General features: G+C 36.9%; 6 protein-coding genes across 6 annotated transcripts; 3 read left to right on the top strand and 3 right to left on the bottom strand.

Moving 5' to 3' along the window:
* Window positions 1–7,801: 7,801 nt before the first annotated feature.
* Window positions 7,802–25,984, bottom strand: LOC145780170 (signal transducer and activator of transcription 5A-like). The gene is made up of 18 exons (XM_082591878.1): window positions 25,925–25,984; window positions 24,871–24,934; window positions 24,513–24,672; window positions 23,881–24,037; window positions 22,203–22,292; window positions 21,886–21,939; window positions 21,322–21,412; window positions 20,936–21,021; window positions 19,640–19,794; window positions 19,052–19,204; window positions 18,737–18,839; window positions 17,677–17,762; window positions 16,779–16,863; window positions 16,038–16,188; window positions 13,896–14,046; window positions 13,316–13,464; window positions 12,421–12,573; window positions 7,802–9,790 (listed from the first exon to the last, which is right to left on the bottom strand). Exons 1-18 carry the CDS (start codon window positions 25,982–25,984, stop codon window positions 9,720–9,722), a joined length of 2,019 nt encoding a protein of 672 aa, XP_082448004.1. The 3' UTR covers window positions 7,802–9,719.
* Window positions 25,985–43,749: 17,765 nt separating this feature from the next.
* On the top strand, window positions 43,750–45,105 carry LOC145780168 (phosphatidylserine synthase 2-like). The gene has a single exon (XM_082591877.1). It carries the CDS (start codon window positions 43,750–43,752, stop codon window positions 45,103–45,105), a length of 1,356 nt encoding a protein of 451 aa, XP_082448003.1.
* Window positions 45,106–50,227: 5,122 nt separating this feature from the next.
* On the top strand, window positions 50,228–59,139 carry LOC145779721 (sodium/hydrogen exchanger 9B2-like). Its single transcript, XM_082591358.1, has 13 exons — window positions 50,228–50,353; window positions 50,493–50,663; window positions 50,809–50,951; window positions 51,796–51,923; window positions 52,794–52,876; window positions 53,126–53,218; window positions 53,356–53,466; window positions 53,747–53,853; window positions 55,756–55,905; window positions 56,109–56,217; window positions 56,374–56,510; window positions 56,740–56,944; window positions 57,249–59,139. Exons 1-13 carry the CDS (start codon window positions 50,299–50,301, stop codon window positions 57,347–57,349), a joined length of 1,593 nt encoding a protein of 530 aa, XP_082447484.1. The 5' UTR covers window positions 50,228–50,298; the 3' UTR covers window positions 57,350–59,139.
* Window positions 59,140–59,948: 809 nt separating this feature from the next.
* LOC145779802 (uncharacterized) lies at window positions 59,949–67,006 on the bottom strand. The gene is made up of 3 exons (XM_082591447.1): window positions 66,629–67,006; window positions 63,469–63,610; window positions 59,949–61,364 (listed from the first exon to the last, which is right to left on the bottom strand). Exons 1-3 carry the CDS (start codon window positions 66,743–66,745, stop codon window positions 60,589–60,591), a joined length of 1,035 nt encoding a protein of 344 aa, XP_082447573.1. The 5' UTR covers window positions 66,746–67,006; the 3' UTR covers window positions 59,949–60,588.
* Window positions 67,007–86,309: 19,303 nt separating this feature from the next.
* LOC145779489 (thiopurine S-methyltransferase-like) lies at window positions 86,310–88,398 on the bottom strand. Its single transcript, XM_082591092.1, has one exon. It carries the CDS (start codon window positions 88,346–88,348, stop codon window positions 87,647–87,649), a length of 702 nt encoding a protein of 233 aa, XP_082447218.1. The 5' UTR covers window positions 88,349–88,398; the 3' UTR covers window positions 86,310–87,646.
* Window positions 88,399–104,357: 15,959 nt separating this feature from the next.
* LOC145779297 (protein kinase C iota type-like) lies at window positions 104,358–119,080 on the top strand. Its single transcript, XM_082590841.1, has 13 exons — window positions 104,358–104,444; window positions 108,221–108,310; window positions 109,698–109,822; window positions 110,305–110,425; window positions 110,618–110,764; window positions 110,925–111,044; window positions 111,469–111,566; window positions 113,886–114,021; window positions 114,450–114,662; window positions 114,788–114,877; window positions 115,059–115,154; window positions 115,240–115,311; window positions 115,520–119,080. The coding sequence occupies exons 1-13, from the start codon at window positions 104,358–104,360 to the stop codon at window positions 115,634–115,636; spliced, it is 1,512 nt and encodes a 503-aa protein (XP_082446967.1). The 3' UTR covers window positions 115,637–119,080.
* Window positions 119,081–126,476: the final 7,396 nt, after the last annotated feature.

Genomic DNA, 126,476 nt, shown 5'->3' with positions numbered 1-126,476 from the left:
GGCCAGTGCTCTCTTCATTATGCATCAATGCTCGATCTATTGTTAATGTAAAAAATTTCACCAAACTTGAGGCCCTGCTGATGTCTATAAACATCAGTCCTGATTTAATTTCTGTAGTCGAAACATGGATTCAGCCTAATTCAAAAGGTCCTTACTTAAACCTACCGGGCTATACATTCATATCAAATGCTCGAAAAAACAGTCGCGGTGGAGGAGTAGGAATATACTTAAAAAGTGATATTATGTATACCAAGCGTGATGACCTAACCATTATGAAAGAAAAAGTATTTGAGTCTATTTTTATTGATATTTTTGTTGGTGGTAAACAAGTGACCTGTGGTAGCATTTATCGAGCACCTGTATTGGAAGCTAAGTCAAATTTGGATTTTCTTGATCTGCTTAGTGAGTGCATAAATAACATAGGTACATCAAAACAATGCTATATAATGGGAGATTTTAATTATAATCTATTGGATTATGAAAACATCAATGTAGGCAATTTTACAGACTTGATGTTTTCAAATTCTTTTTACCCACTAATTAATAAACCTACCAGAATAACTGACACCAGTGCAACAGTCTTAGATCAAATATGGTCCAATGTGCAAACAGGTAATGAAACTCGCTGTGGAATTCTAATTAATGAAATCTCAGACCACTTCCCAGTTATGTATTGTACTAACATTGGAAAACCCTCAGTTACATGTCATCAATATACCAGATCATTTAATCTCTCAAACATACAAAATTTCTCAAATGCTCTGGAAAATATGGACATCACTTGTTGCTTAAATCAAACTGATGCTGATGAAGCTTATGAGTCATTCATAGGAGAATATACCAGTCAATTTAATAAGCATTTTCCTTTGAAAAAAACACCTTTAAAAAAGAATAATTCTTGGTTTGATAAAGAACTACTACATCTATTACGAAGAAAAGAGCGTTTGTTTAAAAAGTACATATCAAATAAAACTATTCACTCCAAACAGAACTACACCTCTGCAAGAAACTTATACTTCCATACAGTTCAGCAAAAAAAGAAGGAATTTTATAAATCCGAATTTGAAAAGCAAAAGTTTAATATGAAAGCTACTTGGCGAACAATCAACAATCTATTAGGTAAATCCCAGTCTAAGACTAACCATGGCATCAAAATAAATGATAGTACAGTCACTGACAGATTAACTATTGCAAATCACTTCAATGATCACTTTTCCTGTGTTGCCCATTCCCTTACAAAAAAAATTCCCAAATCAAATACAATATTTTCAACATATCTTGATTCTCCATGCTCTGAGACAATTTATATTTATCAAACTACTTTAAATGAAATAAGCAATATTATTCATGCAATGCCAGCAAAAACTAGCAGTGGCATCGATGAAATACCATCCATAGTTGTAAAGTCAACCCCAAACAACATACTGCATGCTTTAACTCATATATTTAACTTATCTTTAACGAGTGGAAAATTCATAAATTCATTTAAGTTGGGGAAGGTGATACCTATCTTTAAAAAGGGTAGCTGCAAAGATTCAAACAACTACAGACCAGTCAGCCTACTACCTGTTTTTTCAAAGATATTAGAAAGACTCATGTACAACAGATTATACTCGTTTTTAATTAGACATAAATTTTTCTATAACAATCAATTTGGTTTCAGAAAAAATCATTCCACAAGCCATGCTGCTTCAATGCTAATAGATAGTATCACTAGTATACTCAATGACAACCACCCTGCATTAGGAATCTTTCTTGATTTATCTAAAGCATTTGACACCATTGACCATAAAATATTGCTAGCTAAATTATATCATTTCGGAATAAGAGGCGTGGCCTATGATTGGTTCATGAGTTACCTGAGTAATAGAAAACAAAGAGTGGTCTTCAATGGCACACTATCTTCTAATGTTAACAACATATCTTTGGGTGTCCCACAAGGGTCTATCTTAGGCCCTCTTCTATTCCTGATTTATGTAAATGACTTTCCTAACTGCCTTCAACACGGAACTGCAATTATGTTTGCAGATGACACCACCATTATATATAAAAATAAAACCGTTTCTACGGTATATGATACGGCAAATCAAGAACTTGTATGCATAGATCAATGGCTATCAACAAATCGATTGTCTCTAAATGTCACCAAAACCAAACATATATTATTTTCAAGTCAAGGAAGCAAGACACTATCATACCACCCACCCTTGAATATTCGAAAAAGCAACATAGAACAAGTTGCCTCAATAAAGTTTCTGGGAATAATTGTAAACGAGCATTTGTCATGGAAATCTCATATGGAAATCTTGCTTCAAAAAATAAGATCAACACTCTGCGTGACAAAAAAAAATTAAGCCTTTCCTAAACAAACAAGCACTTCTCTCCATTTACCATTCTCTAGTTGAGAGTCAGATATTATATTGCATCTCAACGTGGTGTCATGAAAACAAAACTATATTGCAAAAGCTACAACGTACATGCAATAACTTTCTTCGTACTGTATTTGACATTGACCGCAGAGAAAGCATAAAAGGTGTAATGGAACTCAATAATTTAAAATCAATTAACCACATGAAAACTACAGAGATTGCAACTTTTATGTTTAAATATTCAAAAAAGCTGCTTCCCACAACATTCAATGATATACTTATGTGTAAACAATCAAGTAGCCTAACAACAAGAAGTAATTCTCCTTATATTCCGATATATTGCCGAATTAACACTTGCAAACAATCAATACGGTACATGGGGCCAATAGTTTGGAACAAGCTTCCCCCTACTATAAGAAATGAATGTAAAACTGTAAAAGGCTTTAAATCAAAAATAAACAAGCTAAATCTTCCTTGAAATAATCCCATCTAAGTATTACATCATGCACCAAACATACTAATATATAAAAGATATATAAAAATATATATATATATAGATATATATAAATATATTTTTGATTTAAAAGATATATATATATACATATATATATTTTTTTTTTGCCCAGCAATGATAAGCCAATGTGTGTAGATTTATTAGCAAAATAGTAAGATTGTAAGTACTCCTACTGGCCTTCTGGTTCTTGTGTTTTTTTGTCCACAGAAGTTCTACAGAGTCTGCAGAAGTTTTTCCATCCTTTTTGACCAATCTCCATCTTTCGGTGAAGCGGTGGCCAGTTGTTTTATTTCAATATCTTGGACTGGATCGTCATGCTATTGTCTGATTGTTTATCTATTTTTTTTTTTTTTTTTTTAACGTAATATGCCAAATTGGATATTTTTTGTCACTTTAATATGGTTTAACGTGTAAAACATACGGTAACCCAAATTTATCATATTACTGGGACATACCACTACTACATCCCAGCTGGCGATGCCTGTCATTTTTGCATTAATACAACGTTAGCTAACGTTGGATCGGTGTGGAAGTGGCGAGTTTAGCTGACTGGGGTCTAAAATTATCGCTTTATCAACGCAACTTTTATCAAAGCACGCTTGATATCTTTAAGACATAACTTCCCTGGGTATAATTGAATTTCCGCAAGATGATGATGTTGTTTTTTGCTAGTTTGTTTTTTTGTCATTGTTTCATGTCGTCAAGTTATAGCCTATCTATTTTGTGAGTCGTGCAAGGCCTGGTGCGTTGCGCTTGAAATGGCTTTGCCCGTGGTAGGATTTCTTTGTGGGGTTTTCTTTGCCTGCCTTGCTCTTTGCTATGAGCTAAACGCATCAAGACGTGTTCCCCTTACGACCATCAGCACTCTTGATAACGCACCATGGCCGATCTTCATAGCAACTGTCCATACAAATCTTCAATATATCAGCTAAAGCTAAAGCTAAAGTTATGTAGGCTAATAAAGTTATAGCCTATAGGCTATATGTTTATTTGTTTTGTAACATTTTTTATTTTTTTAATTTTCCCTTTATATCTTAAATTTTTCTGAAGGTGTTGCGACCGTGCCAAATTTTTTTCAACTCAATAACTTACTTCGATCACAAGCACGTTTTAACGTTCGCGTTTTGTCGCTTCTACCTTTTTCTTGACCTTTGCTATGTTGATGTGTATTGTGTTGATATGATGGTCAGAAATAAAAAAACAACTGAACTGAACTGAACTGAACTGAACTGAAAAACACAATCGTTATCGTTTTTATAGAACCCTGCCTACACCAGCCCTAGAGCTGAACACGTTAGAGAATAACCATTCCCCCAGAAGTTATTAAAGTCATGTTCAAAATAATCAAAGTCTGCCTCAGTTGTGGAACAAGTTTAGATCTTCTAGTATAAAACGTTTACGTGTTGCTTACAATGATTCTTTTAGAATATTGCACAACTTGCCTCGTTATGTCAGTGCCCGTGAATATCAAGTAATGTATAATATAACAACGTTTGATGCTTTATTGAGAAAAAACATGTTTTCGTTTATCAACCGTTGCATTCACTCCTCCAATCGCTTTATATCAGACCTGATGTCATCTGATTGTTTTTATCGCTCTGAATACTTTCAATTCTTCCAACGCTCATTGTATATAAATTTGTAACAGTAGATAGCCCATTTAGTGAGCTTTTAAACCGACGGCATCCATCCATCTCTCTGTGATCTTTGTGCATTTTCAGTTTGTGTATTATTTCGTTGTTTTTGTTTTGGATATGGACAACTTTGTTTGACGCAAATAAATAATAATAATAATAATAATACGAGTCTCACCAGCTGATCAGTCAGCAGAGCAACTTTTACGTCACACATTTGAATAGACTATTGTAACAAAGATGAGGGTGAAAACAAGGTGTTGTTAGTGAAGTTTTAAAGTTTGATTGAAAAATTTCTTTATCCTCGGACTAGGAAAGCTTCTACGAGACCTTAAACTTGGCAGTTTTGCATACTTATTTTATAGAACCTTAAACCACTGACGCAGGTCCGGTCGCCGAGATTGACTGACAGACTGAGTAAAGTTTCCCCTTATTGTTGAAGACTGTCTGACTCTGTGATAGAGTTGAGCGTGGAGTCGGAGTGGAACCGGAGTAGGCTATGCTCGATTTTCAGAAAATGGAGTGGATTCGGACTTTGATGTTTCACAAAAGTTTCGGAGTGAAGTAGATTTGAATTTTGACTCTGCAACTTTGCTTTATATCAAATAAGTCACCCGCGCATAATTCTGCTTGTAAAAAAAAGATTGTCTCTCTCCACAATTTTTGACTTAAAAAAATTACATCCTACTAAAGTTGACTCAGATTTTTGCACCCTTGAGCTATTTCGAATTAGCATATAGGCCTTTGCATTCGCTAGTAGGTATTATCACGTTAAGTTGTAAACTATCAGACCACAGCCTATCACGTTATAAGTTGTTAACTCAGAATTGATTTTGGAGTGGAGTGGATTCGGAGTATGGATGAAGTTTTTGGAGTCGGATTAGAGTGAAGTCTGGTTTTATAGAGTAGGAGTGGTGTCGGAATTTCAAAAATCACACTCCGCTCAACACTGTTCTGTGAATCATTTCATCCAAAAGGGGCCGCTTAATGGAGAGGAGTCCTTGAAATAAGTTGCTTAAGTGCACATCCCGAGAGTCGAACCAGCGCCGCTTGAGCTTGAAGTTTGTTTGTTCATGAAGACAGACGTTTAACCAACAGCTATCCGGGCAAAATATCGATAAAATAACGCACTTATCAGCCATGAGAACAGCACCTGCACCAAAAGCATAGATCCAGCCAGTGATGTACGCGCATACAAAAAATATTGACGCCGTCAGCGTAAACGCAAACGTTCGAAAAACCATACGCCGTATGCGTCAACGTAATTTGTAAAAAAGGTTGGCGGCGTCAGCGCATACACTAGCGTAAACTTATTTTGTTTGCTAGGTGCCAAACATTCACACGGTATAAACCACTCGAAACAAACAAGTTTTATTTTGAATTTCCACGAAGATACACAAGCATCTGAAAGTGTTCATCTGACGTTTTGCTGTGTTTTGGTTCCAATATGTCTTTGCCCATTAAAAACATGCTTTCAACTGCAGCGCTGGAAGGTATTGGCGTGTTTTAGCGAAAAAAAAATACATTAAAAGGTAGGCTATGCGTTGACACTGTATGCGCTAAAAATCCGCGAAAACTTTACGGCGTAGCCTCAAGCGCAAACTATCCAAAAAAATGTGGCCGCAAGGGTTAGCGTAAACAAAAAGTCTACGCCGCATGTATGCGGCGTAGAATTTGCGGCGTATACGTACATCTCTGAATCCAGCCAACCAAATCAGTTAGCCTACGATAGTCTACTTACTCTCTGGTAGCTAGGCTACTGAAATTTGATAGCCTAATCATAAAACTCTAAGCAACAATCTGTTTTAACTTATGAGATAAAGAAACTGAACCAAAGCCAATATGAAAAGCAGGGCATGGAAAGCTTTCTTTATTCTTGTCGAAGTAGGCTATCAAAGATGCAAAATAAATTAAAGTGTTGATGGGCATTGTATGTTGCATGAATGACCGGTAACACATGGGCGGAAATAACAACAGAGTGGACACAAGAAATGCAAGAAGAACGAGACAGAAAAGGACTGCAGGCCTGACATTGAAGAAAATATCGGTACGGTAGCATACTAGGCCTATACCAATCACATGAGCTGGCGTAGCCTACAGTGAATGATTAGGCTAAATAAGCTTAGAAAAGATAGCCTACGTTAGGGATGGTAAAAGTAGGTAAGGGATTGCCCACTCAAAAAGATGGACAACTGGGGGGTTAAAGTGTTTAGACAAAATTTGGTGCAACTACAGCATTGAGGTCTACCGCGATATGTCGAATATCCAGGTGCAACGTATGTGATCTGGCTGCGTGTGCACAAAGTGTGTATTGCCAAAATAAATGCATGAAAATATGTGATACCATGCTTATGTAATGCTATACTAGTCATAATAATGCAGCAATAGATTTCACGCTCAGTGGTATCAGTAGTTAACCTCACACTGCTGTAGCAAGGTTCTTTCTATGTTCTAGCATCCTAAACCGCGCAAAATATAGCATTTTATTTGTTAAAAATTAGTTTACGCAAAAGCACACAAAACTTTTTGCAGTTCTGCCAATTTTTAAATTTTGCAGTGACCCTCCAGCTGTCCATATCGCAAGAAAAATCAATAAAGCGAGTCGTCCCGTTATTCCACTGTCCCTAGCCTACGTAAGCTAGGCGCCTAGGCTATGTGTGGGTTATTCTGCCATCAGTTGCATGACCGGTTGATCATAATGGTCATAATCGAGAGAATAAAACATTTTGGAGTAGCGAATTTTATCTTTGCAAATATTTTTAGAAACGCAACGATTTACAATTTGCCCAAATAACTAGACATTTTAGCCCAAATTTGCGGCATTTTTCTTTTATAGCGGGGAACGTGCGACTGCATCCACTGCACCCTCATCTCCTGTGACTAATATGCAGCGTGTAAAATCGAATAAAAATTGTTTCAATTTGCATCACTTCTCTTAATTTTGGCGACAGCTTGCCTGTCTTGCCAATAGGCTCATGGTCTGTCATCGTGAATAACTTCCAGAAGCTCAATAAGGTTACGCGCCCGGCTCAAGATCACGCGGTGCAAGTTCAACTCTCGGGGTGTGCGCTTGAGCAACGCATTTCAGGACTACTCTCCATTCAGCAGCACCTAATGAATGAAATAATTCCCCGGCAACAACACTTCAACAATCGGAAACTTCACTCTGCCTATCTCGGTAACTGGCCCTGTGTCAAAGCCTCTACAAAGATTGAACTTATTTTTGAATTTTACTCAAATAATCAACATTATAGTTTTATGTTGAATTTAATGCATGCAAATTAAAAAAAAAAACGCACTGAACTTGAACATGATTTAAGTTGTAAGAGTTAAGAAATAAATGTGCGATTTGTTAAAAGTTCGAAAAATTTGAACAAAAAATATCTACAGATGTTTACAAATTTTATCAATAGTAGGCTACGTCCAAATCCAATGTGCTCCAATATTGAAAGTAATGTTTCAAACGTAGGCTATAACTTACAATATCAACATCCTCAGCTGAAATTGTAGCCTGCAAGTTTAGTTAATAAGATTTAAAATAATTTTTCAACTTATTTTCAACATCTAAAAATTTATGAAAAATATATCCTCATCGAGTTGTGCTAATATACGATGCTTTAAAGTTTAAACACATAACTTAGGCTACGTATCAAAATGCACAGCTGAAAATGTAGTCTCTACAAGTTTATAACAAAAAATAACAGTTGAACTCTCAAGTAGGCCTACATGTAACTCCACACAAAGTGAAATTTACATGCCTTTTGACTCTTTTTTATTTCTTTAAAAGTAATGTCTAGAAAGACATTATTGTCCAAAATGAATGTCTAAAAAGACATTACTAAAAGTAGCCTAACTACGGACAGTGGCCAATGTTTCGATCTTCCGATCTCTTCAGCGTAGTAAAGTTTAGTTCTACAAGTTTAGTTTATAAAATTTTAAAAATAACTTTTAACTTGCTGAAAATTGAATGAGGCTGTTCACCAGGCATTAAATTAAATGATATCAGCCTGTTCTGTCCACCATACCACCATACGTGACTTTTAACTTGTTAAGACTTTAGATCATTATGACAATTTATATTTTAAAGTACATGTAGACCTATTATTATTATCTTCCACATGATAACTTTATAGCGACAGTTGTAGCAAGTTTAGTTTCCCAAAGTCGGTACTTGCGGGGGCGACCACGTGGAGGTAGGCTACTTGCTTTCGTCTGTATAACCGGCAATCCTCATCAAGGATTGCCAGCTATACAAACCACCTCATGGTATGGAAGGCCTAGTTTCTATCGATGACGACACCAGGCAGTGGTTAACCAACGTATGCCCTGACGTATAGCTACAACACGAGAGAAGAGAAGATTATTATCTTATTAAGTTAATGTGATATGTTTTTTCGTATTGATTTATTTGCTTTGTTATGGTGCTTTCGCATTATTTGGGCGATAATTTACAGTATGTAGGCTACCAGATTATTGGAAGCAGTGTAGAAATCAGGTGAAATGCTTTGTCGCAAAAAAAATTTAGTCTCATTTAATTATATTTGGGCAAGATTTTTTTCGCATCCCCAAAATCAAACTTTTCCCTGCGCCTATGACTTAGGCTACGAATGGGCTAGTGGTACAGAGTTAAATTTTCAATGTACGCTTTGGTGTCTAACAAAAGCATTGCATGAAAGATCTTTCTGTTGGACGTCACGTATGGTGGACAGAACAGGCTGATTTTCTGGCAACAGCACTTCAATGACAAGTGGAAACTTCTCTTTATCAACCTTTCTGGCCGTCAACATTTCAAAGCCTTCACAATTTTGCGAATGTTATAATCAAGCATCCACATAGCCTTGCTCCGTCTAAGAATAACAGATCTCTCAATCAATGAAAACGACAGCAACATTAAAGAAAAAGCAGTTCATACAGGCTACACCAAAGCACCCATTAGGCTTAGCCCATTGAACGGCAACATAGTTTCAATAACAAAAATACAATGTGTATGAAATTGAATCCATGCCCCATTGAAAGATACTAGTTGTTTTTCAGTTGTTGTCTTGATTAGTCTTGGGATTTGTGTAAACAATAACAGCGTATTCGGCCTTAACTCGATCATAAACTAATCGTCTTTGGTTTGTAGTTCAGATGTAGCGTCTACATCGTTGCCAAATGCCAAACCATTGCGGTGAAACTTTTGTTTAACTTCTCCGATGTAGATCATTGAAGATGTGAGGTCGATGACAGGTTAACTGATAAGTAGCCTTTTGATGACACTGCTGAGGACTGACCTGTGAATATAAGAAAATATTGTTACCGGTATGTAATTGGTGTGACGCGCTCTCTTTCTAGGATTTTCCAAATGTTTTTGATAGTTATTTTTTTGTTTTTGATAATTTTTTTTTCTAATTAGCCAAGTTCATTATTGCGGAATATGTTTTCTGCAACCTCAGTCATATTTGGCACCAAATTTTTTATCCATGGTGGTATATGTTTTCAAAAAACAGGTATTTTTAGAAGTTTCTCTGTAAAAGAAACGCGTTAAACAACCTTGACTTTATAGACTTTTGCTTGCTATAATTATAACAAATTGGTATTTGGCCTGTTGCTAAAGTTTGCATTATTAGCCTCGAAAAACTACGTTTTTACAAACGGTCTAGCCTACACATAACGACAAAACCACTGTCTTCCACAATAAAACCAAAAATCGCTTAAAATAAGTAAACTGACTAATATTTTTACTAAACGAGTGGGAGCTCGCTATGTAGGGTTGCTCAGCGAAAGCAAGTTGTGTTCCGTTAGTAACAACATAGATTTGTATTGTGGTACCGAAATAGAGCAAAATACCTAAAGAGGATTAAGCTGTTCCGTGCCACATATCACCCTACCAGTGTCCAAGGGCTGGATTTACGCGAAACACGCAAAAGTAGAATGCTCTGCATTGTTCTGAACGTGGGGATACAAGTGCTGTGGAGCTTGACCAGTCCTTACACCCAGGGCCATGTTAACCACCCCCTCCCCGTACCCCCTGCTGGGGGGCACGGCTGATTAGGGGCCCACTCATTTTAGTCTGCTAAATGTTTTTGACTGTTTAAAAAGTATAAAAGTTGCTACAAAAGCTCGATATTCAAAAGCTTAAATCATGCAAGGCACATTTACTAATTCCCAAATCCCCGGCTGTGGCCCTACCTCTACCTAGGTGCCAACTCATATTTAGTTTGTGCAGCATTTTTCGGCTTGTAATTTTACATGTAGCCTACCGGTAACATTTAATACGTAGGCCTAAGTCTAATTTTTTTTCCATTTTGAAGAATTTTTCTCGCTCCCCTTGCTCGCTCAACCACATTTTATTCACCTAGCCTGCGATATTGGACATGCGTAGTTTCAACAGTGGATTAACGGAGTAAAAAGTTTTTTGTGTTCCACAAATAATAACGAAATGATGCAATCAGGCGCGGATCTAAGATTTTTTTTTGTGGGGGGGCAGAAAATTTGAAAATCAATTACAAAAAAAGAAAAAAAACAAAATAGATGCGAACAATGATACTACGACATATCGACGGTCGAAAACAAAAAAGTCGTAAGTGACAAATTTGAGAAATTTGCTTTTTTGTATTTTCAAAACCTATGCATTTTGGGCTATCTACTACTATTTCCAGCTTGTTTCTATCGTGTTTGTATAACGAGATATCCCAAGCCATTCATGAAAAATTTGAAAACAAAAAAGACGTATGTAACACATTAACATAACGTAACACAAGTGATTAAATTGCTCTTAATTCTTTTTATTTGAAAATTTCATCGAAAGAGAAATGTGGCAATCAGTAAAGTATAGAAACGTGCTTCATTTAATAGCTACAGATATTAATGTTCAAAATAACAAAATTTAAAAAAGAAAAAATGTTTTTGTTTTTTTGCCTTTTACTCCAAAGTGTAAAACTGCACTTACGACTTTTTTGTTTTCGACCGTCGATATACGACATGCTATAAAATCGAAATTAAAACAGCCTTTTTCTGATTTTCATCAATTGTGCATGTTTAAAAAATAAATTTTGCTTGAATAAAAATTGCTAAGCATGCAAAGTAAACTTGAAATCTGGTTTAAAACCCAGTATGCAGTGCCCACGACCAATTGGGTATTTGTATGTTTGCAGCCATATATGGTAGTTTATTGAAATTATAATGAAGACTAAAAACTATAAAACAGCCAGTCAAGGATTCAGGTTGTTTCAACTGACGTCATTTGGTTCAGCGTTGGTTTCAGCTGAGTCAGCTCCAACAAATGATGCTATTAAAATTTATTTGAAGTTGTATGAAAGAAAATAACGGAGTCTGATCGATAGATAATTTCAACCATAATACCTTAATTTCAACCATAACAAAAAAATTATTTTATAAAAAAAATTAAAAAAAAAAATTAGTCTACGTGGAGCTTGTTTAGTAGTGTTTACAACATTGGTTTTCTTGAAAACAGTTAAGGAAATGGCCGGTAGGACAAATCAAACGACTTTTTTTAGTTTTTATGCTGCTAAAAATTCATCGTCACTAAAGTAAGGCATTTAATTTTTTCCTGAAATTCCGCTACAAAGTTTGGTGCTCTCACTTTTCTTAGGCAGTCGTCTGACTGGACGATACAAAATCACAAGTAGGCTAGCTATTGAAAAGTTTCACTAAAAATGTGTCCTCTTATTTAGTGATAAAAATATGTCACTCAACCTCACGTTACTAAAATATTATTTTCTTACAAAAATTATTTTTTTAGATAACATAAACTGGTCAGATAGTTTATGTCAGAAAGAGACATATTGTTGGAGAACTAAGGATTGTTAATAATAAACTCAAACAGGAGAATTTACCAAGAAAAAACTTTTGTGACCAGAGTGTTTCCATAACGTGCTGATTAGCTAATATTATTCATTACTTTTTAGCCCGAAAACTGTCTCTTTTGGAATGTTCGGATATAAGAACTTCAAATTGTGATATTTCCCATCCATCGAATGAATAATATCAGATAAATTATGCAACTCCAAATCTTTTGTTGTGTATGGAGAATAATGTCCAAACTCTGGAACCCCTGAAAAAATTGAGTTTCTTCTTAGATTAATGCTTCTTTTAAAATACTAGTAGGCTACCTAAATGCTTGTTCAGTGATTGTAAACTAGTAAAACGGCAGTAAAAAGTATTTACAATCAGACTGCATCTCCTTACATAGGTTGAAAGACAACTGCAAAAAGTTCAAACTTTTAATAAAGCCCTCTACTTTTGTAAATTTGACTACCTTAATCATTACGTTAAGGCACCCTTCATTGCTTTACTGGAGGCAAAGTTTTGGATACTAAGCTCCTTCGATAAATAATGCAATGAGTAAGTTATTATCAGCACTTAAAAGATTTTATTCTTTTCGTTTTCAGGTACCCTATAACGAAATCAGATTGCAGAACAAGGGCAACAAAAGCTCCGTCAGTATATCAACTATTCCTGTGATTCACAGTTCTCAAAAAATATAAATGGCAAAAGATAGTTCAGAAGATTTAAATCACTGCAAAAAGGTTAAACAACCTTAAAAAGGTCGCGCTCCCTTTGAAAAATGGTTGACGCCTGCAACGCGCGAGCTTTTCCCGGGCAAGAACCACTGCTTTAAGGTGTAAGCTTATATTTTTAAGTGGGATAAAATCAAATTTAATAAAAGTTCATCTGTTTAGAATTGCTTTGATTGAAGTTGTTTGGTTTGATTATTACATTGTTAAACTTATCACTATTATACTGTAGTGATAGCTTATCATGGCCTACATAGCTCAAAAACAAAGACGCCTTACCAGCTTTATCGTCAATGCAAGATAAAACCAAACCAGCACGCTCTTTTCCACCCCATAGAAACTGACTAAATCGCAGGAGAAATGTTCCCATTTTACATTCTTTCAGCATATTTTCACTTTCTTTTCGCTCGGCAAATCCAACCAATCGCCTGTCAAAACATATACCGGCTTATTAAGGATACAAACAAAAGACCTGATTCCTCTTTTTACCAATACTATTCGTAACTAAGATGTCAGACAACTTCATTAAAAATAATGTCTTTTCATAGTTTCAAACTTGTTACGCTTGTAGGTACTGCAGAATAGCTACAGAAACCCACAAACGTAAAGGAATTGAAAAGAGGTCTTAACACGAGTAGAGCTTTGTGTACAAGTGACAAGTCACTGTGTGGTTACCAGGTTCTGCTGCAAAAATTACGAACTACTCACAGCCACAGGGAGGCACGATGTGATCAAGCGCACGTGGCTCGGTGCAATGCACTAACCCTAAGGCAACAATCACAACGCAAAACCAATGTTACTAAACTGTATCAAAAATTTATAAAACATTCTGTTGAAAGTTTATCTAGAATAGACTAACCTAGAATTCCACAATTCTTTCACTGCAGGGTTCGCTGTAAGTGCCATAATTTGCGAAAAATATTTCCAAAAAGTAAATTCTTTGTTTAACGACTTTTCATTGTACAAAGTCATCCATGATATATAAGTAGAAAGATCAACATCTGTTCGACCTGCAAATGCAAAAAGTAGATCTAAAGATTTTTTTAATTTTTTCTTGTTTAATCCTAACGCTTTCTTTAGGCTATGTTGGAAAACGTTTTTGAGAGAAGAACAGAAGATAATTGACACTTGTGTTTATTTTGAACCTTACGTAGCCGACTTTTTGTGGTACTACCAATTTTAAAAAATTCCTTTAATTTTTAAGCGTAAATCTTCTTCTTCTGGCATTATTCCTACTTTGTGGGTTCGCCGGTGCAGATTTCAGTCCTCCACATCACTCTGTCAGCAGCATTTTCCTTTTTCACTCCCACTATTTCCATATCTTCTGTCACACAATCTCTTCATCTTTGTTTCGATCTTCGTTTTCTTGTATCAAATTCCAATTGTCTTATTTTCTTCTTCCGACATAATCTTTGTCTCTTTTTACGACGTGACCCCACCACTTAAGACGTATCTCTCTCAACTAATATTTTCTCACATAACTTTAACGTATGCTAGGTGAGTCTGATGCCACGATACTTGCCACACTCTTGAAGGTCTCTTTTAATGTCAAAAAATAGAATCAAACAACTAGGCTACTTCTCCAATCATTTGGCAGGTTCTCTGTCTTCAATATTGTCTAGAAAATAGCGGTTAGCCATTTCGTTTTAGTCGCTCTCAGCACTTTCCAAACAATAATAATAATCCTAATAATCATGCTTTTATTTGCGCCCATTGCGATAACATACAGTACACTGCGATCACAGATGCGATACAACAGACGACAGAAAGCAGCAAAGTGGCATATAGTATTCGAGTCAGCTGCTCCCCTTAGTTTGGCTTGCCATTAAGTATCTTTGCGGATACACAGCCGCGTGCTCTGGAGCGGTGTCGAACCCACGTCCTTTCGAACGTCGCGCAGACATTCTCACCACTCGGCTACGCAGCCCACTTTTATTAAACTTTTATTGGGATATCATCTGGTCCAACTGCTTTTCCTCGTTTTATTTTCTGCAAGGTATTTGTTATCTCCTCCTCATTTACTTGTGTTTATTGTCACATGTTTTCTTGGGTTCTCGATATTCATCAATTGCTGGTAGTACACTCTCCATCTTTCCAAAATGTCTGCATCACTCATCAGTATCTATCCGTTCTTATCTTTCATCATCTTTGCTTGGAAGATATCTTGGGAGTCTTTATATTTTGTTTGACCATTAAAGTTACCTTTAAAGTTCCTCTTCGTTTTCCAGATTTTTGTACAGCTCTTTATATGCCACACTCACCCGTCGCTTTCGCCACCGCCCGCTTTGCTTCTTTGTTTACAGTCTTGTACGCTGAGATAGTTAAATCACATCTGTTCAGGTCTCTTTCTTGCATTCTTTTTTTTTCTTAATGGCATTCTGCACCTCCTCATTCAATCAACACGCCTCTTTTTCCTTACTAGTTTACCCGATTTGCTGAAAACCACAAAAGTCTTTTTTTTTTCTATACAAAGGGCTTTTTTTACTTTCTTGACAAGCTCTTTCCAGTGATCTTCTGAATTTAGTTTCCACCAACCTGTCTTTTGCATCTTCATCGCCTTCTGTCGATTTTTATAATATAGGTCAGTTTTACATACCAACAGTTTATATTACCTTGCCAATTTTTGAACATAATTTTTTATAAATATGCAAGAAAGGTTTAACCATTTTAACCACATGATAAAAGTAGTTCCTCATCGTTTCATTAATCCTAAAACAGGCCTGAAATTGCGAGTATTACAAATAAAAGTACTAAATAGTGTAGACTTTAAAACATTCGTGATATTTCTGACCATCACAACGAAAGCAATACAAGTCAACATAAAGGTCTAGAAAAAGATAGAAGCGACAAAACGCGAACGTTGTAAGGTTATCAGGACCTATAGGCTGTAAATGGACCTATGAGACCTATAGATATAAATAACGTTATAAAGACCTATAGGCTAGGCTACCGGCAACTTAATTGCATAGGCTACGAAACGTTGCAAAAGTTGTAAGGCTACCATATATTTTTTTAATAATCAGTTTTCTTGCGTGGTCATCCAAGCCAGGCACATTGAAGGAAGGTTCGCAATTTTTTCTCCAGATTCCTTCAAGATTTTCAAGCAAAAGATGCAAAGGAATTTCCTTAGAGACATCAAGCTTCCCCCTGTTCTGTGCATTAAACGTAAATTGAAGATTAAGTAGGTAATTCGAAAATATGCTGGAGGCCGTACAACGAGTATTTAAAATACGTTTTGTTTCGAACTAGAAATGCAATCCTAACGTACGTATCTCCCTTAAAAACTCCCTTAAATTGCACTGCCTATACGAAACCAACAAATTTACAAACGTCCAAAAAACGTTATGTTGAAGCTTAGCCTACTTGACAATCTTAAGACATCATTACAATTTCTTTGTGATGTTATTACAACTTATAGGCAACTGTACTGTACGTACTCTATCCATTGATTCTGGGCCTATATCGTAATTAAATACAAACCGATACATTTAATTTAGTTAGGTAATCTTCATCTTCGGATTGAGACAACGTCTTCGAAAGCTTCATCCTAGTATGCGGCTATATGACTATAGCGTTAGGCTATATAAACAAAATGGGTGGGTTGCTTGCAATGTATTGTTTACAGGCAAGTAATGACTTGTAGACGTTATGATTACTGAATGCAAAAATACACCGCCTGTAAGTGAGGCCTACACAGCAGGCTGCGCGGCCAGCTCTCGTCAAATGTTAGAATTCTTCTTACCAAACTGTTCCACGAGAACGTCACTCGTGGCGTGTTGTTTTCCACGACAATGAGGCATTTTGGTTCACTTGGTTTGACTAAGGTTCTGTCAAAGAGTCAGGTATGGTGTTAAACGCTTACTATCATCCCAAATATTTTCAAAACATCAAAAAGGGTCCTTTTTCTAACCCTAGCTTTTCTAATACAGACTAGGGCGGAGCGTTAGGCTCCAATAAAAAGCCTAAGTGCTCAATACTCTCCTGATTCTTATAGCCATGTGTGCTAGAGCAAGAAGCTATAAGTAGGCTACGGTACTTATGCTTAGCTGCAGCTGACTTCGAAAGAATGCTCATCGAAGTCGGCTGCATGATGGCCTGTGCTGAAGCCTGAACGAATTGTTTGATAGTCGTATGCTACGCAACTTTAAAGTGTAAGACTGTAAGTGATCGTTCTCTCATCTCTTGCTTACTATTGCATTACATTTTAAGCAATGTATTTTTAACTTTTTCTTTCACCTTCAACCGCGCTGGTGCGTAAAATGTCGATATTATTTTTGTACGTTATGCACTCTGAGTAATTTATATCGTCACGCTGGAAAACGACTTGTTTAGCCGAGAAACGTTGTAGTTAAAAAAAGTTGAAAATTTTGCGTTGTTGTATCTTATTTTCTATGTCTATGTTATTGATGTGTATATTATACTGTCGTTAAATGACAGCCACGCCAAGTGCGTGTTCTATTGGAAAAAGCATCGGCCTGTCTTTCAAAACAACGTCATCTTGAGAGCACACGGCTGTAATCGGACAAAAGACTTTTCACATACTTGGAGATGAACGCAAAGATTGTCCTTTTTACCTTCTCTTTCACTTAATCTAATGTTTAAACCTCTAAAGTGTAGAAAATCACAAGATTCCTTCTTACATTGTCTGCCTTTGCGGATTGCGACCTTTACGAACCTCATCGGCATCTTCTGCAGTAATCAGATTCAAACTGGCTTGAGGGGGGATCTGAAAGCATATTGTCAGCATTTGTAGCAGGCTTGAGAGAGGAAGGCGTTGCAAGAATTATTTTTAGAAACGTTGTTGAAAAGTTGGCGGTGAAGCTATGACTATTATCTTATTCAGCTTGATTGTGGTGGCAAACTTTCATTCAAAATTATAATTCAAGTTCTAATATTTTTGATGAAAGATTTTGGTAATTTCTAAATTTTTAAAAAAGCTTTAGTAGAGAGTTTGCTTTGTTGAACCATAGAGAAATAAAACATAGTAACTTTAGCGGGTTTAGCATACTTTATTTCACACAAAATATAACATAATTAAATAAAATAAACTCAAACGTTTTCGACACGTACGTGTGTCCTCATCAGGAATTAAAATTTTTAAAAAGTTTATTAATATAAGCTTACCCATGGCTACCTAAAGATACGGCCTGATTTGTCACCTTATGCAGAATTTTACTGATTTGCCATTGTTTGGTGAGGGCCGGAACAAAATTTTCTAAAAATTATATTTTAACGTCATCACTAATCAGGCATTGAAAAACAAAAACAAATTAATCCTTAAAGTTTCATTCAGACTGTTAACTGCTTGTTAACAGTTTGATTGGACTTTTTTATAAATTACTTTTTTCTATTTTTACTACTTCCCCAAGGCAACAAAATGCTTTTATATCATTATACGAGTCAGCAAAAAGTAACACATCTTACAAGATTTTAGTTAGACAGTAGCAGCAGTGGTAATTAAAATCTGCAAAGTGTCGCACTCTGTCGTCGCACTCTAAAATCTGTCGCACTCTGCAAAGTGCGACAAATCGGGCCACATCTTCAGATAACCATGGCCTACCAATTTTCAACTTTTAAATTGGTTAAAGCAAATAATTGGGTTGCTCAGACAGTGAGCAGTAAACTTTCCTGCATCGGATACATGGGGTTGAAATGAAAATGAAAAAACTTTTATGGTAGGCCTCCTTACAGTATTTTTACCTGGTGGAAGTTTAGTTCCTCTGATAAAAGATGCCGTGCTCGACAGTCAAAGTGTGTCTTAGTCTTCAGAACCTGAGGGGGATGCTTGTCGACTACCAGGGAACTGCAAAAACACGTTTAAATTTCATCGTCACTTTAACCGCTAACATGCTGGACGTAGACTAGCCTATACTGTATAGATTAATATGCTAATTTAAAAGTCACTGTATCCACAGCAAGTAAATTTACCATTGCGTAAGGACGGTTTGAAATATGAAATCACCAAGCAAGTAGGCTTATTAACCAGGTACGATGGATTACATATTGGAGAGGCACCTTTTAATGAGATCTGTTATCATCATCACGTATTGTTGCAAACCATTTTCCAAGGAATCTATGGAGTTACCCAAAGGCGATAGCTGCACTGTTGCTATCAAATTCCCAATCGTTTCAATGGAAGATCGCATGACTTGGAAAAGTCTTTTAATCCTAAAATCCACAAAACAACGAAGTGTAGCATATATTGAGTTACTATTGATTAGGTTGTAGGCCAAGATGGCGGGATTCCAAAGAGCGTTATGATCAATTTGTTCTGTCTAATTTTTTGAGTAGCCTAGCTGTCATCAACCTCCAGAGAATCAGCCAATGATTATGTTATTGCCCAGCCATATACCAACGAGCATTCTCAATTTCAAAAAGAAAGCAGTTTGTTCTACCGAAGGTAAGCTATGTTGGAAACTTAGGCTATGTTCAATCAGCCTGTGCAGTTGTATGATACAATACAACAACTTCAAACGCTTAACTTTAAAAGCTATCAAAAGAGTTAACTAAATGCAAGAGGTAAGGGTTATTTCAAACAAACCAAGTTTGATTGACTAAAATTCTACTACAAAAATTTCTTAATTTAGAAGATTATAGGTCTACCAAGTTTCCAAGATCTCAATATTGTTGTTCGCAAAAATCAATCCATTGTTTGCGTAGGCTTGCCCTCTGCGCCAGATGCCGAGTTCATCTTTCACTTTTGTCCAAACTGAAGAAATTTCTACCAGCATCTTTTTTTTGTCTCCTACCACCGCCAACTGTAACAAAAACACAAAAGCATTTTTTTCGTGGAGAAGCAAGTTACAATTCATTGTTCATTTCTTTTTAGAAGTCAAATACTAAAAGTTTTGCTTTTCGTAGGGGTCCTTAAATTTGAGATGAGAAAACAAATCATTAACAATTTTACCAAAAATTCTAGGCCTACAAATGTTGCAGGCACTTAAAAGCAGTAGCCTAGTTTTTAACCTTTCTTTAGTCAGACTCTTTTAAAGAATTTATCACACCTTGGATCCCAAATCTAAGTGCCTACTTTTACTTCAAGTCAATTTATTTACAGACCTCCTTAAAACATTTCACAAAACCCTTAGAAGCCCTCCTACAAACCACAGTCTGAACATCAATGACTTAAATGGGGTTTTTCAAAAAAATATAGTCTAACACTACTTAAGTTATATTTAAAGAAGTGTTCGGTACGACGTGTAGAGTAGGGTTAATTAGTTTTGTTTGTCTTAAAAGTAAAACACAAAGACGTAAAGACGGTCCCATGTTCAGACACAAAGAAGTTGGGATACAAAAATTTGAGCTTTGATCACTAACCACAGTGGTGTAACCGATACGCTCTTCTCGCTCACCATATCTTCAGTCCTTCTAAATTTTACTCATTTTTTTCACATCCGTGAAGGAGAAAAATTATTGAGATATCGAAAGGGCAAATTTCATGAGACATTTTTGTTTGTTAGTCCTGTGATCCTGGTTTAACATAATTTGTAAACTCCATCTCGAATATAATCGATAGAGTTTCACTATTTTTATTTGGAATCACGTACAAAAATAGGCTACTTACGATTAGGTTAACTACTCTGATCAGGCCCCATACGACGAAGGCTTTAACCCTTTGAGGACCATTAATTTTCCCCAAAAAAATATTTATGTAGAATTTGTTTGTTTACACTTCATATGTCATATAAACAACACCTACGCAAAAAAAATTAAAAAAGGATGTCTATCCTAAAATTAAGCATAGATATCCAATACTACGTTAGGGTATCAGCAGTGGCAAATTTTTTAAAGTTAACTGGGGGTAATCGGCCTAATTTCATGGGACACATATGTCCCAGCGGTCCTCAAAGAAACTTTTCGATTGAGTCTATGACCACTTGTTTATTGCTTTATACAAACCAATTTTGTTTCCAAAAATTCCATTGCAGCTTGATTGGTGACGTTTCCATTGCTTAATTGAATATCAAAAGGATTTTGCATTTGTCCTGAGAAAATATAACACAGTGCCTAGTTAGTTGACAACAAACAAAACAACTGAACAAACAAAAAAACGAGACTTTCAAAAACTTTATAAACCGTTACTGTTTACAAAAAGTAGGCTAACAAACACCATAATGAGCTTGCAAGCCTCCTTGAATGGTATATAGGCTGCTCTATGCTCATAATCATACTATCAGCTTCATATTTTGTTATAGTTAGTCATGTGCTATTGCAATTACTTTGTAAGTTGACTGCCTACTTCATTTCTCAAACGTTATGTAACTGACCATGATGCACAATATTACCTCCAAAGTAATTGTAGTCTGTGATGTAGGCTGAAACTTCACTCACAGAGCTGACAAACCCTTTTGCCACTACTTCCACAAAACACAAATCCTGTAAATTTAACAATGAGCAGTGACAAAGCTATTTTTGCTTTGTTTTAGTGCTATGTTAATCTTGATTTCTGTATAAAATGATGATTTGTACTTACTAACAAGTTATCATTAATTGCAAGTATTAGAGTTATTCCAGAACTTTTAAACCACTGATAAATAGTTGTTTAATTGTGCTTTTAACGGGAAAATAGGTCCCTATAACGTCGAAGCTGCAAAACTACAACAACATTGTGAACTTGTGACTTCATACCACTTCGAAGGTAAGATTGTAAAGTTAATAAATGAGTAATCTTCTGATCACAATGATCGTTTTTTGCAACTACGTTTACTTATCAATGAAGTTGAAAAAAACTATACATTGTCGTGTGTTTCGACATTTCTATCCATTGCATTTTCTTTAAATCATCATGCCTATACCTTAGAATGCATCACTTACAAGAGCAGCTGAATCGATAAAAAACCTTTGTGTACCTTGTCAATATGCTTCTCTCTCTCAGCGAATGTTGTAAACAGGAATTCGGGTAGCTGCAAAAGTAAATTCAGCTCTTTGAATACACTTTGAAATGAAAAATTAACAGGGGCAGGACACTAGAAAACGTGAATGGGAAACAATATTTTCAATGTTATCTCTGCAACCAAAATAAAAAAAAAATACTTTTTTTTTTCTCTCGCGCAAAAAAATACTTGCAACTAAAACAACAAAAGGAAAGAAAACATTGTACCGCCCATGAACTTTTACTCCATAAATCAACTTATACTTTGTGGAACAATTTCTTTCGATTTCTCACCTGAGAAGAGAATGAAATAAGAGAACGTTCGTCGATGAGCATGTTTTGCATTGCTTCCACAAATTTAACGGGATGATAAGCATGAACTTTCTAGACAACAAACGTTTTACTTTAAAATAGACAAGAATTTAATATTAAGTGCTAACATATACAGTACATTCAGCTTGTTTTTACAACAGTCTACCTATGCAAAGCAGTAGTCTACTTATCAAAAATAAATAAAAAAAAAAAACAGAAAAGAGAACTTATTTTAAATGAACTGATCTTGATTATACTGTATGTTGTGAGGAATCAGACTTTTGCATCTAGGGTACTCCAGTGCACCTGTAGCATGCACTGTAGCCTACCTATTCGGTATGTGTGGAGAACACAAGATGATAAGTCATAGTGTGTGTGTGACGGTATCGAAATAACAGTTCTGAGTCGTCTTTTTGTCCGATCGATTTGAATACTATTATATTGGAGAATTTCGACTGATCACACAGAAGAAAGTATGTGCAGCCCTTTGTAAAATAATGCTACACAGCTGTTGATTCAACGTCATTTCACAATAGTAGGCTATTACGCGCAAACCGACTCAAAGCGTCCAGAGGATCCCTGTATGTGCTTACACAGTGGCACAGTGTTTAGGCCTTACGTTGTTTAACTGTTTTATTTGTATTGCATCAACAGCGCACAGGTGCAAATATTTAACACGGAGAGAAGAGCACAATAAAGATAGCCAAGTCAAAGACTTTGAGAAAGTAGTATCCTAAGCCCCGCGGCGGTGCAGAATGGCTTGATTTTGGATTGGCGATGCATCATGTTTTTGGACAACAGACTGATCAATATAGAATTTACTCTATATTTCCATCAAAACAGTCATCAACCAAGAGCTTAAACACACCAAATTTATAGCAAAATAAATTAATCTCAGTTGTACCAGAACTACTAAATCGTAACGACTATATATCAATAGTAGCCTAATAATTATTATCATCATCTCTGCATAACTAGATTGATGCTTAACAATCTTTAAATTTATCTTCTCTGAAGGCAAAAGGAAAATTATTGTTGTCTCATTTTAAGTACAGAGGTTTGCTACCATGCAAGTTGACAACTCTGTCTGCCAATTTGCTACTGTGTCACTGAACTTTTACAGGCTTTGTGTGCGTATGAACTGCACACATAAATCCCAGGAACTTTGAGGTAATATTTGTACAGTCAAGGCAACATGGGTTAATACCTCAGGTGCTTTTGTTGGCTGAGCACTCAAAATATTTGCATGTCTCTTTCTCCTGACAATTACGAAATAAATGGAATATCAGCGTCTTTCCAGAAATGCTGTTTTAATGCGTGCGTTTGTAAAAACGTAGGCTTCTAAATCCAAATGTACAAATAGCTTAAAGCCTCACCGATTAAAATAATTTAGTCAGTGTGACTTTCCACTTCTATAACTATTGCTAATAAGAAATAACTTTGGAGTTTTTGAGCTATGAAAAAAATGTGTTTATGTTTTATCTTGTTGATTACAGGCACTACATTGAAAATCATGAAGTTTTGCCATAGCTTTTAAAGCAAGTTTTACAAGCTTTCGGCAAACAAATAAGATTTTATTGCCCCCTCTCCCTCTTTCCTAATTAATGCACGTGTAGGCTACCACTCTTCCATTGCGAACCACTGATAGTAATTCTCTCACATCCAGTGTAGTCCACCACTTGTCAGCATCGACACTTTCAGCATTTTGGTTGTTTGAGCTGAAGAACTTAATTTCCTTTTGAAGATCAGCAATGATTGTTTGAGCTTGTTCAATGCTTATGTTTCCAATAGCAGAACCATCATTGCAAGTTACATGCCTAAATAAAATGATACATTTTGAAATAAGTTTATAGACTTTTTCAGTCAAATTTTACTAGCTGGTTCCAAAATTCTAAAATACGAAAAATGTATTTTCTCTTTAGACTAAAAGCAAAAAAGATAAGGTAGTGGGATTATGAGAATTGTTGATCTCCTGACTGAAAAGCCTAGTCTAAAAAGATTATATATTCAAAAAAAATGTTCACAGTCATGTTTTTTGGCTTCATCCGGAAATAATAGGCTATGGTGCTTCAATAAAAGTGTCTGAACTTCAAGCATAGATCAGCTTGATTGCAGCATTTCTGTCAAAAGCTGTGCTTGGTGAGTATTAAACAAAGAAAATGGTACTTTATTGCCGGACCAGAAATCACACGTGGCTCAGCAAAGTAGGCTACTGAAGTGTCACACATAAAAGATTTTTGCTCATTTGCAGGAGTATTGTTAACTTTTTATACAGCTTCATAGCTAGCATACCAATTTATTTTCTCTATTGCTCCAGCAAATAAACTGCGGAATTCAATCCAGTGTTCAAATCTTTGATTGTAAAGATTTAATTGGTCTCGAAACAAAGCATTCTTTATAAATGAACAACGATCAGTCAATTCTTCCCATTGTCCCTTGAAACCGGAATCGCCTGACACAAAAAAGTAAAAAGTTATTTGAATAACGTAATATAATTAGTCCACCTGCAACTTTTTTGTTATTGTTTTCATTAGAAATGCAATAATTTTCCATTAATTTTATGTCGACTTTTTACAAGCAGCTTACTAAGATGACTTTCAAGAATGACAACTCCGTTTAGAGGAGGTACAAACACCTATGTGTTGCCTACCTTCAGCAAACTGGTTTTGGCTTATATAATCAGCAATAAGATTTAACTCATCTTCGTAGCCGTTCTATAAAAACAAAAATAAAACTGTGATAGATAGGAGACAATGATATATACTGTAGCCTAGTAGGCTATGTTCTAGCTGTGGCGAACCTTCTTTCCGATCCCAGAAGATGCGAGCTTCTAAAGATACAAATAGATTGCATTCATTTTTACAATAGGTTTTCGACGAAAAACTAACAATGTGTAGATTTTTCAGCAATTTTAAAAGTCTTGTTAAATTTGTTAGTATAAGCGCATATGTTGTTCCCTATCATAAGCTTATTTTTGTCTCTGCCAAAGACTAAAACTGAGCTACCATAATTAGGCCCGTTTTAACCGCCCCTGTAGGCCTACCCCCAGCACATGGAGCATGGCTGTTTAGGGGGCTACTACTAATTCTCTTTTCTTGCACCATTGTGGCTACATCGTAGATAAATAAGTTCTACATTTGCATTATGCTCCATTATGTAGACAAAATATTGCGCAATTATGTCCATTTCTCATTTGCCATCATTTTAGGAAGGGTGAATGCATTAGTTTCAAGCCGCCTTTGCACAAATTTTCACAAGCTTAGTATTGATCAAACATTTCAGCATCATTATTGTCTACGTTTTTCTATGCCAGATACTTCACATACGGTTTAAGGCAAGGCCGTTAAAAGGATAATTTAGGCCCGGTGCCAATGAGATCCTCTGGCCCTAAATTAAGACACTTTCAAAAAAAACACACTATAGCCTATATTTAAATGTATAACTTACGTGCTGTCATCAAGTTCCTGGGCCCGTTGGAAAGGTTACCGGCCCCTAAAATTATCCCGGGCCCCGGTCTAAAATTACCCCCTGGACCCTTTTGTCAACATTACTAGTCCAAAGTTATGTTATATTTTTTGGTTTAAGACAGAGGCATCAATCAAAAATTTGAACTCGGAAAATAAAGGGGTTCATTCATCCAAGTAGGCAGCATAAGAATCACACAACAGAGATATATCTGATATAAGTTACTGTAAATAAGTCACATCCCAGATTTTGTTTTTCTCTTTTCTTAATGGAGGCTTTGGCATGGCGGCCGCAACCATTTTCTGACTTCGTGCCAGGTTTACAAAAATTGTCATTCAATTTAGATGAAGATTAGGCTTTACTTCCAATAGCCCGTTTATGGTTTATTATTTTTATTTGCCACAAAATTTACGTAGCTTACCATATCCACATGTAACGAATTCAGCTTCAAAAACAATAAGTTGTTTTCTTAAACAGGAATACTACGGTACTTCTGCAATAAACCTACATTAGAAAATAAGCTTTTCCTCTTTGGTGTTTTTGCTTAGCCTAATTTAGCTTCTTTATTTGTAGGCTATAAAAGATAAACATGAAAAGAAAAATTATTATTATAAAACAATCTACTCAAATTGAAAACTATCTTTATATTTTGGCCTAACTACCGAAGACAAGCTGCTGTAGGCCAAGTAGCCTAAAGCACGATTCCCCAACTACCGGGTCGTAAAAAAGCTGCTACCGGATCGCGAGAACACACGTCCAAAATGGCCGTCAATAGTGCAGAATGGTTGAAAGTAGGCGATGTTCTTAGTCATAGAATAAATTGATTACAAGGAAAGCAATTGCAGCCATACACTAAATACGTGCAAAAGAATTTTACCTACAACCTTTTGTAGGCCTATCTATATCTATCATAACGGATGCTTCCCTCCAAAAACAAAAAAAGGAAATGATCGCTTGCTCCATCCCATATCATAAACCTAACAGGTGACATTGGGAACGCATAGTTTCAGCAGTGAATTTACAGAATAGTGCCGGTATAGTTTTAAAGGACCTTCAAAAACCATGATACTAATGAAATTATTATTTCAAAGAAATTAGCCTTGCTCATAAACTACATAACAATTAAACAGACCTATTGTAGGTATAAGGTGAAACGTGTCTTGTCTAAGTTATATAAGTTAGTATACGAAAGGTGGGGAGCCTCAGATGAATTTTCAAAATTTTACTTTAAGCTCTCACAATACTATACAAACCTTTAAGAAATAAATTATTGAAATCCTTCTGTAGTCGTAAAAGAAAATATATTTAAAAAAGTAATTTCTATTTTAAACCAAAACTTGTCACTCAAACTTTTAAAAAAATCTAGTTTTAATTTACGATATTGGTCGTTAATTAAATGCAAGATGTGCGTCTTGATTAAACAATGATTATTATCGGGCCTAACAGTGCACAAAAAGCGATCAAAACACTATCAAATTTGTCAAAATTTTCTGGGGTGCAATCCTCCCAGACTTCCTGCAAAACTAATTGTCTTTTCCGACCTCGACTTTACATTGTCCATTATATTTTACGAATCTTGCCAAAAGTGTGTTTAAACTGATTTAAAAAAATTTAAACCGCAAAGTAGCCTAATAATTTCTAACTTAGTTTTTCCTATGGCCGGTCCACGACGATATTTCATTTTTAAAACCGGTCCGTGAGAAAAAAAGGTATCGAATTTTTGCTCGCACTCATCACTTACTGTCATTGTAAATAATCAGTGATCACTGATTAGTTGATCACCGCAAAGCAATTGAACTATTGGCGCGATGCTGTCTTTGCTTGGTGATTTTACTTCTAACTGGTCAACAACTTGGTAGTTTTATTTATTTTTCTGCAACCCCAAGCGGGGTCTAAGACTACGTTCACGTAAAACACTGGTAGATTGTTTTTTTGAAGCGCAGACCTAGTTTATTTTTTTCCTATCTAAAATACAAGCTTTTCAATAGCTTTGAACTAGCCTCTGTTACAACGGCTGTGTCAAAATTAAGTGACTGTCGACACTTGAACATCATTATATAGGCCAAAGCTCGAATGTTTGCCAAGTAAACAGAACACGTCAAACCTCTCTTTTCAGAATTAGGTTGGTGACATATTTTATTTACTTAATAAGATTGCCATAACAAAGGCTTTATAAATCGTAGCTAAACATAAAGTAAGTACCTAAACTCTTTACAACCCTCACAACACAAACTGAAGAGTGGACAGAGAGAAATGTGAACAAGAGCTTCGCAAATCACGCCAGAAGCCAACACGTCGACTGTGCACACTGCATAGGGTATGGGATGGAATGGAATGGAAGACGTTTTTTCCATCTTCCATCCTGATATTTTCTTCTATTCCATCTCCATTCCATCTTAGAAATCTTCTATTCCATCTTCCATTCCATCTCAGAAATCTCTTCCATCTTCTATTCCATTTTCTATCTTCACATTTTGTGATCTCCGCGTTGAATATGCCACAAATAAACCTGAAAACCATACACTAAATTTAAGCTAAAATTTTAACAGCAGTGTTTTCCTAAGGATTACGTACCGTTTGAATTATTGTTTGATCGTACCGTTCGAATTATTTCAGCAAGCAACGTAATATTTTGCATGCCTTGATAAAGCGTTAGAAAGTTAATGATGGAATGATCGAAGATTGTCTTCCATCCCATCATCAAAATCTTCCATTCCTTTCCATCCTTGACGCTTTCTATCTTCCATCTCAAAATCTGTCTTCCATTCCATCTTTCATTTCATTCCATCCCATCCCATTCCCTGGCACGGAGTACGCAAGATCAATTAAACACAACCATTCGAGAAGAGAAAATCAGAAGTTTTACAACAGTAGGGTTATCATATGTCCTCTTTTAGGAGGATTTGTCCTCTTTTTTCATAAAAAAATGAATTGTCCTCCGAGGACACTTGAAAATGCTCGAATGTCCTCTTTTTTGCATTGCTATCATTTTCAACAATGTTTTATTTTCATGTGACCTTGGCGAAAGCTAAATAAGGCTAAGCAACTATAGCCTACCAAAAGGAAAAGATGTTTTCTGTGAGCTGTGGCAGAAGTAGGCTATCCTTGTTTAAGAAAAGTGTTTACTGACTTTGAAGTTGACAATACATTGCTTGGTGGATATGGTGGATAGACTACATTTATTTCTGTGGCAAACGAAGAAAGTGTTACTCGATGACCATGTCAGATGTATTATGATTGTTTGACTCTTGCGTTGCCTATTTGGATGAATAGACCACTAATTTCATTTTCCGTGTTCACATCCTTTGATTGGATGCTTATTCTGTCTTACACCAAAGAATAGGATAACGCCTTTCAGCGGTGTGTGAAGTATCTGTCAGAGAAAAATGTTGGCATTGATGATGCTGAACTGTTCGATCTATATCAAAGCTAGTGCAAATGTGTCTTTAAACCTGATAGTTAGCTTGCATTAGCTTTTTTTAAATGATGGCACATTAGAAAATGAACAGAATAGTTTAAACACTGAAGAACTTTTTTAATAAATTGTTAAAAATCGAGCAATAATTCTTCGTCTGCAACCAGACTAAGGCTCAAAATGCAAAACTCTTTTTTCTGTGATGAAAATTGAATGAACAGCAAAATGTTCGTCGACTGAGTCTGACAAATAAATATGTTATGTCTTTAGTTGCCACTTTTTCTACATAGGCCTATAATCATCTAAAAAGATGTAAAATTTGTTTAAACCTAAACATCCACTGGCATTTTACTTGCTTACTAAACATGTCCTCTTTTTGGGTGATGAAAATATGGTAGGCCTATACAACAGTTGGTCTATAATATTCAAGTCAGTTTATTATAACTGAACTTCACTTTTATTTCGAATTCAAAGTAAAAAAAATACCGCTTGCCATAACATAGTAGAGGTCTGGAAAAAAGTAAAAACGATAAAATGCAAACGTTAAGGCGTGCTAGCTACCGAAAGATTCGCTTACTAAACCAAGGCCATGACTTGATATACAAGGATTTGGCACGGTCGCAACACCTTGCGGACACTTTGCACTTCGGACTTGGACCTTTTACAAACAGTTTGAGTTATGTTTCGCTTGGTTTAGTTTTGCTTTATTGACAGATTTCTTGCAAATGTTACTTCGCAAAGAACGAAATTTTGTAAGCTTATATCTGTCCTTTTATGATTGATGATTGGGTTAACCGACATGAAATGACAGACATTTTGAAACGGTTTACAGCTGATCACGGCCAGCAATCAAAGAGTTTGAATAAGCTTTTAAGCCGAGCTTCTTTCGTCCCAGGCAAAAGATTTGTCTCTGCGTCAATGTAACAACGAATACTAAATGTAGGGATTGCTTACATTTATAGCATTGAATATGCATGAAAGATGAAGACGGTTGGCCAATAGCTTTTCGAAACATTTGCTGAACATGAACTTATAGTAGCCTATTTACATTTTGGGCTTTTATGTTTTGCTCCAAGCGTTCCAACCACTTTGCTACTTGCTGATTTGTGCTCCAAAATTTCAAATAAATGTTTGTCGTAGACCTACTTGGACTTGAAATCAGGCTTCAACTTCGCCATAAACGTGTGCAAGTCAGTGCAATTATTCCAGTAGCCTAGCCACAGATCTTGGGAAATTGTTCTCCGCACCCTCCAATCCGACCTTGAACGAAGAAGCTATATAAGCTATCCAAGATAGCCAAGACCAAATCAAAGATTGTTATTTTTCCCTTGCAGTTTGACATCGAGGTGATAGGTTACAGGTGTAACATTATGTCAGGCAGAAATTCAACAATTTCTATTTTCTTATGATCTTACAAAAATTAGAAAAATGCTTTGGCCTTCACATTGTTTTTACCATGACCGTTTGAGCACCATATTTTCCTCTTCCCAAAATCCACCAGTGGATCCTTATGTTTACTGATGGCTGTCCCAATTCTTTCTAGTTCTTACACGAAAAGAGATTTTGGAAAGATTGATGACGTAGTTTACTGGGATATCAAACGTTTAACAGTCAGATAAATGGTCGAATAGTTCTACTTGTGAAATAAGCTTAATAGATAAAAATTCTTGAACTGACGAATGGTTCTATCACCACTTCTAGCACATAAAGAAATCAAATTCTAAACAGCAAACGTCTTTGTCAATTTCAAAATAAATATAAACTACTACATGCAACAGCTACTTTACAATTGGCAATAGCTAACTTCCACTTTTACAATCTATTCAATATCGGCTAGAACTTTACAATCTTCAAGTTTATTACATATAGAAACACAAAACTACGCAACAGATCAAGTATCGAACGTTTTCGACATCACAAGATGTCCTCTTGTACCATAAATAGGAAAATGTCGCATGGAGCTCCATCACCATTCCAGTGTAAACACTGCATTGAGGAGACCGGAAGGTCGAGACGGTGTGCACTGTCTGCTGTTATGGACGCTCTTGGCTTACGTCGATTGAGCACTTTACTGGGGGCACCTTGCTATGCATTGCGCAAAGCTCACTGCTTGCAGTTTGACAATGGTTCTTCAAATTAGGACAAGAAAGCGTTTGTTTATGACCGCAAACTCTTTCAAGATAACGTAAAGAAAAAGATTACATTCATCATTTCATCAAGGAGTAGCCTAAACAGCTCTAAGATGATTTAAAATACTGTACGATATAATTGTAGGCTAAAAATGATAACAATGCAGTGGCGGATCTGGAAAAAAGTTGGGAAAGGATCAGAGTTTTGACAAAGCAAAATTTGAAATCGTACAGTTGCCTCCAATAGAGGTGTGGAAGGCTTGCTTACCTGAAAAATTTGAGAAGTAGGCTATAAATTTGTTTTGGTCACTTTTTAGGCACTTTTGGCGCAATACAAACAAATTTATTTTCACACGAGTCAGTTCAATCATAAACAGCCAAACATCGATTTCTATCAGCTATCAGCTAGATCAGTGGTTCTCAACCTTTTTTTTTCGTGGCCCATTTTTGTTTGCATAAAAGTTCTGTGGCCCATTCAGTTTTTATGTAAGAAAAATATTACAAAAAGGGTTTATAAACAAAAAGCAGCAGAACATTGCCTTTGGAATGTTACTGGAATCCCTTTGTTGAATCCAGGCGCTGACGCTTCACACTATCTTCTTTTCGTTAAAAAAAGTTCACATCTTCATCCTTGTAATTTGGATAAACTTTTTCCAGGTGAAGTTTCAGTTTTGATGGCCTCAATGAATGATGACTAAGAACTTTACAACATAATACACATTGTCCTTTTTCTTCTCTGTTAGCAAAATTGATGTAGGCTACATACTGAACGTAATTTTCATCAAACTTAAAGCTTCAAGTATTGTCAATTCTTTCCCAAAGTAATCCACAAAATAAAATGGTGCACGTACTAAAAAGCGGATCTGCAGAAGTTCAACAAAGCTACCGCTTATAAAGATGGCTGAATTGTAATCACAAATTAGTCTATTACATCATAAAGTGTTGTAAAAACTGAATTGATGTAAAACTGTTATGTTGCAATAATTAGAATGATGATTGCCACTTTGTAACTAAAAACACCAGCATCATTCTTTGTAACTAAACGAACACACAAGTGTAAAGTTGACCATAGTGACAAAAATGAAAAAAATGTTTCAATAAATCTTTCTATTTTTTAAATATGTCTGTGGCCCACCTTAAAATGCTTCTATGGCCCACCAGTGAGCCATGGCCCACTGGTTGAGAACCGCTGAGCTAGATCATCTTCAGTTAAGCTTATTCATTTTGAATACGAACGTTTTAACGGGAACGTTTTGACTTTTTATTTTTTCTCTTGTATTTTAAATGGCAAAATTGTCATTTCCGTATGGCAACGCATGGTCGTCTCGTTGCCTCCCTGTCGGTATGGGACTTGTGTAACTTTTCATTACTGACAAATAAACCATTAATTGATTGATTGAATGATTGATTGATTGATTGATTGATTGATTGATTGATTGATTGATTGATTGATTGATTGATTGATTGATTGATTGATTGATTGAAGAACTGATAGTTGTAGCAAGATCCCGATATCAGTTGAGCAATTGTTCAAACTGGAAATTGGTGTTTTCGTGTTTAAATTTCACAACAATTTACTACCAGATTGCTTCACCAACCTTTTTAAATATGTCAAAGAGGTTCACAGCCTGTCTACAAGAAACCATAATAATGATTCTCTAAACATTCCATACTTCTCAAAAACGCTTACGTACTCAACATTCAATAGAATTCACAGGTGCGAAAACATGGAACGAATTTCCTTTTTCAATTAGAAAGGCTGATACAAAGTCACTTTTTATTCACAAACTAAAACAACATTTAACATGGGCGCCGATCGCTCTCTAAAATTAGTGAGGACATTTACTAGGAAAGGTAGGAAGGGGCGACGAGCGAAGCGAGCTAGAAAGATCGGGAGTCTGTTCTGACAAACATACTAATACAGTAGGTACAAGTCTGATGCGATGTGTGTAGGCCTATATTTTAATTGGCAGTGTCAGCATTGGACAGCAGACGTCCCAACACTCGGCAACGAGTCTCCGGCGAATTAAAAACGAAGTCTTTGGAGAGGTCATGAAGGTTGATCGAATTCAAAACCTTGTTGTGCCATTGCATGATTTAGTCGTTTCTGTGTCATGGTAGATCGTAACCAAGTTTTGACACGTCGCAAAGTTGAAAATGAACGTTCAGCTGAACACGAGCTGGCTGGTGAAATGAGCAAAAGTCGCACAAACAGTTCCACTTTCGGAAACATTTGCCGACCAGCGGATGGCATCTTCTTGAATAGCCTATCATTCAAAAATCTTCCACCCACTTTCCATTGTACTGCTTTCGAAAGAAGCATAACTTAGTTCTTGTGCAAGGGATTCTGTGTCAGAGAACTCAGAATAATCGTCTACCACATGTGATTGTATCTTTCCACTAAAGAGTGATTCTTGTAGAGTTTTGTAGTGCTCTAGAACGGTCGACTTGAAACAGTCAGTAAGATTTTGCTGGGCGCTGTCAATGACTGCAAAATACTCTGACCGATATTTCGTCTCTGGTGTTTGAAAGTTGAGGAGGTCAGCCATGTCCATGATGAAGACGATTTGGGATCTTTTTGGGACGTGACAGTTTCAATGACTCAGGGTTGCAATCTTCCATTAGCCTCTCAGCATTTACAAAGACACGATGAAATTCTTCTTCATTGCGTAGATGGCGGAGCAGTAGCCTACTACAAAGTTCAGCACCTTCAAGCATGCCAGCCACAGTCACCGTACAACCCTGCAAGGCTTTGTTAAAACGTTCCATACACTGAATGACAGACAAATGCTGCTAATAACCTAAGCACACTTGACCCACAAGAAAAAGGTTTCAAAAGCCAAATTGCAGTTGTTGCTACATTTGAATCAAATTGACTCACGGCTGCTTCCAAGGCTTCCAATACTGACTTATTATTATAGCCTACTGACGTTAGAATCATCAAGCACTGCTTTTACAGCAGATGCACGTGTGAGCAATCTGGTTGGACAAATTGGTTTCAGTTTTGATGCAGCCTGAGGCAAAGACTCTTTAGAATAAAGATTCAGGTACATATACTTGAATTTCCCAGAAACCTTTTAGCCTATATAGGCCTAGCTTTCCAAGTTCTTGTGTGGAACTAGGAGCATCTCCAATAAACGGTGAAGCTACAACAGCTTTTGATACAATTAGATTAGTAAATATGTGCCCCACAATGCACATGTTTAGCAAGAGGTTGAGATTTTTTATTTTAGCTTGACAGCTACGGGGTTTACTTGGTCGGGGTTTCCTTCCATGAAACAAAAATGTTGTCCCTTCCTTTCAATAGATTTTAAACGTCTGACTAATAAAATTGTGACATTCGGTTAATATTTTTCCTTTTACCTTATAAAAATAATGAAAAAAGATGGTGGGGACATGTAAAAAGATGGTGGGGACATGTCCCCACTGTCCTATAAGGATCGGCGCCCATGACATTTAAGCAAAACGGACGACCAAAAGAAAGACAACGTAGAAAGGCTTTCTTGCATTCTTGTGAAGATTTTAGTGGAAATCCGAAATTATTTACAAAAGATTAGGCTTACCTAAAAATAATATCGATTGCTTGTGCTGTACTTTTATGTTTGTAGATATTAACAGCAAACGCAATACTTCATAATCAACACGACACGTCGCAAAAGGGGATGAGAGCTTCATCAACACCATCAGGACATCATCATCTACCAGCTCATCCATTCCATCACCCACCAGGACAAGAAGCAATAACTTAAACTGGATATCAAACCTCAATCGTCTTAGGCTACTGTGTGATGTGCAGTCTAACCATAGAAAGAGCTCAACACCTGCTCTTCTGGGCCACATTGAAACGGGCTTTTGCCTGAGGATGGGTTTCTTTTATGTCCGGTTTTCTTTCTCCATCCTATTATTATATATTTCTTGCTTTTAGCGAGAGAAGTTCAAAACTTTCTATTGGTAGAATTTTACAAAAAAAACTTGTTTCTTAAGAAAAAGATCAGAGGATTCATAGATTGGCAGTTTTCGTGACATCATTAATTTTTTTTTCCCCACGCTTTTACAAAGTAAGCAGCAAAGATTTTGCTCTCCAGGTCAAAATATATAAATTGGATTAAAAAAAAACTTAGGCCTGGAGAATAGCAAATTTTAGTCAAATTTAGAAAGGAATTTAATTGTGGTCATTTCAGTCCAAAAATTTTCGAAATCGATAAAGAATTCGCAAAGACAGAACAATTCAAAGAAACCCATATCAAGAATCCAAGTCTGCGGTTGCCGCATGTAACAAACAAGCAATTGACTTGCCAGCCTCAGCTTTGAAAGAATAGGGATGAGGAAAGTAAATTATTATCCAGTGAAGCAATTGAAGTACAGTACGGTAGAAAATTTATCAAACAACCATTAGTAAGCCATGTGGATTAATTGTTTTACATTCTATTGTGTAACATCTTGTTTGCTGCCCATTATCAAATCGGTTCAAAGTTTGTCCTAAAATTTTTTGTTTTAAATTCAGTTGTTTTTTAAACTTTTCTGGATTAGTGTGTGTTGTATCGGTATAAATCAATTTAATTAAACCAGCGCAAGAGTTTTTAATGATAATTTACTTAGTTTTTGACATAAAAATCGAACGTTGGCCAGCAATCAAGCCTAGTCAGTTTTTAAGCAGGGCTGCCAGACAAGTTTGGATCAATCGCACTTAGCCTAAATCGACAAAAATGCTTTTTTTTTCTTGCTTTTATTTTAATGCGAAGTGTTTGATTTTTTTAATTGAATTTAAATTTTGTTGCTTTATGTCAGTGGAAAAGTGACAAAAATTGTCATAAATTGTTATTTTGGGCTCAAACTTTGTAATGATACGTCGTCTGGATTTGATTTTTGTTAAATTTCGTCTGAAGAGAACATTATTGACCTATTGTGTTATTCGGTTACACTCAATTATTTCTCATTTACATTCTATTCAATTTGTTTGTCAAATTATATGGTCACATTGCGCTAGTTTCATGCAGCCTAACAGGTACCACTGAGAGTCACTCAGCCATTTCTTTTATGACAGAACAATAGGCCTAGGCTATACCTTTTTTTTAAATTGTGATTATTTTTGTATTGTAATACTGTTACTGAAAATGTTTTTACTCGTAGCCTTGAACTATTTATTGGCTTGAACTTTTCTTGGTTGCACTGAAGTTTAAACGCCCTTGCTACAAGAGTTTACTGATTTCAAAAGTTTTTCCTATTTTTAATCACCCGGAATAAAGTTTATATTTGAATAAAACCACAGGACTTCACTTAAGGATCGCAGCAGCACATGATTTTTTTTTTCTTTCATTAATATTACTGAACATCAGCTTATCTTGTTTCAACGTAATTTGCCGATGCTTGACATTTGTCACATTAAGAATTGTGGGAAGCAGCTGACTCGATGACTGATATAGTCTTTCGCTGCTTCCTGTCTGTTGTGGTATTTAGATAGCTATGGTACTATTTTATTCGTATTGTTTATAATTGTACCGTACTATTGTCGCAACAGACGAAATAAAAGGTTTCTCTCTCTCTCTCTCTCTCTGCTCATCCACATCAATATTGGAACTGGCAAATTTAATCCACAACACTTTTCATTAGGCTGTTATTCATTACTACATGTGTGTTTCTCTGTTTTTGTTTTATTTTGTGCTATTTGTTTTTTTGGGTTTTGTGGCCGTGTTAACTACTGATATATATAGCCTACTACATAATTTTTCATTCAGACACGTTTTAAACCTTTCAAGGTTTTGCCACCTTTTCTCGTTCGTTAACGTGCTGATAGGTTTATATCGATTTTTGTAATTAGTATCTTTTTTGTCCCGGACGCGTTAAGGACGAAAAATAAAATGATTGATTGATGATTGAAGAACTGACTTCATTTTTTTAAATTTTGTCCCCAAACAAACTCAAAACTTACTGAACCATATCAAAAAAATACTGAAGCGTATCACTAGCTATGGCAATGCGCAATCGCGTCACATAGAAACTAAGTTGCCAGAAACAAAAAAGAGAAAACCTTTTATTTCATGAGTTACGAGAATAGTATACGATAAAAATAGTTTTGTTTTTGATATGAAAAAACTTGAGAATAATGAAAAAAAAAGTTCAGTTGCAAAAATATTGTGTTTTAGCAAATAAAAGCAGAACTAAATGGCCTGGAGGCTGGAAGTAAAGCTTGGGAAAAGTTATGGCTATTGATATTGTTTTCGCTTTGACGGTCGGAACTAAAGGAACATGATATTGAACTTTTTTTGAAGATTTCTCAAAATTAAACATAAAATATCTTAAAAACAAAATAATTTTTTTTTTAAATATTACATTAAAGTTGGAGAAAAACACCCAAAGACAAATTTTTAATGGAAAAACATCGGTGAAATAAAACTGCAGTTGAAAATTTTTGCAACAACTGTCGCTATCTGGCAACGCTGAAGCATGATCGCAAGAGTCAAGACCTCAACTCAACTGAGTGACAACCACATCACAGAACCACTTGAGTACTTGGTACTGCAGCAGGGGCACTGCAGCCTGCAATTGCAAGTGCACTTTGTTGGGCATTGAGTACTCAGGAGTTGACAGTCAAAAATGTATATTTTATGGTAGTATACTGCTTGCTAGCTTCTTTACTTGGTCTTGAATTCTTAGGGATTCTGAGAGAGAAGTTGAGTTGACCCTAAAAGTCATAAACATAATGACAAAGAATTTAAAGCTACTGGCTTATCATGGGGTGCAACCTAATTCGTGCCCTGAAAACAGCAAGAGAAAAAATAGCACAAAGCCGAAGTCGCTAATCAAAGTTTCCACAAAAATTTTAAAGTTAAGGTTAAGCGGAAACTCCGATCCAAGTTCTATTTTGGCTTTTTTATTTTTTTACTGATTTTTTCAGCGTACAAAGTGAGGGTACGAATTGTTCAGGGTACAAATTAGGCTGCATCCCTTGTCATTGTCGAAATCATATTCTAGTTTCAAAATGTGAGTTGCTGAGTCCTGCTCGCTTTGGTACGTCGTCAAACATTGCATTCCAATCTAATCAACACTTTTGTACTCTTCACTTGATAGCATTTTTATGTTCTTTTCTCAGTATAAATTGCATGGTGTTTAACTTCACTTTAGGCGAGTCTACTACTGTAGTGCAATCAGTGGCGTACCGTGACCACTTTGACAGGGTGTTCAGTGACGGCAAAGCAACAGCGGGGGGTCTGGGGGGCCTCCCCCAGAAAATTTTTAAAATTAACATTAAATTTGGTGCGTTCTGAGAGCATTTTCCGCACAAATTCTGAACATAAACAGAACTGACAAAAATAATGTTGTCGGAATGGAAAAGAATACAAAATAGATGTTTATTTGACAGCGCCTATTGAATGAAAGACTTAATAATATCAAACATTACCGTCAACCGGGGCAACTTTGTTCTGCGGGGTAACTTTGTTCTATTGGGGTAAGTTTGTTCATATATGACAACATAATGGAAAATTAAATAGACATCAAAAACAGAGACTAAAACATAATGGTATACTAAAGAGACAATAAGCAGGTTGATTTATTGCTTTACTGACGTTTCGTCCACCTTGACAATGCGCATCCTCAGCGATTAACACACAAAATAAAATTTACAAAGTTATATACCGCAGTGCGGTGAAACGCAAGAAAAAATGAAACACACATTATTTTAAAGATTGGCCAAGATGTGTGAGCGGTTATTTTCGACGTTAAATTACGTAAAAACTTCCAATAAATATAAATTCGAGACGAAAATTAAATTACAATAACGTTTCCAACTGTGTTCAAATAGGCATGCAGCCTGCCTGTCAAGATAATAACGATTTATAAGCTTTTGGTAATAGATTTCCATTGTTCCGGTTGAGTACATTGCAATGTTGATGAAGCAACTTTCTGCCATGGTGCGTTTCACTTTCATCAGATGAAGGATGCAACTAGTGCTAGAAACGATAATTGTCCTGATGAGCATTCAAACTTTTCAGTTTTCATACTAAAGAGAATCAAAATTTAGTGAGATAAATCTGTGTAACGCTCAGGTATAAGCTTCATTTTTAAGTTTATTTTTATTTTCAGGAGTGTATATAGACTATAATCGATTACGGTACTTTTGCTTTGAAAATGGTTCGATGCTACAAGAGGAAAGCCGGTAGCAGGAACTACTGCACCGGATATACAGAAGACGCATTGCAAGCTGCTCTGAATGACGTCAAAACTAACAAGATGTCGATTCGAAAAGCAGCAAAACAGTATAAGATACCATTTGGAACTTTGCGCCACAAAGTAAAAGGACTTCATTCGGGAAAGATTGGACGCCCACTTAGACTCTCTCCCGAATGTACAGCGCAGATTTTGGAGTCTATAAATTGTCTAACAATATGGAAAGTTCCACTGACCGGGTCCGATATTCCCTTGCTTATTAAAGGGTATTTAGATCGTCGTGGTGTTACAGATAAAGTCTTCAAAGATAATCTGCCAGGAAGTGATTGGCTGAACAACTTCATAAAAACACATGGTTTAACCAAACGCATTGCCGATAATGTGAAAAGTAACAGAGCAGAAATCTCAACGGACACCATCAACAACTATTTCGATAGCCTGGAGAACACTATAGAAGGAATTCCACCGGAAAATTGCTATAATTACGACGAAACAAACATAAGCGACAATCCAGGTTCAAAAAAAGTGATTGTACGTAGAGGGTTGAGAAGAGTGGAAAGAAAGGTGGAGCATTCCAAGCAATGCATCAGCGTGATGTTTTGTGGCAATGGCAAAGGTTCTTACCTGCCGCCCATGGTCGTATATAAAGCTCTAAACCTGTATACAAACTGGACCGTGGGCGGCCCTTCTGGAACAGTATATGAAGCAACAAAAAGTGGTTGGTTCGATTCTCGAACTTTCGAGGAATGGTTTATGAAAATGTTTGTTCCAAACGTTTGCAATGGAGATCGTGCATCAAGTCCGATACTATTGATAGGGGACAACTTGCCGTCGCATTTCTCTACGCTGGTGATAAATGAATCTCTAAAAAATAATATCATCTTTGTGACCATGCCAGCAAATTCGACACATTTATGCCAACCATTGGACGTGGCGGCATTTGCTCCAATTAAAAGATCTTGGCGTCGAATTCTCGACCAATGGAGAAGCGAAACACGTTCCAAGGGAACCATTCCGAAAGCACAGTTTCCAGGATTGCTCAAACGTCTGTATCAAACTATTTCATCATCAAATCTTGTTGCTGGATTTCGTGCATGTGGAATATGTCCACTGGATCGTAACCAGGTGCTGAAAAGGTTACCTTCAACCTCAGCAACCAGAGATCCTGGTGGTGAAGGTACTTCATCTGCTTTGAATGAGTCTGTACTTAGTCTACTGCAGACTCACTGTGGCTTGAACCAACAACCGACTGAAAAAACTCGCAAACGAGGAAAAAAGATTGTGCCTGGAAGAAGGATTGTATCGTTGCCAACCCGTGATACTCCTACTTCACTCAACCATGAAGTATCTACTGATACACATGAGGAAGAATGGGTGTGCAACAGCTGCAATAAAGCATGGGAAGAAGATGGAGACGACCGTTGGATCGTTTGTGATGTTTGTCACAAACAGTACCATCTTCAGTGTTCTGGTATCGATTATGAAACTCAAGATTACTATTCGTATGATATTGAAGGAACGGAGTTCCAATGTGAAAAATGTTAGAGGGACATTATATGAACCAGTTTTCTGTGGACTTGATGATCAACTGTTGATCTTAATATGTTGTGTTTTGTAGACTACTTAATTTTTATTGATTGCATTTCATTAAAATGTTTTTTTTAATGCTTTTGTTGATTTTGTTGAATGCTTTTGTTGATTGATAAAATGCTTTTGTTAAAACAAAAGCATTAAAAATACATTAAAAAGGCTGCTTTCTTCAGTTATTGAACTCATTCAATTAAGGTAACGAGGTCCGAATAGGCTAAGAGGAGCTCTCCCTCTGCGGTGCTGTGCTCTACCTGTCATCGTTCATGGGCTTAATCGCTATGTAGCCTATGCTAGGGTAGGCTGAAGTCAGTCCACTTCCACTCTTTTCAAGTGATAGGCTATATGGTACCCCTGTATACCTCACGTCGTGATAGGAAAGCATTGCAATATGCGTTTGCAATGATGAACCGTACCGTTACAAAACATACGCTATCACGCATACCGCTGCATATCGCAAATGTTATTTCTATGTTAGAATGTCACGCTCCGCACGTAGCCTACGCATTTCTTTTATTTATTTCTAAGTTAATTTAATTCCATCATATCGATTTTATTGAAAACAACAATAATATCATTAAGTAAATAAAAAGAAAGTGATGCTTCTTGTTTCCCTTCTTCGCGTTGCTCCAGAGATACCGGTTGGCCTACATCATCTTTCCAACAATTCTTTGCCATTCTTCGATCACCAAGAAGATATTATCTCAAAGATTGGCAGCAACTGCAAATAAAGTTACAAGTAAAATAGATATTTTAATGATGTAATATCACATGCAACAATGGTAGTTGCTAGTACCCCTACCCAACCCTTTTATTGCCTTAAAATTATCATCCAACTATTCTATAGTGATCACAGTAGTCCCTTACGCATTTCTAAATAATGTACAGGTTTCTATTTTCTGATGCAACGAACAAAGTTGCCTCAAAAGGCAGGTTACTTTGTTCACCTAGAGGTTTCAAGTTAGTGATCAAAGTTGCCCCAACGATAGGGGTAACTTTGTTCAGTAGAAAACTAGAAATTGTGCCGTTATGTCACTAGGACGACGAACGCAAAATTTTTTCTTAGATAGGTGGGACCTGTAATGTTACGTTTAGCATGGCAACACTTTTTTAAATTTTGTTCAGAGGAAATTAGAAACCGAAAACCTTGAAAACTGAACAAAGTTGCCCCGGTTGACGGTAAGTTGCATTTCTAAAGTCACATACTTCAGTTCAGTTTTTATTTCCGACCATCAAAACGAACAATATTACTTGCCATAACACAGCAGGAGTCTGAAAAAACGCGAAAGTTAAAGCGTGCTCGAGATGGAAATGATTTACTTCATGCAAGGATTAGGCACCGTCGCAACACCTTGAGAAATGTACAAGCGAATTAAAAACAAACATGTAGTAAAAACGGATGAAGTCTAAACGCAGCTTTAGCCACTAGCCAATTTTTTTATTATCAGTACCGGTATCATTTTGTTCATTGGCTTCACATTTTAATATATAGGCTATATTATATACCGTACCGGTGGTACACCCAAAACGAAACAAACATAGGCAATAATTAATGTGAGACAAACCAGGAGACACACAAAGCAACTTTGAGTCAGCTGGCACCTGCTACATAATTAAGGTGTTTCAGCAATAAGGTACAATACCAGTAACATACAAACACTCTAATCACAAAACGATTAAATGTGTTGTTTTAGAATGGTGCATCAATGATAACCGCTGTTGCCATAAGCTTTGTTGCAGATTCAGACAAGCTAGTCCTAATTTACTGGCACTTGGTGCATAAAAAACATTTTATCTTATCTTGTTTCCAACTCTGATCACCTCAAACTCTAATCCAACAAGCTAAAACTTGCTATTGCCTGGGATTCCCCCAATGACGCGCCAAGGTGTGCAGATCAGCGAGTGCACAGCCTGGCTGACCTGAAACCATTGCTGTTTTCGTTGCCTTGTGACGTCATTTTTCTTAATTGTTTATTTTAAATAGCACTCGCCAAGCTGTCAGTGCACACTGCACACCCAGCTTAAAGGTAATGACCGAAAAAAATTAAAGGCAATGACCTCAAACGTTGGAGTATTAAAATTAGAAGGGGACGAGTTTTGCAATTGAAAAGAAAGCAATCAGCATGCAGCAAGATGTTAGAATATCATGAAAGGAAAGAACATCGACAACCGATGGAAGTTTTCTCTTTTTCTGGATTTCTTGGGGTGTTCAGTGCACACCTTGAACACCCTGAATATACGCCACTGAGTGCAATCGACTACAATATTTCACTTCAACTTATTTTGCCTGTGTTTGCATTATTCTGTCTTTTGTTATATATGAATACAAGGCTAGTAAACTACAACAGGTAGGCCTAGGCTATGTCTTACAATTCATAAGACACTTTGTTCCTGTAAAATCAAGTGACGGAGACTCAAATATTGCTATAAGTTTTAACAAATTGTACAAAAGTGAAAGTGGTCAAGAAAATAAAACATCTTCTGACGAGTATCAAACCCACAGCAATGCTTGATATGAACGACTCGGTTACATGTCTAGTAATACAAAGGAAATTTTTTTTTAAAATGATTATAAGCCATTAACTGAGCTATCATACAGTGTTAACAACGATATCTTTGTGATTTTAGATTCTAATAGCTGTCCAGCAGATGGTAGACTAAAGGATTACACTTTTGCAGCCTCAAGTTTGGAAGAATCATTTTGAAGCCTAAAATAGCATTCTATAGCCTACCGTATGTAGCATCACTGCAGAAACGAAGTTTGCTGATGGAAATTAATTCATCAGTTTCTAAAGAAAGGGAAAAGACATCTTCCAAATCAATATATTCAGCAAGAAAATCAGAAACAACTGTGTATGACGATGGAACCAACACATATTTCTGGAGAACTCATACAATTACAGTGTTGTTAATAGGCATTTTCTGTTTAATTTATGTTGTATTTTTTGAAACCCAAATAGAAGACATAGAATACAACACAAAAAGGGGAATTATTGCTGCTATATATACTTTTCTAGCTTTTGGTATCACACAAGCCAAAGATGGTCCGTTTATAAGGCCTCATCCAGCATTGTGGCGATTGGTTCTGTGTTTAAGTATTTTATACGAGTTAACACTTGTCTTTTTGCTGTTTCAAACAGTGTCAGATGCAAGAAGACTTTTGATTTTTGCTGACCCAGATTTAAACAAACCACTTGATTTTCGTCAGTATGGCGGAGCTTGCATTATATGGGATCCTGGGCACTCTGATGGAGCTTTTCACAATGTCATGGACAAAATGGATATTTTTGTAATTGGACACTTGGTTGGATGGTTCTGCAAGGCTCTAATTTTGCGTGATATTTGGCTAACCAATGTAATTAGCTTTATATTTGAGCTTCTAGAATACACTTTTGAACATCAACTTCCCAACTTTTCAGAATGTTGGTGGGACCATTGGATTTTAGATTTTATCATCTGCAATGGCTTGGGTATATATTTTGGTTTAAAAACTTTGAAATATTTATCTATAAAAGAATATAAATGGAATGGCCTATGGAATATTCCTTCATATAAAGGAAAGATAGAAAGAGTAGTGGGACAATTCAGTCCATACAGCTGGGTTAAATTTAAGTGGAAACCCACTGAGAATCTTTACAGATGGTTGTTTGTCTCATTTATGACACTTACATTTTTACTTGCTGAGTTGAACACTTTCTACTTAAAATTTGTTCTCTGGATACCACCTAATCATCCATTTGTCACTATTAGACTTGTTTTGTATGTTTTATGGGGCTTTGTTGCTGTACGTGAAGCATATGATTACTGTACAGGCATCACTAAAAGTTTTGGTCAACAAGCGTGGATTGTCTGTGCAGTAGTGACTACTGAATTTATGATTGTGCTGAGATTTGGCTCTGATGTGTTATATAGTCCATTTCCACAATACATAAAGTATTTTTGGATTGGTGTTTTTGTTGCATATGTTATTTTTTCAATTTGGAAGTTTCAGATGAAATTCCCAAGATGCCAGTTGTTGTTAAAGACTCTGTACATGGACGAGGCAGTTAAAAAAGGGAAGTATAGCTTTACTATTTATGCTACAGAAGATCACGATAATATTAAAATAAACAAAAGGAGTTGAAACCAAAACTTTCAAAAAGATCAAGAGTTATATTTTTCTGAAATAAAAACAATGGAAGACAGTTCAAGGCAAAGACATTTGCACATTTAAGTTTATCCTCATTTCCACATTGATTTCTTGTTTTTTTTTGTATTGAGAATTTTTGCCACCTATGCCTGACATAGCTACAATTTTTGTCAGAAAAAGTTGCTAGTAAATTGACTGTAAATTTCTGTAATTTGTGGCAATTGACAACCAGCAATACAGTGGTGCTTAGTATTAGCTATTGGACTTGTGAAAGATGTGCGTTACTGTGCTATGCTGAGTGTTTTTGTTGCAACTGTGAAAGTGTTTGAACTAAATGTAAAGTCTTTTACATAATTATTATGAATGTTACTCGCTGGCTTACCGGTATGTCTTCAAGCATTTTTTGTTTATTTTTTTTTTCCGAAAAACAACTTTTCATTAAATTTAATTTCACCTACTTTCTTATGAAATCTGTGCAGCAGTGATTTTTGCATAGCTACAGTTGTTTTTTGTGCAGGTAGGCTACATTCTATTTTCGAAATTAATTTCATTGATTTACTCTACCGTAACTGCAATCTCTAAGTGAACGACCCTTCCACTGAGTTCTATGGTGAATTTACACAAGTTTGTAATAATTTAGAGTGCATGACTATTTCATTGTTTTCATCGTCATGCTTTTGTACATGATATTTATTAACTTTGATGCCATAATAACAATTAATGTCATAATTAACTCTTGTTGCTGTTTTGAAGTGAATGTATTGTTTTCATTATGTCTTGTTTTTTTTATCTTGTCTTGTTCTCTGTTAAGTTTTTCAGTTATATATGCTGTTTGTTTATACTATGCAGTACTAACAGCCTAACATTCCTAATGGTTGATTTTGTGTTGTGAAATAATCTGTTGCAGTGTGTTCTATTTGCACATGCACTTATACCTTGTGCACCATGTTATTGTGTGCAATGCTTTACTGCTGGTCAGACGTGTCTTCTATTCCGAAATGGCCCGTTTCGGCGAGTCCGATTCGGCGAGTCCGATTTGACTAGTCCGATTTGGCGAGTTCCCTATTCGGCGAGAGCCTTTTTCGGCGAGTGCCCTATTCGGCGAGTTTTTGAAATTTTTAAAAGGAAATTATCGGGTACCGTAGCCTAATTACAATTGCCGTTTTTACATCGTTTTAACGTCGCTAAACGTTAAAATCGTGCAGAAAGGAATAAAAATAAAATGTTTAAACTATTAATTTAAAATTCGTCATGTCAGTTCAGTTATTTTTATTTTTGACCATCATATGAAAAACAATACACGTCAACATAGCAAAGGTAGAAGCGACAAAACGCGAACGTTAAAACGTGCTTGAATTCGTCATGTCAGTTCAGGTGTTTTTATTTCTGATCATGATATCAAAAACAATTCACGTCAACATAGCAAAGGTGTAGAAAAAGGTAGAAGCGACAAAACGCGAACGTTAAAACGTGCTTGTGACCGAAGTAAGTTATTGAGTTGAAAGAAATTTGGCACGGTTGCAACACCTTCAAAAAAATTTAAGATAAGGAAAAATAAAAACAAAGAAAATGTTACAAAAAAAATAATGTTTATGTCTATAAGTTAGTACTTTTAAATAGTTAAAATCATAGGCACCTAACTATTTTTTTGGCCGTGGGGGCGAAAGCGTGTTTCATCAGCAGCAACGTAAATTCAGCGAAATGTCACGCAGATGGATGACGTAATTATGTCGTCACACTAGGATTGCTTTTATAGCCACACTCGGAGTTATCGCTACGTTCGACCTACCGTTAATTATTATAAACAAAGCTCGATCAAAACACATGCTATGCGTCTGCGTTGGCTAGCGGTTGATGGACTGCGACTCTTTAAGCTAAGCACAACATAAAGTTTAGCAACGCACTAGATTTATTAGCATGAAACAAGAGACGAAAAGGTTTACTAAAAGGTATACTGTAAATGGAATGAAAATACTAACTTGATCACATGCTTGAAAATATACCTGTTGAAAGCAAAATCATTCATGTTTACATCAATTCAACAGCACGTCACCTTTAATAAAATTAAAAGTTGCTGACATCCGTAAACAGCCCTTGAAAAATAGTTACAGAGAGACGTTTGATTAAGTTTTCGACTTGACATTGCTCCCTTTTCACTACAATATCGCAACTTATGGCTGACCAGCTTTCAAGTTTCAATTCGCTGTAATACGCCCGTTTTCGTGTAGCAGATGAAACAAAAGATGCGCATATTCCCCGCCTTTGATCGGGTTTCTATGGCAACGGTCGTGTGTGCGCCATGCAGTTTGCGCGAGTCCGTTGTTGTGTTGATTATGCCGCTTGTGCGACTGTGGGCAGTGCGGTTTGTACCAGCCGGTCCAGCCCTTGTTACGTTGGTTAGTGGTAACCTCGGGCCGAGACTTCAAGTTCATTTTCACAGCAACCGATTCACTGCCGCGACAATTCTCTGCAGAAGTTTCGACTTTCGAAAGCGACAGCGAGGCTGTTTGCAAGCGCATTAAGTTAAACGCACGTTGCGTCAACGTAGCAAATTATGTTGTTTTTGGGTGCATTCAACATCTGATGACATTGAATCGACGCAAAATGGTAGATTTTTGCTATGTCACAGGCAGCAAAATCAGTCATTTTTACATTGATTCAACGTCTGCAGACGTTAAATCAACGTAAAATGACAGATTTTTTTTTGTCTGGGGTGGGATTGTAGCATCGCTACTCGTTCTAGTGATTATTTACTGCGAAGCTGTTGCGGTTTGCATTTAAAAATGTTTTCCTGCTGCCGATCGCTAGTTCATCTATTGTTTTATGTATCAATGCCGCATAAAAAGTTGCTCCCACGCGGAAATATGCGTGGGGGCCTGGCCCCCACGGCTTAGGCGCCTATGGTTAAAATGATTAGTTTGGATCAACAAATGTGTGACCTACACTCCTACAGCTTAGATTGAAAGGAAATTATCGGGTAGGCTACCGTAGCCTAGTTATCCCAACCAGCAAAAATTTGTTACAAGAACCCAGTTAGCCTAACAGTTCATTTTTACATTGTAGTAACAGAATGAAAAGGCTAACCAAATGTGTGGCCTATCGTTTTAACGTCGCTAAACGTTGAAATCGTGTAGAAAAGGGTGCTTTTGCTGACTAGGATACGTTGAAACTGAGAAACATTTACAGAAGCCCAACGATACGTTGCATTTTTAAGATAATGTATTCAGACGTTGAATCAATGTACAAATGAAATGTTATGCTAAATGGGTTCTTGGAACAAATCGTAGGGCTTCTGTGAATGTTTCTCAGTTTCAAAGTATCCTAGTCAGCAAAAGCTCCCTTTTCTACACGATTTCATCGTTTAGCGACGTTAACACGATAGGCCACACATTTGTTTAGCCTTTTCATTCTGTTACTACAATGTAAAAATGAACTGTGTTCTTGGAACAAATTTTTGCTGGTCGGGATAACTAGGCTACGGTACCCGATAATTTCCTTTCAATCCAAGCTGTAGGCCACACATTTGTTGATCCAAACTAATCATTTTAACTATTCAAAAGTACTAACTTATAGACATAAACATGATCTATTTTTTTTTTTTTGTAACATTTTCTTTGTTTTATTTTTCCTTCATATGTTAAATTTTTCTGAAAGTGTTGCGACCGTGCCAAATTTCTTTCAACTCAATAACTTACTTCGGTAACAAGCACGTTTTAACGTTCGCGTTTTGTCGCTTCTACCTTTTTCTACACCTTTGCTATGTCGACGTGTATTGTTTTTGATATCATGATCAGAAAGAAAAACAACTGAACTGACGTGACGAATTCAAGCACGTTTTAACGTTCGCGTTTTGTCGCTTCTACCTTTGCTATGTTGACGTGTATTGTTTTTCACATGATAGTCAGAAATAAAAACAACTGAACTGACGTGACGAATTTTAATTTAATAGTTCAAACATTTTATTTTTATTCCTTTCTGCACGATTTCAACGTTTAGCGACGTTAAAACGATGTAAAAACGGCAATTATAATTAGGCTACGGTACCCGATAATTTCCTTCAAAAATTTCAAAAACTCGCCGAATAGGGCACTCGCCGAAAAGGGCTCTCGCCGAATAGGGAACTCGCCGAATCGGACTAGTCAAATCGGACTCGCCGAATAGTAGCAGACCCCTTCTATTCACCCTACAGGTTTTCTTTCTGTCTTCAACTTATAGCTTTGAGCTTAAAATGTCAGTTACAGTTCTTCTTTTTTTTTGTAGAAACTAAATATTTTTAATGCAATATGAAGCTGGACATTCAGTTTTGAAAATATCTGCTTCATGTATTTGTAAGTGTAATAATTTTTTTGTTTTGTCTATGCAATACAACTGATTAAAACACTTAGTAAGCTATTCAGTCTCTTTCATTACCTACCTTATTTGCACAAAAAATACACAACTGTTAGGCCTATGTTCAAATCCTAGCTCTCAGTGAAAAGTATCTATATTGCTGTGCCCCATTTACCTTTAGAGTTGGTACGTTGGATTGGAATGTTTGCAAAGAGTTTATTCAAATTGAAGAAATGTTTTACTTTCTTATTTTCCATACTATAATAAAACATTAAAAATGATAATAGACGGAACAGAGAACTATCCAAGTTTCTTAAATTAAAACTATTATGAATTTATCCAACTTGTTTGATGGAAGTTGCTTTACAAAAGTTTGAATTAAGCACATTTAGCCTGATTTTAAAAATCAACATATATATTAAAAATCACCATGTGTATTTATATAGTTGTGTATATAAATACATAACTTGTAAGTTGTAACAGTAGGCTACCTTTCATTGACACAATGCTGAACCACTATTTATGCTACTGTTTTGAAATGTATTCTTCTAATCATTTTACAAAGTGTTTTCAAGGTAAAGCATGTGCTATACAATACATAATACATATACACTCTACAGTATTACAATAGCTTTTTGAGATACGTTACACTGTATTATACAGTATGCTAATGATTTGATAAAAATTATATGTGACATTGACGAAACTGACTTTCCCTCTTGGTATAACCACTGCTTAATTTTGACTTTACTTACTAATTAGTAATTACCCTGTATTATATTGTTTAGATGCTGCTAGAAAAGTAATATCACATTAGCCTGAGCTATTTATTCGCAGTTAATTATTTTTTCTGAAAAGATGGAAAAGATTTGTTCTAATCCCAAACTGTGTGTCAATAATGTCTTGACTAATGGTAAGTGTATGCTAGTTTCAACAACTTAAGCGAAAGGTTTTTCAATTTTCAACTATTTGAATTTATTTGTTGAGATAAAATTGATTTAAAATTAGGTTAATTTTTTTGATCTTTAACTCCTGTTTTGTCTTTTTTCAAGGATTATTGATTTTTCTAACGTGGATCGTTCCATGGTCGATTTTGGGAGAACAATGTCTTCCTGGAAGTAATATCTTTGGTCTAATTATTCTGTACGACTGCTGCGTTCTTGCTGGTGCATTTACTCATGCCGTCCCCATCCCAAAGCTACCACCTCTTCCGCCACTGCTTGGTATATTAACCGTTTTGGAAAATGGTCTTAAACTTGAATGGATGAATAAACGATTGATTTTTGTATTAATAGTATACACTGTAACTGTAGTACAGTACACACTACAGGTTTTCAACTTATATTTAAGCTTACGTTTCATATGCAGGAATGCTTTTGGCTGGGTTTGCACTGCGAAACATTCCTGTGATTAATGTTGCAAAAGACATTGATCCAAATTGGTCGGCTGCACTCAGGTCACTTGCGCTTACCGTAATTCTGGTGAAAGCTGGCTTGGAGTTGGATGCAAGCGTAAGAATATGTAATTTTCTTTGGAGGATAGATTGTCGTTTGTAATAAAATATTATTTTTTTATGAAGTGATATTTTTTACGAATATTATGTGGATGCAGAGTGTGAGGGCGATTGCAGCACGTGCAGGTGGATCTGGCCGCCCTCGGTGACGGGGGCATTACCGGATTAAAACTGGCTTACTACTAATCCTACTACATTCAGCTTTGAGGATAAAATTCATCTCTTCTCTTTGTCGCATTTAATGTTACTTTTCTTTAACGCGCTACTTCAGTTTGTAAAGTACAGCAGAATATCTTGGCTACAACATATTAACTGGAATATGTTTCCAATACTGTATAGTGTATAAAAGTAATCAACGCCACAAGATTGAATATTATTTATACAAACACAAAAAGCACAAGCACGAAAAAATAAACTTAACATTTTCGTCCTCTATTGTGCTTTTATCAGGAAAGTTGAATATGCAAGAAACGTACAAAAATGACAAAGAAATTTTCCACTGCTCAACAGTTTCTGCAAGATATGAAAAAGTCTCTGTTGGAAATCGGAATTTTTTTCATTTTTTTGTACTGCTTTTGTCCCTGAATAAATAATGTTCAATTCGGTGTTGGTACGATTGTGGCTCAACATAAATTGTCTACCAAAATTTCTCATGGCAGGATATTTAAAGATTTGTACAAAAATATTTCTTTTCAAAGTGAGCTGATTCCGAAACCTGGTTTGTTGAGTTGAAGCGGTTAGCCCAGTTTTTCCTCATGAGGAAAAACAATGTTTGTTTGTTTTTAACAGATCCCGTTGTACTACATGGAACGTGACTAAACACCTGGGTTGTCATTGTTTAGGCTTTGAAAACAATGAAAGGGGTTTGCATTCGACTAACCGCTCTACCCTGTTTGACAGAGACCCTCACATGCTCAATCATGTGCTATCTTTTGTTGGGATTTTCTTGGGAATGGGGAATAATGTTAGGGTGAGTCATTAATTCCAATCGTATGAAACCACAAAACACAAGTCCTTCTACCTACATGACAGTTTAAGAAAATTTGAAAAATAACGTCCATCATTCGCTGATCATAAGATTGCATTGTAAGTGAGCAATCAGATTTGAGATACTGTCTGAATGCTCGTTAGTTTTCCTTGCCAGAATTACGTTTTTTTTGTTTTTTTTTATTGTTAGATGTTTATCGGTCTGAGGATTTTTAAATTGCACACATTCACATAATGAGAGTATTTAATACTTCAGTATTTCCTTTTCAATATCTCCACAAAATGATGTTGATTATGGATGTCACTTTTTTGTGCTTATTTTCTTCGATAGTCGGCTTAAGGTTTTTGATTGCTCGTTACTCGATAAGGTTGAAACTTAGTGCACCCATGACTACCTAAAGATACGGCCTGATTTGTCACATTTTTCAGAAATTTTCAGATTTTGCTAACTTTTGGCGAATGTTTAAATAAATTTTTCTAAAAATTATATTTTTACGCTTTCTTTACTGTTTTCCCCAGATGACGCAATAGATTTTAACATCCTCACATGTTGAAAAACAAAGAAAATTTGATTTCGAAGATTTTAGTCAGACTGTTAATTTTTCAATAACAGTCTGATTAAGCGTTTTTCAACTTACTTTTTCTCATTTGCTACTGCTTCCCCAAGGCAACAAAGAGCTTTTATATCATTAAAGACAGCAAGAGGTAAAAAAATTTTCAGAAAATGTCATTCAAACACTAGCAGTAGCTGTAATCAAAATTTGCAAAATGTGACAAATCAGGCCGCATCTCCAGGTGGTCATGATGCACCCAGCGATTCCACCCACCTACAATTTTCGACGTTTGCTTTTAGATTTGTGCTTGGCGCTGTCACGCCAGCAGTCATAGTTCCTTCCCTGTTACTTTTGCAAGAAAAGGGATTTGGCATTGATCAAGGTCAGTGGTTTTTGCACTTTTGCGTAAAGGTTAACTGCTAAAGCTTCTAAACGCGTCATGCTTGTTGGCTTGGTTGTATGCTCTGCTCAACCAATCGATTTCATACTTTTAAGTTTGCTCAGAAACACTGGCTTACGTGGTTGCCTAGTTTTCAATATTTTATGTGAGTTGCTCACGCGAATTAGCCAAGCGTTTACAATTTGACTGCAATGCAAAATAGATTGGTATAATGTGAACACTTCTGCATAGGTATTCCGACACTGGTAATTGCGGCTTCAAGCTTTGATGATGTCCTTGCTATCAGTGGATTTTCTATCCTGTTGGGAGTAACATTTTCTGGAAGTAAGTTGTTTCATATGCTATGCATATTTTTCATTGCATTGTCTAATTCAATTGGAAGCCACCAATGCTTTCTTTAAGTTGTGACATAAAATATAAAAGTTGTGCCCCAATTGCTCTGTACCTTATTCAATTCGCAGTTGACCAGCCGAAAGTTTTCAACACCACGACCTTTGAAAATGTGACAACAGATCCATTCAACAATACCCAGGCAACCTTCACATCAACGCCCACCTCTGGCCAAACGGCAGGTATTACTAAGTTGAGAGTTTTTAGCTCAGTCTGGGCCACAGTTCCCAGCAAACAAATCAGTCTTTTTTTTATTTTGATTCAATTTCTACAAATTTTCCCAATCAGCAAATCAGCTCTTTTCGACATTGATTCAGTGTCTGCAGACGTTGAACTAATGTAAAAAAAAATGATTGGCTTGCTGAAAATTATGTTTTACTTGAAGTGAGTCTAACTAAAAATTTCGTGTGTTAAACCAAGGCGTGGTCAAACTATGGGTTTTTCTGACATGGTAAACTTCAGGTGAAATTGCGCTGACAATTGTTCGTGGACCTTTGGAAATGATTGGAGGAATAGTTGTCGGGGTCCTGATCGGAGTCATTTTGTGGTACATCCCTAATGGAGGGCAGGTGCTTCTATCTGTTAGACATAGCGATTCTGTTTCTAACAATTGTGTTTAATAGTTACTTGAGTTGCTCATTGATAATAATTATGGCAAGTTTTTATTGACCTAAAACTGCTAAAAAACTGACTTTTTTGACATGACGAAAATTTTACTGAATAAAGTAAACCATTGTTTTTTGTATTCTATGTTTAAAATATGGCTAGATCAACAAAACAAGAAATTAAAAAACATTGAAATCTTTAACAGAATATATTAGGCTCATCTGAAAGCCGTATGAGCAGGCAACTAACTCCACAACGAACATTACGTTCACCAAGAACAAGAGTTGAAATGTGACATAATGTTAAGTTCAGCAGGCCATAGCCCTAAGAAGAGGCGTAGGTATTTTTCCCTAGAACAGCTTACTGTTCATAATCACGATAGAAAGCAAGAGCTATTGTCGAAGGGGCGTCGCTGCACAATCCACGACACTCCTTTCAGTGTCTTATTAAGGACACAGCCACATGCTCTTAAGCGGTGTCGAACTGACGCTTTATTAACTTTTTGGTCTTTCAATGTTCATTATTCTAGAAGTGTCGTCACTGTTTTGCAATGTTTTTCATGTAAGAATGCTAAACGAAGCACAAGTTGAGATTGATAAACAAGAATTTGTTAAAGTATCAGTTTTATCTCAAACTTTTGGACTAAACGTGTCAATTACATAAAATTGACTTTATTGACCTAAAATTGAAAATATAACATAATTAAAATAAACTCTAACGTTTTCGACACGTACGTGTGTCCTCACCAGGAATTACATATCTGCAATATACATAAAATAAAATTGTAAGGTAAATTTGACTTTGCGCTGTAACTGTATACTAACGACACTCCAGACTGAAAAGCACAAACTGAACGAGTGACACAGGAATGATTACAAGTAAATTATACGGTGGAAAACAGATCACATGAGGTGTAAACTACAGGCATTTGACAAACAAATTAGAACACATACAAGAGGAACGATGAGCCACAGGCGAATAACTGCCGGTTGAGAGATGGATTGTTACGTTTGATTCTTAAGGCTTCCATGATCTTAGTCTTTTTTTTTTTTTAATTTTAGTCTAAAATTCAGACCTGCCTCGAGAGATGATTTTAAATTGGTCGATCAAGACATTGTCAGTGCACGTTTCACAAGAGGCGATGTGCTTTCTAATTGCACTTTTGGTTGTTAAGTTTAGGTTTGTGAAACGTGCACTGACAATGTCTCGATCGACCAATTTAAAATCATCTCTCGAGGCAGGTCTGAATTTCAGACTAAGATCATGGAAGCCTTAAGAATCAAACGTAGCAATCCGTCTCTCAACCGGCAGTTATTCGCCTGTGGCTCATCGTTCCTCTTATATTGCAATGTATATTGCAGATATGTAATTCCTGATGAGGACTCACGTACGTGTCGAAAACGTTAGAGTTTATTTTAATTATGTTATATTTGTGTATGTAATACGTCATGTTAAACCCGCCGAGGTTACTTTGTTTTATTTCTCTATGGTTCAACAAAGCAAACTCTCTACCAAAGCTTTGGAATTGAAAAATTGACAAAACGATGAAAAAAGTTTTTATTGACCTGTCAGATTACGATTTTGAAACCTACTCCTTGTGTCCAGAACTCTTCCTTCCCAGACAGCAAAATCCGTCATTTTTACATCGATTCAACGTACGTTACTTAGAATTGATTCAACGTAAAAATGACGGATTGTGCTGTCTGGGTTAAAACTACACCGCAATAAGTTACTAAAAAGAAACTTTACTTGTTCTAATAACAATGTGATAAAAAATTAACATTTTTGTTGTGAAGGCGTAACGGAAACGTTGTTTCAAAACAAATTTTGTGTTAAATTTCGAATCTTTAACTGGTTGCTTTCAGAAACATGTCGATCGTACTCGCACTGTTTTAGTGTTTGGAGTGGGCGTATTGGCCGTGTTTGGCACAGGCGTAATTGGATTTCAGGGTTCGGGGGCGCTAATAGCCATCGTAGCCCCATTTATGGCCGCTTTTAGGTGGAAAGAAAACAAGGTTAGATTATCCATTGGATTTGTTTTAAAAAATGAAAGTTTTTTTTTCCTATTTACTGCTGTGCTCCAGTGAACAAAAATAATTTCTTTGCTTCAATGAATTAAACGTAACTTTATAACTCACGTTTGTTTAAATGTTTCTGATGTTCCATCTCAGGTCTCACTGTTTCTATTCCATCAAACGTCAATTATTTGTTTCTACAGATTCCGATATCTGAAAATATGGGTTCACTTTGGAACGCCTTTGAACCGTTTTTGTTTGGACTGATAGGTGCAGAAATCACTGTGGAAAGTATGGACGCAAACACCGTAGGTATGATAGGCTTTCATTATTTTTAAATCAACATTCGTCTTATTTTTTTGTCAAATTTTTCACTTGTTTTAAATGCCGTTGCTCAGTAGCCTATAGACATGTCACTTTAGTGGTAAAATCGAATTTTATCGTGTAAGCTACAAAGTATTTTTTCAGGTCTTGGTTTGTTGGTGCTCTTTATAGGCCTCTTGTTTCGTACATTAGCGACATTCGGTGCTGTGTTTGGTGGTGGATTCACTTGGAAAGAAAAGTTGTTCGTGTCTTTAGCGTGGCTGCCGAAAGCAACCGTCCAAGTAAGCTTCACTAATGTTACTTGGTTTGCGTTGTCTGGCAATTAATTACAACGCATGCCACCACCGTCGTTGGTCCTCAGATTTGCTAAGTTTGTTTGATTTCAGCTTATTCTCTTCAAATCATCAAACATTTTGGTAGCAATCTTACACAATGTTTGTGGGGAAAATCAAATTGATGATTTCTTTTTAAACCATCAATATGTTTCAAAACATTTTCCAACTTCCGCAGGCGGCAATTGGTCCGTTTGCTCTTGATCGAGCGAAAAAGGCGAATGCCCCTGATGACGTGCTGCAAACAGCCAAGCAGGTGCTGACAATCGCTGTACTGTCGATTCTTATCACCGCACCACTGGGTGCTGCTGCAATCACGTTGTCCGGACCGAAACTGCTTCAACGTTCGAAAGTTGACGACAAAGAGAGAACTTTACTGGCAGGTCAGTACTTTCAATTAGTTAGCTGGTGCACGATTTTACGTCTTTTGTTCCCCGTATTGCGAAGGTTGGACGTCAGTAAATTTCGATCCGGCTTGATGGCTGCTTTCCATGTACTCTTATTTTGAACGTTGACCGCCACAAGGTCGTAACTAGGTAACCAGTATGTAGCCTATAAAGTTAGCTCTTTTTATTGATTTCACGACTTAACCTGTTTTTTTTTTAACATCTTGTGGTAGTTTAAGCCCTCTATCACTGGAGAGAGCGGAAGAAATCCAATAATAATCCATTGTTTTGTTATTTTTAGAAATAGCGCCATCGCACGAGCTAAAAAATGACCGCTTGGTGGAAGAGGAGATTCAAACTTTTAAGCTCGGTGACGACGAAGAGTCAGAAATTGAACTTTGATCCTTTTTGCAAACTGCACTGTGTTGCTATTTGGTCTCGTATACGTTCGCGGAAGCTGGGGACAAGGCTGTGAAAGCGATTAGTTGGCATTTCTCTTCTGTTTGGTTCCAACAAACCAGTTCTGTCTCATCACGATTTTCATTTACTGAACTGTAAAATTCAATTTTGGGAAAACAAGGCGTTGTAATTCTTGTCATTGAGGCTTATAAGTCCGCCGCGATAGCTCAGTTGGTTAGCGCGTAACTTCTGGGGCGAAGAAGCTTCGAGATCAAGCGGCGCTGGTTCGACTTTCGAGTATGCGCTTGAGCAGCGCACGTTTAGGACTGCTCTCCAATCTCCATTCAGCGGCATCTAATGGATGGAATACTTCCCGGCAACAAGACTTCTACAATCGAAAACTTCACTCTGTCAATCTCGGTAACCGAGCCTCGGTAACTCGGTCACCCCCGTCGACTGAAATCAAGACACCCATTCGTGCCAGCCGCTCAACTTTTTATCAACGAAGCTGATGAACAAGACATCTCTGCGGCTGCTTGGGCGGACCATAAATGGAGTTCTGAATGAAAGTCAACCGCCACCAGACTCTATTCGTTCATCTCCGACGCCGACACACGCCCCATCGGTTTAACACTACCAAGACATGCATGGGTGCGCCTCAACCGTCTCCGTACAGGCGTCGGGCTTTTCCGCTCAACCATGCACCAATAGGGAATGGCCTCTTCCTCCTCCTGTGAATGTGGTGCCCAAGGAACAGACCGCAGTCCACATCATCAATGACTGCTCCATCTTCAAGCCACCTAACGGAGTGGAAGGTCTGCTTGTCATGGATGATGAAACCAAAGACTGGCTGCTCTCCAGTAGCCTCCCAGTGTAGTCCGGGAACATCGTGAATCTGGGGTGGTAAAAGGATAGACCCTCGGCCCCAGACGCTCACACGACGACCGAGCCTGTGTCAGTGATTCAAAGCCTCTACAAGTCTGCAAGTAGGGAAAACTGCCAGGATTAAGCTCTGCAAGAAGCTTTTCCGGTCCGAGGATAAAGATTCAATCAATCTTCACCAAATCGTTTTGCGTTGGTTATAGGCTTATCCCAGACAGCAAATCAGTCGCTTTTTGCGTTGAATCAATGTAAAAATCGACTGATTTGTTATCTGGGTTGAAGCGGTGTCTGCCGACTGTAATCCATTATTTATCACATTTAAAGTTGTTGGTTTTTTTCACTGTGTTTACATTTGCTGATACTTTACCTGGAATATCTTGACAGGAAGCTCTTCAAGCAATTCACGCATCCAAGCGTGACTGGATTGCAATGCTCAAGGCTCATGCCACTTGATTTGAACCAAACCTCAATCAATGGTTCTGTTGAGAGAAACCACCCAGAGATCAAAATCTGTCATTTTTACATTGATTTAACGTTTGCAGACGCTGAATCAAGGTAAAAATGACCGATTTTGCTGTTTGGCACTCGTCTCATTTGTTTCCTGTCGTTCGCGTTCAACAAAGTCATTTTTTATGCACTTCGCGAACATGAGCTACTTGCGAAGGTCATGCGTGGATTGTTCAACAAAACTCGATGTTGGTCATTAAAATAGTGATACTGCTAATTAGCTTATAGCGCCAGTCATTTTGATAAATCGTGCAAATTTTTAGGAATAACTTTTATAAGTTAGACACGCTAATTTCCTCTAAATAGATTGTATTTTTAGAGCAGTATCCCCACAAAAGAATGATAAAACAATATGTTGTTATGTACTTAATATCGTCGAAATGAAACTTTTTGGTTTCGATACGGATGTGCCTCATAATTTCTATCTTCAGTGGTAATCAGTCTGACTACCGAAATCACTCACTGGAAACACGAAAATCCTGTTGGACGTTTGCACAATTGTTAATTGAAATCTAATTTGTGAATACTTCGCTTTTCATCCGCATCACACGAGTCTGTAGTTGTTGCAACCTTTCAACCGATGTCATTAAATATCAATGACTGAGAGTGACCAACTCTCGTGTACAGCGTCAAGTGAAACCGGGCGGGCCTAGATTGTGAAAAGTTGTGAGACACGCTTTCTATGTTTGCGTTAGGCCTGTTTTCCTGCTGTCCGGTGAAAGATAAGCTACGTTTATTTGGTTACGCAACAATGAATTCTTTTTACACCGAGGTAAGACTTGAAGCCGGGGCTCCTGATGTGCGTCAGTAAATATTGCAGGGATTGGTTTTGAAGCCAATTTTTCTATTAATGTTAGATACAAGTAGACCAATAAGTGGTAAACTGGCAACACTTATTATCTAAACTCTGTTTTTCCCTACTGGTGGGAGAAGCGAAGTTCTTTCTTGCAGCGATTGTCTTAACCACTTTCTCGAGCTCATTCTGACCATCACATTTGGCAAAAACAAGAGAAAATTCATATTCCGGCTCGTGTACAAGATTTAATGGCAAAAGTGGAAAAGATATAAAGCATCAAACAGCAGCAAAACAAATAAAGGGAACGTTCAAATATTACGTAACGCTTTTTTTCCGAATTTTTGACCCCCCCCCCCTTCCCCCATGTAGCGCCAACGTAACGTTTTTTCAACCCCCCTCCCCCATGTAACGCTTTTTCACTACGAATTCAGCACAAAAAACTACCATTCCGTACTCGAATGCGTTACGTAACGTTTTGCTTGAAACCCCTCCCCCCCGATGTGACGCTAACGTAACGCTTTGCATGAACCCCCTCGAAGGAGTTACGTAATATTTGAACGTTCCCAAAAGCAATCTTTAATGATAGGCACGGAATGGCTGAAGATCAATTAGTCTATCGGCGATATCATTTTCACTATCAGGGGTTTTCCCATTGGTACTCCACATCAAGTTGTAGGTCAGTCAATCATTTAAATTTGCATGAGGTAGCCTACCCTAACTCCATGTTCGCCGATAAATGCTATAAGGAAGCAGATAAGTTATATTTGGAAATCAAAGAATATTTGTTAAAGCATCGCAGTTCATTGTAGCTTTTCAAAGCATAGTTTTTTAGATTGACAAATAGTTTAGGAAGGTTTTGATTTGATATACGATCAAAAGCTGGCGAAAAAAGTAACATAAGCTTGGTGAAGTCAAACCAAAGAATAAATTTCTTGCTCACAAGCCTCGGTTATGTTGGCATGAAAAAGCTTAAAAGCTGACTACAGCACGAATTTTAAATGTAAAAAAAAACTGTTTGCATTGTTTACCAGATAGAACCAAGGATTATTTTAAAAAATTAGGTATTTGGAACATTGACAAAATATTCAGAAAAAGGTAATTCAGAGCGATTAGGAGATGGGACAGTTTCTACCTTACTTTTGCTTGGTAGGTCTGAAATAACATTGCGCAATTCTGGTCTGTGTTTGTCCAGCATAACACTCAACCCTAAATGAGGTTGGGCTCGAATGTGTTGTTGCTGGTGCTGCTGCTGTCTTGCAACGGAAAGTCTTGAATTTTGAGCTCGTGGAAATGTTTTGCTGTTTGACCTTGTATGGCCTAGCTTGCATGCTGCGATGTGAGCCACCGTGCTTTTAATTGCGAACGTATCTTCATTTGCGTCCGTCGTGTCTTCACCAAAGCGACTTTGAATGGTTTCGTTTCCTGAATTTTCGCTCTCCAGTAACTGTATTATGGCACCCGTAGCATCCGAAAAGCTGGCTGACTTTCTGTGTTTGTGAAACTCTGGTGTGTCTGGCCCTGCAGCCGGAAAGAAACGACTGTTCAAATCATTAGGGCTTCCATCGGGCGAGGCATTTGAAGACGTAAAAGATGTAAACGACGAACAAGAAGAGCAGATGCTTCTCATGTCCAAATTAGCTTCTCGCAAGCTTTCCTCCGCTAGTTTTTGCACCCACGTTTCTGCTTCTCGAATTGTTCGTGCAATAAAACGAAAGGTAAGGTTGGATGAAAAATCTGTCATTTCAAAACTGCCACCAGTTGTCTTGGCAAGTTTCGCTCGGCTTACAGAAACAACACAGCGAGGTCTGTTGGTTGGTGAAGTTGGAGTATCACCTGCATAACATAAAAATTGTCACCACAAGCCTGGAATATTTTTGTGCACAAAAAATAATAGGCTATTGTGGTAGGCTACCGTATATAGCCTATATTTAATTGCCTATTTTATTTTTTGTTTAAGCTACTGGGGCTGAGGATTTGTCTGTTTACATTTCAAATTGTCGAGTTTTTAAGATTGCCATGTGTAACGACAACAGAACAGTAGTCAGTCTTTGGTCTCATCAGGGGCGGATCCAGAGGGGGGCGATTGGGGCGATCGCCCCCCCTAAAAGCTAAGAAAGTAGCTTTATCCTTTATTTATATGCATACGATTTGGAAAACAATATATCGAAAGCAATGCTGCATAAGTCTTTCGCCATGTTCATTGTTCAAAGATTAGATTAGGCTAAGGTAGCCTATAATATAATAATAACATAGTAGGCCTATAAGGCTATTATTTCCTCACAGAGTCTAATCACCGAAAGAAATTACTAAAATTTTAAAAGTTTCTAAACATTTTGCCAGTACTCTAGAGTCTAGAGCACAGCGATAAATCCCTAAGCCGAGATAAGTTGGTTGACAGAGTAGGTTATTGCCAACTTTGGCGGTCAGACGTGAAACTAAAACCATTGGAATTCTATCTTGAAATTGCATCAAGAAACAGCAAAGTTCAATTTTTTCAATGAGACTTTAGCATCTTGTCACCTAACATCATTGCTACCACGAAATTACTGAAGTATCGACCCGATAACATTGACAAAAGTCATTTGCAATGCCTACAACGGCTTGTTACGTCATATATATAGTGTGGAATCTGCTCTATGTTCAAATATCTGCGGAAGAAACTTTACAACAGTGTGATGAAGATGTGTAAACAATCGTACACTCTCTTCTAAAACTACTATTAACCTTGCCAGTCAGCGTAGCATCAGCCGAAAGAAGCTTTTCATCTCTTCGGTCGTTCAAAACCTGGCTGAGGAACAACATCGGCGAGGAAAAACTTAATGGGTTGGCCTTACTATATCAGCATCGGGACATTTTAATTGACACAGACTCCGTGATAAATCGATTTGCCAACAGTAGAAACCGCAAACTTGACTTTGTGTTGTAGTCAAAGGTACGGCGCCTGTTAGTTTTACCTGTACCGGCAAAGTAGCTTTTTTATTTTCGTTTTATTTGTGAAGTCCACAGAAATAGTTGTTTCTGTTATTGTTAGTTTTTTTTATTTGTCTGGTGCAGCGACCGTGCATGACACGTTTTAAGGAGGAGTATATCCTTTGGTTGTCATTTAACTATGTTTAACTGCCATTCTGTAGTTTTAATGTACAAATTGTAGTGTTTCGGTGCTCCAAAATAAAAATTTACAATCGAAAGCTATAGCCTATGGTGGCGATTCTACTGGGGGTGGAGCATGACCCAGTATTTTGATCTGGCCCCCACTTTTGTTGCTCATCATGTTGAATGTATGCATAACTTTTCCTCATTGCTCTTTACAGTATAACAATTCAAAACTTGTCAGAGGAATAAAACCTCGAAGTTATACAGTAAGTCTATAACAACCTCAATGTTTGTATCAATATTGGCAAGACAGAATTACCTGTTATTATCTTTCCGAGGTCAATTTTTAAATTGCCGTGAAACAATCAAGAGTGAAACCTTCAGTCTCAATTATAAATCCGGCTAGTTTGTTCAAGCTTCAACTTGACATGGCAAGGGCATATCAGCTCTTTACCCCTCTCTTTGTTAAACAACAGCATTGTTGAGGGTTTTTTAAGTTATAAAATTTCTCATAATTTGTGTTCGAAATGCTCTCAGAACGCAACAAACTCAACCTAAATTTTCTAAAGGAGACCTCCGTCGTTGTTTATGCCGGGCTGATCACTTGCCTGAATGTCAATGACATCGCCCCTCCTAACGGTAATACCTGGATCCGCCCCTGGGTCTCATCATCCAAAACACGCAGAACCTCTGTTGCGTTGGTTGGCGAAGTCATTGCTAAATCTACTGACACGTAAAACTTCGCCAGGCTTTGAGATTCACCCACGCAGCACTCAGCAGCTACAGCAAGACAAAACAATACGATAGGTTATGTAATGAATGATTTATGTTGAAAGTTACTCACCTGCGGAACCACTTCCAGAATTTTGCAAATTTCTTCCTTTTTCTAGTTTATGCCAAACCAAGAAAGGACTCGTTTCGTTAGCATACAATGTAACATGGCATTGCTTTGGACGATTTCGTTTTCTTCTCCATGGCTCGTACACCTGCAAATGTAAAGCTATTTAGACAACTAGTTTTGCTCATAGCCTGCTGAAACATTGTCATCAAAAAATATCAAGAAAAAAACTGAGTCAACCTTCCATAAAAAAGACAGTAATATGAATTTGCGAATGAACAAACTTTGTTCTCATGCTTGCTTCAATGAATGCTGATATTGCAGTAGCGTAGCCTGATAGCGTATAGGGTTTTTAAATTAATCTGCTTTTCCTGCGTGGATACTTTTATCAAATTGTCATTGATATTATAGCATTACAATTATTATATTACAGTCCCGTAGCCTGATAGCGTATAGGGTTTAAACTAATCTGCTTTTCCTGAGTGGATACTTTTATCAAATCGCTAATAATAAATGATCGCCGGGGATTACTAGCCTACATGGCAAACCAGTACAGAATACGATGATATTCTGATTTTAGATTATTAAAAGATCGCGCTATCACTGAGGCTGCTGTGACAATAAGAGAAAACGTAGTTGGATTGTTTTTAAATTGGTTTACTCACATTAACACCATGAAGCATTGAATAGGTTTTATACTACCAAGCGTAGTTATCAAATCGAACAGAACGAGTTTGTTCGTTTGTAGGCTATTTCTTGTATGTCATGTTACATAAAGTACAATGGATGACCCAAAACCACAGAAATAGGCGCTATCGCATCTAGTTTCGGGAAGTGAAAACCCCTTGCGTGAAACAATCCTGGAAGCACGTTTCTGGTGCTTTGACGCAAAACTTTGGCGTAAACCAACCACCAGTTTATTTATTGCATTTGGAAAGCTTAAATGAAGTCAGGCTGTGAATTTATTGACAAGGCAACTTTTACTTCCTTCTTTCATGCATTGATTCGAATGTAGGCTATTTAGTTTTTATATTAGTTTTGTCCCAAAGTTATTGTTTTACGTCAACGATAAAACTATAAAGCTTGACATTCTGCTTAAACAAGTGAAACATTCTTAAAAATAAGCGAAAAGAAATCATTTTTCTTACAATATTGAAAAAGAGTTGGTAAAAATTGGTGTCACAAATTCAGTCAGACGTCATTATTGCTAATCAAAACAGCCTAGGATCATGCAGTGGCGCTGTGATAGTACAACGATAACGTTCCAACATATTTTGTTTACATTTAGTTTCACAGCTAATTAAACAAGATGACTGTTTTTCAAGCTCCTTATTGCAATATCGCTTTGCTATTATTTTATGATAAATCGTTGAGCGGTTTGATTATCATTTTCCTGGCATGTGCGTAAAGTTAATGTGACGAAATGACAGAGGTCTTTACAGGCCATGTGTGCATAAACCAACAAAAGCTGATTTATCGTGGCATTAGAAAAAGATAATACTCTTGTGTTGAACTGATGTGCACTATTTCGTTAATGCAGCATGTCACGCGAGTCCAAGCGCATATTTAACATGAAACGTTCTGACCATTTTTCAGTTCAATAGCTATTTTTCATACACTGGAAAGTTGCATTCATACTACAAAAACTAGAGGCCGAATGCTACATCCCAGGCAACAAATCAATCGTATTTTACATTGATTCAACGTTTGCAGACGTCTGATGACGTAAAAGACGTCTGCAAACGTTGAAGACGTCTAAACGTCTGCAGACGTTGAATCAATGTAAAATCGACTGGTTTGCTATCTGGGATTGCAAACTCACCTTCAATAAAGTAATATAAATAGCCTAGGTACATCCAATATATTTGCACAAAACTTAGACAAGTTCTGTTTACATAAAATTAATCTACAAACTACCCTTCTCCCCTAAAAAAAATGGGCTAACATGTCTACTGCATGGGACTTGAACGGTTTACATCCGATATCAAAATGCGACAACACAAGTCCGGCATAAAGATATAAATAGCATTTTTACTCAGTGGCCTAAGCAGGCATTAGGCTGCCGTTCTTACATTTTATGAAGAAAATAATACAAGGTGCTTAAATACAAGCAAACCGTAAACCGTATTAAACAGTATAAAGCAAAACAACGGCCAAAAACTAAATTTTATCTTAATTGAAGTTTCAATTGCCTCCAAACATGACATAAATTTTTTGCGTTGTCAGCATAAAGCCACAAGCCTCAACGGAATGAAGGCGCAAGAATGGTTTGAAGGCAGGATTTGGAAGAGATTATCATTCATCAACGTATGGTTTTCATTTAGTTTGATCGTTGGCTATAATCCTTTTTAATTTAGAATTTTTATGTTTTTAAATAACTTTTTGATATCGTTAGTTTTTTGATGTAGGCCTACGACACCTAACTAGCAAGCTGCAGAAAAAAGAAATCAACTCAAAATTTGGAAGTACTTTTAAAATAACATTTTAACTTTAAGGCACTACCAAAGAATAAACCCAATCCATGCAACTGAATAGAAGACTTAAAAGCTTTAAACACCTCTGTTTTGATATCTTGTCAAAAATAAATAAAGGCTGTAGAAGCTATTCATCGCTACACGATTTAAATTTGTCTGTCGTCTGTGCGTGTTACGAGATGTCATGAATATCACCAGAGTCAGCAATGACTACAAAACCCACCGAAATGTAAAAGAGCAATGCGCCTCTTGCTTCTTTGAAAGCTAATGTTTTTAATATTTAAAAATGCACTGAATGCGGCAATCATGGAGTTCAATGGATTGGCTACACAATTACATCCAACATTTATTATTAAACCACTCAGTAAAGTGGGAGCTCTTGGTTTGAATTTTAGTTATTTTCGTGTTCCATTTGTACTAATTTTAGGATAAATCTATCAACTGCACTGGGGTTTGGCTAAAATGAGCGCTCGAAACAAAATTTTTGACGTCATTTATAGCCAAAGTTGCAAATGAAATAAAGAATTGTTCATTCTTATTAGGTTACTGACATAAAAAAGAATATTTCGTCCAGTGGGCAGTGAGTAACTTGAATAGACTTAAATCAAACAATTATTACTTGATTTAGTTCTGTAATTTTATCGAAGACAACTGGAACTTAATCATCTTGTCAATTGTTGCACAAAACTCACCTGTAAATCGCCTTCTAAAACAGCGGCGCTCACTTGTATGCTTGTAAATAAGCTATGCTGATCAATTTTCGGTTTGCTGGAACCCGACCGAAAAATTGTTCCCAAAGGTGTCATCATATGCACACTTTTGGAGAGATTTGCTTTGCTACTGTTAAATATAATCAGAAAACCAACTTGAGATTAGGTTGATGTTTCGAAAAGCTCTTCAAAAACAGCAACCAGTTAGTTTATGCAAAACGGGCTTCTTAGAAGAGCTGTTTTTTCCTTATAGTTGGTCTGATCTTGAAATAAATCCAAGTTTCTTTTTGCCAGGCCGATAAGTGCAATCACATTCACATCAATCTAAAAACTCGATTTTACATTCTACAATCAACCCACAATTCTGAAATATAAAAATGATCAAAACAGTGCACATTTGATTCGCAGCCTAACTAAATCCCGACGACCACACAACGTCGTTTCGCTGAGTGATTCTCATAATGAAGATAATAACGGAATATTTCTAGATCCGATTTCATTGTAATTTTACATCGACTTCAAAGACAACTGCTGGTCAGTAGCATAAAGAACAGCAATCTTTTGGAGAAGTGGCATTTCTCACAAAAATTTGACATTCCTGCTGACTTATATTAAAAAATTAAAAGTGCATAGTCAAGCTTTTGTTGTTTGCCATTGCCAACTTGAAAACAAAGTAGCATACTCCATATTAGCAGCCCAATATGCAGATCGAGAAAGAACGAAAAACAATTGTTCTGTCTGAGATGTATCGATCTGTAAACAAGCCAGTTTTAAATAACTGTTTTTATTTCTAATCAAATTAATTTCTACAGCAGTCTTTTAGTCGAGTGCAGACGCTTCCTGCTTCTAAACGCGCCAACCGAGTTTCAGCAAGTCGATTCGGGCCGATTCCATGCAAAAACTCGGCAAAAATAGCAACCAATCAGCTCGCTTTTTGATGTTCAATTTATCATTTCAGCAGAAATGAATGAACCTTTGACTTCTTTCACTACAGCAGGTCACGTTGTATAACATAGACTTACACTTACGGTGCTTTTGAATGGTTAACACAAATAATAAGCACTGCAAATCTTACAAATCAAATTCTTAAGCACTGACTTCTAACTTGTTTTTTGCTTATGTATATCGAGTAAACGTAGAACAAAAGGCCAAAACTTTAACTGCACAACTGCACAAGCTATGCACGACACACAACCTTTCTTTGTTGTTAAAAATCTTGGAACCATACTACTAAGTAAGGTGAGCATAATTCAAACCATTAGCTTCGTATATCACGTTTTCTGATCAGTTCCACCAATCTCAATTAAATTCGTTTGAAATATGGCCGCAGTGTTCTTTCCTTTCGCTGCCAAAACTTTTTTTTGTAAATACAGATTGAAAGAAAGGACGACTAGTCAATAATTAAACATGATAACAAGATTACGATCAAAACCGTGTACAAACAAACCAAATTGCTTTGAAATCAAAGCGCACATACCAGACATATTCTCCGTCATTAAAAGAGATAGAGTAGAAGTAAAAAAACATATATACATATTGAATTAGACTTCCACAAATGATTTAGACGTAAATCACTTTGGGAAGCCTGTCGCTTTGATTTACACCAACACAGCCGCCCGTGAACGCTGACGGCGAATGAATAAATATGGAAATTCATAAATACTCTCAACAAAAAATGCAATCACTTAGCATGAGTTATCTACTACGAAAAATTATCACCAACGGAACTAACCAATACAAATAATTGACACCAACAGATAGTGGCGTATGCCAGGAAAAGGAAGCATTGGGCCGTTTTAACGAAATGTTTCAGTAATCTAACGAGGTAGAGAACGGCATTTGATATGCTTTGGATAGCACTGTCAAAGCAATTAACAATGTTGCTATAAAGTATAGACCAAGCAAATACTAAATCCATGGCTCAATGCCCCCTCCTTCAAGCCTACGCCACTGCCAACCTTTTAAATTAGATAAGTGGTTCTCAAATTGTTTTAACGGCAATGCACTTACAGGTACAAACTGTTTTTTGGGTTGGCGACGCTCATTGTTGAACTTCATAGAGCTAAGGCTTTTGTGTCGAAAAAAAAAGAATATTTTAAAAATTTGAAATATTTTTTTGCTACACACTTGTAAGTTTACATCTTTGTTAATTATCAGCAAATCATTTCGCTTCGAATCTACCAAGACAACAAATCACTTTTTTTGCAATAAAACTTAAGTAAACCAGTAGCCTACAATATATTTTGCGCCTCTGGAATATCTCAATTAAGCAAACTTTTCGTCAGTTCTATTTTAAAGAATGATTTTTCGACAAATTTTCTTCTTGCTTTGAGGTAGTAGGCTAATTCAGGCAGCATCTCTCAATTGATGCAACCAGTGCCATGTGTTTATGTTTCATCTTTCATCATAAACCGAGTGCTTCATTTTAAATCCAAGCTTCTTAATTTCTAAAAAAGACACCTTCTGGCTAAAGCTATTTAGTTTCCACTAACTTCATACTCTACATGTCGGAAGAAGATTTGGATGCAGTCAAATATCAACGCCATGGTCATTTTTTCTAATTTTGTATCCTCAACTATCGACTGATTGCTTCGTAATTACTTTTGTCTCTAAAATGAGGCTGCCACCACTATACTTGAATGCAGCAATTTAGATTTGACGTTAAATTTTTCAAATTAGCGCAATTTAAAGTTTAGTAGATGCATGATTGTTTTGTTACCCACTAAATAGTTGAATCATTTTAGACCTATAACACACTCTCTTTTGAACTTCATAATGTTTTCCTTTCACAACTAATAATGTAAGCTAGTTTATTTTAACCACCTTGCACTAACTATGATGCAGACTACCTCCGCTCTGTAAAGCTTTGCGTCAGCTCACACAGAAATCAAGCAATTTTTCAAACCTGATAGCAAAACGAGTGTATGAAGACTAATGGCTTTCCAGTAGGCCTACGTTCAATCTATAAATAACGTCTTGCGTGGTACGTAACGTAACCAGACTTAAAAATGCGTGGGCACAAACGTATTAGATCAAGGTTGGGCATATTTGTTGTATTTGCACACGAAACTTTGTTTCATTCATTTCTATCTATGTACTCAACGTAAGTTTCAAGCAAATGCTCAAGCTTTCGCTACGATCATAAAGCCTTGTTGTGATAAGCCTAATCATCAGCCCGCATAATAACACGCTATTTCCTGCCGGCTAATCATACCAACAATGCATCTCATACATGTCGAGTATTTCATAAAACACACATAAATATGAAAGCTGCCATTATTAAAAGTAGACCACCGGTACTAAAACTAAAAGCGTTTTTAACTCACAGCAGCAAATTTTACAGCTCACTCCTTTCATCAAAACATCAGAATCTTGTACATTTCCATCCAATTCACAGAATAGATGCATGTTAAATTGTTTAAGTTACGCATAAAAACAGACAAAGATTAAACTATACTTTTTTTTTCAAGAAATTCAAAGTGCCAGTGTAATTGCTATTTGCATTTCCTTACTTAATTTACAACTACCAACACCTTCCCATCTACAAAGCTCACAAAAATGCTATTCTCTCCACCAAGACTAACAAATACGAAGGCTGCGTCTGTACGTAAGGCAATAAGTCTGATGTAAACTAGCATGACTCACACATACAAATCTCGCCCAAACTGACCATCAAAATGTGATTATCGCAAACAAGGTTTTCATGCGTAAAACTGACATTAAAGAAAGTTAAATGACATTTAAGTATACCTACCGTCATCTGCATTCACTAAAGATAAGCTACACAAACGTCAAGCTAACAAATACACAAACAAAACGTTAAACATAGTGAGAAAATTATCAATGATAGTGAGAAACTATTCACTTTTAGCAACAGTAGTATGGATAGAAAAGCTTTTTCTACTCAATGACGCTTCCACAAGCCCACAACTTCTCAACCTTTTCTTATATCTTTGCTTTTATCGAGGGTGTTTAAACTTTATTCACACATAACCTAGCAATCTAACCTACCGTTGGAGGGCTATTTTGATATGGACTATTTGTCATCAGTTGAATTAGTATTTTGATCAGATTGTTAGATTTGTGTGAGTAACAGATATTCAAACTCTGTGGAGTATCAACCACGGATTTACAAAGCTTCTTTGAGAGCTTAATCTTGGCAGTTTGGCATAGCCTACTTGCAGCAGCGTACTTGTAAAACCAGCCAAAGAAAAAAACTACTTGTTGACGATCTGCGAAAGAGCAATATGCAATATCAATATGTTTCAAGTAGCCAATAAAAGACTTCATTTAGTTATTTATGTCCGCAATGCGCAATTTTAATTTTTGCTTGTTGCCACTGACGTTTTCTATGCTGCCATGCACTTCCGCATCAAACCCTATGAGGATATACAAGGCCTGCAAAAAGTTTTTAAACAAACGCACATGCAGTTGTTCACGTTGTTGAAATTTTAAAAGATTATAACTTGACGTAAATGTATCAAACAGTTAGTGACTTTCAGCCTACAAAGCTACAATCCAACGTTGATTTAGCACATTTACCAAACAAATCACTTTTATATTAATGATTAAGAAAAGTAATTTTTTGGAAAGTATGAAAGAATAGGTTCGGTCCGTGGTGGTTCGGTCCCATATCAGATTCATACTTTGGAAAACTCTTCTATGTTGGCACAGAAATCAATTAACACAATGTCATATTTTGTAATGATAGCAAGTTCTTTACTACTTTCCCTTTACGTTCACCGAAAACAGCTTCCCTTATTCGTCTTTTAAACTCTCATTCAAACTTTTCATGTCATCAAGGTAGGTTATGTCTGCTCAAACTATGCTGATAAACTCCACCTGTCGAAATGGCCTCACATACGATAGCTGAACAAATAAAGATACAACCGACGGAACCGTTTGCCAGTGAAATTATCTTGGTTCGTCAATACATTTCTATCCGCGTTCATTTGATGATTCAAGTTTTGCAAAAGTTATAATTTAATAACAACCGCTTGAGATATGAATTTGGTTTATAGTCGGGTTAAAATGTGCTCGCCGCTTTGAAATTAAAGTTTAAATGAATCATCAATAAGTTTATTATCCCTTTGTGCATGAAGATAAACGTATTTCAAACGTAATTTGACTGCAGAAAATCACAAGTTGCTTGATAGCTGTTACAATGCTTAGCGAAATATATATTTGTGTAAACCTGACAGGAAGTATCCATATTACCCATTGGAGACTCTCTACCCTTTGAACATGAGAAACACCATCCCATGAGAACATTTATTTTGAGATGATCTCATAATGCAACTTCTTATACTTTTTCTTACAAAATCAACAAATACACAAAACACTTTACCTTTCAATTGTTAGCCTAAACTTCAAAGTTTTGGATTTTGGGGTTCCACAAAAACGAAAAAAGTCGTCATGTAAAGTTGACAAATGAGTTTATTTCAGTTAAAACAAAGCAATGCGAAGTGCTGTGTTGGTGGTTTTCAAAGCTTTGCAAGATCATAAAATTGCTGAATGTTCAAATAAGCTGCGTTCAATGTATACTCTCGCGTTCTAGCCTACTGCTTTCTCTGAAAGAGTTTTAAACACTTGACCTAATATGTAGGCTATTACAGCACTTCGATTCTGTGTAATAGGCTTTTCTTGTAATTCAATCATTTATATTTATGTTTGAGACTATCGAGTGGAAGAAGAAAACCAAAAATCAAAAGTGGTATCCATTTTTCATTTCGAGTAGGTTTACTGCCGTACGTCTTTACAAGTCATTGCATGCTAATGAGATGTCATTTGTTCAGCCAACTGAATTGAACGACGTCACTTTAAACGCAATGTCTTCGCAACAGCCATGTTTGTCTAAATATCAACTAATTCGTCATTGATCAAATTATCAAAAAGCAAAACTGCTTGAAATATGTCTTGTTGGTTGATTGATGCGTTGTTTGCTTTAACACCATGCCGGGGTGGTAGCCTATTTTGCACTTCCATTGTTGTGATATTGGTTCGCCAGATCTTCTTTCATTTCAAAGAGTATGGTACAAGAACTTCCTATCAAATCTTCTAGCTTCTTCTTCTCTCGTGTTGTCGCTATATGTCAGGGCATCCGTTGGTTAGCCACTGCCTGGTGTCGTCATCGATGGAAATTAGGCCTTCCATACCATGGGGTGGTCTGTATAGCCGGCAATCCTTGATAATGTGGGCTGCCGTCTGCATTTCGCCACACTCACAAGCAGCACTCTCTGCCAAGCCCCAGCGCAACATGTCTGCACCATAGCGTCCAGCACCAGTGCGCAAACGGTTACGCCTTGATGAGGCAAGTCTAGAGAGGCCATGTCCCAGCTGGTTTTCGGACGGGGATCTGAATACTTGGTGAAGTGGGGACGTGCTGCTTGACCATTGTTCACACCACGCCGCGTGGCACCACTGTTTGCTAGGGCTTCCACCAGAGGCTGCCAGAAGGTCTTGTGCAGCGCGTACAAATGGCTTTCTTGATTTTAGCCGCTGCTTTGGTGGATATCTCAGCGTGGTTGTGTGTAGCGGATGGCCAGGGTTTAGGGCTTTACGGCTCAGGGAAAGAACAGCACGTTGGCGCCGTAGTGCAGCTGGCTCAATCTTCTAGCAATACAGTTTTTATGTCAGAATGATTTCGCTTTGGTTCAACTCACACTTGTTTCTTTTTAGGTCTCACGTTTCACTTAATATTTTAACTTCAAAGTGAAAGATTTTTTAAACCAAGCAATAATTGCACTTTCATGAAAGAACCAACAATTTAGCATGCCTCCAATCTTTATTGTTGTGTGAGTGGACATGTAGTTAGACTTCTCACAAATACAACGCAACGCACTGTCATATTTCAAGAAAATTATGTCTGAAAATAACTTGTCGTGTCTGTAAGCAACACTTCTATCCGTAGACCGAAAATCAAAATAGCGAAGCTTGACAAGATGACATTAAAAGTGGTTTTCAATCACCATAGTTGAGAGTTGAGACACTTTTTAACGAAAACGGTCATTTTTGTTTTAAGATGTGGAAAATTTTCTGTTACACGTGGTTTTAAGACGTGCATTATGTTTCATGCAATATGTCTTACCGAGAAATTCCATTTAAAATTAAAAATTCGTTCAACTTCATAACTCATGGGCTGTCAGTCTGAAGCAATGCTTTGAAGATATTATATTTTTGACATAATTTTCCAGAATTACAAACCACAATAAAAAATATCTTCCTTAACATGTATGATCTTGTGTGCATGGTTTCAGAAAGTAGATGCAAAATTTACTAAGCGTTTTCTCCCTCGGAATGATCTTGTGAGTGATTAGCACTCGTAGTCGGCTTTGAAGTAAATCTTCTTTTCCAGACGGTAATCAATACCATAAGCATATCTACCCTGCGACAACCACAACAAGTAGCAAAGACGACTTTTGCAATGCACAGTTTAGCAAACTGCGCTGGTTTGTATGTTCATGTTTTTGTGAATTTAAAATATTTATAAAGGCTACATTTCCTCACAGCCCTCACACGACTGACTCTTCTTACTCAGCTATGCCGTCTAAGCTCAAGAAAGCTGAATAATTAAACAAATTCTTGCACATTTTAAATAATCAAGACTCGAAGTTAGGACAAGGGACTGCTATTTTGCAAACACGTTGTCCCGTGGTAATGGATGTGATGGAGCAGCAGCTACCCACTGCAGTTTACAAATATTTCACGTGAACGCTTTGTTATTCTAAATCAGCACATCGGTGGCAGAGTTGGCACCTGAACAAGGCACAATTTTAATATTTCTAAGTACTAACATTCCGCCAATCATTCACGATAATTCATTTCAAAACGTTTTTCGGTGAGAAGTTGCATTTCAGCTTAAAACGCAATATAGTCTACATTCAACACACAGCCCAACGATTTACAAAGTAAGGTAACGAACGCTTAAAAATTACTACCTGGAAATATTAATGTTAAAGCGTTGTTTTTAATAATGCCACGCGTGTTAGTTCATCACATTACTGCAACTAAGTGCCTGTCGCGTCTGAAATAACATTTTTGTTGTGAAGTGCTTTATGTTAAATAAGGAGTCATGTAGCACAAATGCAATATTGGGAAGTTAGTGTGGCTATAAATCAAACAAGTGTCCACTGCCTTGATTGAGGGAACCTTTTTCTCGAATTGCGAAAGCTTCTTTGAGAGCTATCTTGGCAATTTAGAATGCTTGTAAACTAACCACCAATGCAGGCCCGGTCATAGAGAATGACAGATTGAAGTTTCCGTTTGTTGGTGTACCTAATGTGAAGTACTCGATGCCTTAAGTGCCGCTGAATGGAGAACTGTCCTTGAATGCGTTGATCAAGCGCACACCTCGAGAGTCGAACCAGCAAAGCTTGATTTTGAGGTTTCATACATAAACTCGGCGCTTAAGTAATTGAACTATCGGGCGGATGCATGGGCCATCGCACAGAAGTTTGTGTTCAGGCGCAAATATTTTGCGCACAGTTACTTTCGACGTAGCCTACGTATATTCAGTTTCTTAAACTGAAAGAGGCTGACATACAAAACCACAGTTAGTCTGATCAAAATTAAAGTATAAAGTCCATCACTAACGCAAATAGTAGGCTACATTCTCTAAAAACACAGGTTAAGGCAAGACAACTTTTCAGGGTTTAATAATTTGAAAAGTTAGCGCAAAACAATAGCTGTGCAAAATGTTATCGTGTTGTTTTCATGAAGAATGAAAACACGTCTTATCAAAGCTACGCACAATATTTAGTAAACATAATGGCAAAAATGGTGGTGTTTGGCGGAATACTGCTTGAAGGCGAACTACTGCTTTTATGATAAGATTATCTACCTTGATAAAGGCCCAGTTTTGTCAGTGGTTTCCGAAACTGGTCAAAAACCTTCAGGCATGTGCACGCTTTAAATAATGTCACCAAAGCAAATTGAGCGTTGTTTATTTACAGTGGTTTAATAACAAGAAATCGAACGTGCAGTGAAGATTTAAATCAAAACGTGTTGATATTAATGCCTCTTATTCACATTGTGAACCACACTGCTTGTGGCTAAAGCATTATTTGTAAATATTGTCCCGATAGCCCAATGGTGAAGTGCTCGATTTTGTGTACAAAACAGCGATAAGACCGAGAAACGACAGTTCGACTCTTGTGGTGTGCGTTTGAGCATCGCACTTCAAGGACTGCTTTTTATTCAGTGGCATCTAACGGATGATATACTGTAAGTACAGAAAATAACACTTGACTTAAACAAGCGAAACTTCACTGTCAATTTTAGTGACCGTGCCTGCGTCAAAGCCTGTATAAGAATGCGAAATTGCCAGGATTAAGTTTCCAAAGAGCTTTTTTTAGTTGGAGGATAAAGATTACGAAAGTTGATCGTGATCGTGGAAAATTGCAAAGAGCGTTGCCAAGCGCCACAAATCAACAAGATTATCTCTGAATGAATAAAATCTTTTCTTTTTAAAAAGCTGTCTTTGCTTTGGCATTTAATTTTTTTTTTAACCGAACTTCATTGACAAATAAAATGTGTTAACTCACGAACTAGTGTACGAAATAATGGACGAAGTTGATAAACCGATTTAGAAAATCTTTCATCTTGGACTCACAAAGTCTCTTTGAAAACTTCGTCTTGGCAGCTTTGCCTGCTTGAGGCCTTTAAACCATCGACGAAGACTCGATTACAGAGACTGGTGGAGTAAAATTTCCACTTGTTGTTATGGATTGTTGCTGATAATCGAAACTACAAGATGCTAAATTGAGAACTGATTCTGAAGTGCGTTGCTCAAGCGCACACCACAAGTTAAGGTACAATTGCTTGATCTTGCTATGTTTCGTTAAACGTTTAGGCTTATCCAGCCGAGCTAGTAGGGCGTACATTCGTACAATATGCAGGCCACCGTATGCGTTGCAAATCATAAACTATATTTTTCAAAATTGTTTTATCCATGCAAGTCGTGGTTAGACTTTTTAATCATTTCACTAAAATTATATTAAATCTCTCGTATCTACTGTGATCATGTATCTATTGTACTTTGCTTCAAAATTTATAAAATGTTCAACTATTGCTTACAAAAGCTCATTCAAAATGAAATTTACTTGTAATAAAGGTAAATTTAATTTATAAAAAATTTCTAAACTCCGGTGACCGACTCTAATTTTGATGTATTGGTTTCTTATGCTATTTTTGCTAGTTCATCAATCCCACTCTGCAAAATATGTTTGAGTTTTCTCTTCTATCAAGATTTAACGTTTGCACGCTTTGCAGCAAGAATTTATCGCTGAAAGTGAAAGTTGTTCAGTAGTTGAGTTTCCAGTAATTTTTTTTTACAGAGATGTGATGAACAATTATTACATTGATGAGCTTTCAAGTAATTTTAAGCTTAATTGGCTGTGCGTGGGCAGATAGTATAAAAAGGATTAGTTTGAAAAGGCAGATATTTTTCAAACTTGCATCTACATACTTCATAAATTATTTCGGCAGCTGTCTCAAAATAGTGAAATAAATCCTTAACACCCACGCACTTAAGTAGTTAATCAATCTAAGTTTACGGATTTTTGCGAAACTTTGCAGTGCCACGCTTTACTTTCAAAAGAAAATAGGCTACAGTTCAAAGTTTGAAACCTTATCAACATGTCAGTCATTTTTGTTGGCAAGATAAAATTTGTTGTTAAAAGCCTTTTTATCTTTGCAGCCTAAACGTAGGCCTACGGTAGCCTCATTAATTACATAAACACAATAATTAGGATTTAAAAACTTTCAATCAAAGTAGAAAATAACCAAATATGGACATCTGATCATTAGCCTTCATAATTTATTTCTAGCACATGAGTAGCCTACATGGTGGTGGTACATACCTATTATCCCAAGGCAGGCACAAGCTTCCAAAAAATATCCAAATTTAACTAAAATTTATGATTGACACAGACAATTGTGAACGAACTATCTTTAATACCGATTACATTCAAAAAATATGCTTGTGTGATCGTGGAAAATTTGTTGCATGTGATATCGCTTCAGAAACCGGGCAATATAGCTTAACTACGTTGTAGATATCTGACTAACATCATCTTTCATTTATTACTTAATCATGTGTTTTGAACTCTCAATTGAAATCGAAGTTGTCGATCCGCTTTGAGTTGTGTGGAACATTGCGATCAAGATAAGGCGATTTATGTTCCAAGCACATCTACAGATGTTTCTTGAAGTAAACGTACGTAATCTAGATTACAACTCGTTTAAACTTTTGCAATAACCTGGTTGTTCATTTCCTCTAAATCACAGATTTAAAAAACCAGTCCTACAAGCTGACAATGCACGTGCTTTATTAGATTCATTATAAACTAGTAGATGGCACTAGTTTGTCTTTTTTTTTTTTTTTCTTTTATCAAACAATAAGTTGAGCCCCCTTGAGGTAATGAATGCTCTTCACACAGACGAGTGGCGACACTTCCTCTCCAGAGACACGGAATGTTTGAAAGGTATTTGAACAGCATTTGATTCGCATTTTTAGCGTCACCTAAATCAATAAATGAATCCAACTTGACCACTGAACATTTATCGAATATTTACCGAGAATATTTGCGATTTGTAAAAAAGAAGTTATAAAGCGAAACAATTTTGATATTCTCAAAATAGATTTTTGTTTTCTCTTCAAACTCTTGCTCTTACGCCAGCATAATCATTAACTTTGAGCAAACAATTTACATGTAATTTAAAATATGTAAAATGATGGCCTACAACAAAGACGTTAACACCAAATGGATTATAAAAGTATCTAGTGCAGGGTATAGGCCGCTATCAAATAAAGCGACAAATGTAGGCTATGTTAAGCAAGTGCACAAAACAGCAAATAAGTTGTCTAGCGAAAGCGCAAGAAAATCTACAAAAAAAATAGGAAGTATAACCTAAGCTTGCTCGCAAAAAATATAAACAGTCACGCAACTTGTTCATCAACCAGAAGAAGTCGCTGTTTTTCATTTCTTTGATGTGGCCTGATTCGGGATGTTTGAAAACGTTTTTCAGTTGTTGTTTTATTTTTTATTTTTAACATTTCTTTTCTCTTTTTCGCTTTTTTTAACATTTTTTTTGTTTTTAAACGCTTTTTTCTTCCAATGGTTTTCTATATTTTTAACTGTTTTTTTTAATAGCTATAATAAAGAATTGCAAACGAATCATAGCTGCTTAATGACTTATCAATCATGTATCAGTTTGCTGTAGTTTCGACTTGGTTCTGTAAGTAAGAAGTGTGGCCGCATGGTCAGCAAACGGTACCAATGAAACATCAAACACCCAACTTTAAGTGCCACCAGACTATTCGGATGATGAATCCTGAGAAATTCTGTTCCAATGGTGACAATGTTACCAGTCAACCTCCTTTGTTGTTTGTCTTAATTTCTTTTATTAGTTTGCTAATTTCTTTGATTCTTTTCTTTCTGTCTTTTTCTTTTCGTAGAACCGAGCGCAAAAAACACTCACACCCTTAAGTCAAAAAACAATGCGGTGATTGCACATCAAAATTTAGTTCAATTTTGATGCAAACAAGCTGCAACGTGAAAAGTCTGCTCTGTAGCACAGCGTGTGGTAAAAACTTGGGGATTAGACAACGGTAGGCAAACTGCGGCTCGCGAGCCGCATGCGGCTCGACAATATAAATTATGTGGCTCTTGTATTGAATCGTAATATTACAAAAAAAAATTAAGATTATACTTTATAACAAGGTTATCTCGCGCTGTCAACCAAGCAGTGGCGTAGCCTACCTAGGGTATGGCAGGCATGGCTCGAGCCATGGGCACCACATTGATAGGGGAGCAAAAATCGGTTGGTAAAAATTACACTTTGTGACTTACACTTTCTTCCAAATCTAATTTGCGCCCAATACAATACAAAGATCAAAAAGGAGTCTCTCTTTTAGGCTACTGTAGCCATTGTTAAACAATGGAATTGTGAACATTGTGCCTCTCCTGGCTCATTTTGCGTTCAGTCAGCAACAATTGAAAGTTTAGCAAAGTCGCTAAGCAGCGATTAGTTGAAGCTTAGAAGTAGCACCAGAACTTACTTACTTATTTATTTTTACACGATTTTATAAATCTAATGTGTTGTATGACTTATTTTGGCCCGACCAGAGCATCAGTCTGTTCCAGGAAGATATTAACACTAAAGTATTATTGAGCCTATAAGCATGATTACAAGGAAATTTTGAGACCAAAAAGTGGGCTATAGGCATAATTTATTTTTAGGTGCTGTGCTGGCGTTGCCTAGCACTTAGCAGTCTGAAGTTTTGAGGTTCATTCACAACTTCACAAGCAGTGCTTGATGAATATACGGTACCATACTTTTACCTAACTTCCTCAAGTTATCAAACGGATAAAACGAACGCAATTCGTAGTAGAACACACCAACGTTGAGATTGGGAATGATTCGCTATCAGTTTCTTCAATCTGTAGTTAGCATACAACCAGGGTCGGATTAAGGGTAGCCTACTGTAAGCCTAAGGCTGTTTACTAGACAACGGCCTAATTTTGCAAACCAAGCTACAAAAAGTAATAAGAATACATACATGAAAATTTCAAATTATTTACTGCAAAATAACATAAACATAACAGAAAAATGGCTAATGATGGCGTGTGATTGGTTTTGAAAACAAACGCAATTTTTTGTGTCAAATTTGAAGCAGATGGAAACGATTTTGGAAAGAAAGACATGAATAGTAGGTACCTAACTACCTATGGTAATACTCTACGTAATGATAATGACACTCTAAACCAGGGGTTTTCAACCTGTTTTCCACCGTGACCTCCTCAGAACAATCAATGTAGTCTCGCGAACCCAGTGGCGTAGCTAGGGAATGTACCGCCCGGGGCGGATTCAGATTTTGCCGCCCCTTCAAAAAAAAAGCATGTGAAAATGAAATGCGTTTTTTTTATCAGATTATAATCAAAATCAAAAATCGTAGTCTGAAAGTGCCGCCCCCAGACATGCCGCCCGGGGCGGTGCCCCCCCCCCCCCCTAGCTACGCCACTGCGCAAACCAAATAAAAGTATTCAACAATAGCATATTTAGCCTAATGCAAAGTTAACCAAATTTGATTCATGCCGACATCCAGTTATGTTTAGTTTTGCTGTTCCAACGTAAACTTCCGAAACGAAAAACGATTTTTGCGATGTTATTACGGCTTTTATTAGCCTACATTTCCTCGTATTGTTATTTCCATTTTCTATCAATCTAGCTAGATAATTGGAGAAAAAGATGATAAGAATAATCTGCGTTTTTGCACTCTCACCGGTTGAATTTATTGCAATCTTTTATAGATTTATTTCACGGGATTTATTTAAATCATTCAGTGAGATTGAGATGGTTGGTGCTGCATATTTTTAACTACGGTATTAAGTTTGTCAATGCGTGCACCTGCTGCTGAAAGAACTTTCAAACAAAATAGCCGACACTAATTTTTTTCAATGCTATTGAAAACAATACTGAGCAATCTATATTTTGCATGGGAATAATTTTGCTTTTTTGCCATAGCGTGGTTGCTGGTTAACTTTAATCTGCACAAAGCAAAGTAGCCTACAAGAACTTGGTAAAAATATCGAATGCTTTCCTATAGTTAAAGCCTTTTGCAACGTCTGAAAGTTCAAACAATATAATAAGCTCAAGTAGAGGAATGGTCGATTACAAAAAAACACAGTTTTTAATCTTTTCTGCCAAAAAGAATTGAAAAGAATACACTGGAATTTCAAGCGCCTCTCGACTCTACGTGGTTTTGGAAATGGGCTCTTCATAGGCCTATGCATGGACTTCCAAAAGTAGCATCTGGACTGGAAACGCAGTGACCAACAAAAGGCCAAACAGTTGGTACAACAGTTGGCCAACAGTGGGCCAACAGCCAAGTAACTAACCCTGTTGGCCCACTGTTGGCCAACTGTTGTACCAACTGTTTTGCCTTTTGTTAGTCACTGCGTTTCCAGTCCAGATGCTACTTTTAGAAGTCCATGGCCTATGTATTGACTCAACTCGGTCATTCGTTTCTAAGCAAAAACTGTAGCCTACTGTACTGGTACTGGATCTGTATCGCTATCAGCCTTACAAAAATTCCGGACTTTACCACAAAGTTCAAAGTCCCGGACAAAAATTTAACCTTAAAAAAAATTGAGGGCCGAATTTTTCCAGGGCCTAAGGCTATAGCCTTGTTATCCTAATGGTTAATCCGGCCCTGCATACAACCCAATGGTCACAAAACCCGCCGATATGCCAACAAATGTCAGCGACAAATTAAATTAATTATTATTCGTTTTTGAAAAAATATGCAGGTTCCAGAGAATAAATATTCAGAACTCAACAAGACCAGTGCACGACTCATTTCTGTTTTTTCTACGACTTATTGTTGTGAATCATTTATTCTCTGTAATGAACTTTGTAAAATCAAAACATCGTGCAACCTTGACAAATGAACACTTGGAAGAATTAATTCGCATTAACAACTTATCGTCTGAATTTTCAGAGATTAGCGAGTCAAGTACAAAATTGATATGAATAAACAATCATTGCGTTTTTATTGCTGTTATGTTATTTTGTGTCAACTGATTTTGCGGCTCGCTGGTGTTTATGGTTTATCCGCAAGCGGCTCTTTCTTTGAACAACTCTGCCCACCCCTGGATTAGAGCTTTCAGCATTCAATCAATTCCGAGGCAATCCTTTGCAATTTAAAAAAAAAGTGCTAAAAATGTTGGTCAATTTTGATCAATCTGACAAAAAAACATCTGCACACAGTTAAAGAGTTGCTTTAAAACAAAACTCAATTCACTTTCATTGGCGGTGCGTAGCTAGAACATAGGCTACAGCAGACATGCGAAAACTACGGCCAGTTGAGTTTCTGATCTTCTCTGCCAGATGTTGATATAAATGGGTGAATCAAAATCGAACAAATTTATTTTACTTTTTGATTCTCGTATACAGCAGCAGCATTGTATAATGAGAATCTTATCTTCTCACCCCCCGATGCTTGGATTCAAGTATGGGACTCGCCTTTACTTTTTTTTATACAGCAGACAACACGAGACAATTAACATCTAACCGCAAAATTAATCTCAGTGTTGCCATAAAGCCGCTAAATGAATATCCCTGCAAGTGCAATCGCTTCGAAAATTTATCGATTGCAATTTCACTTCACCAGTGCGTTTCATCAAAAATGGCTCCTTATCAGGCTACGAGATGTTTTATAAAAAACAAAATTCTGCCGTCTCGAAAGTCAGTTCCCAGTCGATATCTTTTTCTCTGATTTTTGAGAGGCTTAGGCTGTAGACTTCCAAAAACCAGCGTTTGAAAAGACAAAATTATTTTTTTAAGAAACAACTTTGAACGATCGGACAGATGCATACTAGGGTGTACCATTTTGCAAAAGGTTTTTAGAAATTAGTGCGGCTATGTATTACGGGTTTCCACTTCTGTTAAAAAGTATTTTGGTGGATTTTCAGAATTTTCCCACCAAAACTGTAGTTCTGCCGCCATTTTGAAAAAATGGCGGCCATATAAGATATTATGAAAGTCTACAGCCTTAAACTGGCGTAATGTGATCATATAATATGTCGATTACGGGGTTTTTGGGGTCACAGAACACGAATTTGGAGTCAAAAATGCTCTACGACAACAATTTTGAAAAGTGAAATTTTACCACTTGAAATTTATGGTGAAATTTTACAGACATAGACACAACCTGACCAAGAATACCTCACCCCAGAATGAATATTCCTGAAATATTGTCAAACTTTTGAAATAACAACACGATTCATTTACAAACAAATTGAGTTAATCACTCTCAAACATGATCCATCCCGTTTCTTCTGCATGCTAATTCCTTATGCTTCAGCCCTGATTGATTTCACTTCCCAGTATTTCATCAACATAATAGCCCACCAGAGTTATGCACACACTCAATTCACTGAATTCTTGATGCATTTCTTTAACAATTGAGTTTGGTTGAGATAGCTTTTTTGTAATTTGAGAACTGTTCTCTGTGCCTTTGCACGACAAGCAAGAGAGCTTGTCGGTGGCTCTCGTCAGAACACTTGTCAATAAAATCACTGATTAGCTTAATCCCGCGTTCCGCAATACCGTTGAGGCATTGACCACCCTTACGTTCAAAACAAATTTGTTTAGTTTCTTATAGCCTAATCACTGAAATTTTTCCATTCTGATACTGGCATTTGTTGCCACTCTTGATCAGGAAGTACCAAATTGCTTTTCCAGTTGTTGCCTCGAGCAATGTACAAGCACCTTGCCACTTCTCTGAATTGGATGCAGTCGCATCAAACACCTACCACCAATGGCACCTTTCACTCTCCAGTCTTCCACCAATTTTATTACCGCCTGTTCCTGAGATGATCCGGTACCGTCTGGTAGCTCAGGCAACCCCAGCAGCTGCTTCATTTCTGCATTACTTTCATCATCAAAACTAACGCCGGACACATTATACACAGCACTGTTCTGATGAAACATTTCCTCTCATTTTCAGAATCTTACAGTCCCAGTGAATTATTGCCAAATCAGGGGGCTGAAACTCATCTCTGATATTTTAGGAGTGAGAGGACCTAGTTTTATTAGCCAGTCTATGAGCTGTTGTGACTGAGATATTAGTATCTTCGACTTGTATGCCGGACGCTTGAGCCACAGCGAAAATTGTTCTTTGCCGATAGCTCAATCCAAATCGATCAGATGTTAAAGCTGTAGGCGACATAATACCCATTTTCTTTGTCTTCCTTTCAGGAGTTTTCCAGTTGTCACTGTCACTTTCTGTTTCTTCATCTGTACTTAAGACCAACTTTACTGTTTTCAGATTGTCAGCAACATCCTCTCTCTGTTTCCTTTCACCAGCTGCGCTGTGTCATTTTTCTCTAGCTGTCCCGTCTCTTCTACAGAGCATCTCTGCCAAATGCGCAACCTCTTGATCTCGCTGGAGCTGATTTTTCAGATGTTCCAGATCTATCTCCCAGTCGATGATACCAGAATGCATGAAAATTGGCCGAATTGACCAAGTAGTCTTTCATATATCCAGAGGATCCTTGAGATTTTCTTCCATATCATGCAAACGTTTTTTCAAATGAATCACTATTATTTCTCTCACGCCTGGAATCATGTTCTAGTTGATACCAAGTTTCATACAAATTCCTCAGATGCCGGTCTATATCCGCATTTTTAACAATAACCTTACACGATTCCTTCTCTGTTCAGATTGCTTCTCGTTTTTCTTACCAAATACCAAACCCACGCCAAAATGATGTTTCCATAACTGGCGAATTTCCTCCCTTGCCATCACGATGGATTGATTGATCGTTCTGTGACTTTCGTCTCTGAGGAACAACAGCCTAGCAAGAACGTCAGAGCTTTTAGGAAGCTTAGCAACACCTAGTCTTTCGCTAGTGTTCCCAATGAGGAAGTACTTTCTTTTTGGTCTTTGTGCCAATGACGGGTGTGCTTCACCGGCCGTTTCATTCAGTGGCATAACTGATATGAATCTTGTAACTTGCATACGATCACTAGCTACTCTTCGAGTTAATGTAGCTAATGGTGATCTCCGTCGTGTAGAAGTAAAGCATTTACCCAGTTGGGAGAGTTCACTTCGGTTTTTCGAACCTTTTGGTCTGCCGTGGGGTACTCTTCTGCCGTCCATTAGTTAATAAGTAGGTAGGTTAGTAACTATATAAGTCACAGGCTACAGGCTACTGTAGACTAGTTAGTAGGTTTTTATCGGATGTGAAAGTACACGAGAAAGTACATGCTAATTTTTCCCTTATGCTGATTGATATAATCACACCAACTAGAAAAGTTTATGCATACATGCATTTTAAGGTTAAAATGTCAATAAGATGCTCTTTTTATGTGAATCTGCAATCCAAAACAGTGTGGTCACATCTATATGTCAAAATTTACTTTACAAAATTGTTGCCGTAGAGCATTTTTGACTCCAAATTCGTGTTCTGTGAGCCCAAAAACCACGTAATCGACATATTATATGATCACATTACGCTAGTTTAAAGCTGTAAATTTTCATAATATCTTATATGGCCGCCATTTTTTCAAAATGGCGGCAGAACTACAGTTTTGGCGGGAAAATTCTGAAACTCCACCAAAATACTTTTTAACAAAGGTGGAAACCCGTATCACATAGCCGCACTAATTTATAAAAACTTTTTGCAAAATGGTACACCCTAATGCATACTGATAGAGAACAACTTGTTTGAGTTGAAATTTGACCTGCATTAAACAGAAAACAGATTAACAGAAAAACTCGCCAAGTAAAATTATGCAAACTGTGCGAAATCCGAACCTAAAAAAGTTGTATTTACCTGATGGCCTATTGCAGAGTCAGTAAGTAAACTACTATGCTAATAGGCAGATTAATTATATTGCTAGCTAGTTGAAGTATTAGTGTTTAGCTAGTTACATAAATATGCCTGCTCTTTATCCATTATTTCCTCACGTGATAAGCCTGTGAAATTTTGAGAATGTTTTATCTTTTGTGTCAAAAGATTGCTCATCCCTGAGATAGAGGGGTTTTAGTATGCAATATTGTTTTCAGAAAGAATTCCTTTCCTCCAAACTCTTATGGTGCAAAACAAAGCGCTCTGACAAATGCCATATCACATTTTACATAGTCATTAAGTCAGCTGATCCCTTTATTTTGAAATGCCTTTAAAGTGTCTTCCTGAGAAACACCCACGTGTTCTGGAGCGGTGTCGAACCGACACCCTTTGGAACATTGCGCAGACGTTCTCACCACTCGGCCTCGCAGCCGACATTGGTAGGCTATAGCTAACGAAATCCCCCGTAACTATGCTTCAAAGAGACAGTTTTCGTGATGTGTGTGAATTAGAGAATACTTGCACAATAACCTACAGTTCGAAATAATACACAAAACACACTGTCATGAAATTTACATAATTTGGGTGTGAAAATAAAATAACGAGAAGTTGCTGAACCAAAGTGCTGTTCAACCTTATAGCCTAATATGCTACAACAATAAAATAGAAAAGCCGAAACAATGCGATTAGACGTCCAATACCTGTAACAACTTCTAGTCTGAGTTACTGGTAGTAAAAACCAAAAGCCTTCATTTGCTTGGACAGGCGAAGAAGGTTTATGTGATTGAACCTCAGGGCTATAGCCTACGCAGTTTTTTTTTTCTAGTTTCTGCACCGTTGCATTTTGAAACTTTATCGTTGCAAAAATCTATACTGTTGCAACTTAATCAACGATGCCAAGTTATAATTATACCCAGTGGCGTAGCTTTACTATTTTTTGGGTGTTCACTTTTTCAGCAAACTTTAAGTGTATTATAGTCTACTATAAGTATTTAAAAACAAAACAGAAACAAAAAATAGATGAGGTGACCCGGTTGAATGGCATCCAGGATTTTTTAAATAAGCTTACAAGTAAAATAAAGTTTGCTGAAAAAGTGAACACCCAAAACAAAAATGGTCACGTCTAACTGCAGTTGTGTTCTGTTTTCAATCAAAACATAAACAAAACTTAGAAATCTATTTCTCATCAGTTTTGTACAGGAAGCTAGTAGGCCTACTATGGGCTATAGGCTTACGTGTGGTTACAAACTAAAAAAAAATATAGCATTACAAAAGCAACAACACAAGCTCAAAATATTGTGCCTCGATAGGCGCACATTTCCAAATTGACCCCCATTGGCTGAATTTTTTTATATACAAGTTCAGTGATTTGATGCAAAATACAGTACAATCATACAAGATGACCAATGTCATATTCAGCTTTACAAGAGAGGAGAGCGATTTCACCCTTGCTAGATTATTATCCATTGGCCATCAGTAATGTGAGTCCACGAGTAAGCTATTTGTTTATAACCTACACATCAAAATACACAACAGTTTCAACAAACCAACTAACGAGGTAAAGCTTTTCGAAGCAGTTTTGTTAGTCAGTGTTGTATTTGCAGTGAACGGTTACATTTAAACGATAATAAACTTTTTTGTCTTATTTGAATTCAAGGAAGACGATGCGTTCCATGTATGGACCCCACTTATTGAAGTCGATCACCTTCCATTTCATGTACTTACCAAATGTTTTTTCAACTATTTCATCGGTTATTGTGTAAGGTGGGCCTTTCCAATTGCGAAGATCTTTAAAATCTGTTATGCTCAGCAAATACTTTGCGTTTGGTTTCATAAGAGAAAGAACAGTGAGAACATATCGCTCTCTATCGTTGATACTGACTGATTGAAATGAAGCACTATCCCAAACAGCATCAAATTTACCAGCGGTATCTGGGGTAAATTCAAAGAAATCACCTGCATAAAGAGCAATTTTTTGCTCTTTGCTTTTAAAAATTTTAAACTTTTCGATTGTAGAGACTTCAAATTTGATCTCTTGCTCAGTGAGAAAACTTTCCAAAGCAATATCTGAGCAATCATTTCCAACAACATCTTGACCTTTTTCCGCCAACCATTTTAATTCTAAGGCTTTTCCACACATTGTTACCAACACTCGATTACAATTTTCTTCTGAAAAGAGAAGCTTGTGATGTTTAATCAACATGTCGCTAACCGCTGGAGTGTAATCCGTTTCATCTTCCTGGTCATTTTCACCTTCTTCTTGGGGAATTTCGTCTCCTTCTGGACGACAGCCTGGGTTTTCCCACCACTTGTTCCATTCGTCAATGCTCCATTCACGATCCATGCTGTATATGATTGCTGGTGCAATAGGCCTAAAAAGCAGTGCCTGTATCTATGCCTGCAATGCAACCAGAATCAGTTAGTTAAGTTGCAGCTGTTTGGCAGCCACTCCGCTTGCTTCCGTCACGTTATTGTCAACAGACTTTAAATCATCGTGTCATGCTAGGCTATAACGAATCACCACGTCACTGTAAGCTACTACCCAGTAAATGAACAAAACAAACACAGCAAAATCCGTCATTTTTGCATTGATCAATGTAAAAGTAGCGGATTTTACTGTCTGGGAACATCTCCTATAACCGCTTTAAGCTACAGCTTTTACGATCTTTCAATGCATGTTTACGATCTCTCATGCTAGGCTATAACGAAATACCGCGTCACTTAAGCTACTACCCAGTAAATAAACAAAACAAAGACAGCAAAATCCGTCATTTTTGCATTGATTCAACGTCAATGTAAAAGTAGCAGATTTTTCTGTCTGGGAACATCCCCTATAACCGCTTTAAGCTCCAGCTTTTACGGTCTCTCAATGTAAGTTTACGATCTCTCATGTTAGCAGAGGTTCTCAACTTTGCGGTTCAAGGACCACTTAAAAAAATTGTGTCTGTCACGGACCAGTCACGTACTCTCCTCCCCTTCCTCCTCCCCTTGTAACGAACAAACGTCACTTATTGCTTGCTAAGTCATAAACAGTAGCTAGTATTACAAAGAATGCTACATTTAGTGCAAGCTTGAGGTTGCACATTTGAGCACAGCTATCTAAACAACGTGTAATAGGCTACTTGAAAGACTCAATTGGAGTTCAAGTCGGGAACTATACTTTGTTTTCATTGTAACCAGTGCAGAAAATCCACATTCACAAAGATAAGATGTTACAAAAGGTAAAATTATTTTCAAAGCTTTCTGAGACAGTTGTAGAATGTGGATACTCATGCGAAGCTTGTATCCAAAATTTCATCAAGCTCACTCTCGGATGCAACATATTCAAAGTAGTGTCACTGGGCAATTCAATCATAGCCGTACGAGACCAAACCATTTTGGGGGGGGGGGCAGAACGTAAATTTGCTCATATCTACACGCTTTTATAGAAATTGCCCAAATATAGCCTAATGTATGCGGTGCATGATAACAGTGAAAAACTAACATAACAAGATCACCAGCACCACCAGCTCATCGGCTGGTGAGGACCTTCTGATATTGTAGCATTTGTTATACTGTAGTAGTAATTTCTTCCTGATCATTTGACACACAATTTTCAATAGAATTATTATTTTCTGCTTTCTGGCTTAAATCCATAACTATTGGTTCTTTGTTTATAATCTCGGCAGATAATTCTTCCTCATGCAAATCATGATCTACTATTTCAACATTTCTGGCAGATGTCAAATTTACAATTGATGCATGAGTGGCCTCAGTATTTTCCGTATCCTTATCAGTGTTTGCTTCATTAGCAACCTCGGCAATATTGTTGACTCTTCATCTGCTCTAAAGTTTGTGTCACTGCTGGAAACATTCCGAGCTCTTGTTGTACCAATGCTGAACGTTAACTGCCGTTGCTTTGGATCTTCATTGACTTTTATAAATTTAAAGTTACTATCCTCACTGTGTATCCTCTTCAGGTGTTCTTTTTTGTAATCAGAGTAAAACCTTTTTTTTGCACACTTTACATTCTACCTTATATCTGTACAATCTTTTTCTAGAATCCATTGCTTATCTTAAAAATAACTTATCTGTGTTAAAACACCTCATTGAGTATGCATTTAAGTGCTTTAATTAATTCTCCATTGTATAATATCTATGCCAATGAGGTAATATCGAAATTAAGATAGGCATACACAACCAGATATAATGTTTTAGGTATGTTGCTCTCATAGTCAAATTTCTGCAGTATTGCAGGCGCTTGTTAACTGCTGACATCAGAACCAAGGGCTATACATCTGCTGTAAACTATAGTACGGTAGGCTGCACATAACCATTTGGCAACCAGAAAAAGCAGGTCAAGTTAATGCAAACAACTGGATCTGTCTCCACAGAACAGAAGTCAAGATATTAATGAAAAAAAGTGGAGCTGCCATGTTCCACACAAGATCTTGCAAAGCAAATATTTTGCCAACTTGCATGGCAGGTTTTGAGTTTGGAAAGCTTTGGAATAAATGAATATATTATGATTGGTTTGAGATTATATATTTCAGCAGTAGCATTTTAAATGTTGGTGAAATTAACATGACACAGTTGCATAAACAAACTAAATATATTTTTTTTATTTTGGGCCGCAACTGCATCATTTTAATTTGGGTAGTTTTATAAAAGTAACCAAACAAAGCTAAGCAACACCACAACATTATATTTAACAGGTATAACATTTTTGTTAAATGTTGTGGTGTAGCTTAGCTATGTCCGTTTATGGTTGACAAAATACTGTAACCTCTCCACCCGAATTGTTTTACTGTATAAAAGTATTCACCAGATTTATATAAATTCATATTTTGTAGTTGCCCAAATCAAGATGATGCATTTATAGATATTATGAAAAAAATTATAGATTTTGTAAATTTGGATGCCGAGTCAACTGCATCATGCCGATTTTTGCAGTTTTATAAATAGACTATGATCAGATAATTTCACATTTTTTGTTGCCCAAATCTAAACGATACAGTTATTTAAATGGAAAAAATAAATGAATTTGTTCATTTTGGGGAAACTGCCTCATGCTAATTTGGGCAGTTGCATAAACAGACTAATCAGTTTCATCAGATAATTTCATGTTTTCAGCTGCCCAAATCAACACGATGCATTTGTGAAAATCAACAAAATTAGCTGTAGGCTATAGCAAAATTTGCGTTTTGATTTGAGCAGTTTCACAAAAGTATTAGAGACATATTTTGGTGGCTGCCCAAATTGACATGATGCAGTTGGCTAAATGCATTTCGGACTACAGTTTGATCACCATGCAATAGCCTATACATCAATACAGGTGTGCAAAATGAAAATTTTGCGGCACACTTCTTGTACAAATAAGAGGCTGTACTTAGTTTGATAGGTAAAAGATATTAATTTATAGTTTTTATTAATTCATGCAATTTTGTAGCTTTTCATATAGCAATTTTTGCCCTAATAATTGCAAGATTTTGCCCGAATTCGCAACGTTTTGAAACAACAGGGGGGCAGCTGCCCCTCTGCCTCCCTGGCTCGTACGGCTATAAATTCAATGAATTGGTTTAATCCCGATGTTGGTAACTTTAATGAATCAATGTGTGATGTGTGCAAGAAACGGACCAGAAACCCACGAAAGACTCTGAACGTTCAAATCACCAAAGTAGAAGTTAAATTGATCCTGCAGTGACTGAGTATGGTCAGAAATAAAATTCATCAACAGTTGTTTATTGATTTCAGCATGTTCTGGTTTCTCAGTAAATTCGTACATTTGATCAAACATGTCAAAGTTACGCTGCGATAAACTTGTCTTCCAAGGATCAAGTTTTTTCGTAAAAGCAGAGACTTTATCACTGAGGGTAATTAAATTTGTCTGCTTTCCTTTCAGCGATGAATTAAGTTTATTCAGTTGTTCAAAAATATCAGCCAAGTAAGCCAGAACAGCAACCCAAAAGCTATCGTTGAAATGAGCAACAAGCCTGGATTTTTTTCTCCAAGAAACTCTCTCACAGCATCACGTAACTCAAACAGTCATCACGTAACTCCCTTTTCCCCTTCACTGGTCTACACAAAATTTCAGGTTTAGGTTTTGACAACTCATTTTAGCTAATTTTGGGGCGCTGAATCCGAGAATGAACTCAGATTTCCTCTATCACATCACGTTTTTGAGATATGAAATATCCCTAATTTTTGAAAAAAAATCAATTTTTGCCCCCCCTCTGTTGTCAAAACAAGGAATTCTGATGCAATAACCACTGTTTTTCCTGCAATAATCTAGCTTTAATTAGCAAACAAGCATTCTATATTATATTCACACAAATTTGCGTTGTCTTTATTAAAATTTCATGCCTTGGAATAAAAAATAGGCATGCAAAAGAGCAATCATAATAACATCAAACGCTACATTATGCTGACGAACATGTCGATAGGACAGTGACAAGGTATTATCTGAATTATAGCCTACAGTTCACACAATATGCACATAGACATTCCAATGGAGTGCAGAAATTCTGAAGACACACACAGAAATAGCAAAGTGCCAAAATAAAGATTGATTCGCTCATCCTGCATCCCAAATCTTCAAAGCTGAGCAGTAGCTCCCTTAAGAGATCTTTATAATTTTCTGCTTTTCTGTTTCCCAAAAAAATTCTCACAACAGCACCAAAAGCATTCCAAGCTCTAGCCTCGAATGGCAACATTGATTTTACAAAATTTTCATCCTTTAACAATTGCCTGATTTGTGGTCCATTGAAAATCCCAGCTCTTTTTTTCTCTTCACTGAGACCAGGAAAAGCATAACATATATACTTAAAACACTCTCCTTCATGATTCAAAGCTTTTACATATTGTTTCATGAGACCAAGTTTGATGTGAAGAGGAGGCAAGAGGATCTTTTTGATATCAACTAACTGATCACGTATGACATTTTTGTCTCCAGGTGTCAAGGTGAGCCTTGGAGGCCAGTCTTCTTTGTTCCAGTGCTGATCCTTGGCCTGCTGTCCCAGTAGCATAGGAAACATGGGTATTTGGTGTAGCCACTTTGTTGCCCCAGCAAAAAGTTCACCATTTTTAAATCTACACAGATGAGCCAACCATGCTCATGGTACTTTAACTTTTCAAGAACGGTTTTGATGTTCTGATACTCTTCTTTCATTGTCACCGAATGTCCTATCGGAATAGAACCGTACACGTTACCATTGTGAAGTAGAACACACTTCAAACTTCGTTTGGAGCTATCAATGAAAAGTCTCCATTCGTCTGCATCATACTGTGGTAATCCTATTTCTAGAAGAAGCCCTTTTATATTGTTGCAATAAACGAAATCATTGTGGGAAGCAAAATATGGAAGCAGTTCTTCTTCTCGTTTGCGATAAAATATCACGCTTGTACCAGGTTTGAGAAGTTTCCTTTCCTGTAGCCTTGATGCCAATAACTCCGCAGATTGCTTAGGCAAATACAAATCTCTCACTAAATCATTTAATTCCATCTGATTAAACTGGGAAGGCTTTGGGTGCTGGTTGAAAAATTTCACTTTCTCCTTCACTAAACGATGCTTCTGAAGAAGAAATGGCCTCTTCGTGTAGTTCTGGAAGTGATGTAAATACTGGCAGTGGCTTTTCATCACTGTGAGGAACTGGCTGCAATGCCGAATCCAGATTTAAATATTTCAAACGATGTTTACTCTTTCACACTAACAAGACAAAAATAACAATCGTCAACATGATTTCGTTGCTCTCGCCAAATCATGGGTATTCCAAATTTCTTTTTTGTGAACCTTTTCCTTGCGACCAACTTCTCAGACATTCAACGCAGGTCTTGCACACTTTATGAGGAGCCCAGCTTTTGTCCTGGTCACCCAACTTGACTTTAAAGTAAGCAAGATATGCCCTTTTTACAAACGTGGTAATATTGCATTGTTGAGACTTCAACATGAAGCATCCACAAATGTAACAAAATATATCCGGATCATTACAACATTTTCTTCTTTTGCTGGAAGCAGACATAGCTTGAGATCAAATATAACTTTTCTTTGTTAGTAGTTTTCTAAGAGCAAGTTTTTCCACAGATATGAGAGCGGTACCGTACCGGTAGAAAATACAATAGTACGGTAATTGGGGAAAAACTTACCACAGACATTGTGTATGCTGTGAACTCGAATGGGAGGATGATAGTGAATTGAATGTGGAAATGTTTGGCTGATTGATTCCTATTTCAAACAATAATGTTTGTCGATTTTCCTTATTTTTGTGTACGGTACACAGTAACTATTTCCGTAACTAAGGTATTACTTTAATTGTTTTGTTTAGGTGAAATATTTAGCTATATTGCTAAGCCTAAGAATGTGTTGCTAATTCAGTGAAATTGCTTCTTAGTACTTGAAAATTAAGTTGGCCCTATTTTTGGCCCCTTGTTTTAAAAGTTGGCCCTTTTTGAACTTGCAATTGGCTCCTTGCCAAATTTACATCTGGTAGGCTAACCCTGCTGCACAGAGATAGCAGCTGACCCACAGATAACGCCTGAGAAGCCAAGACAGGGAGTTCAAGCCAGCATGGAAAAAACTCAACGCTACCAATCTCCACTATGTCCTATTACGATTATCATAACAAGAATTTCTTTTATTTTAGAGGAAATCTGAACCAATTTATGAATTTAGTGTAAAAATATCTCTATGTTTGAAAGTTTATAGCTGTCAGAAAATAATTATATTTGACATTTTACTGCACTAAAAAGGGTAAAAATTGGTCAATTTCATGAAATAATGGCAACGATAGAAAGAAAACTTGATGTGATAGAGAAAATCTGAGTTCACTTTCGGATTCAGCGCCCCAAAATTAGCCAAAATCAGTTGTCAAAACCCAAACCTGGAAAAAAAATTGAAATTTGTAGACCAGTATAATCAGCGAACTTTAGTAGGCTATGCATCAGTAGCTGTTCATGATCAAGATCCATATTCGAACATAATGAAGCAAAGAGTCGACAATTTAGTGGATGGACCTTGATAAAATTAACAACTAGTGGTCCGCGGACCACAAGTTGAGAACCACTGTGCTAGGCTATAACGAAATACCGCGTCACTGTAGGCTACTACCCAGTAAATGAACAAAACAAAGACAGAAAAATCCGTCATTTTTGCATTGATTCAACGTACGTTGATTGAACGTTGAACGTAGGTTGATTGAATGTTGAACGTACGTTGAACCAATGTAAAAGTAGCGGATTTTGCCAGGGGCGCCGGAAGCGGGGGGCAGGGGGGCGGATTCCCCCTGCCCTCAATTATTTTGTAGATGGAGGGGCAGGAGGGGCAATGGTGCCCTTTTAAGGTCATGTAAACTACTGCACATTTTGCAATATAACAATTTCTGCTATTCGCTTTTAGCCTAATTATAATCTTTCATTTTTGCCTCAAAAATAATATTCGGTTATTCATGGCACAAAATTCTGCAACACAGTAGGTTACATCATTATAACATAGCATGATATCTTATCTTTAAAATTTGAAAAAAATTGGCTTTTCAGCAACAAAAGTGCCCTTTTGTTGCTTTAATTCTGCCCCCCCCCCCCCCCCCCCCCAGTCAAAAATCGTTTCGGCGCCTCTGGATTTTGCTGTCTGGAAACATCTCCTATTACCGCTTTAAGCTACAGCTTTTACAATCTCTCAATGTAGGCTATGTTCACCTGAAGCAACAATGCTACACAATGCAAGAAGTAAAATACTGGACATGCTCAATAAAAACCCACCTTATCATAGCTTTAAGTGAGATTTTCAAATGTGCTACCGTGCATTCTTCCTTATACACATCAACAAGCTTAGACTAGTTCTTATCCAAATGTAACAATTCGCCGGAAGAAAACGCTAAACTTTTTTTGCTATAGCCTACTGCAATTGCATCAAGTCTGTTTTATTTTGGAGACAACCCTAACTTTTTGGAAGAAGACTAAGGCTATCACTGTCTTCGCTGATTTTAGTTGCAGTCTATTTCTTCTCTTTGAGTAATTTTGAAAACGTGTATTTTCTTTTACGTTTCTCAGCGGTTGGCTATTTATTGTTTCGGGAGTCGGACGTGCCATATCGATACCGACCTCAAACAGGACCGGATTTAGCCTAAGCGCTGCCCTAGGCAGATACGAAAAGTGCCGCCCCTCAAAAAAAATTTTTCGATGGTGCGCTACGATTTATATTTTCAATTCCTTACAAAAAGTTATTTGCACTGTTTATTTGAATACATCAATGAATGTCATTGTATAATGAACTAATTGTTTAAAATCGCTTCCGGCGGGTTTTTTCTCTTGCAAACAAATCAATAATTTCTTCAAAGTCTGTAGAAACAAGTAAAGATGAGTTAATCCTTAAAAATATAAGATCATTCATTGTTTACATACTTTCAGCACCAAGACAAGTAGGCTACACAAAATAGCCTGCAACTTTTCCATCAACCTAACATTGACTAAAAACATTTTTTTCTAGGCTCCTTTAAATTTACTAACAGTGAAACAAACCGAACAAAGATTAATAAAAATTGCACAGACAAAGCCTAGTCCTCCATACTAAGCGAAACAGATAAATAAAAGAAGCGCTAAGCAGCACATATTGTTGAAAACCAATCAAGCGTGAAGTACTTTAGGGGCGATGACTTGCCATATATGACTTGCCGCACTGTTTATAAATGTGTGTGATGTGATAACATATTTATTAACTCCTATAGTCCTATAAGCTTATATCTGTTGTGAATTATTATATTCACGTACAGTATTATCAATGCAATATATTCGTATATTTTGCCGCCCTAGGCAACTGCCTACTCTGCCTACTGCTAAATCCGGCCCTGACCTCAAACTATCTTTTAACAGCCTTGAATGAGCTATACAACTTTGAGAGAACGAGATAGCAAACTCCATTTAAATGTTTTACTGTAGCCAATTATTTTACTGCTTTCATGTTTTGGCTCACTCGAGTTACAACCAAACTTAACTTAAAGCTTTAGTCGTTACTGACTAATACAAACATCAAGCGAGTGAAGCACCTAATGGCCGATGGGGCCGACGCTATAGTTAATGTAAGTTTGTAACCATTTCAAAATATTGTCAGGGCTAGGCTACTTTACCAACTTTTGAACTTTCATTTTTTCTGGTATTTTACCTACGGTTCTATTTTCTAATGACCTCAAGCAAGAAATAGGTGGGCCTGTCCTAATCAATAAAAGTAACCTGTGATAAAACGTACTGCAAATTATAATTTTACAAGACAATGTAAGGAACATTGCTCGACTCGAAAGCGTGTTTTTGTAACAAAAGCTTTCACACGACGTTCTCATCGTTTGGTAATTTAAAACGCTGCAGGCTAATTCAATAATAAATAGTAAGACTAAGGAACATTAGAACTGTCAACGACGAACGACTTAAACGCTACAACTTCCATTCTATCCTATTCTAGATCGCCTGTAAAGTAACTGCTTTTTGTTGATTTAAAATTGCACGAAAGAGTAAGAAATACTTCATGCGAAACAAAGTTTAAAGCACGTTTGCTACCAAGACACTTCAGCAAAAACTTATTCTTGCATGAAAGGACTGACAGCAACGAAACCGTTTCCGGCCTCTATGCAGAAGCTGCCTATCGCTAAAAATCCGCCTATGCAAGAGACAAGTAAATGTCTACACGTAAAAAACTATTATTTTACGTATGATTTTTTCATGTAAGAACGTCTTGCTACAGCTTATTGAATTATTGATGACCAATTGTGGTCTAAAACAATTAACATTTCATGCAGAGCATCAAATGTTTGCTTTCTTTGTCTTCCTTATAGGTATTTGATTCGTCCATCTCTTTGAATTGCAGTCAGTAGGCGAAGTGGATTCAGGAGAACACTCGGTTGGGCCTACGTAAAAAAAAGGAGTCACAAAATTGAGAAAACCATGCAATCTTTTTTGGTTTTGAAATTTAAGTTATGTTTTACCGTACATCGAAGATTTTACTTTAAAGTCTGCAGAGTGCAGAACCTTAAATTTGATAAAAAAAAATTGCTAATTATAGCCTACCACTACCAGGGACGTACGTAGCCACGGGGGCTTGGGAGAGCAATTAACTCAAACAATTCTATTTTGCCTCCCTCAAAAAAGTGGTTTTGAATGTTATTATTAATAGCCTACAACGTTTTAATGACATTGTTAGGCCAGTATAGACCTAGACTACATGTTGAGTGACGTTTCAAAAATGTTTAGCTGAATTCAGCAGCTATATTTTCAAGCAAACTCTTTATTTCAAATATTAAACCATTGACGCAGACCTGGTCATCAAGTTTGACAGAATGAAGTTTCTGATTGTTGAAGTGTTGTTGTCTGTGAGTTATTCCATCACTAAGTGCCACAGAATAGAAAGCTGTCCTTGATATGCGTTGCTCAAGCGCACACCCCGAGAGATAAACCAGCGCCATGTGATCTTAAAGTTGTTTCGTTTGTGATATCAGGCGTTTAACTAACTGAGCTATCGAGGCAGACAAAGAAGGGCAAAATTTGTCAAAATTTTCAGGGAGCAAGTCCCCAGATCCGGCGCTTGCTTTTTATTGTCATTCGTACAAAATCGTACTTCACACTATCATATTAGCTGTAAACTAGGCTACCTATTCTAGTTTAATCATTTTGCTTCGAATGAACTCTGATGCCCCCCAAAATTTTGTGGTCAAAGTCAAACCACTTTTTGGTTAAATGGAATTCATCATCTCATTTAGAATTCCGCCAGAATTCGACTTCAAGAATCCCTAGTGTTGCTTGGTGAGAAATTTTATCAGTTTTGAAAAGTTTGGGAAAATTGCACAAAATTTGGGAAATTGAACAGTTCTTCTGTCACCGATGAGTGTCTGACACAATGCTCCCGAGGGATTTTGAATTCTAATCTGTTATCTGGCCAGGGCTGCCCAGTAGTTCAGGCCTACGTTGTTTGATTTGTTTGCAAGACAATTGATTACGGTACAGTAGCCTACTCGAGCATTGTACAACCTGCTTGAGCTCAATTAAAATGTTCGTTTTTTTCATCTTTCATCCTGAGATTTTCTTCCATTCCATCTCCATTCCATCTTAGAAATCTTCCATTCCATCTTCCATTCCATCTCAGAAATCTCTTCCATCTTCACATTTTGTGATCTCCCCGTTGAATATGCCACAAATAAACTTAAAAACCAAACGCTAAAGCTAAAAATTTAACAGCAGTATTTTCCTAAGGATTACGTACCGTTTGAATTATTGTTTGAACGTACCGTTCAATTATTTCAGCAAGCAACGAAATATTTTGCATGTCTTGTTAAAGCGTTAGAAAGTTAATGATGGAATTGGGATGGAATGATGGAAGATTGTCTTCCATCCCATCATCAAGATCTTCCATTCTATTCCATCCTTGACATTTTCCATCTTCCATCTCAAAATCTATCTTTCATTTCATTCCATCTTCCATTCCATTCCATCCCATCCCATCCCATTCCCTGTAGACTACTTAAAAAAATGAAGCTTTGATCAATGATATTGTAAAAAATTGCTATGAGCAACGTGGTTAGAATTTCTAACTGTTGCTCTCAACTACTAGATCGCTGGCCTAAAATTTGCAATAAGTTAGTGACTGCTGCTATTACACATATCAATCTTTGTTGTAGGCCTAGTTCGCGTAGAATAGCAACGTCACATCCAAGGCCGAGGGTAATTACAGCATAGAAAAAGTCACAAAATTTGCAGTTAGTCTTATGCTTTTTATTAAAAAAAAAAAAAAAAAAAAAAAAAACTTTGACCTGCATCATTTTTACTAAAAATTTTTTTGTGGTTCGTATGGGAAGCTTTTATTCGTGCGACTAAGTAGTTTCAACTTTTACTGTATTATAACATTGTTTATTGCACTTTTTACCCATCTGGCAGCCTTGATAGTGTTCTGCTTTCAAAAAAGTTCAAAGGTTTCCGGCAGACAAAGCCTCCAAACAAAAAAAAAAAAAAAAAACTGCACAAAAAAGAGAAGGCATATGTTTTCACATAATAATATGTTTTTTTATGCTCAGACCCTATGCAATTCTTGGTCTAGTTGATCTTCTGTAATAAACCCAGCACAACCAAATACATAACCCAAGTCGGCTACATAGCCCACAGGCATAGGCTACAGTTCAGTTTTTTAACAACGCTATTCTAAACTTTTAGAACATCTAAAATTAGATCAAAGAAAGTGAACTGTGAGCATAATTGAAACATTTTTTATCATACGTAAACAAAAAGTATTTACGAAAGTTTACTTTTTTATTGTGACCAGCACAAAAACTTTTTTCAATTTTGAAATGACAGCACTGAACAAATTAATTGAAATTTTGCAAGGTCTTAGGTTTTATTCTTCTTTTATTTGAAAGGAGGAAGGATTAAATTGATAGATATTTGGATATTTGATATAATATGAGGAATGACCCTAAGAACAGCAGAACCGCTGCTGACGTGACGCTTGCTTCGATGTTGAGAGGTAGCTTATGAATCTCAATTCTTTTATTTTCGTGAGTTCGGGTTGCTGATAAACAGTGAAAAAACAAAACGAGACTGCCTTCGACAAGCAAATCCTGATATGAATTGACTAATTATCGGAAAGTCTCTGAACCGCTCAAACAGTAATTGAAACAGTAATAAATATTTCTCTCAAACCGGAATTCGAACAATGACTGAATCGTGAATAAGTAATTCAAAAATATAATAATCGGTGATGAGATTCAAAAGTTTAATTAAATGATAATCAAAATTGATAACAATAATTTTCACTGCCTAACACTTGTTTATCTGGAATATTTATAGATTCTCCAGATTTAAAAAATGGCTGTGCAACTGTAGAAAAATGTCAAATATGGGAATTAAAGCAGAGTGGTCAAGACAACTTGTTTAAAAAATTAAAAAAGGTGAAACATAAGTTTGATAGGTCATACCCATGGCGTACTTAACAGAGGCCAAACCAACGTGCGTGCTGGAGTCTAAACTGGAGGCGAACATTTTCATTGCCATATTGCATTGCAAACACAGTATATTTAAACCTAAAACGATTATAATGAAAATTTTGCTTTCAAATTTCAAAATGTAAAATACATTTTCATCCATGGCATTTCATATGCTTGACATAGTCTATTCCAATGAATAGTTGTTCCCGTGTGTGTTACAATAATAAAAACAATTACAGTAGATGTGTAAGGTTTTAACTTTGAAGTTATTATTTTGTATAGAGCTGATTCACAAAAATACAATGTACCTACATGGTCAAAACTACTACATGAAAGGACTGTGGCCAGTAGCGCAACCAGAATTTTAGTAAAGTGGGGGGGGGGCTAAACCAAGCCCCCCTGGTTGCGCAACTAATGTGGTGCTACTTTAGTTTAGATAATGAACGAAAAAATTATCTGTTACGACAACTTTAAATAATATCAGTGCAAGGACTTCTCAGGAATGAAAATGGACATTTAAAGAAGTTCTATAACAGTCCTTACAGAAGTCTCAACAACAAAGAAAAACAAACAAAAAACAAGTTTTTAATGCATAAGTTTTAAAATCTTTTGTTTTACTTCCTTTTCTGATACAGGTGAAAATTGACAACAATAATTTTTAAACATAATATTGGCCAATGTAGCTGCATACTTTTTGTTCATAGATAACTGGTATTGATCTGATATAAAGTGAAAAACACGACATAACGAGGTTCTGCAACAGTGGTTAACAACTTCATGAAACATGATATAACCATAAAGTACCCATTGGCAAACTGTGTCACCTGGTATATGCATATATATGGTATACTTCTCTTCAGGATTTCGAGGTAAACGAAAAGTTGTTTCTTTGTTTGCCTCATCATAATTTCCATGGCAATTAGTCACAGAACATTTTCTACCCATCTTAATTAAATATCAAATAACCTCTTAACATACTGTGAAATATACATGAAGATGTAATGAAAACTATGCCTGCACTAACTATAGGCTACACTTTGCAATGGCACAAGTTTGACAAAATTAAGGTCACAAATGATGCTTTGAGACCGCATGAACTGACCAAATTCAACTTATCAAACTTTAAGCAGCACAATTTAAATGCATAGTTTTTATAAGAACAATCTAAACATGTTAACGTTTTGCTTTTTTTAAAAAAACTTTGCTGGTCTCAAAATTGGAGACTAAATTTTTATTAATGCACACAAACTTAAAAGCGTTTGTTAGACTATTCCTTCTTATACCACATTAGACTATTCCTATTTATACTACATGCACAGTATAGAACAATCGGGTATTTTAGACGGCAACAAAATTTTAAAACCAGGTTCGAAAATAAGAGTGTCTCTTAATTCCTGGGTGCCTTCATGCCACATTTTTGCTGTACTGTTCTACAGTGTAGCAAAGTATTAGCCTGCACAAGTCTAGCCAGACTAAGCAATTATTTTTCTAAAGTAGAATTTCAAAATGCTGCATAGGATTTCTAGATTTTTCTGAGTCATGGCGACCTTGAAATACTGACCATGCAAGCAATTTTAGGCTCAAGAGCTGAAGGCTGACCCTGCAATCATGCGTTTAATATACTACACCTCTACTAAAAATAAAAACAGCTACACCAATTTGGAAAAAAATAACAAAGCTAGCCTCAACAATTCCCATCATTCTCAAAGGTACCGTAAAGTAAGTTACTTTTCACACAATTTCATAACACTTCTGGGTGTGCCCTCAAGTAGCCTAACATTATTTTACCGAAACCGACGCGGCTACTGGCATTCGCTAGCTAGCCTTCAGCCTCGGTACTCAACTCAATATTTGCCAGTATTTCAATAAATCAACATTTCATTTATCCAAATATCCTACCCTAAATAACATTTCAACAGCAAGCACCTTAAAAACCACCGCAAAACCTAATTCAATTATTGAACACAATATCAGTGTTGCCAGAAGTTTAAAACAATTAACTTTTTAAAGGAAATGCCATGAAAAGGAGTGCAATTTTCAAAACAAAGCTGAGTAAAATTAAAAAAATTGTTCAATATATAAATTATAAAAACCGCAGATAAAGCTGCTAAATGAAACGTTTAGTAAAGTTTCATCACATAGGAATTATATTAAAATTGAAAGAAAATAAAAGTATTTTAAAAACTAAGACTTTTCTGCGTTTTTAAAAAGTAAAGATAGTTCTTGTAGATTTTTCCTGTTCAAAGAAGGGTATGTTAAAACAATTGTGCAAATTCAATAACAGAACTACCGGACAGTACCGATTAAAGCACACAGATATCTGTTGGGGTTTTCACACCTGGCAACTCTGCATCGTTTTAGTATGCTTGCGCAAATGGCGAATGAATATACAATTAAAAATTGATTTTCTAGCAAACTTTTTCATATAAGATAAATATTTAAGGTGAAAAACGTTCACTTCAACTTTTTATACATATCTTTTCAATATGGTATGTCAAAGTCATGAAAACATGTTCGCCTCCAGTTTAGACTCCAGCACGCACGATGACATGGCCTCTGTTGAGTACGTCATGGTCATACCCAACAAATTAATCCCCTTCCACATTGGTACAAAGCTCGCAAACGTTGCATCAACGTAAAAAAGAACGATCCGCCGAAGAGGGATTTTTAGCCGAATTCAAAGCCCAAATTAGCAAACGTAAGAGTTAAAAATAATTGTTCCAACCATCTGTGAAAGTAGGTTATACCCAAAGTAATTAAAAAATGTGGTAAATCCAGATGTTCAATGAGGTCGTACGTAGGTCATATAGCACACTAATTTTTTTTCACATTGACCCGACCTGCGCAGACGTTGAATTAATGAAAAAGTGACAGTTACTGACATCACGCCTATCTTTGGCAATAGGTTACCATATGTAATAGTTTCCAAAATCGTTAATAATGCATTTTTAGTTTCCAAAATCGTTAATAATGCATTTTACATTCATCGGAAATGTTGATGTCAATGTCAATCTATCTCATAAATTCTAACAAATCTGTGAAGTTTCTCAGCTGGTAAGATGTCGAAATACGATGCATGGATAGCCTACATAAGTAATCGCTACAATGGTAAGATTGATTTCCCCAAATAACTGGACCCTTTTGTCCTAATCCGCGATGTTTTTTGTAGTGGGAGAGCGACGGCCCTCTCTCCCTGCACTACCAACTCCTACGGCTATGGACAAGGTGTAGCGTTATGGGAATTTGCTGGGGACTTTATATTACGGTAATATAAAGTCCCTAGAATTTGCGCTGCTGCTGTAGGGAGATTTACTCAACTGCCTCTGGCAACACTGATTTTTAGCATAGTGCAAAATTAAATTTTTCTTTTTGCTTCCAGTTCCAGACTTGTCCGAGACTGTGATTAGTTGGTCGTTTCTCAACATGATCCGCGCGAAAGGAACTTATGGTAGCCAAGTATTTCGTATGATATTGGAACCTACCATACACTTAGAAGAATTCCTTGTCAAAGTGTGTTTTAAAATCTTTTACCATAGTAGAACTATTAGTAGGCCTAGACTATTGGTACCCAGTGCCGGATTAACCAAGTGCGGGGCCTGTAGCAGATTGATTTGATGTACAGATAATGACTGGAAAGTAATTGAATATTTTATAGATTTGACATTTTGTGATTATACTGTAGTGTAGCCGCTCTTGCCCCATCATGTTTTGCAGATAGGTTAGTTTTTAATCAACTTCAATTTTGAAAATGATCTCTCTCCAGTACAATTAGTTACCATCATACATAGATTAATGCGTAACAAATTGTCAATGTTAGGAAACGTGGTGTCAATATTGTTTTCTTTAATCGAAGTGAAATAGTTGAGTTCTGGAGAGGAGCAATCATTAATCAATAGCTTTACGAATTGGTGTATGCCTTGCTCCAGCGCAGATTGTAGGCTGTCCAATACTGCAAGAAAAACTTCCACCGGGAATCTGTCTTTAGTTGATATCCATTGCATCTCAAACTTAACGGCCACTGCGTCCATTCTCATCGTGCGTTCGATTTTGGACAATTCTTCTTGTGCTTGTTGGTCGGTAATCCGGCACTTGAGTCAGCTTCTGCGCCTCTGACTCAAACTTAGCGAATTGTTCTCTGAAAGTCTGTAGGGATCCTGCCAAAGAGGCACACAACGCTGTAAAGCAATGTTGAGATTTTGCCGCTTTATTTGGCCGTCTTTAAATGTAGCAAACCTAGCAAACCTCGCAAACCTAGCAAACGTAGCAAACCTCGCAAACCACAAGGTTGCCAGATGGTATTTTTTATTGTATTCTTTTAAATTTCTAGGCTTTTTATTTATCGGGTGCATGTTTTTTAAAACCCTTTTGAACAAGTTACTTGTTTAGTGTTGATGTTGCAGAAGTTTTATTCTCATCTATAAAAAGATATCAAAATCTCTGCTTTGTTGGGTATGGTTAGTTTTGATATAAATACATTTAAAGCAATGCCTTTGCGATCAACATTTGTGAGATAACTTATTGCAAGTTAATATTTACGCAATATTTGGTAGTCAGACATTCGGGAATCAGTACTCCATCCCTTAGTTAGACCATGGTTGGGTGAGTTCACTAATTACTGGTTTTCTAAAAATCGGGCTGCAGACGATAAATAAAGCTTAACTTTTGCAGGTGACCGTACTTCCAGCCCTGGGCTACGCAGTGTGACACAAAACGAATAAGTGCCTAATGACAAGTTTTTGTGTGTGTTTAGAAAGTAAAGGATATTTTGTGAACGAAACCGGTTTTTCCAAGGTTTGGTCATTTGAAGTGTGTTTAAAATACCTATATGCTTTGGCTCTTTTTTGGGCTACTTGCAAAAAAATGGTTTGTTTTTGGGATTGGTTTGAAACGTGTTTTGGTTGGGTAATTTTGTCGAATCTGGCAACTCTGCAAGGTTTGCTTCTTTAAATGTAGCAAACCTCGCAAACCTCACAAGGTTTGTACATTTGTACAATTACGGGAAAATATTTTTTGTGTTATGAGGTTTTCTCAGCGGGCGTCTTTAAATGTCGCGAACTCCGAATTCCTCGCAAAGCTTGAGAAGGTTTCTGCATTTGAAAGCCTACCGCAATAGGTTTTCATAGTCTCCCTAAAGATGATAGATTTAGACTAGCAGCAAGTGATGATAAGGTTGTCTGTAGTCTAGGCCTATCTATTTGGTGCAAACTATGAACAGTTGAAAACCTCATCGGCCATCAATTGTAGAAACCTTTCTCAAGATTTGCGAGGTTTGCTAGGTTTGCTATATTTAAAGAAGCAAACTTTGTAAAGTTGCCAGATTCCACAAAATTACCCAGCTAAAAACACGTTTCAAACCAATTTTTTTTGCAAGTACCGTAGCCCAAAAAGGAGCCAAAGCATATAGGCATTTTAAACACACTTCAAATGACCAAAACTTTTGGAAAAACCGGTTTCGTTTACAAAATATTTCTTACATTCTAAACACACACAAAAACTTGTCATTAGGAACTTCTTCCTTTTGTGTCACACGGCGTAGCCCAGGAACTACGGTCACCTGCAAAAGTTAAGTTTTATTTATCGTCTGCAGCCCGGTTTTTAGAGAACCACTGATTAGTGAACTCACCTAACCATGGTCTAAGGGATTAAGTACTGATTCTCGAATGTCTGACTACCAAATATAAATTGCGTTAATATTACCTTTCAAGTTTCAACATCTCACAAATGTTGATCGCAAAGGCATTGCTTTAAACGTATTTATATCAAAACTAACCATAACCAACAAAGCAGAGGTTTTGATATCTTTTTACTGATAAAAATAAGACATCAACACTAAAAAAATAACATAATCAAAAGGGTTTTAAAAAAAATGCACTCGATAAATAAAACGCCAAGAAATAAAAAAAATACAATTAAAAAAATACCATCTGGCAACCTTGTGATTTGCGAGGTTTGCTACGTTTGCGAGGTTTGCTAGGTTTGCTACATTTAAAGACAGCCCTTTATTTTAAGAGAGGCTTGACTTTCCTGGAAGGGATCGGGTAAGCTATTTCAAAAAGCCTCTAAGATTCCAATTTCGAGCAACTCCATTTTCTCGAGGAGTCCATTTGCCTGCCGTCGACATTCTGCCTTTTGCACTTGGTCATTTGAAAGTTTCTCCAGTGCCTCCTTTTTGAAAAGAAAACATTCTTTAATTACGTTAATGGCATCAGCTCTTCCGGACCATCGTGTTTCAGAGAGCTTCTTTAGCACTCCACCACCTGAACACTCCAGAACAGACCATCGTTGTGTTGAAGCAGCAAAGAATATAGCCTACATAACTTAGATATTTTCAACGAAGTCAAAGAACTGAACTGTTTCTGGACACGTTTGTGCAGCGCATACACCAACTGAATTCAACGAATGAGCATAGCATGGAACATATTCTGCAATAGCACCATTTTGTTTTTTTTGACAAGTGCCTGTAGGCCTACTCCGTTATGTTTTCCGCTCATGTTGGACCCGTTGTAGTAACTCTATCCAAGGCAATCGGCAAGATTGATACTCTTTTCACTGGTGTACAGTACAGTTGAATAATCTTTCAAACAACTAGTATGGTGGGCTCGTGACACTCAATCAGGCAGTTGCCTCCAGCGGAAATTACCGGTTTTTAAAGTTTACAATAATTAGGAAGGGATAAGACGTTGGGACTACGGTAAGTAATTTAATCCTACAACTATAATATTCACCCATGTCATTCCAGTTCGCAAGCCAAAAATTACTTACCAACTATGTTCGACAGTTTTTGCAAAAAAAATTGTTTTGCTCACCAAGCGCGGGGCCCGTAGCAGCTGCTACATCTGCTACTATAGTTAATCCGGCACTGTTGGTACCGTATATCTACTTCTTTTAGATTTAAACTTTTTCTTAGTTTGTAAGCTACAGATAGGAGTTATTGCACCTGTAAAACTTTTAGATGAATTTTCAATTAAAAGCTCAATTTTGTGATAAGTGATACGTACATAAAATCTGTGAGTTTGTAGCAAAAGTTTACTTTGCAATCTGCGTCAGCAAATTTCAGATTTTGGCTACAACTTATCAACTAGCTTGCTACATATGCATAAGCTTGAATGGCAAGCGATAAATTGCGGTTTTTAACGTGCTAAGTAATTGAGTATATATATATTTATATATATAAAAGCTAGGTTTATTTTTAGTGACATGCAAAGTTTTAAGAGATTGAAGTTCTGTTGTGTACTTCACCAATTTCAACATACCTAATTATTATCTGTCTTTTGAACATGTTTTAGGTAAAAACAGAATGCGACATTTTCGATTCTCAAAGGTACACTGTAAAATGGTTAGATGATGAAGGTGATCTTTGCACAATATCTTCACAGGTAATTTTTCTATGTTTAAGCATTTGGGCTTGTATAATATATAAGCCTTCACCCTAGTCAAAATACAATTAAGTCATACATTGGAATGGACCAAAATATAGGGTGAAACTGCTTTACTGTTTACACGCTTCACCCTATATGTCTTGGTCGATTCCAATATTTGACGTATATTATCGTCATGGCATTTTTGACCGGGGTGTACTGTATACTGGTAGTGGTACACCAACTCCGCAATTTGTTACTGTGCATTTGTTATTTGCTTCATTCAAACTTGTCTTTGAACACTCGGCATTAGGGTGGCCCTTAAACAAACTGTATATATTGGAATTTTGTTGATGCCAGGCATTTGAAGTGGGGCAACACTAAAAGGCGGAAATGCGGAAATAAGCCGGGCGTGAAATGGCGTATTGTCCGCAGAAGCAGCGATTTAATGCCGATGTAGAAAAAGCGGAAACCCGATCTTGGAAAAAGACGGAAGTTCGATTTTTAACAACAACTCGCCACCGAACCTACTTTTGTTTTATGTTAAAATATCATTGAAAGATATTATTTAGAAGCAATTGTGAGGTCATTAAATACTATGACTGTTTTAATTCTAAAGTTATTTTGGCTTATTTCCGCATTTCCGCCTTTTAGAGTTGTCCTTTAAAGTGTTCCATTTAGTGAAAAAAATCTCACATGTAAAATAAAGTAATTTTAAAAAGTCTTCATGTTTAAAGGTAGCTCAAGCCCCCTCATTTTTTTACAGAGGACTAAATGCTTAGATATGGTTCATGATCACCTTAGATAATGTGATCATGTATTAGGTACCGTATTACACTTCAAGTCTATTGATGGAAAATATTGTGAATATAGCAATGAAACATATTTGTCAATTGCAGAAGTTTGAAACAAAACGTATTTATCATACTTTTGCACATGAAGCAGGTAGCTTTTCTTGACAGTTTAGCATTGGTTGGGGGGAAATTTTTTTTTGCAGATTTGAGATATGGGGCATTGAAATGAAGCACCCCAAAACTTTTGTTCAATAAAATAAAGTGTTTTCCTTTGCATTTTTCACAAATGTAATAACATATTTGAATTCCTTGCCCCCAAAACTACAAGAATACATATTTTTATTATTTCTGTATCTTAAAAAATAAGAATTATAAGCTATTTTAAAATTTTGACTGTATTATGATAGAATGACCCTTCAACTGTTCAAATGGCATAACTTTTATTTTAATCTAATGTATGCATTTTTGCTCATTTAGAATGCAGTATTTCACATCATAAGTATAATCATCATTCATTTACTTGGCAATGACCATATACAATCCCTTATTGGTTTAGACTGCTTTTAAATGTTCATTGTATATCGTCTAATTCCACCAATGTTTCTCTCTAGTTAGAGTTAGCTGAAGCTGTGCGATTGTATAAATTAAATGAAGAAGACACTCTGTGTTTCCATGTATTCACTGGAGTGCCCACTGAACCTGGCTTGTTGTGTCCAGGAGAACATAAAATTTACAGGTATTGACTTCGTCTTCTTCTAAAATGAATTAAACTAATGTTGAAGTGCGATGTTTTGGCAAAATGCATTAGTAAATGCAAAGACAACTGACATGCTTTCAATGCAATGACTTTTTCAATCAATGTTGTTTATCCAGTTACACTTAATTTTATGTATAACATAAGAAGTTTTGTTATGCTCAAGTGTTATTGCTTGACTGTAAGTTGTATGGTAAAAAATAAAAACACATGCAACATTAGTATCTAGGCTATATTCTATACAGATATGACATGGTTTTGTGTGATATGTATTGTCACAGACGAAGTTAATATATAAATGCAAATGTAAGATAAGGTCAGTTTTTTGACAATAAGAAAGCAGATTTTCAAACTTGACAAATCATGAGAATCGTAAGAAAACATTGGTTTTCAAAAAAATAAATGTTACAAATGATTGTTGTATTTTTGGCCTATATGCAAGATTTTTGTGCCTTAATATATAGGCATGGTGCTCGTCGATGGCTAAAGAAAAAAATGAAGCGCTTCAAATCACATCGGCCGAAGATACCTATTCAAAGCGGCCCAGTTCTAGAAAACTTGCCTGTCAATAGGCGTGGTTCGGAGGTATTTGTCAATCTTTACTGTGGATTCTACTATATAATTTCACTTTTGTTGGACTCTTTCATTTGTTTGTGAGTAGGGATCAGAAATCACTCTGATTTTCAATGTTTCATATTGTATAGTGTCATATCGTAGAACTTTGTAAAATATACTGTATAAGAAACATAAAAGGCATGTTTTGTCTTCGTATTTTAGCCAAGTTCAGACAACACCCAACCGAACCAATCATCACCTAGCTTTGGTGTAAAGGATTTCGACATGCTAAAGGTGATCGGACGAGGAAGTTATGCAAAGGTGTTGCTTGTGAGATTAAAAGCGACCGAAAAGATCTATGCCATGAAGGTGATTTAGGATTTTTTTATTTTATAATTATTATCAATTTCAAAACATGAACGTTTTGATCATGAAAATTTGCTAGCAATGCTTTTGTAGCGCTTTTTTCAAAGCTGAGGTTAAGGTTAAGTTTTACCTACATATATATTGATTCAATCGTACTTTTCAGGTGATAAAGAAGGAACTTGTGACAGATGAAGAAGACATTGACTGGGTTCAAACAGAAAAACATGTTTTTGAAACTGCTTCCGTTTATCCATTTCTAGTTGGTCTGCATTCTTGCTTTCAGGCATGTAAACTTTTACCTTCACAAGACGTTTCATCAAAAACCAACAACTGTGCCAGTAACGTGTCTGGAATAAAAAGTAAAGTGCTATCGAAATATACGATATCCCAGCGATAATAAACCTTGAAAGCTCAATAATTTTAACACTGGTTAAAATGTACATGAACAGGTTTGTGCTGGAAGTGGCAATTACTGCCATAGGTATAACATTCGTTTGTAGTTACCGTGACCTCAAAACCTAAAGTACATATGAGCCGTAAATACATTTCCATATTGTATAGCCTAGTTGTTACAATCAACTTGGTGTAAAACCGTTTTAAGTTTTGGAATGGTCGAGTTTGTTGTCCAAGGGTTTCAACTTTGTTGTAACATCGGGTAGTTTGGAGATTAGCGGAAGTTCGTAATAGTTTTAATCTTTTGATTTCAGACTCCATCAAGATTATTTTTCGTCATTGAATACGTGAACGGCGGTGACCTTATGTTTCATATGCAACGTCAAAGAAAGTTGCCGGAAGAACATGCTAGGTACACGGATACAATTGAACATGGTTCTTGTCATTGTAGGGAACAGGAGATCTTGTCGCGGTCGCCGGACAATTGATCACGGCCGACTGGCGACCTGTCGCAAGTACTCACCACAGGGTACATCTCACCACTTGACACGAATTTCTTACTAATCCAATTAACGCTTCCTTGTCATAGCATGGTAATGGCCTGTTTGACGCGAACCTTGGTCATCTGTTTCAGAAAATAGCAACAGAGGAATCTTAAAACTTCTAACTCCAATGCAGGGTGATTGCTGATGTTTTTGATATTGTACTACTTTTTTTATACTACTGATGAACAATATTTAATATTGATCAAAAATATAAACCGTGTCCGAATCTAAACGCACAAATGATGAAAAATAAAAAGTTTATAAGGCACGGATTACAATCGAGCAAATAAGGTATGTCATCAAACGCACACTAACATTGGTGTTAGTTGTTCAGGCTAGTTTAATTGGTTAAATGTTTTCTTTATAACTCTTCTGTAGACAAGAGTTGCGTGATTTAAGTTTCCGTCAACACTCAACAGTTACATTAGATTTTTGACTAGCACAATGTAAACCGCCATTTTGTGGCATACCTCTAATTAGGCTTCCACAATAAACAATTCTGGAAAATTAAATTTTAGAAAAACGAACGTAAGTAATTCACGTCAAGTGGTGAGATGTGCTTGCGACAGGTCGGTTGCGATCAGTTGTCTAGCTGCGGCAAGATGTCGTGTACACGTCGTTGCGACCTTTATAAACAGGCAATGCAACGTGCGGCTTAAAGTTTGGCTGGAGGCCGATCTGTTAGTAGCCAAAATTACTAATATAAGCTGATAGTCTGAGTATAGTTAATATAGTTTTTCTGTATATTTTGAGCTACTTTTGTGTTATTGTTACCACAATGGACTACATTTTGGTACTTGTGCTGGAAATCCAAAAAGCGTCTGGTAACACTGGAGGTAATTGAGAAAGAGAATTGTCATTTTTAAGTGAATATTAGGAGTTTTGCAGTGATGTGACATACAGTGATCACACTAAGGCAATTTGGATTCTCAAAACTATCATTTCAAAGGAACATAAAGTAATTTTAATCTAGAGTTTAAAATCGAAGTTTTACCGGTCTCCAGCTTGCACGCTGGTAAGGCCTGTGCACTGTATGTAAAAATAGATTGCTTATGGTTCTTGTTCAGGGCGTTGAAAAAAAACTCTTTACCGTACCAAGCCTGTGCGTTGGCCGATATTTTCGTCTGGTCGGTAATCATACGTGCCCGATTTCGTGTAGCAAAGTCGATCTTGTTTGCTATAGATCAGGGGTGGGGAACCTTTTTAGTATTGCGGGCCACATAAAATGAGAAATAACATTGGCGGGCCACTAAAAAATTCGAAATTTATTTACAGATAAAAAATGTAGCGAAGTAGACAATGATTTATTTCACTTTCACAGCTAGTGGAAGGGCTGAAAGCTTTTATTTTTGGTGAGTCGTGTGATGTCTGCTGACACGGAAGATGCTGCAACTCTTAACTGTATCTCCAGGTTTTTATCAGTCAATCTGGAGCGAAGCCGACTTTTGTTAGATTCAATTTGGAAAAAAAATGCTCGCAACGGTAGGTGCTTCCAAACAGAGACACATATTTCAAAACATGTTTCCGCATGACTGGAAAGTCATCAGCATTTATGTAGCGTTGATAAAAGTTGAGCAGTGGAACGTTTTGGTACATCGCTTTCAACGTACAGTCATTCTGGAGCTCTACTATTTCATGTTGGAAGTTACTAGGAACATCAGTTGCAATCACATTGAAAGAAGAGGCAAAAATATCTAACTCCATTTCTTTACTTTTTATGTCCAAAAATCTTGTATTAAATGTCTCCATAAGATTGACACACACATGGGCATATTTGGTTGTTGTAAAAGGCTTTTGCTCTTGCAAGGTAGGGAAATGTGCGGTATTATTGTTTTCAAGTTGTACTTTCTACAGATGTAGTTTAGCTTCAAATGATTTCACTTTTGCAAACAAGGAGCCCAATTTTAACGCGGGCCACATGGAACAGTCACGCGTGCCGCATTTGGCCCGCGGGCCGCAGGTTCCCCACCCCTGCTATAGATCAACGTCTACCGACGTCATTATTACAAGTCTGCTGCTGGGTGTTCAGTGCCGTCTACATTACACTGGCTTTGCTGTCACAGATGGAAAACTTGGTCTTGTTCCTACAAGCATCGTCTTTCATTGTTCTATGCTTTGGTTATAGTATCGACAATCTCATAATATTTATGTAGTGGTACAAAATTCATCGAAACATTTTCACTCAGATTCTATTCTGCTGAGATCATTCTTGCACTTCATTTTTTGCACGAAAAGGGAATCATTTACCGAGACCTGAAACTTGATAATGTTCTGCTTGACAGCGATGGCCATATAAAACTGACCGACTACGGCATGTGTAAAGTGAGTTTTCAATCTTGCTTAATGTTGGTTTTTGACTTTAAGGTAATGGCTGCAATTGCCTATAGATAACAAAAAGGCGGTAAGTAATCAGTTTAAACTTTAGTGTTTCTTCGCTAATGTCACTACGAAGAATGCCGAACCGGGATTCAAACACAGGTCTATACGATTCCGAGTCCCTTGCCGGCATCGATCTGTGCAACGCCGGGACTTGCGAAGACGGCATTTTAAAAAATTTTAAAATCACTAGTTACGGATAAATCTTAATTGAAATTTTCTTAAACACAACCGCTTTACCACTGTTGAGAAAGAGCTGTCTTTCTGGCGTCAGCACTACCGTGTGTGTTTAGCTGAAGACACTGAAACTTTTGTTTAAACAAGCCCATGATCTAGCCTTCTGTAACAACGTTTTTTTTTGTTTTAATACCCAGGAAGGGATAAGGAAAGGGAACACAACCGCGACGTTTTGCGGCACACCAAACTACATAGCGCCTGAAATATTGCGTGGGGAAGATTACGACTTTTCAGTCGATTGGTGGGCACTGGGTGTGCTTATGTTCGAAATGATGGCAGGACGAAGTCCTTTTGATGTTGTGGGCATGACGGACAATGCTGACCAGAACACAGAAGATTATCTCTTTCAGGTAAATTGCAAGCAAACATTTTGTAAAATATAAAATGTGGTAGCCTGTTATTATTCTAGTAAACTTTTACATGTTGTCTTTGTCTTATGAAAAATTATCTTCTAGCATTGTTGATGTTTTTAAAGGTTATTTTGGAGAAAGTCATACGAATCCCTCGCTCACTTTCAGTGAAAGCCTCTTCTATATTAAAAGGATTCTTGAATAAGGTTCCTCGGGTAATATACTGCTTTCTTTCTTTGTTTTGTCTACAGGTTATCTGTTATTCAGACATTTTCTATTTTATTTCGCCCATATTCAACTACGTAGAGAGAGCCGTCTATATCATGCGTTTTTGAATTTTTTTCAATTGTGACCAGTGTTGCTTTGTGCTTGTTTTCCAAACTATCTTTTGACCAGGAACGTCTCGGATGCCAGCCAGACACAGGATTTCAGGACATACTGGATCATCAGTTCTTCAGAGCTGTGGATTGGGAGGCGTTGGATAAAAAACAAGTAGGTTTATTTTACCTCCACGTGATCAACTGCCTGCATAATCTTTGTCCTTCACATTATTTTTGAAACCTCAATTTTATTTCAGATAATTCCTCCGTACAAACCGAACATTGAAGACGAGCTGGGATTGGACAACTTTGACAAACAGTTTACACAGGTAAACTCGTATAGTGAAACCACAAAAATCTGTGACCATGAAAATACAATCAACGACATGCATTATTAATATTGTAGAACTCGTTTTATAATTTCACTCTATACCGCAGATGCTAGCTCTGCTTGAAACATGCAAAAGTTTTGTGTTTTCTTGGACAATTTTACAAATTTGATAAGAAAACTCTTCATTTGGGATGTTTTTACTTCAGGAGCCGGTGCAGCTGACCCCTTCTGACATGCAAGCTATAAGCAAGATAGACCAGTCGGATTTCGAGGGTTTCGAATACATCAATCCGCTTTTAATGACCAGCGACGACGCTGTGTGATGCTGATTTGATTTCTGCATCTTTCCATTGTGTTGGTGATAACCAGGCAACTTTACGAATGCTTTTCTTGAAGTGGTGCTTCAACATGCGAGCTCAACACACTGCCTTTAAGCAGTAGTTTGTTTTACATTCCATTTTGTAATTCTTTGTCTTTTTACTTACTTGCAATTTAAATCAGTCAACATGACTTGATGCTGCTGGTTTACTACGAAGACTGTTTGCAAGATAAGATACTGATCTTCAGAAAATGACTATCAGAAAAACAATCGTTCTTTTACAATGCCACTTTTACAATACAATGAAAGCAGCTGTTCAATACTCCACGGTACACTTCTTTTGAAGGACATTACTTTAAACCTGTAGAATTCACCTATGTCCTGTACGCAAAATATCGTTCATACATAAGTTCAGATGTGAGTTTGCAAATGTATTTTGGTCGTGCATCTCACACGCTGCCATGTGATTTTCAAACTCAATGTGAACTACCTCTCAGTTTGAACAATATTACGTTTTTATATCATCACAATAACTTAGTTTTTTTTAAATGAATTTGTTTCCTTAACGCTTCTTATTAGTTCTAAAAGAAATATCTCAATACCAATTTTTTTTTATCGTTATGTCAAGTATTGCTAACAAACAAGTTGCATTGTTGCAGCATGCTTTTGTGTCTTGTAGCCCAGGTCTTTAAGCTCCTTTATTTTTCCGGCAACCAAACATGGCCAACCAGAGCTTCTTTCCGGCGGCCTACTTCTCACGCCCGGCAGCCAAAATGAAAAATCTGTTTACTTAAAAATTCGTGTTTTAAAAAATCCGTTAATATCGTATTTTTGTGTACAGTCTGGTAAGAACAGCTCAAACCAGACTCTGAAACATATTTTCAGTTGTATTTAAATACACTGCTTCCCAAGCAGGTGAGAGCTGGTCTTCGATCAGCCGTTTTGCAAAATTTTTATCAGCAATATTTCTCGTCGGCGTGTGAGAGACTTTGTTTGTGAAAAAAGGTTGTGAATGCGAGTGAGAAGAAAAAAGTTTTCTAATACCAATGGATTGGAGAAATATTGGCTTGTGGAAGCCCTCGACCAAACGTGGCCTACCAGCGCGGTAGTTTCGGGGGCCATTTAACGACTTCGGGAGTTTAAAGGCCTTGTAGCGGATTTAACTTTTCTTTTCTTCACTCATTTGGGTTCAATCTTTTTGTTAGTTGCACAAGGTTTTTCTTGAAGCAGAATAGCTACTTATTTTTGTTAAGAAAATTAACAATACATCTTCCAGAAGCTTCTTTTGATGTGATTAGTGCCTTTGATGAGGCATCGTCTCATAAACCGACTTCATTTGAAAGTCTTGTATAACTTTGTTTAGAGTACGATGTTTCAGTCGTGTTATTCTGATCTATGTTTTCATATCAGTGCTGTTTTATGTTACTGTATTAACTGCTGCCCATTTATAGTGGAAATTTACTTCTTTAAACTTGCCTTTTTATCGTAAAGAAATGAATATTGCTTGATTTTGTAAGAAAGTGTATTACTTATTGTGATTGTGTGTTTTTTGTACATTTATTTCGCGTAACAAAATATCTCATTATTGGTCTCGTTTGTGAGATACACAAGTTGCTTTCCTGCTATCAAGTATTCAATTTACATTGTGTCTTGTACGACTGTTCGCCGTGTTATTGATAAGATAAATAAGATTGCAGCTAATGTGCCAATTGTGAAGTATTATGTTGCTTGAAATTATTTTATTGGATATAATGCTGCTCTTTTTATGCAAAATTAAACTTCGGTCTGTAGTCTTGTGCCTTTGGAACGGATTGTAGTTTTTTGAAGTTTTTAAAATATTGTATTTTTGCATTACTTTTATGTTTTCAAATTGTGCATATTATTGTTTTTATGGGGCTTCAACAAATGTGGATTGAAGTTCAGAAACTCACGATTGTTTTGTTTACTTGTCTTTTAGCTGAAGATAGTTACTTATTGATGGTGCTATGATTCACTCTGTATTCAAAAAATATTTACATCGTCTTTGATTTTAACCAACTATGGCACTTTATGTTCTTTTGAGTTGTGCTATTAATCACTAGGGTGGCTCGTTTTTGAACTTTTTTTTTTAATTCTCTTGGGGTAGTGGGGAAATGTTGCCAATGAGTGAGAAAAAGCTCATGACAAAATTTGAGATTCGTAACAAATTGTCTTCAGCCTCCTCATGGGGATCGAAAAATGGGGTCAAAAACACAATTTTTTCCTAAAATATTTTTAGTTTGGATACATACAATATTGTTTAGATATATCTAATTAACGTAAAAAAAAAATTGGAGTTATTTAAACTTTTCCTTCAGCTTCCTCACAGCTTCTGAAAATTTTCATTTTGCTGACAATTTCGCATTTTTGTGGGTGGTTACATAATACATAATTGCGTTAGACATTTTGCCAACTATAAAACGTCATTGCATTTCTCTTTATAGACCTGCCCTCAGCTGTTGCGTCATTTTTTAATGAAATTGGGTTAATTTGGTAAGAAAAAGTGACGTATTTTATTTGAATTTACGTCACTGACGAAGTATGTAGTTATGCAACCACAAACAAAAATGCGAAATTTTCAGCAAAATGAAAATTTTCAGAAGCTGTGAGAAAGCTGAAGGAATAGTTCAAATGACTTCAATTTTTTTTTTAGGTTAATTAGATATATCTAAACAATATTGTATCTACCCAAACTAAAAGATTTTTGGAAAAATTGCGTTTTTGACCTCATTTTTCGATTTTCGAGCCCCATGAGGAGGCTGAAGACAATTTGTTACGAATTATCTCAAATTTTGTCATGAGTTTTTTCTCACTCATTTACACTATTTCCCCACTATCCCGAGAGAATTAAAAAAAAAGTTCTAAAACGAGCCACTCTATTAATCACTGAGTTTGAGTGGGCTAATTTCATTTTTAACATGTCCGAATTATCGCCCATATCAGAGCGCACAATATATAGCATAAATTCATTCAACACAAGTTTATCTACAAATAATTGCTTTCTTGCACACAATTTTCAGCTGTCGATTAAGAATACGGACAACCAACCATTCGTGAGAAGATGCTGCTTTTCACCTTGACAGCTTCGTTTCAAAAAAGATATCGTGGAAATCGTAGTTTACTGCAGCCAATGAAATTACTGGTACTTTTTGTTTCCAACATGGTGTAGGCTGTGCATTAGGGTGTTTCATTTTTTCCACACTTACGAAATTAAAAACGTTCGGGTTTGTGTATGATGGGATTTTGGACACTGATTTGAAAAATGTAATTTTTATTCCATTATGACGTCATTTAGATGTGGCACCGCGTGGTCGAAATTCGTGTGGGGCTAAAAATAGGGGATTTCCTGTAACTCGGTAACGGAACATGGTAGAGAGACGAAATTGGTGTCAAATCAAAATGCGCAGAAGGGCCACTTTCCTATACCTTTTTAAGAGACTTCATTGCCGTATCTTTCCCGCAAAGCGAATTATATCGAAAAAACGATATTTCGCATACACAAGGTGTTGCTATAAGTTTAATTTTTTCGGTCAGTAGAGCTGTTGCTACAAATTTACCTTGCATTACTGCTACAAAGCTAAGAAAAGGAGAAATAATGAAAGTTGAGAGTGAGACCCATTTGGATAACTTGGAAAGTTCCGATGAAGACGAAACAAGGGCAGCTTTCCTATTCCTTCTTAAGAGACTTCATTGTCGTATCTTCGCCGCAAAACGAATTATATCGAAAAAAACGTTTTTTTTACAACTTATGATGCACGGTACTTGTTGTGCTCCTAAATAAGTTATTTTTCGTAATACTTCTTTAACGGTCTGGAGGTAATTGTTCTGTTGCAAACTTTGCAATTGTATTCGTAATGCAAAGCTGAGAATTTGCAGAGATAAATTGATACTGGCACGAAATCAATACTGTTAAACTTGCTAATGATGTCTACAGTTAATCTTGCAGTACTGTATATCTGAACGATGTTTTGCAAAACCGGCTTACATTTCTGGACGTTCTCATTTCTCTCATTCTATTGCCTGTATTAACTGATCGTTCTAATAGCAACATCACTCTTTAACAGCAAACAACGCTACTATAATAAGCACTATCATTCCTTGTTGCACAAAAATGCACGAAGTCGCAAATCGGCACGTAGGTTGCTTTCATCACTAATTCGTTCTCCTATAACATTTTTGAGCTTTCCGATTCGTCGCTCAGTGGAACGATTACTGTTATCAATCGACCTCCAGAAAGATGGAGGTACATCATGGGCGCACATGACGCATGTTGCAATATGAGTTGCATATGGTTTCTTGTTTATAAATCAAAAGATGCTTCAAATTGTGTGGTACAACTGGTACATCCATAAATGTAGAACAAGCCAACACCAGCATGCACATTTGATCGCTCCTAAAATCGTCGTTTTGTCCTTTGGTAACTTCCTTCTGTTCAGAAAACCATTCGATTTGTTTGTGCATTTTTTAATTGACCTTCTAAAGATTTCACTGCATTCTAAACGTTTGTTAACCCCCGACTTTTTACCAGTATTGACCGCCGTCGTGTCTGCCATTACTGAATAAATATTAGGCAAAATACTTTCGCAAGCATCTTGTGTGATGGCATTGTACAAAATTTCACTTGTGACAGATGTACCGGAGGAAAAAGATTTGACTGCGATCAATGCTTCCGCCTTGCCACGCTTCTCATCAATAAACTGGCAAAGGAAAACATTCTGCACTTCAACTTTCTGCAATGCCATCATGCGAACTTTTTTACGTTGACGGAATATCGTCGATGGTGAAGCAGCGATTTCAGCACCTCCACAGCACAAGAGTTGGTCGGATTGCTGGCGGATGCTTGTCATTCGGTGGTCTGCCAGTATGCAACTTTCACTACTCACTTTCAGAGTCTTGCGAACTGACTCCCACATGTGATCGGTTTTAGCAAAAAAGTTAGATCAGTTTCGTCTTATCAGAACTTTCCAAGTTATCCAAATGGGTCTCACTCTCAACTTTCATTATTTTTCCTTTTCTTAGCTTTGTAGCAGTAATGCAAGGTAAATTTGTAGCAACAGCTCTACTGACGAAAAAAATTGAACTTATAGCAACACCTTGTGTATGCGAAATATCGTTTTTTCGATATAATTCGCTTTGCGGAAAAGATACGGCAATGAAGTCTCTTAAGAAGGTATAGGAAAGCGGCCCTTCTGCGCATTTTGATTTGACACCAATTTCGTCTCTCTACCATGTTCCGTTACGGGAAATCCCCTATTTTTAGCCCCACACGAATTTCGACCACGCGGTGCCACATCTAAATGACGTCATAATGGAATAAAAATTACATTTTTCAAATCAGTGTCCAAAATCCCATCATACGCAAACCCGAACGTTTTCATTTTCTAAAGTGTGGAAAAAATGAAACACCCTAGGCCTACTGTGCATGTACGTAAGCTGTGCATCGTACAACGTTGAATCAATATGAAAGTTAGTTTTTCGGGAATCGATTAGCCATCACCGCTTCATTCTGTTGCTTATTTTCTTATAGTTTGGACAAGTCATTGACAGGTTTAGTAAGATAGAAGTTTTGGCGGGGTTTGGAACTCCTCTGCCACGATCGTACAAAAGGCGCACTGCGTTTAATATTACATTTATCAGAAAATTGGATCAATGCATTACAACAGTGGTTCCCAACACATGGGTCGCGACCCAAAGTTGGGTCGCTTGTTTTTCAGGCATAGCCTATTGTATCTTGGACGAAACAATAACAATAAAAAAATTTTAAAACGTGAAGAGATCGATCACAAAACTGAAAAATATAAACACAAGTCATGAAGCGTTTCATGTCGAGACATCGGAAAGCTTTGTAGCATGATCGTAGTGCAACAAGTTTTGTTGATGACGTCATATCATTACGCAACACAATACCTGTCCAGAGATCAGTCCCTTCGCCTTTTTCTATTCTATGACCACGTGAGTTAATCCGTTACCGCCATGATTGTGACACGCATTTCATTCTGTTAATGAAGTGCTTTGTATCAACAACGTTCGCAATAAAGCTAGAGACATAATAAACATGGTGGCAGCGTAAGATTCTTGAACTCAGCCGTAGCGTCAGCAAATCGAAGACATACAGATAGAAGTGGCACTAAAGTTAAATTGAACCAGCGTCATAGACAGACAAGATGTCAGATCGCCAACATAGACTGCCCCCACCACTTGATCCACTGGACAGCAACCTTGCCGAGTCCTATCACCAATGGCGTGAAATGGTGGATATCTATTTGCTGACGACCAAAGCATATAACGATGACAACAAGGTGCAGACAGCAATCGTTAAAGAATGCGCAGGCTGGAGCATGATCCAGGAAATGAGACATTTTGAATATACCGCAGAAGAGAGCAAAGACGATCCGAAAATATTGCTGGAAAAACTTGAAAAATATTGCAGCCCAAAACAGAACGATGTTATCTCCACATTGAGGTTTTACAAAGTAGAATATAAAGAACCCTTCGACGCATTCTTGACGGAATTGAAAGCAAAAGCCGAACACTGCAAGTTTCCAGACAGAAACAGGGCTTTGCGAGACAAAATCATACTGTCTGTCCCGACGGCGCTGCAAGAGAAGCTTTCAAGCGAAGCGACACTCACGCTTGACAAAACAATACAAATCTGCCGAGCCCGTGAAGCATCGCACAAACAATTGCAAGAATTGCAAACAAAGCCTGCTGAGTCCATACACAAAGTTGTACAACACCATTCCAACAAGGCAACACCGAGACGCTTTTCACGCTATGAGAAAAGCGCTGAATGTGAGTTTTGTGGCCAAAGCCATCCCCGCAACAGAAGCATGTGCCCAGCGTATGGAAAAACGTGTTCCACTTGCGGGAAAAGAAATCATTTTTCAGCAAAATGCCGAAGCCGCCTACACCAGGTCCACAACATGGAACCAAGCGTGCACTCTGAAGAAGAAGACGCATATTTGTGTGCTATACAAGGAAGTGAGAAACGAGGACTAACCGCACTACTCAATATAAATGAACAGGAAGTCCGTTTCCAACTAGACACCGGAGCTGACGTCAACACCATATGCAAGCGCTTTGTAAAAAGAAGTCAGATAACTCCGACTACACAAACATTGACGATGTGGAATAGAACGACAGTCAAACCAGCAGGTACGGCCCTACTCGATGTTATCAATCCGAGAACTAAGGAAACCTACTGTGTTAAATTCACTGTTGTAGATAATAACTTGAACTGTCTTCTAGGATTATCCACAGTTAAAAACTTGAATTTGATTTCGATTAATGATGATGCTTTTATCGCCAATGTAAGTAACACAAAACTGGGTTACATCGGTTGTGCGTCTTTAACAGTAGACCCAAGGGTAAAACCTAGAACCCTACCCTGTCGCAATGTGCCAGTCGCGCTCAAAGAGAAAGTCAAACTCGAACTCGAATCGCTGGTAGAGCAAGGCGTGCTATCCCCCGTTGATGAACCAACAGACTGGGTTAGTCAAATGGCAATAGTAAAAAAACCGAATGGAGATTTACGTATCTGCATCGATCCCCAGCCACTAAACACAGCATTAAAAAGAGAACACTACAAATTGCCAACGCTTGACGACATCTTACCTTCCTTAACAAATGCCAAAATATTCTCAAAGGTCGATGTAAAACACGCCTATTGGCATATCGAACTAGATGAAGAAGCGAGCAAACTAACAACAATGATCACGCCGCATGGTCGCTATCGGTGGAATAGACTTCCATTCGGTCTCAAAGTAAGCAGCGAAATTTTTCAAAAAAGACTAATAGAGGCGTTGCAAAACCTAAACGGTGTCTTCGCTGTCGCAGATGACATCATTGTTGTTGGTTGTGGGTCAAATGAAAACCAGGCCATCAATAACCATGACGATAACCTGAGAGCTTTGCGACAGCGCTGCAAAAATATACCAATTTTGCTCAATGATCAAAAGGCGATCATTAAGAAAACGGAAATCACGTTTATGGGCCACAAGGTAACGAAAAACGGGATCCAAGCCGATCCATCAAAGATAGAAGCAATAAGAAACATGCCCTCACCCACAGATATATCTGGCGTAAAACGATTCTGCGGCATGATTCAGTATCTATCGAGGTTCATGCCAAATCTGGCAAACGACCTCGAGCCCGTACGAAGACTGACCCGAAAAAACGTAGAGTGGGAATGGAGTGAGGAGTGTGAGCAGGCAATACAAAAGGTTAAAAAGAAAATCGAGCAACCCCCAATACTGGCCTATTTTGACGCGCAAAAGCCAGTGATTCTACAGGTGGACAGCAGCAAGGATGGACTTGGCGCTGTTCTCTTGCAGGACGATCAACCTGTCGAATATGCATCTCGCGCCCTCACAAAATCTGAGCGAAATTGGGCACAAATAGAGAAAGAGACATTAGCAGTCGTATTTGGTCTGGAGCGATTTGACCAATACACCTATGGCCGACAAATCACAATACACAACGACCATAAACCTATCGAAACCATACTTAAAAAACCACTAAGCCAGGCCCCCAAACGGATACAGAGCCTGCTGATGCGCATGAATAGATACGATGTTGATTTCAAATACATGCCTGGAGCCAGCCTTGTCATTGCCGACACTCTAAGTAGAGCTTTCCCTGAACTTAACGACTCAGAGAATCAACCGAATCACATAATGAACCTAAACGTCTTAGAGGACATACCAGACGAACGTCTAATTGCAGTAAAACAGGCCATGCAAAGCGATGACGAAGCAAAAACACTGTTGAGGATCATAACAGAAGGTTGGCCAGCTACCAAAAATGATCTTCCTGAAAACATCAAACCTTATTTTTCGCTTCGAGAATGCCTGACGCAAGAAAAGAATTTAATACTAAAGGGAGAGCGCATATTTATCCCAAAAAATTTGCGCCGCGAGATCAAAGACAATTTACACCTTGCGCATTTAGGTTATGACAGCATGATGCGGCGAGCACGCGAGACCGTGTTTTGGATAGGATTGCCAAAAGAACTAAAACAAATGACAGAAAATTGTATAATCTGTCAACAAACAAAACCAAGCAACCAGAAAGAGACACTCAAACAACACAACGAAGGAACGGCGCCATGGGAGAAAATTGGTATTGATCTGTGTGAGTTTCAAGGAAAGAGTTATTTAATAACGGTCGACTACTACTCTAATTTCATTGAAATCGACGTGATGACGTCAACCACCACCAGACAAGTTATAAGCTGCTTAAAAAAGCATTTTGCACGATACGGCATCCCCAAATGTGTGGTATCAGACTGCGGTCCACAGTTTATGTCTGATGGCTTTAACGCATTTTGCAAAAAATGGCAGGTCATCCATATAACTTCCAGCCCAGGCCATCAACGAGAAAACGGGAAAGCAGAGTCAGCGGTTAAATGTGTAAAAACCATGCTTAAGCGTACATTTCTCAACCAAACCGACCAATACCAAGCCCTGCTTGAAATCAGGAACACGCCGCGCCAAGACGTAAACATCAGCCCGGCAGAGATCCTCTTTGGCAGAAAACTTAGATCAGTGATACCTATAATCACCAAACCTAGCAACACCATGCACACCGAAAAAAGGCTTAATCGCAGAAATGCCACAAAAAGGAATTATGATAAAAACGCTCGTGATATGAGTCCATTTCCAATTGGACAACGAATTTATTTTCAAAGCCCACCCAGTACAAGCTGGGAACGAGGGAGAGTGACCGCAATACCTTCTTCGCGCACCTACATAATCGAGTCCGCTTCTGGCACAAGGTATAAAAGGAACAGGGTCCACCTTCGTATCGACAAAAGCGACCTGCTCTTAGATATACCAAACAGTATAACCCCACTTGACAACCATGACGCACCCTCTGAAAGCTACCCCAGAAGTAGCTCTTCAGAACGACCAAGACGGATGCGTAGAGCCCCTGTGTGGTTGAGTGATTACCATACTACGTAATTTCCTTAACAACCTACAGCCTGATGACATTCTGCATGTGTGTATGGAGTTATATGTGATATATTTTAACTGCATTAGCCCAGATATCACTGAAAACTTCTAGCATTATGTTTGCATCTTCACCTCTTGAGCATTTACCCTTTCGCTGTAAATATAATTACCATATCGTATTCACATGTGTTACCATACGTTTTGCATCGTGTAACCATATCGTAATCATATGTGTTGCCATACGGTTTGCATTGTGTAGCCATATCGTAATCATATGTGTTGCCATACGTTTTGCATTGTGTAGCCATATCGTAATCATATGTGTCGCCATACGTTTTACATTATGTAACCTAACCCCCAAATGATCTCTCCTTCATACTATAGTAAACCTGCGATCCTATGCATAACGCCTTTCATTGAAAGGGGGATGTTGATGACGTCATATCATTACGCAACACAATACCTGTCCAGAGATCAGTCCCTTCGCCTTTTTCTATTCTATGACCACGTGAGTTAATCCGTTACCGCCATGATTGTGACACGCATTTCATTCTGTTAATGAAGTGCTTTGTATCAACAACGTTCGCAATAAAGCTAGAGACATAATAAACAAGTTTTAACAGTTTTCGTTTTTAATATTGTTTCCGTAATATTATTATTAAATGTAAACCCAACAAAAATTTCAGTCTCAAATATAAATTAAAGCTTTGGTAGAGAGTTTGCTTTGTTGAACCATAGAGAAATAAAACATAGTAACTTTAGCGGGTTTAGCATACTTTATTTCACACAAAATATAACATAATTAAATAAACTCAAACGTTTTCGACACGTACGTGTGTCCTCATCAGGAATTAAATCTGCAATACATAAAAT

The sequence above is a fragment of the Aplidium turbinatum genome, chromosome 11, assembly GCF_918807975.1.
Source record: "Aplidium turbinatum chromosome 11, kaAplTurb1.1, whole genome shotgun sequence".
Classification (NCBI taxonomy): Eukaryota; Metazoa; Chordata; class Ascidiacea; order Aplousobranchia; family Polyclinidae; genus Aplidium; species Aplidium turbinatum.
This window is presented reverse-complemented; position numbering and strand designations above follow the sequence as displayed.

Excerpts from the sequence above, each read along its gene's own strand:
- LOC145780168 (XM_082591877.1), top strand. The coding sequence starts at position 43,750 with ATGGAAATTAATTCATCAGTTTCTAAAGAAAGGGAAAAGACATCTTCC.
- LOC145779297 (XM_082590841.1), top strand. The coding sequence starts at position 104,358 with ATGATCCGCGCGAAAGGAACTTATGGTAGCCAAGTATTTCGTATGATA. Across the intron at positions 114,878-115,058 it reads TCTTGAATAAGGTTCCTCGG|GAACGTCTCGGATGCCAGCC; the intron begins GTAATATACTGC and ends TCTTTTGACCAG. Across the intron at positions 115,155-115,239 it reads AGGCGTTGGATAAAAAACAA|ATAATTCCTCCGTACAAACC; the intron begins GTAGGTTTATTT and ends ATTTTATTTCAG.
- LOC145779802 (XM_082591447.1), bottom strand. The coding sequence starts at position 66,745 with ATGATGACACCTTTGGGAACAATTTTTCGGTCGGGTTCCAGCAAACCG. Across the intron at positions 63,611-66,628 it reads TTTTAGAAGGCGATTTACAG|GTGTACGAGCCATGGAGAAG; the intron begins GTGAGTTTTGTG and ends TTACATTTGCAG. Across the intron at positions 61,365-63,468 it reads TTCTGGAAGTGGTTCCGCAG|GTGATACTCCAACTTCACCA; the intron begins GTGAGTAACTTT and ends TATGTTATGCAG.
- LOC145779721 (XM_082591358.1), top strand. The coding sequence starts at position 50,299 with ATGGAAAAGATTTGTTCTAATCCCAAACTGTGTGTCAATAATGTCTTG. Across the intron at positions 50,952-51,795 it reads GCTTGGAGTTGGATGCAAGC|GCTTTGAAAACAATGAAAGG; the intron begins GTAAGAATATGT and ends GTCATTGTTTAG. Across the intron at positions 53,219-53,355 it reads GGGAGTAACATTTTCTGGAA|TTGACCAGCCGAAAGTTTTC; the intron begins GTAAGTTGTTTC and ends TTCAATTCGCAG.
- LOC145780170 (XM_082591878.1), bottom strand. The coding sequence starts at position 25,984 with ATGGTTGCGGCCGCCATGCCAAAGCCTCCATTAAGAAAAGAGAAAAAC. Across the intron at positions 22,293-23,880 it reads AGTGGTGGACTACACTGGAT|AAAGTTCATGCTTATCATCC; the intron begins GTGAGAGAATTA and ends TTTGTTGTCTAG. Across the intron at positions 19,795-20,935 it reads AATTTTTGGAAACAAAATTG|TTGGCGGTGGTAGGAGACAA; the intron begins GTTTGTATAAAG and ends TTTTTGTTACAG.
- LOC145779489 (XM_082591092.1), bottom strand. The coding sequence starts at position 88,348 with ATGGATCGTGAATGGAGCATTGACGAATGGAACAAGTGGTGGGAAAAC.